The sequence below is a fragment of the Cupressus sempervirens genome, chromosome 1 (assembly GCF_028749045.1).
Source record: "Cupressus sempervirens isolate cs-2001-9-10 chromosome 1, ASM2874904v1, whole genome shotgun sequence".
Taxonomy (NCBI): domain Eukaryota; kingdom Viridiplantae; phylum Streptophyta; class Pinopsida; order Cupressales; family Cupressaceae; genus Cupressus; species Cupressus sempervirens.
In genome coordinates, this window is record NC_143118.1 from 418,513,529 (window position 1) to 418,657,707 (window position 144,179).

Genomic DNA, 144,179 nt, shown 5'->3' on the forward strand with positions numbered 1-144,179 from the left:
ACCCATTTTCTGTTGAAAGTGCTAAATGGTCAACTTGGCTAGTGTTTCTAATAAATTATAACTTGCCTCCATGGTTAGCAACCAAACAATTTTTCTTAATGTTAACATTGATTATACTAGTAAAGAAAAGCATGACTTCAGAAACAATAGATGCTTATCTAGAGCCACTATATGATGAGCTAATGGAATTATGGAAAGGAGCTAAAGCAATTCAATCTTTAGCAGATGGTCACTCAATCAAATTCACTTTAAGAGCTTCCTTATTATTTACAATTCATAACATTTTGACTTATGGCACATTATCTGGTCTCTCTATTCATGGATACCATGGATGTCTAGCTTGTAATTTTAAGGATTTTGTGAGGCATTCAAGAAGTTTACACAAGTGTATTTATTGTAGACACCCTGCTTACCTTAAAATGGACCATCCATACCGTCAACAAAAAATGCATTTCAATGCTCAAGAAGAGAATTGTGAAGCACCATTATCAATAACCAGTGATTATATTATTGAGAATGGATGAAAAAGAATGTCATTTATGAAGAATGATGGAATTATTGGCAATAGGTATGATCCATGTAATGAAAGTGGTGTAAAACAATTGTGCATATTGTACAAGTTACCATACTTCAAGGATATATCTATTAGGCACATTGTTGACTTTATGCATACCAACGAAAATATAGCTTATGTTCTTATAGAGACTCGTTTTGATGCTCTTGATACTATTTCATCAAGTGAAGACTTTCAAGAAATAAAAATTTGTCAAAATCTTTGTGTTGAGAAATATGATAATGAAAAATATAGAAAACCCAATGCACCTTATGTCTAGACAAGGGAACAACATGCTGAATTCTTATAGTTAATGTTTGAGACTCGCTTTCCTATAAATTATGTAAGTAGTAGCATCAAAATTCAAAATGACATTAATAGCTTTAGAGGCCTCAAGACTCATGACTATCATGTCATAATTGAAAATATTTTACCTGTTATGGTAAATATATCAAGAATTGCAAAGGGACCAAGATTTGCAATTATAAGGTTGGGCCTTATACTAAAGAGAATGAGTTCACATGTATTATATTCTTCAAGCTTTCATAGATTGAGAGAGGTGGTTTTTGAAGTTCTTTGTCTATTGGAACCAGAATTTCCAAAAGCAATCTTTAACATTTCAATGCATCTTTTGATCCATCCAGAATATGAACTAGAGCATTGTGGCATCTTTTGACACTTTTAGCATAACATAAGAAAATTTTCTATAACCATTTACTAAATTTAATATGCGTGAAAAATATTACTTTATAACTATTTTTTCCCTATTTTTCATGATACTTGCTCCATTTCTATCATGAGGGATGTCTTTTTATCATGTTGCTAATCTATAAATTAATATTCTTTTCCTCATTAGAAAATGAGGAAAAAGAATACAAGGCATACACTGGATGATAGTGACCAGAATCATACAATTCCAATAAAAAATTATGAGCGTCTTCATGAAGAACAAGTGGCAAAGAATAATGACTTTTTGTCACGTCTTCACTTGAAAAATAGGTAAGTTTAAATTCTACTCTACATTATACTAACATGATTTAATATGGAAAAAGTTGATCACCAAATAGAGGTTCTAGGTAAATGAAATTAGATTCAACGTTCTACTCTTTAGTCTCTTTTTCTATTTGAAATCTTTAAAGTCTTCCAACTAGTAGTTTTTAATCCATCACTTCATGGTCAATTGCTGTAGTTAAGAATTTTAATCTGATGAGATGTTGTCATTGTTGGATTTCTATTTTAGTCACTGCTTTTTTTTTGCATAACAACTTGTTGTTTATCAAGCTTAATTTAATATTTAATTAGTTTGACTTTGATACAATATTGTCAATTGATTAATAATTTAATACTGAAAAATAAACTACTAACTTTATCAATTGATTACTAGTTGCATGATCATATGATAGGCATGAACATGCCTAGGTCTAGTTATTATTTATGATCATAGTATAGTCTGCCTCTACATAATATAGTATGGTATAGTTAGTATTATTAATACTACTACCACTACTACTAACTGACATTGCCTTCTACTGCTCCTTCTAGCCACTAATGTGGTTATATGTAAGTCACTTGTACTACACCATGTATAAAGAACCTTGATGCAAAGTGGACAATTTTTACTTCTCTCCAATCTAATCCTTCAATATGGATCAATATGCTGATGCAATATTTATCCAAACTTTTACTCTCCCTTTCCTAGGTTCCCACTTCACTCCTAGGGTCCAACTTCCTTAAAAAGGCACTACAAACTTCAATATTTTGATCCAAATCATGGGGCATCATACAGTAGTTCAAATGATTGATTTTATTCTTCATTCCAACCCCCAAACATCTCACAAAAGAACTGATTACCTATATTGTAGTTTTGTGGCTTTTTGACCTTCTTGTAAACTAGGCCCCTCTTGACAACTTTCCTTTAAAATGATGTTAAGGCTATAGATTCAGGAATTCTTGGAATGGATTCAATAGGTTCAAACACAACCCTTTGAGTCCCCCAAACACCAATTATCAATTTAATTCCTTCAACTCAAAACAACTACAAACAACACTTTAGCCTAATTGATAAAGTTAAGCTAGGGCTTGATAGATTTGCCTCAATTGGTTGCATGAAACCAATCCATTTATTTGGTAACCTCCTACTGATAGAGTTTGAATTGTTTCATAAAAAAAAATTGACCTACAACCATCCTTTGTTGATCACACACTCAAACAGTGCATTTTTAGGCTGAATACATGGTTATATTTAGCCTAGGGCATCAAATTAAAAATAGAAAATGGGCTTTTCCTATCCTATTTTTTTCAAATCATAAAATAAAAATTTTTAACTTGCATTTCATGTAAAGGCATTAATTTCCAATGGTGAAATTTTAAGTTAGGGCCATTTCTTTGCTCCAAACCCTTGAATTGAGGTTTTCAAACCCATACTCAGTAAAAATGCTATAACTCCTCTCAAACTTAATCAAATTCAACTAAACCAAGTGCAAATGAAAGATAACTTAGATAAATAATTTTACACATTATTATTTGTTCCCACCAATTTTTATAGGGATGTACAAAATAAAATTGCTCCAGAAAATAGGTATTTTTCTTCATAAGATGTTGTTACCATTTGTACAACTTGATGATATGATATGGGAAAGATGTATCATGTCTCAAATACCTTGAATCAACTGATTCAAACAAACTCTTGATGGTTACAAATATTGGGAGGTTAAAATGACTTTTCATGACAACTTTTCAAAAAGTCGCATTTAGCAATTTTGCCGTTTTTTTGCCAAATATGAAAACTAAATGCATTTTTGCTCCTAATTGTTACCAAATGATCCCAAACCTTTAGGAATGGTGGTAAACCATATATAAGTTTTAAAAAAAGTTGTTATTAGTTATTAGACTTGAAAACACTCAAAATCAACAACCATGACATATACAACTATATTGGCTCAACAATCTCACAAGCTATTATAATGTAATAGTCATCTACATAGGTATAACTTTGAAGTAGATTCTTTAAATAAAACTTCCTCCAAATTTCTTGCAACATTATAGAATGCAAAATTGATCTCTACTTGATTTCAGTAAAATCCAAAGACCAGCACAAGTGTTCTATGCCATTGAGGTCTTTGAAAAAGAGTTTGGCTATACTATCAAAGATTCAAACCCAATTTTTAAAGAGGTATTGATCCTTTGTTTGTGAAGAAGAGGAAAAGGTACAAAGGACAAATAATGTGAAGTTGTGAATCGTATGTAGAAAAATCAAATGAAAAATAAGAAACTCAATTCACAAGCAAGTCTAAATATGTTTCAAATTTGAGGTCCTACTCAACAGAGCGAGTCAAGACTATACAACACTACACAGCCCATAGTAATAGCGCTAGACATGTTTCATAATTTAGCTCTTGATTAGTAGAGTGAGTCATGACTACACAAAACTATAAAGTAACTTAGAATAGGTTTCACTTATGTCATTAGAAAGGCCAAAGGTGATAATGATTTGCTAATGAGCTAATAATAATTTGTAATTCCCTTGTCTCAGGATTTCTTCAAATTCTCCTTTTTCATAATGTTTATTGTACTTTCTGTATTATTAACTAGAAGACTATGATAGTCATATCTTGACTACAGAAATAGTCATCAAGAGAATAATTCCTTGTCTTCAAAATATATGTAAATATCACCTTGGTTTGTTCTTACACACTAAGGTCAATGTTCAAAATATGCCTTAGCATTGGAAATTCAACAAGAAACTATCGGCATTAACATTGCTATTCCATTCCAAGCTATCACTAGATATCATACCTTGTTTGTCACTTGACGGTTCTATGTACATTTGTAAATCGAGAAGTTGTCAATACCATTATATGCATCCATTATTATTGATACTTCTATGTATGATTGCATGTATAAGGTTGTCTCCTAATGTAGATTGGATACTGTAGTAGTATCATCAATTCTTTTCAAAGAAGAACAAATGCTCTTTAATTTTCAAATGATAAGGGATTTGTTGTTGCATTGACTTCCTTGTATAATACTGATACCTTTTGATATGTCATTGATAGTTATGTTGATTTTATATCTTTTCATAGATACCTTGAGCATTCACTACAAATATGTTTGATTCCATCATGGCCATTTTTAATGACGAGGATAAAAAAATATGATATATTATGACTTCCCAAAGAAGTAATCTTCAATCATATTCTCTTTAATTGACAACACATAGATGTATCTACAATGTTTCATGTGGAATAGTAATTAACTCGTGAATATAGGAAGAGTGAATTTTGTTCTACAAATATTTGTTCTCTGAAGTGTTTGTATCCTAGAATTTGACTAGTAATCCCTGCCACTATCAATGGATTGTTGGTGAAAGACTTAGTTGTTATTACATATGTCTATCCCTAATATTCTTGTGTGATGAGAGGTGAAGAAATATTTTTGTGTTCAATAATGCTATCAATTTGGGAGATAGCTTTATCCTATTATTATGGTGCCTTCTATTCCCTTGCCCATCTAAAACTATTCCTCTGGATGTTTGGGTATCTAGTTGACAATTAGTGATCTTTGCCCACATTCTTAGTATATGGTTCCCTCTAGTCGAATCATGTGAACATATTGATTATTCTGCTATTTGACTATTCTTCCATGTTTGGAAACCAACTATAATGTGGAAAAAACCAGAGTTGTAGAGTTAGTAAGCATGAAAGTCTACTTGAGCACTGTTACATATTGTTGCCCCCTGCCAAAATTTGAATTTAAATGCTTGAGCCCACCTAACGGTCAATACCCATCTTTAGTATTATTTAAATGCCCTAGAAATGGAAAATAAAATGATTAAACCTGATGATATTTCTTTTTCCAATTTGTTTCTGTTGGCCTGCAACTTTCCACGTCGTCAGATCTTTCATAGATCTACGGATGTCGCGTACTCACTATGAAAAGTTGCGAGGCTATTTCTTATAGGGATGTAGTTGTCATGTCCCCATATTTATAAGATTTAATGATAAATTAATTATTAATAATAATGATATAATTTTTCATTAATTTAACATATTAATATGTCCTTGTCTCCAAGAGAAAAGGACATCTATTACATCATTTATAGATTATTATTCATTGACCTCTATTCTAATATTAAATGAGTTGATATTCAAAATCAAACAAGTTGACATTTCATTGATTATAATGATTCTTCAATATTATGTAATTATATTAAATATATTAATATCATGCCTTTGTATATAGGTACGTTAATACATATATATTACCCTATTCTTATATCATACTTTAAGAGGGAATCCTATGATTGGATAAAATATAATGATAGTTCATACGCTATTATCAATTGTTCACAAAGAAATAATATTGATAAACTATATGAATAAATATTAGTCATAATTCATAATAATAGTAAATATAAACATTATTAGTAATATACGTTAATGAATAAATGAAATTATGGAATATATATCTCGCCGATAGTAATTGTATTACATATATAAATAAATATTATAATAATAAAAGATTATAATATATTTAATTTATGTAATATTAATAACTAATAATAATAAATTGATTAATCGATATAATAAGGATAAAAGAATTAATATAAATACAATAATATATATATATATATATATATATATATATATATATAATAAATAAGGATGGCAATAATGGTGAAAACATTATTATGTTATATAGATGGCTTATATTATCGATAAGCCCAAGGATACACTACGAATATGGAAGTTTAAATAATTAACAAATGTTATACATATATAATATATATTAATGTATATTATTAAATATATGTTTATAATCATTCTTAAATCCTAACCATAACAAGTAGTTAATTATTTGAAGGGTTGCAACCATCTATGACCATTCACTTAATAACATATATAAATAGGAGAGCAAATGATAGACTGAATTTTATCATATACGGATTATTATCAAAAACTTATCAAATACGGAACGAGTAAGGAAATGTTCAAAAATGGGACATTACAAGTGGTATTAGAGCACTGTTCCTATCAGCCTGTGGAACAATATGCATGAAAGAATTGATTGGAAATAAGAGTAAGTGATTGATGCACAAAATATAGAGAGAAAAATATAAAACAAACAAAAGTAATATTAGCAGAATTATGGATAAACAAAGGATAACAACGAACAATCAAATACGACAGAGATCTGAGATATCACCAACGAATGGAAATAAGACGCGGTAACTGGTAATAAGAGAACGTGGCCATAAAAATTACACAGCCAAACAGTGACCAAAATTATCGATAATGGAATTAACATAATTCAGTTCCAATGACAGAGGATACAGAGACCAACTACGTCTTCAGCAGATATATATACTCAGAATGAAGAACAAAAGAGTGCTACGTAATATTTCAGGATAGGGAACCAATACACAGCTATCATAAGAGATTACAATTAAATATCTGTGAATATTTGCAGCAGCTTTATTAGATTAGCACACACAATATTCAGTATTACGTCACACTCATGATATTCTTCAAGCGGACATTCACAGGAAACATATGAGAGTCCATATATATACAGGACAGACATCGAATAGTATCACTGAGAGATTTATGAAGGTTATTTATAAGGCAGAATAACAGCTATAAGAAGTGAACCAGAACACCAAGTATAGTTGCAAAGAATCCACTGTAAAGGTCTTAAATTCATATCATATTTGATGGTTTGGGTAGTCTGAATATGACAAACGATGCTTAAAAATTTATACCAATATAAATCCCTTAGCACAAGTACCAGATATAACATGACTGAAGCTGCACATCATATCAAGAAAATACGAGTCTGAATTATAGCAAAGTATAAAGGAAAAGTGTGGAACACGAATAATATAAAAGAAGTGCAAAACATTTAATAAAGCATAGAGTAATATACAATTCACTGTGCAATACAGACTGCAACTGTAGTCACTGTACAAACTTCTGAACTCGGGTACTGCCAACTGACACAGGTGACAGGTACGAGCATTATAAATGGTTTTTTTTAACGATGGAGTTATATTTGAATTAAATTAACAGTCATAGAATATGCAATTGAATTGTATTGCTATTAATGTTTGAATTGACTGTCACATTCGATTGAGGAATATACAATTGGCTTGTCATTAATACATTATATTAAGAATATATATTTAGATAGTATCATTTGTGGTAATTGGTTGTAAGTGATATTATTAATATTCAAATTTATAATAAATTCCAATTAAGGATATAAATAATGGAGTTGACATGAATTTCATATATATAAAGGAATATATATAAGTTAATAAGTAAATATGACACTAATTTTTCTATTATAGTCTATTATATTCAAAGTGAATGAACGAATATAAGAGTGACCTCCATGGTTGGTACGATTACCTTCCAACTTTTCAATATGGGAACATGATCACTTAAAAATAAAATCTAGAGATTTATATGACGAATTGGCTCTTGTTATGATATCTCTCAATTGGATATTGAGAAGATTTCTAAGTGGCATTTCACTCAACTTTGTGGTAGTAATAAATCCGTTCAACATGATATGCTCTACCATCTAATGAAATATTGAGCACCATAATGAGTTTAGTCTTGTATATACATAAAAATAAGAAGAATAATACTACTGCCCACGATTGGTTTCAATAAAAATTGATTAAGAGATGAAAATAATTGTTAACAATGAATTATGAAATGGCATGTTACGAGGAGATGCAATTTATAAAAAAGAGAGTGTGTTTTAAGAAACCATGTTTGGTGAGGGCAGATATATAAGGCACACTATTCATTCTTAAATCAGTATGGAAGAAGATGAGAGAGAGAGAGAGAGAGAGAGAGAGAGAGAGAGAGAGAGAGAGAGAGAGAGAGAGTAATATTAAGAAACAAAGCTCACATAAATAGAGAGATTCCAATTAAGAAGTGTGGAACAACTAGTAAGCATTATATCAGAAATGGTGATAGGAAAAGCTTCTATAAAGCCATCATTTTATTATGATATGTGACCATTGGATGTTTAAACAAGAGTAGATAATGGAATAGTATCTCTGCTTCCTATTGGGAATTTGTAATCAGACCCAAGGTGAATATTTTAATGGAAGTAATTAAATAAGAGATTAAAAATGACATAACTTATAATAGATATATTGAGCCAATCTAAAAGGTGAGAAGCAGCATCTCATATTCATATATACTAGCATAAGCATAGAAGCAATAATGATAGATGTTGGCCTTCCTTGAGGGAGATCTATCATGATGAAATGTTTGATGATAAATCCAATGAAATTTTGAATCTTGCATTATTTCCTCATAGTTGCCAATTTACTAATAGGTTGTGAAAGAAGATAATTGATTTGAGGCCATGTAAAAGTAAATAGATACACCAGAAAGAAATAATACATGGTGGAAATATACAGAGAAACTAGATGCAAAGTTAAATATTATGTTATAGCAAGATGATGGTAGTACCACTAAGATTTAAAAGGGTACTTGGATAGAGTGTGCAGTTGATTTTTCATAAACAAGACCATCCTAGTATTCTAATAACAATAGACAATGGAAAAAGAGAATTATATCAACAGACTACTAGACCAGGTGAAATCAAATAGATTTAAAAAACAAACAAAAAAAGTGTGGCATGAACCATGACAAATGTTGTCCCACCACTAAAGTGAAGTATTAAACACATGGAGATATATGAAATGAGGTGCAGTGACCTATCATAGTTTAGTGACTACTAATTTTACACCTGACATTACAAAAGAGTAAATACATGTCCATAGAGCAGTGTATATTCCAAAAAAGAAAGAATTTAACCAATTATGATAGAATGGAAAGCAATGTGATTAGATAGTACATAGGGGTCTATTTCTCATCCACATTATGATCTCTTAAGATAGGGAGTTGGTGGAGGGAGAGGCAGAGTAAATTTGAGCACCTGACAAATATCCTCTAGGGAACCACTTGTAGCTTGTTTCACACACCCTCTGCACCATCAATCTACCATCTCAAGTTGATCATAATAAGGAGAGAGGAAGATTCCTATTCATTAGATTAACAATCATTTTCTCATCCACCTTATGATCTCTTAAGATAGGGAGTTGGTGGAGGGAGAGGCGGAGTAAATTCAAGCACCTGACGAATATCCTCTAGGGACCCGCTTGTAGCTTGTTTCATGTGCTCTCTGCACCATCAATCTACCATCTCAAGATGATCATAACAAGGAGAGAGGAAGATTCCTATTCATTAGATTAGCACTCATTTTCTCATCCACATTATGATCTCTTGAGATAAGGAGTTGGTGGAGGGAGAGGTGGAGTAAATTCAAGCACTTGACGGATATCCTCTAGGGAACCGCTTGTAGCTTGTTTCACGTGCCTTCTGCACTGTCAATCTACCATCTCAAGATGATCATGGTACGGAGAGAGAAATTTGTTTGTGTATTATAAGAAGAAATCTTTCAAATGAGCTAAGTAAATTAAATCTAATACTTGTCTTCTCATCCACATTATGATATCCTAAGGTAGGGAGTTGGTGGAGGGAGAGGCAGAGTAATTTTGAGCACTTGTCAAAACTGCTTGGAGCTTGTTTCACGTGCCCTTTACACCATAAATCTACCATCTTACGATGATCATAATAATGAGAGAGAGAAAGATTCCTTCCAAAGGATTATGTAAATAAGAAAAGGGAACCCTACTGCTTTCCTATGGAGTTTGCAATTAGGAGAGAACACCCTATTGTAGTGCTAGTTAAGGGAAAGATAGTAATGGCTCTTTTTCACAAGAACCTTTCTAGCGAAACAAGAAATCCACTAAGTAGACCACCTAGTATGGATGCCTAACACCCACCATTGGGGCCAAGGGGGCCAAAGTTCCGCTCTTGGGCTTAGTATGGAAATGGCTTGGATTAACTTATTATTATTCAAATTTCTTTGAAGCTTATATATATTTATATACATGTATTGATGCTTATTTTGTGGTTGCAGGGTTCATAAGCCTAATGAAGAAGTATAGCCATTGCGCATTATTAATTATAGGATCTAATCAAGATTATGTATGATGTGTCTACATTGTGTATACTTCATGTCTTCATGCATCAATGTGTATGCGCTGTGTTTTCTTTGTGTCTTCATACATTCATATGTATACTTTGCATTCAAATGCATACTACATGTGTGACTCTTTTATTGAATAAAATGAAGTACTCTTACAAGTAAAAATTTGAATGGGATCTAGTAGTCAATTCTGTTATATAAGGTGAAACAAATATGAAAATGTTTATTGCTTGAGAACAAGCAAATTCGAGAAGGGTGGACTATCATGTCCCCATATTTATAAGATTTAATGATAAATTAATTATTAATAATAATGATATAATTTTTCATTAAGTTAACACATTAATATGTCCTTGTCTCCAAGAGAAAAGGACATCTATCACATCATTTGTAGATTATTATTCATCGACCTCCATTCTAATATTAAATGAGTTGATATTCAAAATCAAACAAGTCGACATTTCATTGATTAGAATGATTCTTCAATATTATGTAATTATATTAAATATATTAATATGATGCCTTTGTATATATGTACCTTAATACATATATATTACCCTATTCTTATATCATACTTTAAGAGGGAATCCTATAATTGGATTAAATATAATGATAGTTCATACACTATTATCAATTGTTCACAAAGAAATAATATTGATACACTACATGAATAAATATTAGTCATAATTCATAATAATAGTAAATATAAATATTATTAGTAATATACATTAATGAATAAATGAAATTATGCAATATATATCTAGCCGATAGTAATTGTATTACATATATAAATAAATATAATAGTAATAAAAGATTATAATATATTTAATTTATGTAATATTAATAACTAATAATAATAAATTGATTAATCAATATAATAAGGATAAAAGAATTAATATAAATACAATATGATATATATATAAAATAAATAAGGATGGTAATAATGGTGACAACATTATTATGTTATATAGATGGCTTATATTATCCATAAGCCCAAGGATACACTATGAATATGGAATTTTAAATAATTAATAAATGTTATACATATATAATATATATTAATGTATATTATTAAATATATGTTAATAATCATTATTAAACCCTAACCATAAAAAGTAGTTAATTATTTGAAGGGTTGCAACCATCTATGACCATTCACTTGTAATAACATATATAAATAGGAGAGCAAATGATACACTAAATTTTATCATATATGGATTATTATCGAAAACTTATCAAATACGGAACAAGGAAATTTCCAAAAGGGGGACATTACGAAAGTGAGCATCGAGAATTTTTCTGCAGTACTAAAGATGAAGTTTGGCACTAATTTTTGGTAACCCACCCAAGCTCGCTATATTGCTATCGAGAAGTTTGTAATTTCTGCCGGTAGCGAGGTACTGACATGCGTAAAAATGACAAACATGGTAGGGTCAAGAAAAAATGATGTCATTGGAAATTAAATAATATATATGTGTGCCAACATGTTAAGCTAGCTTAGCAATAGGGGTACCTAGACTCGTGCCCCTTCCATAAAACATATAAAAAATTGTCATCCTCAGATCAATCTCAGATCTACTATCGTCGCTATCTCACTATGGTGAGTTGCACGAGGGTTATGAACAACGACATAGTGACAAGGGACCCACCATATTTCTCTTAAGTAATGTATCCATGTCTTCCACATGATCAATGAGAATCTACAATGGTCACTATCTCACTATGGCAAGGTGCTCACTTTTATGTATAGCGAGATAGCGATTAAGTGACATGTGTCCTTGTGGGCCCAGGGAGATAACATTACAGTTAGCATTGGCGAAAAGCGTGGCGATTATGTGACATCGTGGTTAAGGTTTTAAGGAGGTGGCATGCTTAGTCAGTTAGATGTGTTCAAACTCAGGAAGACCTTGCGGGTGGAAAAATGAAATAAAATAATTGGTCCATGTGGCCCATTCTATTTGCAATATTTTGTTGACTTGCTGATTTTTGCTAACTCATGAGCCAAAAACAAAGGAGATCAAATTTTCTTGTGCAATCTGATCCTTGTGTTCAATACCAACCACTCTCGAATAAATGCTAAACTTAGTGAACGAAGGAGAACACTCCACTACCCCAGTTTATACATCTACTTGGTCATAACAGTTTAATGGGGTCGCTTCTGTCAGGGCGCTATTTCAACAAAAGATCAAATTTCATCATATTTGGATCTATGCTCAGATCAGATTTTCTCTAGATCTTTATCAAGACTTAATGGTATTGGTTGTGGAGTAATTTCGGTTGGAAAATATATCAGTTATGCCTAACCTATAAAGGCAATATTTGTAGATTTTTTTGAGGTTGACTCTTCTCTATTTTCTTTGGTATTGCTCTGCAATTTCATGTATAAATTCCCTTTGCCTCTGAATTATATGACATTTTGTCTTATCTCCTTCAACCATTGATGTAAAGTGCAAGAACTATTTGCCTCTCATTGGTGTATTATGGATATCTACAATATTGCATGGCTATATCTCTTTTGGCCTAGGAATGATATATAAGTGAATCCTTTCTTTCCTTGTGTCATTCATTTGGGTTTTCTAATTTGCATGTGGTTGTTAGATTAAAGCAAGTCTTGATGTGTATACCTGTTGGTGTCATGATAGTTCAATAGTGCATGTATGGGTAGAGATTGGTTTAAACACTCTATTTTGGTGCATCGCCTCCTTAGGTTAGAGTAAGTAGATTTTTTTTCATGCATTCCATTCTCCCTTTTCCTCTCCAAGAGTAGTTAGGTGCATCCTAATAGTAAAGGAAGCTAGCCTTCTCCAGAGACTCAAACTCATAGTTCAAGTCCCATAGCTTGGAGGTTGTTTCCATGTTTCACAAGGTTATCCTTAGGTAAAAACTTTGGACAAGTGTGCAAACCTTTGTGACAACAAGCACCAATGGTGCATTCTAATTAACTTGGGCATTACAAGGTCGATGCACTTTGTGCTCAAAGGGAATGTTATATAGTTGACTAAATGTCTTGTAAATAATCTTCTTTGATGCTCAACATCATTTTGTTAGTATGTTGTTGTAATTTGGTTCGAAAAAACTAAATATCTCTTAAATTTACACTCTATTTGTAGAATTTCACCAAAGAATTCTAGAATCCACAGATACTCTATTTACATTGTAACAACAACAATAACAAATGATTATTAACTTGGTAGTTTACTTGGGCTAAACTATATGAAACTTGCAAGTAATGCACAATTTGATATTTTAGATCATATGCTTAAGATTCAATAATAGTAATGACATACAATCATAATTTATTTTTTAATATTGGGGGTTGTCTTGAGGTGTGGGGTCCACACAAGACTAAAAAGATATGAAAATATTTTATAAAATTGTCTTATTTTTTGCCTCTTTCTATTGGAAGCAACTATCCATCCCTGAGATGGTCAAGGGTTCAAAAATCATTTTTATTTGTTGCTAAGTTTTTAGAAAATTTTGCTTCACTAGGGGTGGCCTGGAAATGTTTCTAGCTGGAAATTGTTTTTCATTTTTGAATTGGGTGCATTTAGGTGGAAACATGTGTCAAGATAACACAATTTTATTGCTTCTTAGTTTTAGTTTTAGGTGCTTTGTCACTAATAGTTGGATTTCCTTTTGCACCTTTCTTTATGTATTGTAATTTTTTGACTTTTGAGTCTCATAGACCTACTTTATTCATTTATGGACTTTTATTCATATTTTTCTTTTTCTTTTGTGTTTGTGAAATCATTTGGTTGTTAGATGAACTGGCTTCTAGAGAGTAGTTAGAGTAGGACATGGTGAGGTTTTTGAAGATGTATTTTATTTGACACATAGTGGGAATTGTAGGGGAGACCAATTACTTTCTTTTATTCCTTTATGTATGATTGTCTATTTGAATGCTATAATATTTTAATTCTTCTTGATCTAGAATTGGTGAATCTACATTATGCAATAACCATCTTAGTTTAAAGATCATAAAATTCCATAAATTTGTGATGCACCTCTTAAGAAACTTGGCTCGATGGGAATTAATCATAGAGACATTGATTCACCTAGTGAGCTTCTTTATAAAGGAACCATTTTCCTTCTTAATTTTCTTCATCCTACATTGTGGTCTACTACACTCAAAATACCCTTTTAGCTATTATCTCCTTCACCAGGCCTATCTACCTTATGTTAACAATGTGACAACCTCCATATCTAAAAATATATTCCAACTAGAAAGTGGGCTCAAAGCCACCCTGGCTAGAGTAGGTTGCTTTACAATTGAGGTATTATCCCTCTTGGGCTTGCTACTTGGGTGTGAATTGTTATTTGAAGCATTTGTTTTGATACAAAATTCTATTTTGATTTTCTAAAATTGTAAAACATGTTGGGAAATAGAGTTCATTTCCATTTTTTACTCTAAGAGAAGAGTGTTATTGCATTTAGATATAACAAAAGTTTAGCATATGGCAACTAGCAAAATCCACATCTAGAGAAAAATAGAAAGAGATAAGGGAATAGATGAAAATGAGAGACATCTTACAAAATGGAGAAGAGACACGAGATGTATGAGAGTAAATTCATCTTGGATAATAACCTGCACCCTCTAAGCACTATTAAAGCTTTTTATTATTCAATAAATAAATATTTATAGTACAAGCACTAGTTTCAATGCGGAGTTAACATACATCTCTAATACCTTCTTTTCAGCCTGTAACCTAACATGCAATATCTTCCCTCTTGGAAACCTATCATATGTCACATATGCAACCCCACATTCATTGCCATATTATATATTACTATGAGAACATCAAAAACAATAAGATTATACTATCTCTCCTCCATGGTGGAAGTCTGGAAATATTCCAACGGAGTAGCATTAGTCAGCCTACTGTCACATAACTTCTATGCCAATCCCCCAGTCAATAGGTTGAAGTAGATCTAAAATATCACTAGAAGACAATACCAAGGGTTCCAAAATGGTCTCAAAATAATATGCTAAAACTTTTAATGAGCTATTGAGTAATTTATAAAATAGAAAGTAGCTCCTCAAAGGCATCTTTGACCATCACTACAAGTTAACATATGTAACCTCCAAGTGCTCCTAGGGAGCATTAATTACACCAACTTGCAAATCTAGTCAGTGAAGATGCTTCATAACTACCAATTTAATCCTTGAAAGGTAACTCCTTGCAACAATATTTTCAAGTAACCAAAGAATAAATAATAGTTAAATATAGCTATATTTTGACATGGGCATCCTATTTCGTACATTTCATGATTTTTGCAAAAGCATACATTATTCTAGAATTCATGAATGATTAAGTTACAATAGACCTTTGGATTTGCAAGGTGAATAGCACATCTAATCCTAACAGAAAAATCTTCTTGTTTTGATTTATCTTTTAGTCATTGTTTTGATTTGTGAGATATCTATTTTCACTTTGAATGAAATTTGTTAGTTGGATGAGATTATTTGATTTTCAATCATCCGCTATAGCTTTCAGGATATTTTGGCAAATGGCAAGTTAGGTACTCTTTTTGAGGAAGAGCAATTGGCCAAGAAAGAAAATTTACTGGTCAATATTCACTATTGAATGACATAATTAGAGAAACAACTTGAAAAGGCCTAATGTTTCTTTTTTAATTTTTTTTTTGGAATGCTTGTGGGTCCCACAGGCTGCTTTGGTCTCGTGAACATTATTAAAATAATTTATATTAAATTATTACTTATGTGCTAGTTACTAGTAGATGATTTCTATGATTCCACTTGTTGATTTTGAATTACAAGCTCAAAATGTCTATAACCATAATTTATTAGTTTGTCAAACCTCATTTTTACTACTAAGATAATCTACCCTTTTGATGCTCTAAAAATCTAGGGCATTGTCTAACTTGGGGGATCACACAATTCAAGCAACCTCAAGATTCAAACATGGGCTGCTAATAATAAATTCTCAATGAATTACTATTGTACCACAACCCTTAGACATAATTCCTCATGTCTCTTTACAAAAAAAGGTGATAAATTTATTTCCATGCTCATAGACATCAGTTTGCCCTCTTCCCAACTAGATCAAACATTATATTGGCACTTTGCAAAAAGTGAAAATAATTTTATTTAATTGTTATTTCTTATCACTTGCATTGTATATTATAGGGTAATGATATGGACTTTATTAATATATTATTATAATTTTTTGGTGTAAGCCCTTTTAGGTGAGTTCTCAAACATAAAATATGTAGCTACCATCACTAGATATCAAATAATAGCAAATATCCTTCACTTAGAAAATTGGTTGATGTCAGAGCTCTGTAGCAACCCTCGTGCATTATAATTTGATTGGCAACCATTATATTAAATTAGAATGTCTAGTATGTATATGTATTATGTATTGAAAATGTGATAAATTATTGATGCTCAGAGGTAAATCATTTAATATTGTTGTGTTGGTCATAAGCCTACTAGCCAAACTATTTTACTTTTCCTGTCATACTATTGTTGTTACCAGGTGAACCTTTATTTTTTGATTTTCCCATATGTTGTGGGTTACTGTACACATTAAAGAAGGTCTATCTTTACTTCCATTGACCTTTAGGTGGTCACTTGTTGGACATTTAATAAAATTTATCTTTATCTTGATTACTTATTTGAGGTACTTTTCAAGGATATCATAATTTGATTTGTTGCCATACAATCTGAAATAAAATGTGCAACTTCTTAAAAGGTTGAAGTCTTATGACTATAAAAGGTATGGTATTATATTTAAGTTTTTGCAATATTTGATGAGGAGTTTTCATCATATGTTGGAGCTTCGTTGATGAGTAAGTTTTTCTTCATTTTCAATATATGTTGTCATAGTTTGTATCAATCTTCATCTTCCATCCATCTTCACTGTTCTCATAGGCTTGTAGGATTATGTGTGATAATTTATTATTTTTGTGTACATATGTTTTTAATAGATATTTCCCATCTCCTAAGCCATTGTTTTTAGTCAATGAGTTGTCTTTTTTCATGAACTAATAGTAAATTTCCTTCATAGATGCCAAGAAACACAAAATTACTATTAATTTAATTTGATCCATCTATTTTTGTATTACAGGAAAGCAAAAAAGCACAAAGGAAATGCACATTAAAAAAATAAAAATGAACACAAATGTACAATGTTGCCAATTTGTAGAAGCCAATAGTTTGTTGATACAAAAAATGTTGATGAGGAGATGGATATAACACGTGATGAATCTGATGATGTGCAAATGAGTACAACAGATGATAATGCAAAGATTGATATAACACCTATATAGATGTGTTGCCTAATATAGGACATGCTAATGAGCAACCTGATGAACATCAAAAATAGAATCTACTTGAATCTATTGTGCCACCTCATACTACAGTTGTTGCACCTATAGTTTTGGATGAAATTGGTGGATCAACAAAAAACATTGATAGTGGTTCAAGAGAAGAAGTTCCAAGCAATTTTAAAAGACAAAGATTTAGCCAAACTCTATATAGATCTACAGAGAAGAAAGGAAAAGAAAGAGTGTTAGAAGGTAAGAAGAAATTTGTGGTTGAGTTATCAAGAGGTGGTGAACGTATTGGGTATAATGTTGCAAGGTGGGCTACTTAGTTGGGCATAAGATGTAGAGCTCATTTAGATATTTGCAAATCAAATTTTACAGAGAAAGATTCACAAAATGTGGAATTTGTTAGATAGAAAATGGAGAATGCCTTTGACATAATTGGTGGACAAATCTCTAGGAGACACTACAAGACCAAGATGAGATTTCTCATGAACAATTTTTGATACCATTGTCGAAAACTAATCATAGAGGGAAAAGAGAAGTCAGAAAACACTCTGTCTCTAAAGAAGTGGGAAGAATTAAAAGAGAGTATGCATTGTGAGGAATATTTAACTAAGAGTAACAGAGGCACAAGAGCAAGAGATAGTGTGAGCGATTAATATCATATGGTAGAGGTGGGTTGTAGGCTAAAATGGACAAAATTGGAGTAAGTGTAACTTTTTAAAAAAAATTACATTGAGCTATTTATTTTAATTTTTTATGAATTAGATATTTGTTGACATTGAAATTCTATATTAGGTGGAGAACACTAATAAAGAAACAAATTTTGAAGATGTTGTAAACTATATGAAAACACTAGATCCTACTAAATCTAGCAGTAATAACAAGTGGATATCTAGTTCATCAAAAGAGATTTCACAACCATCGATTTAACGCTCAGTAAGAGCCTCTTCAAATCATGTTAACACAAGTTAAGGGCTGCAATATATAATGGATTTCTTACATAGTCTCACTGAAAACGTTTCCCATTTGACTGCCTCAGTTCAACCTATAGTTTCTATATGGAATGAGCATAATTCCATGGATTCAAATTAGGTAAGAGGTTTTATTTTTCCTTCTATTGGATTAAAAAGTAGATTAAAATATCATCTTCCTCTTACAATGAACTACATTCAAGTATTATCTTCTTACATAACTTTCTATCAATCTAAATTGAATTTCCCCTTTCTAGCATTATCGAATTTGAAATTATTCCTATGTTCCATCTTCATTGGCATTTTTCTTCTTATGCTAAGTTTTCCATCTTACAATCTTGAAAACATCCATTGTCATTCTAATCCAAGAGGAAAAATGATATTTAAATATATACTATTTCATTCATGTATGTATTCTCTAGTGTGCAAACTTAGCAAAGAGCTAGTCTAAAAGTGCATTAGTAGCAACATATGAGAGTCATATATAACTTACAGTACAACACCTTCATTAGACTAGATGTGTAGTCATGTTGTAGAAGCAAACCTAATGCTATCATTTGCCACAAAGAAAAAATTCCTAGTACCAAGGAGATGAATGACCTTACAAAATAAATATATTTTGCCCAAAAATCACTAGTATAGTAGCAACTATGGCTATCAGTGAAAAATAAATATCATTCAACATAGTTGCCAAATAGCTAGAATTACTTGTAAGATAAAATAGTTTTATGTTTTGTTTCATGAAATGGTACATCTCCTATGCTACAAGTAAACTATATTTTAAGTTGACTTCATACAGTTCCTCACTTTGGTGAATTTTAAGTATCTTCCACTGCTTTGCCATGAATTGATAAATGCATTAGTATTAATGTCTATCATTTTAAATGATAGTGGCTGAAATAATATTTAAGCCTAAATGGGTGCTCCTTTCTACCGTGAATTAATTTTTTTTCTACATAAAAACTCCAAAAAAGATGATAGACGATGTTATAGGACTTGAATAACTTCCAATAGAAATGGATCAAAATCTCCTATTGTAGATCCACTTGTTGGTAGCCTACTCAGCTGGTAGTGCTTTGATAAATTACTATACTATAGAGTTTTAAGGTGCTGAATGGATTCTATATTATTGGTTGTATATAGGCCTCTTATCTTTCTTTCAAGAAATCAGGTATAATTTGGAAAATATTTGACCATATTTTCTTGATGTTTCAACTACATGTAGAATATAGTTTTTGGTATTGGTGCTAATCATGATGAATTGGTTGACAAGAACCTACAACATAAAAGTACTTCTAATGAAGTTCAAGTAATATAATAGTTCTTGTGGAATATTTTTCTTTGTCATGATTTGAATTCTTTATTCTATTTTATACATTACCTTTAATTAATGTTTAAACCACATGTAGATAAATTATATGAAAGAAAAATGAAAAAGAGAGGCCATTGCTGATTGTGATTATGCTGAATATGAAGAGCGCTTGCATGATATTCATAGTACCATCCATTTGAAACTTGAGATGAGGTATAATTATTTTTCGTTTTTAGTTGTATATTTATTGTTTCTAATAAGGTATCATCCTTTTTTACTGATCAAATTTCTAACAATGTTTTCATAATCTTATATGTCAGGTATGCATGCATGGTAATGTAGTTTTTATATTTGGGGCTTACATAATTAATTATGTAACATAATATTTTCTTTTTCTTTTTGCAGAAACATATTGATATTAACCTCATGGAAGGGGACAAAGTTAGGGTATTGTATCTACACAATTGTTCTGTTGCAAGAATTGAGAGGATTCATTCAGTATCTATTGCTCATGGAGTCAATTTGAAAGGAACATGAGATGTAAATGTAAACATTATAATGGTCACAAAAAATATTCCTCTGCTTTATGATGATAAAGTAGATGGAGGCATTTCCCTAAAATAGAAAGTGGGGACCTTCACACAATAGCCAATGAAGTATTTACAAAAAAAATATAATTAAACATATTTATCATCTAGTAGACATTGATAGACATCTATTCTCACAACACTACTTTTTATGCAATATTTTGTTGTTTAAGGATTTTACTGATCATGGTGTATTTAAAAGAGTTCAAAAATCTTTAAACAACTTTGGAATTTTCATTAAGTTACATTTATACTCTAAAATTATATACATACATACATACATACATACATATGTATGTATGTATGTATGTATGAACAAACTTATGCAATATGCTAGCACTACTAGAATAAGATTGATGCAACATTATAATTTTGATAATTAAAATAGAATGTAAAATACAAAAACTTAATACATATATATATATATATATATATATATATATACACTCTCTCTCTCTCTCTCTCTCTCTCTCTCTCTCTCACACACACACACACACACACACACACACACACACACACAGATATATATTTGCATTAAGTTTTTATATTTTGCATTCTTTTTATATTATCAAAATTATCATATTGCATCAATCTTATTCTAGTAGTGCTAACATATTGCATAAGTTTGTTCATATATCTAATATTTTTCATGTTTTTATGGCTTAGTTCAAGTTTAAGGTTATGATATTTTACATCATTAAATTCATTGTATTAATAAAATATTTATCATATGACTTTTTTAATTTTACTAAATATGTGTCTAACCACATAGTTAAGTATATAATTAAATCAACTACTAAATGTGTGACTAGCAACATGATTAAATCAACCACTACATATGTGACTAAACACACAACTAATTCAACTACTAGATAAAGTATTAAATATGAGACTAACGACAAAATTAAATATACTACTAAATCAATTACTGAATATGCGACTAACCACACAACTAAATCAACTATTAAATATGTGAATAACGATACAATTAAATATACAACTAAATATGTGACTAGCCACATGACTAAATTAACTATAAATATGTGACTTACCATGCAACTAAATCAACTATTAAATATGTGACTAACCACATAACTAAATCAACTATTAAATATGTGACTAACCGCACAACTAAATCAACTATTGAATATGTGACTAACCACACAATTAAATGTACTACTAAATATGTGACTGGCTTCATGATTAAATATACTACTACATCAACTACTAAATATGTGACTAGTCACATGATTAAGTGCACTACTAAATCAACCACTAAATCAATGATCAAATACATGACTAAAATTGTTTAGTAGCAATTTAATAGTGTTATAAATGACTAGATATTAACTACCATTAGTCACGTGACTAAGTTTAGTCACATATATACAAATTTTAGTGGTTTTTTTACTCACATATTAATATTTTTGTACTAGTGTGATGTGTATATCTCCCCAAGAGATATTGAGAGGAAAGAGATTGAGGTTGTGTCTCTTTGTACGAAATAATTTGAGAAAAGTGATAACTATTTTGGAGGAAAAAGAGAAGAGGAAGGCGAGAATTCCTATGTTGCAAGTGGTGGATGACGAGGAGTTGAATGTTAAGTTGATGGAGGATGACATCATTTTCTTGTTTGTTAATCCTCCTCATGGCATTCTACAAAATACGAAAGTGGTTTTTTGTACTCACTAAGGTTGGACAAATGGACCTTTCACTCAATCAAAATGATAAATTTAAAATATAGAGCATTAGAAGTGAAAATGGAGGAGATGAAAAGAAAAATAGATGAGCAAGGACAACAAGAGAAGGTGGTGGAGCTGAATGGGAGCCTAGAGATAATAGAAGAGATGAGGAAGAATTTTTTTTAAAAAGGAAAAAAGTGACTAAAGATACACTAAAAAGATCCCAAGATTTGCTAGATACTACGATCATGTTGAGTGTATGAAAAAAGTGTTAAGTCACACTAATAATTCTAAGGAGATGAAGCTTGTTCTCAACTTAGAGGATGATGAGAAGGAAGACGTAGAGGTTGGTTCTGGGAAACCTACCTATTCCAACACAAAAATAAAGAGACTCTGATAGACTAGAAAGACATCAAAAAGGTCACACAAAACATAAAAGTATTCATTATGAGCTAAAAATAAGGTGGAAGAATTAGTCTAGTTCCTTCTACTTTATTGTTGTCTCTTTTTGGGTTTTTTCTTTAGTTAGGTTGTTAATTTTTTAGTGTTGTTGGTTTTGAAGCTGGATTTTACAAGGTTTTGCTTCTTGTGTCTTTGGGTGTGTTTTCTAGTCTGAACACTTTTTCATTTTGGATCTTAACTTTTATTTCATTTTGTTAAGCACTCAAGGTTTTGACACCCTGTAAAAAATATGTTTTAGCCTTAATAAAAAACTATTAGTAACTCTTCAAAGATAATTTTACTAACCCTTTCTCAATTATATAATGGTTTTACAATATTTAAACAAATAATAATATGTAAAATATCATAAAAATTAAAAAACTAAATAAAATGAAAATCCTAGAAAATTTATTATCAATATAGTTAAGATTTGAAAATTAAATACAAAATGAGCATTCAATGATTTGAAAATATAATAAAAAATTCTACCTTTGACCTTTATAACCAAAATTACACAGAATTTTTTATTCAAAATAGAAAAAAATTAATAGTTAACAAAGCAAAATTAAAAGGAAAAATCACTTTGCAGAGAATACATAGAATCTTATGAATTAAAATGATATGGCACATTGTAAGAAGAGATCTCTATTGTTTAGCCTACCTTAGTTGATCATATATATATATATATATAAAGAATTTAAAAACAACATATGTTCTTATCAAAACATAAATTTCAAAGTATGAAAACCAAACATTTTTAAGAAATAAACTTTTTTATTCATTTGTGCACACCTAATACTGATTACACATGCTTAATTACAAGACATATAATAATTATTTTAAAAAGTTCTTAAATTGAAATAATCCTCTCAAGATAACCATCATTATTCCCATGCTGATATTTTATTTAGATTCATTTAATATCAAAATTGAATATTTATATTTATAAATGTAGAAAGCATTGAACACAAATATATCTTTCCTTAAGAAATTAATTGCGCTATAGAAAAATCAAGAATAATGTGTAAGAAGTACTTCATTCGGGACAGGCTAATCTCCATAAAAAATGCTAAAGACAAAAAAAAGCGAATTTGTTTTGGCAAGATTCATGAAAACATAGTGATTTATAGAAATATAGTTGTGTCCCTTCATTTATAGACTAAAAATGTTAAATAGTCAAAATTTACTTATCTTTTCAAACTTGATTTTTTTAAATTGTGATGTTTAAGAATGCCCCACACTACAAATAGCTGCATAGAAATCAAGATCTGATCCTTCGCTGTCTAGATAGTATTCATTAGGCAGGCCGCAACTATAATTAAAATGTTTTAAAAGCGCCCACCCAATTGCTTTCCGGTTTCATATAAGATGGCTGATGGGCACTTCTTCTTATTATTATAATCATCTTGAAATTGTTAAGAAACCATAGCGGTTTACACGGACACGTTTAAGAGCCTCACACTCGATTTATTTACTTATTTAATGTATAACACACGTAAGGAGGTCTAACAAGAAAGGTTGGGACCGGGGGCGACGCCCAACCATCCGCAGAACTTCTGATATGAACTCACTCGGCTCTGAACAGCCGCTGGTCTTCCTCCGCCGCACTCTCCGCCGTTGATTGCTCTCATCGTCCCAGCGAATCCACTTCCGCCGCTGGATGTCATGGCTCTGTGGCAGTTGCTGTTCACCATCCAGAACCACAGCAATGTCTTGAAAGCAACGTCTGCCCGCTGGGCAACCAAATCGGGGTTACTCAGCAGCGGAAGACCACGTATTTTCCAGCGGCTCCATAGCTGTAGTTCCTGCCACAAGAATAAAATTCAACACTTGCATCAGCTCTCATTCATTAATTTTACCAATGTTTTAGCTACGCTATTGCTGGGAAATAATGTTACCAGGTGAGCTGGAAAGGCCCCCGTCAGTAATATTGCTTTCCACTCGCACAAGGATATTCTGCAGAAGACTGGCAGTACGTTGATTTTGCAATCTCCTCCACATAGCACAGATCTGCACGGAATACAATATTAGGATTCAATAATGTAATTAGGACCCCCTACAACATTTGAATCTTTCCATTTATTGTTGAGGGCAACCTTGACCTCAATACTTTTTTCATTTTTATTTTGTTATTCATCAATTTTTCAATAGAGTCTTTTGTGAGAGAAAAATGTTAAAAAAATTTCATTAAATAAATTACCTTTTTTCCTTTCTTAAGATTTCGTTTTATGTATTTTTTGTTCTCTTTATTTAATAATTAATTAGTAATTACTAAATAGCTTTCACCTTTAGGTTACCTTTTTTGAGTTTAGATCTCCTTTTATAACGATTGATCTCTTTGTAATTTAATGATTTTTTCTTCATTTAAATATACAATTTGTATGTTTTTTAAAGCAAACCCTTGGTTCTTATTATTATTTTTTTCTCTATGACAGGCTTTTTAAATGCAGATATTTGAGGGCTTCGTAGATTTGGTTTGCATATTTGTTCAAGCTCTTCATGGTATTAGAGCCAAATCTATTGTAGCTTGTTCAATATTTGGGGAAAAGAAGATAATAAGGGTTTGACGAATCAGATCTAGACTCTTTTTAGGTATTTCCTGAGAAATTAGAGGGTCACTAATTTTCAAAGCAATTTAATTCCAAACAGACCTCATGGATGGATTTAGAAGTTGTCAAAACCCCTGTTTCCATAAAAAGTTTGTCCATTTTAGACAACATTGATCCAGGAGGCAAATTATTTTGGCAGGGTAGGGATGTACAACCTCTGCACGTACTCTAAGGGATGGACCACAATTAACTAACCGCTAGCGACACCACTACGGTCACTTCTTAGTGACTCTGCCAGCAGTTTCATGGAAGCTCTACAGTGGCTTCTCCCACGTCCCACTACCGCCCAACCCATTGCCTACCTGTTGCTCAACTAGTGGCGTGGTATTTTCAATTTATTATTATTATTATTAAAAAAAATTATGCATTTCTAGGGGCCTTATTGATTTTTTGGTCATAACTTGAGCATATAGATGTATTTTTTCAATCTAAAAGAAGCTCTGGAAAGCTAGTTTTGAGATGGAGATAATAATGTAGGATTTTTTTAGTTTGTTTTATTTCTTGTTTTGGTATTCAAAGTTGGATGTCCTATTTTTCACTCCGAAAGGCATATTTTGAGCATCTCATCTTCATTTTATGAAAACATTATATTTTTGTAATGCTAGTTCTGAATATTCTTTAGAAATGCTATAATTTCTTCCAGATTCTACTCTATGCTCTTTCTATCATGTTTTTTTGCTTTATTGCACTATGGTAGATATCTTGGGTGTTCAAGTTTGGGGATCATTTTCATGGTATTAGATCTCTTATTTTGTGCTATACTATCCATCGTATCAACTCTTTTACCTTTCTAATCATTATTGATATCATTTATAAATATTTGTATGCATACACACTGAGATAAAGTACCCATATTGCATCTATATTTTTGTTTCAGTTATTTGCCTTGTTTTGCCTTCTCATTCGCGTAGTGTCATTTGAGAACACTCATATAGATTATTTTATTCTTGGAATTCATTATATCCTATGCCATATTGTACATGCAATACTTTGATAAAGTGTCATCGGGGGTTGGTGTTTTCCTTTGCTTTCCATCTTCTTTTGTCTAGTGAGTGTCCCTTCTATAAAATTAGCCTCATGACATGTTTGTGTTTGATTACCTTTGTACACACTTATGTACGCTTCGTGCATCTTGATCATGGTTCCTTGACATATAATTCTTTTGGCCCACTAATTCAGTTGCCTATCACCTCACCCTTGTCTACATTAGGGGGGGGGGGGGGCTTCTTATAGTTTCTCATGCTTCCTTGGTTTGATTGATCAGCTCTTCAAGCTTTGGTGTTTCATGCCATCTGTACTTTTGAGTTTAGTTATTTGCCTTTGATTGCCTCCTGATCCGATGTAGATTACAGTCTTCTCTACCTAGTTAGGTTCTATTTTAGAGGAGGTTCTAGAGATCAACAGTTTTCTTTTGATAGAGTTTGTGACTTCTTCATGCTTTAGTGGTTTTTTTCATGATCGCTCTTTGCTCCTAGTTTTTGGAACATTCCTCTAGTTGGAGGCTTTTTTAGTCCTTCGCTAAGTTTTTAGTTATCTCTTTTTGGAGTAGAGCTTCTTCTGCTACATTTTCTCTATTTCTCCATTTTACAAAGATTTTGTTGTGATTGGGTACCTCATTAGACCTTGTTGTAGGGACCCATGTTTACTATTAGCATTGCATTATAGTTTCTTTGCTCTTTCTACATTGTTGCTCATCTTAAGAGGGGGTGTTAGAGAAAAAGGTTAATTTCATTTCATTAATTAAATTATCTTTTCTCCCTTGTTAAGATTTCTCTTTATGCATTTTTTTCTTTCTCTATTTAATAATTAATTAATAATCATTAAATAACTTTCACCTTTAGGTTACCGTTAGTAACTTATTAGGTTACCCTTTTTGTTAGTGTAGTTTTTTATTTTTCCTATTTTACTAGGTTTTTCCTACACTTTTAATAGTCTCGCTTAGGTTAATAAAGCATGTCTTATTAGGTGAATGGTTGTGAGGTGTCACCTTCCTACATGTGAGCATCCATTAGCTATCTTGAGAATATACTTTGCTATCTTTAGTCTAATAGATGGTTGCTCCTCATTGGTTGGCGTTGCCACCTCCTCCCTCTTCCTAGCCTATATAAACATGCTACCTAGCTTGTATTTGCATCTCTTATTTTTGCATCCTCTTAGTGCTATTTTTCTTCTAGCATTTGCATTACTCTCTTAGAGACTAACTCTATGATGCTATTTTGATTTTGTATCATTTACATTCATAGTTTAGATATTTATTCTTTGCACTAGTTTTCTAGGTTATTAATCGTTTCAGATTCTAACATGGTATCAGAGCTTTTCTATGTGCAAGAGTAGATTTTAGTTTCCTTATTTGAGAGATTCGTGGGGGGCTAATAAAATTTATTGTATTTTTTTGAAAAAAGAAGTATGCTCTTCTCTTGCATCTTTGGATGATCTTGAGAATCAAAAAAGTTTTGACAAAAACGATTTTTCTCTAGGGTTTCAATCTCAAATCTGAATCAGTATTGCAGGTTCCAACATGCCATTGATGGACTTAGGAAGCTAATCCAGCATTTGCATGACATATTCTTGTTGCTGGGGTCATTTTTTAATTTTTGGAGCCATTTTTTACTGTTAAAGGCGTCTGATTTACACTACAGCAACATCTTCTGTACATCAGCAAGCAAAACGATTTTTGGGTTTTGTTCGCAGCCCTGAAAAACCATCTGGCTATCTTTTAGATGTTGCATGCAAGTTGTATATTTTGCAGAATAGAGAATGCAAAGCTATAGCCATACCCCTCTCCATTGACAGTTGCCGATTTAAACGTAGTTTCCAAATGTCTCATTCTTGCTCATACGGACTCTGATTTTGATGATTCTTGTTATGAACTTGGCTATTTTTTTGTGCTCTATCTACTAGTGGAGTTTTTTTTTTATTTTTATGCATGAGTTCTTCAGAAATTGCAAATTCTTAGCCATGACTATGCACAGTTCTCATTTTGGAAACTTCAGAGGATCATAACTTTCTCATACGACCTCGTATCGTGGCGATTTTTTTTTGAAAGTGCATAATTTTTGGAGTAGATCGCAGTGGTTCTATTTGTTTCCTTGATTATTGTGCCCAAGTTTCACTTCTAGCATATGCTCCTCATGAGGGTTTGTAATGCATTAAAATCAAGACCACTAAGTATTTCTTTCTAGTGGTAGTTGTAAATGCACTAAAATAAAGTGCAAAATCATATTTCTTTGGGGGAGGGTTCTTTGATTGAGTAAAAAGCGGGGTGGGGGGGGCATTGTCATGGCTAGGTTCTCTTCTTTTTAGCATTTCTTCTTTGCATTTCTTCATCATGGATCAAACAAATATACCCATCCTAACTCCATACAATTACTTTGAGTGGAAATCACACATGAAAATTCACTTAAAGAAAGATGGATTAAATAGGATAACTATGGGACTTGAAATTGAACCTGCTAAAGATGAAGATAAGCCTAAGTGGTTTAAAAAATGTGATGAGGCATATGGAACATTGTGTTTGTCTATTTCTCCTGACTTGCTATTTCACATTGAGTCTTTGGATACACCAAATGAAGTATGGACAAAGCTAGAAACACTATTTGGCACACAAGATTCAATGAGGGGTCATATGTTGGAAAATGAATTAATTAGTTTGAGTCTAAACAATTTCAACACAATCCAAGATTTCTTCACCAAATTGAAATCACTAAGGCTGCAGTTAAAACAATGTGGAATTGAAAAGAAAGATGAACAACTGATTCTTAGTATTCTCTCTAAGCTAAGTTTAGAATATTCTGTGTTTGTCTCTACCTTCTATGCTACTAAGGGTGCACTTGATACTCAATTCACCATGCCATCTTTAGATGATTTTGTTGTCAATCTCACTTGAGAAGAGGACAAGCTAATCCAAATGGGCACTCTTAAGTCCTCTAAGTCACATGCCTTGGCTGCCAACCAAAGCACAAAAGAACAACAAGGACAAAGTAGTAACAACAATAGTAAGGATAAGAAACAAAAGAATAGCGAGGAGAAGAAGGATCAGATATTGATTTCTTCAAAAGAAACTATTGATACACCATCTTCCAAGGGCGAAAAGCCTAAGAAAGAAAAGGTCAAATGTGCCTATTGTGAAAGACCTGGTCATGATGAAAATAAATGTTTGCAGAAACAACTTGATCACTTGACATACATTCTTGAGAAGAATAATATCAGTGTTCCTGAGTCTATCAAACAAAATTCTAATGAAGGGTCTAACAAGGAAAAAGAAAATAGCAAGGGGAAAGGAAAGGGCAAGGCCATTTTTGCTGTTGTTTCCTCACCATCCACTTGGGTTATTGATTCGGGTGCTTCACACCACATGGCTTCATCTAAGGAAGAACTTGCATCCTTGGAGCCGTGTACTATGCCTTATATTTTGATGGGTGATAACACTCTTGTTGAGGTGTGTGGGAGAGGGTCTATTGATGTGGGGGATGGCACATTCCATGATGTTCCTTGTGTACCCTCATTGTCAACTAATCTCCTATCAGTACACTAGATCACTCACACAGGTTTAGGCAAGCGGGTTGAGTTCACTCCTAGTTCAATGGAGATATGTGAGTTGCACAGTGATTCTACAGTTGCAGTTGGGAGAGTAGATCATCAATCACGACTCTATATGTTTTCTCACTTTGTTCCTGATCCTCCTTTATGGCATTAGTGGTTTGGCCATCTTAACTTCCACTACTTGCATTAGCTTAACAAGCAAAGCATGGTCACAAGGTTGCCTTCTACTTTGACATTGGAGTCACTTGGAATACATGATAGATCTTCTAATGGGTCAGATTCACTTTAGCAGTTTTCTACCTCCACTTCTGATGCAGAGAGTGATTCAGAGGACTCACCTCCTTCCTCTCCTAGTCATCATTCACAGGTTGATGATTCTCCTCTAGATTCTCAATCTTCTGGTCCACTTTGGGCTAGACAGACTTTGCAGTTTGCAGGTGATTGGGTTGGGGATCCATCAGACACCAAGCAGACTCATTCACAATTCTAGGATGCTTTGCATATCTTCATTGCTACTGCCTCAAATCCATAGTCCTTTCATGAGGCTTTTGTTATTTCTAAGTGGGATACAACTATGTAGAAAGAGTATAGTTCCTTGATGAGGAACCACACTTGGGATCTTGTCCCTTTTCCTAAGGGAAGAAAACTTGTTCGATGTAAGTGGCTCTACCGGACAAAATTTGCAAGCTTTGCTGGGGGTGCGGGATGCTTCATCTTTTGGGGGGGCCTCTTCCTCTAACTTGGAGTCCTAATTTTCTTTGGAGAGTCTATTTTCTCTCTCTTTTGGGGGAATTTTATGTACATGGGTACCTCATTAGGCTTGACTTGCGGGGACCCATTTCTACATCCACCTAAGCTTCGCTTATGGGGGGGTGTTAGTGTAGTTTTTTATTTTTCCTATTTTACTATGTTTTTCCTACACTTTTAATAATCTCGCTTAGGTTAATAAAGCATGTCTTATTAGGTGAATGGTTGTGAAGTGTCACCTTCCTACATGTGAGCATCCATTAGCTATCTTGGGAAGATACTTTGCTATCTTTAGTCTGATAGATGGTTGCTCCTCATTGGTTGGTGTTGCCACCTCCTCCCTCTTCCTAGCCTATATAAGCATGCTACCTGGCTTGTATTTGCATCTCTTATTTTTGCATCCTCTTAATGCTATTTTGCTTCTAGCATTTGCATTACTCTCTTAGAGACTAACTCTATGATGCTATTTTGATTTTGTATCATTTGCATTCGTAGTTTAGATATTTATTCTTTGCACTAGTTTTCTGGGTTATTAATCTTTTCATATTCTAACACTTTTCAGGTTTCTATCTCCTTTTATAAGGATTGATCTATTTGTAATTTAATGATTTTTTCTTCATCTAAATATAAAATTGACATGTTTTTTAGAGCAAACCCTTGCTTCTTCTTGTCTTTTTCTTCTCTGTGACAGATTTTCTATATGCAAGTATTCAAGGGCTTCGTGGATTTGATTTGCATATTTTATTAAATACTTCCTCTTTCACCAATGTCCTTAAGTATTTTATTAATCCTTTCCCCAAAATACTTGAGTTGATATCGAATGTCATCATAATTTACTCCCATCTCCTTCCTTTACTCACTTTCTTCCTCGAGTTATTTCTCCAAGTTATAAATATTATTTGTGAGAGTAGATTTCATTGTATGTCTAGCTATCAAAAACCAAAGACAAGTTAACATTTTCATTGGCTTTTCTATGAAACTTTGGAGAAGTAAGGGTAGTATTAATCTTACAAGTTCCCTCTTTTCATAGCCTTGTTGTAACTCCTTAGAATAAGATAATCAACAATCCTAATAGGAGAAGTATGCTTATTGATATCATTCTACTTCAACTTATTCTATTAGGTTTCTATACATTTATTTTATTTTTTTGTTGTTGACAGGGAAGCATTGCCCTTTTGAGTCTTAATAGGAGAAAGGGACATCTTACTATCTCACTTTGACTAAGTGAAAAAATATGATTCATTTTCCATAAATATGAATTATTTTTTATTCAAACTCATTATCAAATGTGTACATTAAGTTATTTTATTTTTCAAATTTAATTCATTATCTTCAAGAAACTTGTATGAGTTTTTTATTCATCCAATGCATTTTATTTTCTTTGATTGACTAGAAGCTCTAAATGAAATTCTACAAGATGAGGAATTGTGGAAAAAAATAGAAAGTACTAGAAAATTAGAATATTATATTAGAATAACTTAACAAACAAAAACTATATGAGTGAACAAATTATTAGTGTAGTTGAAAAATATTGCTCCCTTTAAAGTTTTTCAAAAAAATTAAGTATTGATGAGTTTAATAAACTAAGATTGATGATGTTTAATATTTATGTTGGAAAGTATAATTGGAATAATTGCTATGTTGTCGTTGGTTTCAAACCTTACTAGTCAAAGATTTTCTAATAGTGTAGAGAACTATGTCAGTTGACTGATGAAGATGATTTGAAAAGAGAGTTAATTATATGAGCTAATGAAGTTTTTGAGTAAATAGAAGTAACTATGTTGGAATTAAAATGGGAACTTGATATTTCTGTCTTTCACGAGATAATGTGTTATTTTATTACTATATAAAGTTAAGAAGTCAATTAAGTTGAACTGCAGAAGAGTTGTTGAGTAAAATGCAAGTTTGACTCAGTGTCAGTTTTATAAGTTTAGTTAAAAAGTTGAAGTAGAAGATTTTGGAACTTAAGAGATAGTCAAGAAAATAGTATCAACCAACTGATAGTTATGGCTGAGCAAGATGAAGATAAAAAATGAAGTAGCAATCAAGCATAGTGAAGACTAAGTGAGCCAGTGTAAGATGAGATTGAGCTATCTAGTAATGACCAAGCAAAAGAACATAGTGATGAGTGAGTGTCAACAATTTAACAATTTGTGAAACAATCAAAATTTGAGATTGACATATTATATTTTCAGATTAGTAAAAAAAAATTAAATGATAAGGATTGATGAGCTCACATATGTAATAAATGAATTGAGTTTGTTAAGTGATCAAAGGTGTTTATATTCAAGGAGACATTTCTAAAAGTGTGAAAATGGGGAAGGGCAAAATGATGGATAGATTTAATGAATTTGGTCAAACCCTAAGATCTACACTTATGTTTACGCATCAAAAGATCAAAAAGATTTAATTAAAGAGGCAAAAGAGATAGTTTATAATGGATTTGTTTACTATTGATTGGTGAATTTGTGAAGGATTTGTGAAGAACAAAAAAATAGACGAAAAGTGAGAAGATTAGTAAAGTATGATTTATTGAATAGTTTCCAAGTAGAAAAAAGGTGGAGAATTTGATGAAGTCTAATCAATAACCTAAAAAATGAGCCTAATGGATATTTGAATGATAAAAGTGAGTTGTATATTATTAGATCAAACCTAATTGTTACTTTCTAACCATTGTGGTAGAAAAATTCTTTAATAAAGGTTGACCTAAAAGTCATTGGTAAATCCTTTAGTCAAGGTGACATTCAAATGGAATGATTTGAAGACCTTTAATGAAGAAGCTCCTAATATGGTGATTAAAACCTTTAATAATAAGGTTACCCCTAACAATTTTTTTGTAATCTATAACAACAACTAGGTGCACCTCAAAAGAGTGAAATGTGGTAGCACGGTACTTGGTAATTTTTCCAAAAATTGGTTTTCCATATTAAATCATGGTGTTATATATGTGTGAACATTATTTCCATGATACATGTTATTTACTATTATTTATTAATCAAGTCCTTGTAAAACCTATTTTTCTTAATAAAAGGCTAGGTACAAGTCAGAAGAGTGAAAAATGGTAGCACGGTACTTGGTAATTTTTCCCAAATTGGGTTTCCATATTAAATCATGGTGTTATATATGTATGAATGTTATTTCCATGATAAATGTTATTTACTATTATTTATTTCAAGTAGTCATTATATACTAAGCAAAGAGCTAAGCGATGAATGAATAAGTTAAATTTTTGATGAGTTGCTATAATGGCCAAGTGAGTTTATGATTTTGAACAAGTGGTATGGCATTATTTATATTTTAATTCGTACATCTAGATCTAGGGATAAGTGATTCACCCCCACTCAGTTATTCTAATTATTCTAAGAATTAATATCAGAATTTTTGTCCTTGTAAAAATAGTTTGAAGGCACTCAAGAGCTCAAGATATACAAGAGAGAGGTACCTAAGCCAAACAAAGAAAACTTCCCAGCATGCCAATTCTTGATGAAATTGCATCTATCTGGACTTGTAGATTTTGCACTATACAAGTATGAAAAATCAATACACTGAATTTGTTGGAGCCACAATGGTTAAGAAAACAAAGGAGAAGTAGGATCATAATTAAATAATGATAGATCTAGAATTCTCACCAAGTTATGTTGAATTTGATTATGTGAAGGATTGCACTAATATAAACCAATTGTGGAATAAGTTGTCACAAATCCATGGAAGAAGTGAAAATGTGTTAAGGGCTAAAGAGAAATTTGGTGAGGCAATTTTGATGACATGAGAATTAAGAAAAGAGAGAGACTATTTCATATTATTGTGGCCAAATCAAGGAGGTTGTGAATGTAGTCACAGGAGATGGAGAAGACATATCTAATTAGAGTGTGATTTGAAAGATATTCAGGAGATTGTTTCCTACCAATGCAATTAGAGTATCTATAACTCAAGAACTAAGATGTAAACATAGTAATGATTTAACCTTGACAGTCAAATTGGTAGCTCGATTGGTTTGAGTTAAGAAATTTTGATAAATATACACCTTCTAGTGTTTAATGTTCTTTCAAGTCTCAACTAACCTTTCATGGATCTTAAAAAGGAAAAAGAAAAAGCATGGAGATAGTGGATGATCGAATCAGATTATTATCTTGATGAATTAGAAGCATTATTGTTGAGAAGGCGGCCAAGAGGAAAAGGAAAACACAAAGGTAAAATTCCTATTATCTATTTTACATGTAACAAAGTTGGTCATATTTCTGCAAGAGATCTTGATAGATATGAGAAGTGATGAAAATAATTATGTAACTATATCTTGGCTTTGATGGTACACAAAATATCAAGCCTTACTGAGTAGTCAATGATAGACAAACTCACTCATGCATGCCAAGAATTATGTGTTAAACAAGTTTAGAGATAGTTATAATTGAGCTTAGTTGCTTAATGAAGTGGATCTTTTATTAATCGAGTTCACTTGGTTACCAAAGGAAAGTTAGCATGAAGTCAACATTGACTGAGCTAGCACATTAGTCAATGTAAGAACTCATGTTCTAATTGAGTTGGGTCAATTAACGAAGGGATTCTTAGTGTTCAACAAGCACTCAAGTGTGTATTAGCTAACTATTAGTATGTTAAATTTGATAAATTAATTGGTTAATAAAAGTCAACTTAAGGGTTAATACATGATTGATTAAATGAGTATTCAAGTTGACTTGACAAGGTGAATCATATATGTATAAGGTCAACTTGAGAAATCAAAGTATGAAACTAGTGCTAAATAATGCTTGTGTCAACAGAGCCACAGTTAGTGCCGAGAAAACCCAGTATTACTCAAGGATTAGCATCAACCAATCAAGTTAGTTGATGCCAAGATATAAAGTAATAAAAAGTGATTGAGTATTTCAATGTTTACCGAGTGTCAGAATTTGGTGATTTTCGAGTGATAGTAAAAGATCAAATTCACAATTATTGTAAGATCAAACTGACTTAGATGATTTCTTGGGAGATGTATAACATGTTGAGGACTAGATTGATGATTCAGGTCATTAAATTCAAGGTGATGATTAGGTAAAGACCCAATAGAAGGATTCTAGAAAAGTTTCTAGAGGATGATCAAGAAGTTGTACAAATACATTGAATTGAGTTGAAGTTGATTATAAACCCTAAGATCTATGATGGATGTAGTAAAAGGTAAGTCACAAATTGCCTATTGAAATGGATACTGAACCAAAATTTTGATGTTGTGTCTAGTCAAGCCTAGCCAAGCCCAATTAGTATATATGAGTGAGTTCATATACAAAGAAAGTTTAATCAATAGAACAGAAGAGTGTGAATGAAAAGATAAAGGAGAAAGCTTGTAGATGTGATGTTGTTATTGATAAGTGATTTTGAGAAAAAGAGATTAATTATTGATGAAAAGTGTAGATAGGTTACAAGGGTATCCAGGTAGATCAAGATCATAGATTAAAATAAAAGGCTTATTAGTGAACTAGCATAAGGATTGAATAGAGATATGAACTAGAAAAAAGTGAGTTGTAATCATACAGATCAAATATACTATTTTCTTTCTTATCACTATGAACAACTTGTTTTGAAATCCTTTTAACAAAGGTTGACCTAACAATCATTAGAAGAATTAATAGTTTGTGTAAATTCTTTAACTAGGTGACATTCTAAATTGAAGGATCAAAGCCCTCATACAAGGCCAATCCTAATAGGGTCATTGAATCCTCTAACTAGGTCAAATTGAACAATGTGTATTGTAAACCATTAATAGGGTTGGCTTCTAACTGATCCCAACTTATGTTTCTACCTAAAAATCCTTGAGTCAAACTATGATGAATGTCTTATAAATATTTTACATGTGTTGTTTTTATTTTATTTTTATGTAATAAAATTTAACTGTATGACAATTTTACAGGTAAGACTAACCAACAACAAGTTAAGCAGGACCAATAGAATATTGATGTGTTTAATGTTTACTAGTTCAAGTGGTATATATAGACCTTGAGCAATTGATTCAACACACACACACCCCCCCCCCCCCCGCGCCCCCACCACTCCCCACCAACCCCCCAAAGTTATTCTATAACATTTCTAACATATCCAAACTATATGTAGGAGGTGGAAGAGGAGATTTTAGACTTTGGGGAGGGAGGTATGGAGGAGGTGGAAGAGGAGATTTCAAACTCCTCTAGTTTAGACTCAGGAGAAGGAAAGGAGAATAAGGAGGTGTCCCATATTTCAGCGACAGTTGATCTTGGGTTTGTGAACCTAACAAAAGATTAGTTCCCTAATATAGTGGACAAGATGCCTTCCCCCACTACGATCTCCTCCCTTGTTAAGGTTGTTTCCATATATACTACTAACCCCCTAATTGTGTAGGATACTACAAAGGCTAGTACTAATCGTCATCTGGGTGAGGTACAAAAGATTGGTAATGAGGTATGGGAGAGAATCCATGCACTCAAGGAGAGAATGCACCTATTGACCAAGTCCATGGTAAAAGTGACAGATGCAGTTGCTACCACTTTGTGCCTGCTTAAGGATGCTAAAGGGAACTTGCCTAAGGAGGACTCTAAGATGCTTTTTGACTTCTTGGTGGAAGAATAGGTGAACATACTCCTAGGGAGGAAAGAGGCCAAGATATCTTAGGGGTTCCATTATTTTTCTTTTTATGTCGTTAATCTATTGGTTTCTAGAATTTTTAGGTTGCAAGGCTATCATGCCTTTATTAATATTGTCCTATAGTTTCTTAAGTTTGATAATAGGCATTTTTTTAAACCTATTGATACTTTCTTAATTATGGTTTCAAACTTTGTTTTTTTTTTCAAGTAGCAATAGGGGTTAGATTATTTTTGATGGTTTTCCACTGGTAGTCGACAAGTTTGTCTATAATGGTCTAGCCTCCTAGTTTTGGCTACTTTTAGCCCTTGTCCTTTTTACAGGACCCTCTACAACCTTTGAATATTTCCCTTTTTTGTTCAAGTCAACCTTGATCTCAATACCTTTTTCATTTTTACTTTGTCATTCAACAATTTTACAATAGTGTCGTTCATCGATGTCCTTAAGGATTTATTAATCCATTCCTCAAAATCCTTGAGTTTATATGAAATGTGATTGTAATTTCCTTCCATCTTCTTTCTTTACTTACTTTCCTCCTCAAGTTATTTCTTCAAGTTATAAATATTATTTGTGAGAGTAGATTTCACTATACGTCTAGCTATCAAGAACCAAAGATAAGTCACTTTTTCCTTGGCTTTGCTAAGATACTCTAGAGAAGTAGGGGTAGTATTGATCTCACAAGTTCCCTATATTCATAGCCTAGTTGTAACTCCTTGGAATAAGATAATAAAAAATCCTAATAGGAGAAGTATCCTTGTTGATATGATTCTACTTTGACTTATTCTATTGGGTTTCTTTACATTTATTTAAATCCTTTTTGTTGTTGAAAGGGAAGCATTGCCCTTTTTAAGTCTTAATAGGAGAAAGTGACATATTATTATCTCACTTCAACTAAGTGAAAAAATATGATTCATATGCCAGGAATATTAATTATTTGTGGTTCAAACCCATTATCAAATGTGTATTATGTTATTTTATTTTTCAAATTTAATTCATTATATTCAAGAAATTTGTGTGAGTATTTTATTCATCCATTGTATTTTATTTTGTTTGATTTACTAGAAGCTCTAAATGAAATTTTTTAAGATGAGAAATTGTTGAAAAAAATAGACAAATAGAAAATTATATTAGAATAACTTGGAAAACTAAAATTATATGAGTGAATAAATTATTAGTCTAGTTGAAAAGTATTGCTTCCTTTAAATTTTGTCAATAAATTTAAGAGTATTGATGAGTTTTTTGAACTAAGATTGATAACGTTTACTATTTATCTTGGAAAGTAAAATTGGAATAATTGTTATGTTGTCATTGGTTTCAAACCTTACTAGTCAGACATTTACTAATAGTGTAGAGTGTTATGCCAGTTGATTGATAAAGATGATTTAAAAAGAGAGTTAATTAGATGAGCTAATGAAGTTTTTGAGTAAATAGAAGTAAGTATGTTGGAATCAAAATGGGCACTTGATATGTTAGTCTTAGACAAGATAATGTGTTGTTTTATTGCCATATAAAGTTAAAAAGTTAGTAAAGTTGAACTGTAGAAGAGTTATTGAGTAAATCACAAGTTTGACTAAGAGATAGTTTTATAAGTTCAATGAAAAATTTGAACTAGAAGATTTTGGAGCTTAAGAGATAGTCAAGAAAATAGTACCAACCAACTAATAATTATGGCTCAGCAGGTTGAAGAGGGAAAATGAAGTAGCAATCAAGTGTAGTGAAGACTAACTGAGCTAGTGTAAGATGAGAAAGATAGGACAATAGAGATTGAGGTATCCAATAACAACTGAGCAAAATAACATAGTGATGACCGAGTGTCAACAATTTAACAATTTGTGAAAGAATCAAAATTTGAGACCAACTTATTATATTTTCAGATTAGTAAAAAAATGTAAATGATAAAGTTTGATGAGCTCACATATGTAATAAATGAATTGAGTTTGTTAAGTGATCAAAAGTGTTTATATTCAACGAGACAATTTTAAAAGTGTGAAAAAAGGGGAAGGAAAAACTGATGGATATATTCAATGAATGTGGTCAAACCACTAGTACATTTGGGTTCATTTTTTGACCTTTATTGGTTGAATTTTTGACCCAATTTTTGATCAAATTTTTACCAAATTCAACCAACCCATTTGTCAAAATTTTTCTATTCGAAATTTTGATCAACTTGCTAGTTGGTCAAAATTTTGACCAATCCATTGGTCGAAAACCTTCCAGAGGCATTGGACAAGTTCAATCAAGAATTGGTCAAAATTTTGACCAATGAAGGTGGAAATTTTGAACAACAATGGTGGAAAGAAATTCAAGTGTGGGTGGAAATTTCAACCAATGTAGGTGGAAAGTTTTGACTAATCAAGGTGGAAATTTCAACCAACAAAGGTAGAAAAAAATTTCAACGATTGGTGGAAATTTTGAACAATGAAGGTGGAAATTTTGACCAACAAAGGTAGAAAAGAACTCAAACATTGGTGGAAATTTTGACCAATGAAGGTACAAATTTCCACCAAGAAAGGTGGAAAAAAATTAAGTGTTGGTGGAAATTTTGACCAATGATGGTGGAAAAAAATTCAGGCATTGGTGGAAATTTTTACCAATGTAGGTAGAAAGTTTCAACCAATCAAGGTGGAAATTTTGACCAAAAAAGGTAGAAAAAATTTTCAACCATTGGTGGGAATTTTGACCAATGAAGGTGGAAATTTTGACCAACAAAAGTAGAAAAAAATTCAAACGTTGGTGGAAATTTTGACCAATGAAGGTGGAAAAAATTTAAGCATTGGTGGAAATTTTGACCAATGAAGGTGGAAATTTTGACCAACAGCTAGGTGTAAATACTTTTTAGGCATTCTATAAAACAGTTCACATGCCTTGCGTATGATATGACATTTTGCATGCATCTTGCACTCTCTCATCCAGCTGATGATGGATTACGCAGAGTGATATGAAACCATGATTCTAAAAAACACACACAATCAATTAAAAAATGAACTTGCACTACAAATGGATTGTGGAAATCTAATATTGTTAATTTTGCATGCATGTCTACTAGGAAAAAAATATGTTTAAGTTGTGATTGTCCTGGTAGACATGCATGCAAAATTACCAATATCTGATTTCCACAATCCATTTGTAGTGTAAGTTCATTTTGGATTTGATTGTGTGTGTTTTAGCATCATGGTTTCAGATCACTCTGCGTAATCTATCATCAGCCAGATGAGAGAGAGTGCAAGATGCATGCAAAATGTCATATCATACTCAAGGCATGTGAACTATTTTATAGAATGCATGGAAAAAACCGACACTAACTAATATGAAGAATATATAATTAGTTATATGATTGAGAAAAATAATGTACATTGTATGAAGGCAGTCCATGGCTGACAGGGCCCACCAAAAGATAAAACATATGATAAAAAGACTTATTTTCATGTTTTGAACATATGGGGTACAGATAACATGACTTATTAGTGCACAATTCAACTAAGTTCATTTAATTTCCATAGGGATTGTCCCCATTTAATGGTGAACATTTTTCCACATTTCAAGACTTTTGATTATATAAAGAAATGGATAGCATGAAAAGTTTAAGTAATGTCAAGCCATTTATTTACTTGATGTATAATGTGAATAGAACTATTATGTTGCTCAACAACAACCACCAAATAAAATTATCATCATGTACCCAAAAAGGGATGGATGGAATGTTGGAACCAACCTCCAACTAACTACTATCACCATCCCACTATATTATAAGTTATAATGGTGCTCTAGATTTGCTCTATTCCATCATACACTTACATATCATACACTTTACCATAGTCCATATCAACAAGGTCAGAGAGATCAATTTCATTTCACTGGTATGTGGAAGACCTTATGTTGAGAAGTTGTGTGATTCACGTGGAGTGGAGGGTTAGACAAATTGAGGATTCCTACTATGTAACAGATGCCCTAAGACTGTGTCAAGGTATGGAGTGTTGGGTATGAGTGCAAAGAGCAGTTTCTTTGGCTACTGATTTGAAAAATCTGAGGCGCGCATACTTGGTATAGTTCAGAGGAAGTATAAAGTATTGTTGATTCAAGATTTTTGCTGGGTTGTTTAAAAAGAACATTGTGATTTTTGAGGATTTACAATCTAGAGTACAACATTGTAGGTAGAGGTAGAATAGGTGCATTTGAAGTTTTTCTAAAGCATGTATAATGGAGTACTTAATGGTGCATCCATAAATCAAGTATATGTTAAAACTATCAAGTTTAAAAACTCTTATTTTGCAATGAACATTCTCTCAAGTATAACTATGGATCAATTCACATTAAGAGACTTCATACTAATTTATTGCATAAAGGATAGAAAATGATTTGATGTATTCATATTCTCCAATCTGTTTTATCATGGAATTCTAATACAACTAGGATTTAAAAAGAAAAAAATGTATGCTAACCTCATCATCTTCATTTCTTCTTTTAGTTTCTTCATTATTCCATTCCATCAGGGTTGTGCTTGTATTTCCAATAAACAATTTTCAACATCATTCATTCAAAATTTCACACATGTGACTCACAATGTCAATTTACAAAACTAAAACTATGATCAAAATAGGAGGAGCAAATAATGGAAATCTCTCTAAATGAAGAATCCAATAAGTGGGATGGAGGTATTACATCTCTTTCCAATTTAATTATGCAAACCTTTGAGTGCCACAAAGACCCATTAATAATATGCCAAGATTTCATGTCAAAGTAGGGTATGGGATGGAATAGGGTGACCCTATTTTGATAGGCTTATTTAACACAGTATTAAAAATATAAAGAAAATGTGTAAACGCAAGATTATATAGAGGGGAAAGAACTATTTCAACTTATAAAGCATAAAACAATAATAGGTCAGACATAATATGTGGCTTAGATAATACAAGAAATAGCTATTTATACTTATAGAGGACAAAATGATAATAGTTCATACACAATGCCTAAATTATAAAAAGAACTTTTCTAGAGTGATGAGATATACTTGATTGGTCACTGTAAGTTTTCACTATCAAACACTTTAACCATGAACCAAGGATATTGAATATCATGTAAAGTATCAATATCAGGGCATTTTTATTCAAAGTGTTTTTTTTAAAATCTTGTAGTTGCAAATGCAGGGTGATAGCTACGTTATTTCCTATGTAGACATTACCAATTGATTACCTTGATGTTTGTATGTAGGAAAGAATACTAGTGCCTACTTCAAAATCCACTTGTACACATGGAATAATAGGGGAAGAAACTATAGTCTTGGTTTTTATCTGGCTATAGATCACTCCAATTCCATGGTTATTGTAGACACTAAGTGCTGTAGTAGTGCTTGGCTTTTGTGTTCTAGTTTGGAAGCATAGAAAAAATTCACCTTTTGCTAAAGTAGCATTAAGAGAGTCTATTTTGCAAGTCCTATAAATTTATTACGTCCATTTTGAACCATTACTTGATTCGAGGTGAAAGTTAGCAATAAATGTTAGAAGTCATACCTAGCTTGTGAGGCAGCAACATCCCTAGAAGTAGTGTCTTCTGCATAAACAAGGCTATACAACTTCCCGATATGATTTTTGGTATACAATGCTTGACCTTGTTACACAAAATATGCCTTATAGTCATGCCATCAACCTTTAACTTACTAAATTAGTAGAGAAAGAAAAATGGTTTAAAATTAAATTATATACAAGTTTTTTGTATCAATCTTTCAGATCAAATTTCATGATTCATCATCAAGATATTATGAATCACAAAGTGGGGTACAAAAATTGTGTACACAATTTAATCCAGAGACAAATTTCTCTATACAATCTGGATTGTGGAAATATCTTATTATTGATACTAAGTATGAATGATCCAACTATATTAAACATCTTACACAATTTACTAAATAGAGAAGAATGGGTTTTTAACCTTGAAGGTTCGATTGTTTCCAAGAGGCAATGCAGTAAGGAAACTTTTGTCAATTGTGCTTGCTACTACTCTAACTAACTAGGAAGCTATATTTGTAACTATATCTGAGTAAGGTCCAGACATGCTAAGAAGAGTGAGCACTATTTTGATCTATGACATTGCTCAATTATGGTAGAAAAAATAAACCTTTGTCTATTCACAAACAAATTTGATTGTCTTCTCTTCCACACAAACCTCTAGATGCATCAATGACTTTTCATTATCAGACACTGATGACACACAACTCTGTTAAACAAAATCATATTGCACACAACTATTAAATATTAAGAACTTTCAGTGATGCAAAAATATTTGAAGGAAGTCAAAGGATAATTCAATATTTCAAAGAATAGAAAATCTAATATGAAATTGGATATTATAGTAGAAAGCAAACAAAATCTCCATAATATTTACTAGTATTTAAAGTTTAAACAAAGCCACAACTACCATGAGCTGGTAACAAAAAATTTGGGTACAATTTTTTTTGGCATTACTACTTTAGATACATACATAAGATATTTTAGGAGATTCTATGGATCTGAGAGAATAGAAAATTGAATGCTCCACTTTTGATGAAAAAAATGACTTTATATGTTGTACAAGAATTATGTGTTGGATGTTTCTACGGATGGTAAAGTAAATGTTCCATTTTAAATTTCCTTGTAGACAAAGTTAACTTAAAAAGCTTTTATTTTCTTACTATGTAGAGCAATTGATATCAAGGACTTACAAAATAGTCATCCAAGGATTGTGAACCACTTTGTTAATTTGAGCATCTCTGTATCCCCTGTTGTAGGTGGACTTGATCTCTAGCAAGCTTATTTTGACTATATCTATTATTTTGAACAATACAAATATTTTTAACTTGGCCTAGCCCCATCCTATTATATGCTTGATCCATGTCACTCTGCCAATAATGAATAAGAATAGCATGTGTATTAAAGATAAATCACTTAAGCTAGAAACTGTATCCATCTTTATGAATCTAAAATATGACATAGCAAAAAGTGAAATAGTTTTGATGGAGAAATATTATGAATGAGCCAACTTCAGCATCAAATGACTGAATGACAATCAAAGTATACCTCAAATTCATAATATTTTCAACAATATAGAGGCCTTCCTCTTTGTTCACTATCTACATTAGCCATTTGATTAGATGTATTTTGAGAATTAATGGAATGGTTCCAAGACACTAAACATCCTCTCCTCTGCCCACATACAGCCTTGGATTGATAGTTATTGACATCATTAGGTCTAATATGAGACAATGATTGCCCTCTTCCATCACTTGAGTCCACCTTGCTTTTCTCTATGACTTTGGAGGCTTCTTCTAGTACTATTGATCCTCTAAAAAGGTGATTAACTATCATATTTCCAAACTCCATTTGGACATTCAAAAAAAAGTCTACTAATGAGGAGGATTGAGAATAGTTATTTGAAGCATCATTGCTCCTTGATCTCCTATCGGCTCCCTTTTTAGAGGAATCTTATTTTCCTTTCTCTCTTGCAACTACACTCCTGTCTTGTGACGCAATCAAAGATATTTTGGAAGTTGATTTAAATGCTGCCACAATCATCACTAGTTTGAGCACATGCCAACCTAATTGAAAAGAAACAACACATATAATATTAGCTTACACATAAAATTTGGTAATTCCCCAAAAAGGAGAATAACTAGAACAATAAAACAAGTGTAGGTCCATTTATCCAGCGCAGCGGATCTTAAAAAAACTGCTCCTACAATCCACCACTCAACAAAGCCTAATCAAAATTTCAGTAAATATCTAAATAATGGGTCTATTTCTTCTATAAATGAAATACTTTAGGTTGGACAAGTAAGATGGAAATTTTATACCAATAGCTTTGTATCAAATTAAATTTAAACTACCCTCTAAAATGTAAAATATGGATAAGACAAATCACAAAATAAGCATGGCTCAGTTAGATTAAATCATGATCCTACACCACCATAACATTATGGTGTCTTAAAGCAAATATAAATAATATTTCTCACACTGATCCTATAGTTCACTCTCTTTCTTGGAGAAAAGCTTTGAATATCAACTAGAAATTGACTAGCTTGTTGATGTGCTGCATGTAGTTTCACTTATGGTGCATAATTCAAAAAGAAAATACTAATGTTAGGAAATGTGTTATTATAAAACTAAAATGTGATAAATGTGTGTAGATGTGAAAACTGTGAGTGAGGTTTTTATTGTGTAAGTTTTGGGTGATTGAATGCAAGATTTATATTTCTCCAAGACTTATAGTTTGTTGCCACTATTGATAATCAATTTGTTAAACATTAACAAGACAAGAAATACAAGTGTTCACAATAGCTAGTTTACAAAGCCTAGTAACTATAATTTATAATTTAAATTGTAATTAATGTATTAGAACTACTCTTCCTTTAGGCGAGGCTTAATTTTTCTTGAGATAGTATACTCCTATTTTCCTTATTTAGAATATGTGTGATAGTGAACAATACCAATATGTGTGACAGGGAATGAAAATTTGTAATGTTGCCTGTTAGCAGGCAACATAACAATAAAAAGACAAAGTATAAATTACTTTATATGTTACATAAATAACTATTATATAATGCTTATTTCATTATAAACATATATCATATATCTACATATTAAATCATTCTTTTAATTGAATATTAGATCATTTAGAAATATAGGATAGGATATCCAGATACATAAATTAAGACATTCAGATATATAATTCAAATATATACTATACAGACACACAAGAATAAATAGTAAGTAATTCTTAGTCCCACCAGGAGTAAGATATAGAATTTGGTAAATCAACATTACTCATAGATATGCTATAGAAGTAATTTTCTATTAGACAATGCTTACCAGCATTGTAAATACTTTGTTTCCTTATTTATCTCTTTGTTTACTGTTCTTCCCATTGATTAGAGTACCAATTCTATTAATATATGTAACTAATATTCTATGGTCTTTTATTGATTGCCTAATATATGTTCTCTTAATTCTAATCCTTTGATAAGTACTCAAATATATATTTTAATCCCTAGTTCTTCCAAATATATATCTTATATTCCCCTATTCTTCCATCAAATGCCCATATTCCTCCCTTCTTATTCCTATTGTCTATCTTTATTATTATTGATATCTTTTATGAGCCATATGCTTTTAAATGACCTTTTCTTTAAAAATATGTGTTTGTCCATTTAGTAATTGTAGCCGTCATTTAGAATAATCATTGGTATTCACTTAGCAAAAAATGTCCCTCTATTCACAAATTCATTTCCTGTAAAGAGTGCATAGAAAAAGGAACAATGGGTGACTAATGAAAAAACTAATAGGAAGATATATATTTCACATCCCTCCTATATATCTATATAGGATTAGAAGAATATTATATTAATTAATCAGCTTACTGATTTACATATAAATTTTTTATATAACATGATTTTGTGTTGCACATATTACACACATGTCATTGGCTATCCAATGGGGAGTGTAGATTATCCAAAACATCCAATCCTATCGTTATCAACCCCATGACAAATTCCTTTGCTTCGGGTCTATCCTACCAAACTCTAGTCCACTTGAAGCATTCAAACATGGTTGTTAAGCCTTGGAGAACCTTCCATAAAATTTTAAACAATGGGCACCCAGATTTTTTTTTATTAATAGCATTTTGAGCTCCTAGAACTACAACATTTTCGCCTTCACACTCTGCATGCTTTCTTTTCTACAGATGCAAACAAATTTGTATTGGTCTTGCAACAACAACACCAAATAAATCTCAAATGCTTCAAATGTATGAGGATCACATGGATGCAATGAGTGCTAAGTTGACTATTTGTAACCACAAGAGATGAGCTCTTGTAAACCACTACTCTTGCAATTGTTTCAAGATCGGTACTAATTAAACATCACATAATTTGACATGATGAAAAATACCACCTAGTTGTTAATGAAGGAACTGAGTAGATCTATGATCAATGGTTCATAAGGCACATAACTTGTTGAAGCTTTTGCAAATGGCATGGCAAGCTAAGAAGGCTTAATCTTGGGCAAAACTTTATGGTCAAGGAAAGTTGGATCATTATGAAATTGAGTAGGCAAACCTTCTAGGAAGTTGTAATACTTCAGCCTTGTAAGTGTCACCTCAATGCAATGGGTACTAAACAAAAAATTTAAGATGATGAGAAATGGTTGTTATGAATTCAAATTGTAAGCGTCACTTCAATGCATTGGTTATCAAACAAACAATTCAAGCTTATGAGTATGGGTTTTTATGAACCACAACTCATAAAATATGCATTAAGTCCATACCTGCTGTTTACAGTCAATATGGATTTTTTTTTAAGAAAATACCTATTGTTTGTAGTTAGTAAGTTTCTATATCCTTTAAGAAATTTAAAGTAATGAGCCAAAGTCACACGGTTGAAGATGATCATTGTCCCCTCAAAGTGCCACCGTTTGATAAATTGTTGCATTAAAATATGATCTAGAAAGGGCCTTTCCACATAGTATGTTGGCACTATTTGGAAATCATCGATCATGTGGTTATTGTAAGGAGGCTAAGGATCAAACATGGAATCATGGAGATAGTGCACGGATGTACAAAGAAAATGCAACAAACATCAAAGAGATTGTTAACTGTTCAATGGCCTTAGTAAAGACAAAGCTTGGCACTTGAAATGCATAGTGCAATGGGATAAGTAAGATATCAAATTTTTTGATAGAATGGCCAAAACAGAGCTTGGAATGCTAATTGATGGACATGCATATGGGAAAGCATGATATGTAATGTTTTATGTCAAAAATGGCTTTGACTCTATTGGCTCAGTGCATGAGATACACCTACAACTTCTCTACATAATCAGCTTGCTATGAAATGTTTTAATCCAGATGGTCAAAACATGTACAAAGAACTTGAATTGTTTGATTGAACGCATTCATGACATTGGTATCAATGGGTCTCTATGAAAGGAAAATAAAGGATACAAATTCATTTAACAAAGTCCCAAATATCATACTTCCATCACAATTCAATTATGAAATATAACATGCAACACCATGTCTAATTAGATTGCTTCCATAACTCACAAGTTATAACTTTATTCCCTCTAGTTTCATAAAATGATCTGCCCTAAAAAATTTGATTCTTGTGCCAAACACCCAATTGCTCTTGTTGTCCATTGTAGGAACAGACTCACATGCATCTTGTTTTGTTGTCGAAGAAGCATGATTGGTATTGAAGAGTCATTGAGCTTCTTGCATGGTGTACAAATAGATTGAAAAAGATTGATTATAACATGGTAGAATCATGAAAGCTCCTTTCAAACTTCTAGAAACTCTTTTCTATCTCCATGTCATCCTCTAATTAGATCATATGTTTATTTGGGCACAAACCTTCCAAAGTCTCAATAATGGAGCTTAAGCAATTTCTACAATAATAACATAGGCGGAATGAGAGTTGACATTTATTATAAGTTAGCTGCATTCTTGATAGGTTGTCAATTTCTCCCTTAATTTAATGATGTCTATTGTCAACTTGCAAAGAAAACTATATTTGCATCAATACTATCGAGAAGCGTTCTACAATGACAGCAAGGGGTGGTGTGTAATGGTGTAAATGTGTTAACCAAAACTCTTTCTTTCGATTTTGACAACTATTTACATGTCAAAATACTAATATTAGTTATGAACATGATATTTCAAAAATAAACCACATGAAAATAAAGAGATGTGTTGTATAAACGTAAAATAAAATATCTATTTTTTTTTCCTAAAGATAAGAATTTTAAAATTTAAATAAAAAGTTAAATACAAATAGTTGAAGTTATTTAACAATCTAGATACAATAAAACTTATGTCTTTGGATGTAGTAAATATAAAGTATATAAATATCTTAATAAGGTAAATATAATAGCTGTAATTGATATCTCCTATTATTTCTTAAGATAGATGTATTTAAGATATCTACATTAGAAGTCTATGTACAAAATCATTATAGTGCCAATAAAGTGTAAAAACCACAATTGTTTAAAGTGATTGTTAACAATGTCCAAATGTACCATTTTTAAGAATTCAAGTACAACTTTTTCACATAAATTTCCCAAACATTCTACCCTCAAAATATCATGACGGATTGAATTCCCCAGACAAGAATTATTTTTGACTCTCCCATTCATTTGATTAACTCTCTTTATTATTCTCAAATCTCACCATGCTTTGTATTCAAATTTAGAATTGGGCTGTGTTTCTGTTCATGATATCCCAATCTCTAAGAGTACTCTGGGATCTACAATTAAGATAGGAAACACAAAGACTGTGTTTTGTGAAATTTGTTCTTGATCAAGATAACAATGTGCCCTTGTAAACACCACTAAAGATGCTCATTGAAGCTGTTACTGTGTGACAGGTATAGGTGGTGTTTTGCTACAAAAATTAGTTAAGGATCAAGATATTGAAAAAACAAAAAGAAAAGTGATGCAGATAGTATAGATCAATAAATAAAACAAACTCTATACCCGCAGACAATCAAAAGACAAAAACTAATCAATGTGAAAGGTAAGTATAAAGCATGCAAGATTACAAGTTCCAAGAATCAAAGAACATTTAGATTTAGCACATAATAGAAGTTTTAACTAACATAGAAGAGATGCTACAAAAAATTCAAAAAAAAAACCAGAATAGTTTTTAGAAATTTAAAGTGGTGCTTGCTACAATCTGTCATTCTTGAATCTCTACATTAATCATTTACCTTGCAGTTTTGAACATAATTTGTCCATTTACTTGTATGGAACCTAGTCTTCTCCGCTTCCAAAATCATAGTTTGTATGAAGTTAAACTGACTTCAAAATTTAATAGCTCATATAGAAAAAGCTAAGAAAATAATTTATTAGGCCCCAATGAAATGTTTGGGTGGTAGTAAATTGCAAGGTGATCATTGGCATTGGTAAATGGACATAATGTAGCAATTTTAAATTGGATTTTGACTGTGTATAAAGAGATAGACCAAGGAGAAATTGGTGTGGTGGCCTTCAAGGAGATATTTGATCAAGGATGAAATGAATGATTGCACCTAGTGTGCACATTATAGAATAGAGGTAGTGTTGTGAAATATAAAACTAAAATTGAAATATGCAAATCCACTTGGCTTAAATTGGACCTATAGGCTTACGACTCCAGAACACATCTTCAAAACACTAAATGAAGATTAGAGCTATAGGCTATGGTTGGGTAACTTTTACTACAGTGCCAAGTCGCAAATAACAAAAAAATACTATTACTTTTGGGCTTTCTGAAAAAAGGGGTGGGGTATGAAAGTAGGGGTGCTTAAATTGTCTCGTAGAGCATGAACAAGTGGATTTCATTTATGGAGACATCCATTCCAAACTTTTTTCTTTATTTTTGACTTACCTATCTAGATTGCTAAAACTCAAAGCTCCTAACCCATTATAAATAGTTACCCATTCCTAACTCAGAGCTCGTAACTCAAAGTTCATCCATAAGTTCTAATTCTACCAAATGATGTTAAGACACTAATAAGGCCAAATACATTATAGACAAATTAAGCACTAATTTTTTCTGTTTGAGAAAACACCTAGGATGTATCATGGAAGTAGTTGGACAACCACTAAACCAATACTCATTAGACATAAAGATCCGAAAAGTAAGCTGAATTTGAAAACTAGGATGATAGGAAAACCTACTAACCAAGAGAGAGGTAATGACATTAGTTTTTTGCATCAATGATTTACATTTAAGTTTTAGGAAAATCTTAAGTGAAGCAGATTAGACATTCATAAATTAGATTTTGAAGGATGTTTATTTAATAATTACTTTATGCACGAAAGTTAAATTGCTATCAAAATGTAAAATGGGCTGTAGATGCTTGATGGATTTCAAACTGTAGGATTCAAATTATAGCTAAGGATAATCATCAATGCATTTGCTATCACTATCATGAATACACACCATTGACTATATTTTACATTTAAGCTTTTCCTTGTATGAGAACGCCAATCTACAGTATGGGTTTGCCGATAAAATGTAATAGTAAGAGTTCTAAAGTAACTAACACAATCCTGACTGAACATAAATTTTGCCTTATAGTTGCCAGTAATGTTGTTCAGTAACATCAAAATCATTTTGCTTCCTTCTAAAGATACATATAGCTATCTGAATTTAAAAATTGCCACGATTAAAAACCTACTGATTAAAACTAACTTGATAAATTTAAGACTCAACTTTTCAACTTATGTATAGTTCATATGAAAAGATAGACATACAACTGAAAAGTTTGACATTTGGTAGTCAGATTTAAATGGTATGTCTCATATAATCATTGTCAGTCATTAAGAATTATACGTCATACTAGGTATACAAAGAAAGTGCTCTCACAATATCTGTCTAATGCCATTGCTCATTTCATAGTCATTACAAATTGAGCGATGCAGATTTTTGATGAAAGCCCCAGCTACGGCTATGTGCATTATTATTATTATACTTATTTAAATATTTAATTTTTAATCAAAGGATAAGCATGTAGGAAGACTGCTTCCTTCAAATGTACTGAATCATATCAAAGGCTAGGAAGATGAAGCCACAAAGTTTTTGGTTGAGTCCTTTGGCTTCATGTGAGCCATGGATATTAGAAAATATGGATCTCATTTTTCATCAACATAATGCCATAACATCCAAAAAAACGTAAGTGAAGAAAAAGGTTGGCCAGATAGTAGGGCAAGGCTCATATGATCAGCATTAAACATTAAATGATTAAGCATTAAACAATTGAGCAAAGCCATTGGATTAAACTAAAATGTTTGTGTTTCTAATGAAGAAAAGAAGGGTAAGAACCCTTACTATTCTGGAGTTTGCATCAGTGAAGCTTTCAAACCCCTATGTACGCTGGAGCTGTAAAATGATGCTGGCAAGTAATACTCAAATACCTGCCTCTGCACGTAATCTTGGTGCCACAAAATGCAATGAGGGAAAAATTAACTGCACAAGCTATCTTTCAATTGCGCAAGAATGAAATTAGGGCAGCAAAGAGCTTTTAATTTTTTTTTGACATAGTGGAAGCTCGTGTTAGACAAAATTTTGACCAAAACAGGCTTGTATTTAAAAAAACTTTATATGTTGCCTTCCATATTTTGACCAATTTTACCCCATTTTACTAGATGGTCAAAATTTTTGGTCTAAAAATGAGGTCAGATGTAGTAGTGACACTATGTGATATTATTGATAATTGTAAAACCACCAATAGATTACAAATATATTTTTTTCAACACATACCAGTACAATACATGCTTGGCACTTAGATTTCTGGCAAATTTTATCTGGAGAAAATCTAACATAGCGTTGAATCCCATACACAATAGCATTAACATCAAATCCACTACCAATCATTCCTTGGGCTATGCAATGAGCTATCTGAGACATAGCATGTACCAAATCAAAATCAGCATTTTTCATCTTCTCTGCATAGTTTCCACAAGATTTTGTAGGGAGACTGACCACCCCTAGGTAATGAATGATGCCTGTAACCACAACTGTTATCATAGTAGCTGATGAACCTAGCCTAGTTTTTGCAGTTTTTATAAGTTGTCTATATCATTCATGTTGACATTTATTGATGAAAAGGCAGAAAGCAAAGATAGTGTCTCTGAAGAGAAGGGTAACCCATGAGCATCAATCTGTAAAATACACCAGAGTTAATGTTATTACCAACTGTACAGATTCTTCATACAAAAAATAAGTGTACTGACATACTAATTGCAAGGGTTTTTGTCTCATGGAAACAATAATCAATGGTGAAAAGTCAAAAGCATGATGGAAAGATTATTTACAAAAAATGTAGAAAAACACCATATGGCTGATGTGCCTTCTCAGTGACAAGTTAACAATCCACATAGCGGAGGATCATATTCAACATCAACAAAAAAAGGCCTCAAGTGTTAAAACCTAGGAGAGGAATTTAGAGATTGCAATGGAGAATTTAGAGATTGCATTATTTTACAAAATTCTTGCACATAGGAGAGGGTCATATTCATCACCAACAAAAAAAGTTAAAAATCATCACAGAGATGCATAATGCAGACGTGGAGTGGCTATTTCTAGAATCAAAAACTTATAACCAAAAGTCACTTAAGCAAGATAACATCATTAAACTTGCATGCAAATTTCATTCTCTATATTGAATCCGATGTGTAGCCTATAACTTAGAACTACCTCCACCTTTCAATATTTGTCCTATCTTCTAACATCTCTATTGTTTAAAGAAAGTAGCAACATCTATTTTTTGGATAGGTAATGGGTTGAAGCCTGGATTAATTATTATTATTTACTAAGATTAATTTTGTTGTGCATTTGTTATTGTGTGTTAAATTCTAGTGGACTTGAGCCCAGGACCACCCAAATGAGAGGTATGCAAATTACCATTGTGCTGTAGGCTCTTGACTTAGCAAAAATATTTGAATCCAATTAGAATTGATATATTAGATGAAGGCAAGTTTGATTTGGAATAACCAATCTCAAAATTCCTAATCAAGGGAAAAAATTTGCCAATTGAAGATGCAACATGAATAGATTAATGATTAATAAAGAAACATAAAAAATTGCTTGATGAGGACAATGATTTTCCCAAGGTGATGGAGATATTAGGACCCTATTATTCTATCCTTCTATATATAAAAAGCTGAAGCACTTGTCACATGCTTAACCTTAAAATTAGTTTACATTACTCCCTTAAAGCCTATATATTTTCCAATTATTGGAGGTTGCCTTCTTGATGTGGTTTGCAATTTCAATGACTTTTAATATATTTAGAAGAAATATCATACCATTTTAAGCTATGTATGTCAGTATTAGGGTTTAATTTAGGGCTACCCCAAACTCCTACACTCATGCTGTGAAGGATCTTCACACAACTACACTCAGGAATTCAAATGCACTAGTTAAATTGTTAAAGATAATGATGGACATCAAGCTATTGATGTGATAAAAGAAAATACCAAGTGTCTATTTATTTTTCAATTATTGGAGGTAGCCTTCTTGACATGGTCTACAATTTTGTGGATTTTTGCATTTATTCAGAAGAATATCATAAAAATTTAAGAGATGTATGCCTTTATTAGGGTTTGATTTAAGGAAGTGGCTATGCAGCCACCAAAATAGCTAAGTCATATGAATGGACTATAGAAAATGTATATTAAGCTATTGATGTGATAAAAGAAAATGCAAGTGTTGATGTAAAAAAGGTTGTTATCTATTATCAAGGATCCTTCTTTAGAAAACTACTTCTAAGATGTGTTTTTGAGTGCATGTTTTAGGTAGTGTGCAGCTTAAGTGAATAATGTGCAGGTTCCATGTGTAATTTGAAAAATAACATTGGGAAAAAGAAAATAAACATGTCCCATTTACCTGCTGAATACTTATCTTGTCTATCTGCACCTGTGCATATGCTCTATCTTTTGCCAAAGTAGTAATGTCACTGTAACATGTGTATGCAAGGTTTTTAGTCAAAAATGTAAAATTTTGCAAAATAAAAATAATAAGAATGAATCATTTAAGTACTTTACTCCTAACACACTAGCACAACTAACACCACTTTGTCATGCATTTCCAAATCAATCACTAATAATTAAAATATTAATAAGTAAAAAGTGTACTGTGCGATAAGTATAAACATTGATGGAATCTTACTTGTAAAAATGATTCTAAAGAATGGATACAACTTCACTAGTACAATACTTTTTCAATATAGATTACCTTCTGGAATAGATATCCACTAGTGAAAAAAATTTGTCGACAATTGGGATTGCACTTACTTGAGTTGCAAGAGTAGAGAAGTTGTTAGATTTTAGGAAAATTGTCATCATCTAAGAGCATTGCACTTGTATTTGAAAGTTTCATCTAGGATAGTAGAGGCCATAGTCAGACTTTTGCATGAGGCCAATCAAAGTTTGCATATTCCAAAGTACTTAGCAACAAATTGTGTCCCTTGATCATGACCCTTCAATAAGGATTTCATCTCCACTTTATTTTCACAAATTCATACTTGAGACTCATTTTTGGATGTTAAATGAATCTAAGTAACCTATCTCTATAGCTGATTAAGTCCCAAACTATTTAATATATTTTTTAACAGAATTAAGACACCTATAGTGCATGAGAATTATGAACATATGATAGCAACTTGCAAAAAGTTCCATCTGAAAAAACACACACTACAAATAATGCATCATGTCATCGCCTACATTAAGATGAATAATATATTTAATGATAATAAACCAGACTCCTGATAGTAAAGAAATTTCAAAAATAAAATTCAAAAAAGGTGTATCATGATCAAGAAGAATAAGAAGAAATGAGAATCATGGTAAGGATATTTGACACAATAAAATAAATCATTGAATGACTGGATCACGTGCAAAAAAAAGAAACCCAGCATTGTGAAGCTCAAGCTCCTATTAAAATCTCATAGTAAAATATATAATTACTTAGCCTAAGAATCAATACTCACCAACTTTAGAATATAGATTTTCCAATGTAGTATAGTTCATAGTTTATGTAAATTGCATTCATCATTTTGAAATTTTATTATCCCATGAAAATTTCTAGTGGATGGAGCTCTTCAAAAAAGTGATCCAGAATAACACCACAAACCAATGTAATATCCAAAGAAATTGGTGGAACAACTGCAAGCATGGAAGAGTAGCTTAGAGAGTCTAGATAAGAAAAGATGATGAAATGGACTTAAACATGGTGTCAAATGTGTGATTGAACTAGGCTAATATGCCAAATTTTGTAATTAGTGATGAAAGATCCTTTCCCCATGCACACAAGGATGCCAACTAGATGTGAGATGTTAAGTTAGACAACATGCAGCATAAGAAGTCTATGTAATTCAAAAGAATCCTCTGGTGAATGTTGATTCTAGTTGTAATCTAAAGTTTAACATTTTCATTAAAAACCAGCATTCCATGTTTGGCTTGTGGCTCATTGTACAGAAATGGGGTTAGTGATAGAAGATTTCACCATAGATTCTAAGTTGCAAATGCTTTGTTTCTTATACTAGTTCAAATTATAACATAGGTAGGTAAATTAAGGGCTACTTCAACAAAGACCATTGTAGCTAGAGCTTGACAAGGTAATAAATGAAGGATTGTGTATGGAAATATAGAAGATTTAGCTGCATATTCAACTGATCAACATGATAACTTGTTACTGGACTGAGGATGAAAGAGATAACTTTAGAGTTAAATCAAGGAAAAGTTGAGTGGGTGAAGAATTCTGCCATCATTGGGGAAAGAAACAGAGTTATAATAGAAGAGGTGCAAGCACCAATGAATGATGACTGCCAAAAAATAGTAGTACTATATGGTAATAGAGCAGAGATTACATGGTTTTATTGAGTCTTGTACATCAATAGAGTATTGGTACAATTAAGGGACCTACCATTGAAGGTTATCAAATCCATTTAGAAGCAAAATAACAGCAACCCGAACTACTAAAGAGTTAGTGCATACCATTAATACAATTAATCAAAGAAACTCATAGCATTCATAAGGTAAAGAAATCCTTATTTGCAAATCTACAAAGAATATGCAAGCCCAAACGAAAATTTTATGATATATCTCATAATTTTTTCCATATTCATAAAACCCCAAGAAGAATGCTTAGAATGGTAATCATATTGCATTTTTTCCAAAAAAACAGAAAGCAAAAATAAAGATGTAACTTACAACAGTAGAAATCTTGATTTGGCATTGAAAATATTAGAGATCTCATTGCATATAGTTCACAACAAGCTCACGCCAAGGGTTGAATAGAGATCATAATAAGCATGGCATTCACTGCTGGAAAGAACCCAACAAAATATGGCATCCAATGAGAAAAGCTAGGAAAATTTGTCCTCATGAGAATGAAGTCCTAATTTTTCTCTCGCCTGTGCTCATGCGAATTTGAAGTCCCAATTTTTCTCCCACCCGTGCTCATACCTTTAGGATTTCCCATGAATTAATGAAAGTTTTTCCTTTTTACCATTGCATGAATGAATGAAACCATTTTTTTTTTATATATAAGCCCCGTGTTGGTCAAAATTTTGACCAACACAGGGCTTACATGTAAAAAAAAAGAAATTTTTTCCTTAACATTCGGACCAATCTAAACTTATTTAGTTGATGGTCAAAAATTTTCGTCGAAAATTGAGGTTAAATGTAGTAGTGAACCCTAATATCTACAATTATATTTAAGCATCAAAAGATCAAAACAACTTAATTAAGGAGGCAAAAGAGATATTTTATAGTGGATTTGTTTACTGCTGATAGGTGAATTTGTGAAGGACTAGTGAAGAACAAAATAACAGAGGAAAAGTGAGAAGATTTGTAAAGTGCGATTTATTGAATAGTTTACAAGTAGAACATACATGGAGAATATAATGAAATCTAATCAATAAACCAAAAAATGATCTGAATGGAGATATGACCAATAAAAGTGAGTTATATCTTATTAGATCAAACCTAATTGTTACTTTCTAACCATTGTGGTCACAAAATTCTTTAATCAAGGTTGACCTAATAGTCATTGGTAAATCTTTTAATCAAGGTGACATTTGAATGGAATGTTTTGAAGACCTTTAATGAAGACACTCCTCATATGGTGATTAAATCCTTTAACATGGTTGCCCATAACAATTTTTTTTGTAATTAGTAACAACATTGACTCTTGACCAAGCCCACCTTAGAAGAGTGAAAAGTGGCAACATGGTACTTGGTAGTTTTTCCTAAATTGGGTTTCCATATTAAATTGTGGTGTTGTATATGTGTGAACATTATTTCCATGATACATGTTATTTACTATTATTAATTTCAATTAGTCAATATATACTAAACAGAGAGCTAAGCGATGAATGAATAAGTTAAATTGTTGATGAGTTACTATAATGGCCAAGTGGATTTATGGTTTTGAATAAGTGGTTTGACATTATTTAAATTTTAATTGGTACATCTAGACCTAGTGATAAGTGATTCACCCCCTCCTAGTTTTTCTAATTATTCTTCTAATTGATATCATAGATTTTGTGCTTGTAAAAAAAGTTTGAAGGGACTCAAGTGCTTAAGAGGTACAAGAGAGAAGTACTTATGCTGAATAAAGAAAATTTGTAGCATGGAAATGCTCGATGAGATTCCATCTATCTGGACTTGGAGATTTTTCACTTTACTACTTGGAAAATCAATACATTTAAGTTGTTGGAGCCATGATAGTTAAGAAAATAAAGAAGGAGGAGGAGAAAAATCAAATAATGATAGATCTAGAATTCTCCCCAAGTTATGTTGAATTTAATGATGTGAAGGATTGCACTAATACAAACCAATTGTGGAATAAGTTGTCACCTGTTTCAGCTATTTGAAAACTAGTCATATTAGTAGGTATTTTCCAATAGAGTCAAATGCACCAAGTTGTGAATTTGATAAAGTCAAAGGAAAGGCAAATGTTGAACACATCAGATAAGAGATGAATAAGACATGGAAAAAGAAAAATGATTGCAACACATCAAATGGAGAAGGGGTCACTTCACCCAATAGGTCAGGTGATCACACCTTATCAAATTAAGCAATCAAAAGGTATGTGGGACAAATATCTAAAAAAATATATCATATATCAGTTCCAAAATGTTCTAGTACTGAAAAGGCTATATTAGTATAAATAAAGATGTAAGACTTTGTCAAGAATTCAAAATAAATCTTTAAGTTTTTCATCTTTTTATCAAGAATGAAAAGTTTCTTATATATGCCAAGTGAAATATTAGAAGATGTTGAGCTCACAATGGTTGTAGAGTGATGGAACTATCAACAAATTCCAATCAAGCCTTAAATTGGTTGATGTTGAGCTTACAATTGTTTAAAAACTCAACATTTATTGCAAGGTTTACAAAGAGTATTTGATCAATTTTAGCTCATTTTTCATCATTTCAAATTTGAGAGAGGGTGAGAAGAGCAGAAGGAAATTGGGAAATCCATTCAAAGTAGTTGTAGAGAGATTCTAATAGCAATCTCATAGAAGTTTGTCAGACTTTCTAAGGTACTTATCAAGAGCTAAGCTACATAGTTTTAATTTTCATAAACCCTGTTTTCTCATTATGGTGTCTAGCTAGAAGAATGTAGATGGGAAGGAAGTTTTGAATGCTTAGTTAGTAAGTAATGAAGTTAAGAAGCATGTTTTTAAAGCCATTCCTAATATCTCATATAAGCAAGACCCTTCTAGTGCATTGTCAATGATTTTGCTGAATTTAATAATGGTGCAAGATGAAAGAAAATGCTACAACTATAAGATAGGAAGCATTGGGGATATGGAAATCAGGGAAGCATACAAAAAACTTTGTGACAACAGTGTTTTGAAAGAATTCAAAATTTTTGAGAGAAAGGGGTTAATACAAGACCTAGATTTTTTGAATGTATTTAAGACATAATGGATAAGAATTGTGCTTAGCCAAATCCATGATGGTTCCTTATGGCTGGAGAATGGACATATCATGATTACTTGAGAATAATCCATAGGGTTATTGGTTGCCCAATCCTAGATCAACCTAAGATGTTAAGAAGTGATTCAAAGGAAGTGATTAAAAAGAACACTGGAGCTATCTAGAACAAGAGAGGCATGACAATAGACACAATCATCGACCATCTAATATACATTTTTGTAAGGGTTATATCACACAAGTTCTATCAATCCAATAGATTGAATAGTGTGCCCTGTATAGTTGTTGATATTGGATATAAGATTGTAAAGAAAGATCATACATATGATCTAATAGAGCTACAATTGCAACAATTAATATAATACCTTAGAGAAATCAGGAGAACTAAGAGTGCACAATGTAAATCTGGCTCTATATTGATCTATATATTCTTTTATGTGCAAAAAAAATTCCCCTCATTTGGTATTGTTGGATAGAAAACAAATAGATCAATAGCTATATAGATTGGTGAGTTTATTGAGGAGTTAGGAGAGAACTTTGAATCCTTAATGACAAGTTACTTTGAAGACTCCAAGAAGTCAATGAAGGAAAGACTAAGAATACCAATAGCTTTAGTTAAGAAACATTACAATTATGTATGTTTTCTTGTGCATGCTGATTATACGTTTGTACAAGCTGCTACACCAAGGGTGAGATGGTTGAGACCCTTAGGTTATGAAATAAATGTGGACAAAGTCTATGTAGCCATAATGGCTCTAGTAGTAGAAGAGATAGACAAAGCTACAAAAGTTTTTTAAAATTATCAACAAGTTCTATCAATCTAGTAGATTGAATAGTGTGCCTTGTATAGTTGTGGATATTGGATATAAGATTGTAAAGAAAGATCATACATATGATCTAGTAGAGCTACAATTGCAACAATTAATGGAAAACCTTGGAGCAATCAAGAAAACTAAGAGTGCACAATGCAAATCTGGCTCTATAATGACCTATATATTCTTTTATGTGCAAAAAAAATTCCCCTCATTTGGTACTGTTGGATAGAAAACAAATAGATCAGTAGCTGTATAGATTGGTGAATCTATTGAGGAGTTGGGAGAGAACTTTGAATCCTTAATGACAAGTTACTTTGAAGACTCCAAGAAGTCAATGAAGGAAAGACTAAGAATACCAATATCTTTAGTTAAGAAACATTACAATGATGTATACTTTCTTGTGCATGCTGATTATACATTTGTACAAGCTGCTACACCAAGGGTGAGATGGTTGAAACCCTTAGGTTATGAAATAAATCTGGACAAAGTCTATGTAGCCATAATGGCTGTAATAGTAGAAGAGATAGAAAAAACTACAAAAGATTTTGGAAATTATGAGTTGGTAAAATCCAAGACTACAATGAATTTGAAGACTAGTTCAGCTTTGAAGAAAAAGGAAAAGATAGTGAAGAAGCTAAAAGCTAGGTTTGGAGAAGGTGCCAAAGGAGGAGGAGGAGGAGGAGGAGAAGGAGGAGGAGAAGAGGAAAAGAAGGAGAAAGAGAAGGAGAAGAGGAAGAAGGCAAATAAGTGTTAGCTTCATAATGGTTTTTGACACTTGAGTGCCAATAAACTTAACTACTTTCTATATTGAAGCTGAGTACACCATGTATGCTGAGTCGCAACAAATGCCGAGTCAGGAAAAACTTCAGGTGCCAAGCGATCTTCATGTGCTGAGTAGTTTTCTGATGTGGAGTGAAAATTAGGTGCCAAGTGAAGAACAGATGCCGACTGACTTTAAGTACCAAGCAGAATAATGGTGCCGAGTGATACTCAAGTGCCAAGTCATAGATGATGCCGAGTATTACAAAAATGAAACAAGTGCCGAGTAAGCCAATTTTGTTTAGATGCTGAGTTATCTAGGAAACAACATGTGCCAAGCATCAGCAATGCTTCAAGAGCTGAGTAACTCAGAATATCAACATAAGAGTTTGTAATTGCACAAACTATGATGCAAACAGTTTTTGCAGCCGACATAAGGTAAATCACAAAGGATTAAATGATAAGATCAAATCTTTTATCTTTTCTATGCAATCTACATGTAGCCAATAAGAAAAATGATGAAGGCATGCAACCAATGGAAGAAGTGCAAAACAATAAGTGGAAAATAGAGATTGAATATGGATCGTAGATCCGTACCTAACCCTAAATCCTAAAATGTCTTTATAAAGAAGACAAAATTTTATTGTAAAATATACGAGTGGATATACAAGGGTGTATGAGGAAATCTACTTTCAAAACAAGGGTTATCAGATCACAAAGGATCAAGATCAGAGAAAGTAGAACAAGTACCTGCATTCATCAATCAAGGATTGTAATCTATCAGGTTCATTGTACCTAATACTTTCTAGCATTTGTATTAGAATGAAAATCCTATGATGATAGGTTGGCTTAACAACTATTTCATAGATCCTTTAAATAGGTGATTAAATCCTTTAACAAGGTGACACTTGATGTAAAGTGTTTGCAAATCCTCTAACCAAGTTACTATTAATATAGTGTAAAGCATTTAACAGGGCAGGCCTTTAATAGGGCAAACCATCAGAAGTGGTTGAACAATATTGCTGTAGTAGTTTCTGTGGGTATCATCCCCACCCCAGTTTTACCTTCTTATTCTTGGAGGGTTTCTGGGTTACCAAATTCTAGTGTTATGTGTTGTTGATGCATGTCTTAATTTCATGTTTACCTGATGTATATACATGCATGCAATTTACTTTCAGTTAAAAGTTTTATTGGTTATAGTGTGATACTTCTGATTCACCTGTCCCCTCTCATAAGTATTATTCCTATTTGAATATTCCAACAATTGGTATCAGAGTGTGTATGTTCTCACAAGGAAAAGTTTGACAGCTTGGAGAAAAAGATCTAAAGATGGAAGTTTTCAAACTTGGAAAGATCATTGAAAACCAGGTGATTGATGTGCATCTTGCTCTACAAAAAGTAGAGGAAGCAAGAGTGGAATTAAGAAAATCCTTAAAGAGAAGAAAGGAGATAGCTATAGCTGAAAATCATACACACTATAAAGAGGTTGATACCACACAAGTGTTTGCCAATGGATAATTTGATGCAGCAATAGCAAAACTGATGGAGAAAAACAAAGTTCAAGTAGAGGAGATAGGATCTCTCAAGATGGAACATGAATCACAAACCATAATATTATGTGAAATCACTGAACAAAAGAAAAGAGCAGTTGAGGATAAAGTCATGATGGAAAATGACAAAAGAAATCTTACAAACAGAATTGAAGAAAAATATACTGAATTGACAAGGATCTCAAACATCCAGATGGATACACTTGCCCAAATGATGAACCTTCATCATGAACTCAATGTGAAAGATATTGAGATCTCTACTTTGAAGATGCAAAATGAACAAATGCAGAATGAATTGAATAGAGAAAAAGAGGTAGCAGAGAATCTCAACAAGTCAAGTGAAGCCATCAAGTATTTTGAACAATTGACGAAAATCTCAAGATCCACCCATGATACATCAAGACTTGGATACAATAGCACTAAAGTTGGAGAATCATCAAAGAGTGCTGAACAAAGAAGTGACAAAGGTAAGAATTCAAAACCCACTTGTCATTACTGTAATAAGAAGGGGCATACTGCTAATGTTTGTAGGAGTAGAAGATTCATTCAATCAAACACACCCAAGGGTAAGAGTTTCTGTCACAAGTGAAACATGCAAGGACATATGACACAAGATTGCAGATCCAATGTCTCAAGGACTTAGAGATTTGATGGACATTGCTACAATTGCAAAAAGTATGGGCATAGAGCATTTGAATGCAGATCAAAGCCTATATGGACATCAAATCAACCAGCAAAATTAAAAGGGAATGAAAGTCATTATCATTGGGATTACAACACCAGGCATAGATGTCACTATTGTCAAGAATATGGACATATACCCTAGAACTGCATAAGAACACATTTAAAAGGGAACTACAAGAGATGGTTGAACCAAACCACATGTTTCAGTTGTCTAAAAATTGGTCATACCAACAGAAACTGTCCTACAAGGTCAAAGGCGCCCAAGACTGAAGAAAATAAGGGCAAAGAAAAGATTGATGTCGAAAAGATAAGAGTGAAAATGAATAAAACTTGAAAAAAGAAAGATGAGTGCAACACATCAAGTGGAGGGATCACTTCACCCAATGGGTCAAGTGATCACACTTCATCAAATTAAGCATGAGAAGTATACGTGACTGATATACAAAGCTATATCACACATCAGTCCCAAGACAAAGAAGCTATGAAAAGTATAAATCTACATAAAATAAGATGTCAAGACAAAATCTAAATGATATTGCCAAGCTATCTTTGATACCGAGTAAAACTCCAACACATGCCGAGCTCCTAACAGTGACCGAGCTGATAATTGATGCTGAGTTGGTCAACTCCAATGGAAGCCGAGTAAAATGGAGATGTAGTGCAAGCCGAGTTAGGTTAAAAATGTTTAGAAAGAGTTAGGTTAAAAATGTTTAGAAACCGAGTTGGCAGTTGAGCATTTAATGCAATGAAAATAGGGTATATTATCACGATTTCAATCAATTTTCCTCATCACGATTAAAGAGAAAAGAAGAGGAAAAAGAGCAAAGCAACTTCATAGCAAGAATCCAGCACTTCAAGCAGATTACAACCTTACTCAACACGTTTTTCATCGATCTTGAGGTATTTTCATTTGTGTAGAGCTACGTAGTTTTATATTTCGTAAAATGAAAACTCTAGTTTGCATAAATGGCATCAAGTTCCAAGAAAATCGAGGACAAAGAGTCATTTGAAGTTTAGTTAGTGTCAAATGAGGTCAAGCAACCTGACTTTCATCCCATACCTGAAGTTGCATACAAAAATGACCCTGCTGGAGCTCTCTCCCAAATTCCCCCAAAAGTTGTAATGGTTCAAGACATGAGGAAATGCTACAATTGTAAGATAGGTGCCCTAGGAGATATGGAAATAAAGAAAGCCTACGAGAAATTGTGTGTAGATGGAGTCTTGAAAGATGAATTCAAAATTGTAGAAAGGAAGGGTTTGACCCAAGTTTTGAGCTTTCTCACCGTATTCAAGACAGAATGGGTTAGACTTGTGCTAAAAAGAATTTGTAGTGGTAATTTGTGGTTAGAAGATATTCCCATCAAACTAACCAAAGAAATCATACATAGAGTAATAGGGTACCCAACCCTAGATCAGTTCAAAACCTTGAGAAGTGAATCGAAGGAGGTTATTGAAAAGAACACTAGTGCCCAATGGAACAAAAGAGGAATGATAATTCACACAATATAGGATACTCTTGTTGAATTTGCTATTAGAGTCATTGCCCATAAGTTCTACCAATCTAGTAGACTCAATAGTGTACCATGTATTGTAGTAGATGTAGGTTACAAATTGGTGAAAAAAGATCATACTTATGATCTTGCAAAACTGCAAGTACAACAGATTAATGAAAACCTATCTGCCATAAGAAGGACAAAGGGTACTCAATGCAAATTTGGAGCAATTCTAGTTTGTGTATTCTTTTATGTTCAGAATGAGTTTCCCTCTTTTGGAAAAGTGACATGGAGGAATGATAGAACAATCATTGCCCAAATCAATGAATATATAGAACAAATGGGAGAAAATTTTGATACGCTGATGACAAGCTATTTCGAAGATTTCAAGAAATCCATGAAACTAAGGGTGAGAATACCAGTTTCTTTGGTAGAAGAACATGTTAATGATATATGTTTCTTGGTTGATATTGACTTCACATACATCCAAGCAGCAATTCCAAGAGTGAGATGGCTAAGGCCATTTGGACATGAAATTAATGTTGATGAGGTATCTGCAGCAATAACTGCATTATTGGCAGAAGAAACAGATAAAAGTGCTCCACATTTTGGCACGTATGATGTAGTAAGGTCTAAAATAAATATGGAATTTAATACTGCTTCCACATTAAAGAAGAAAGACAAATTGTTAAAGAAGATTAAGAAGAAATTTGGCGAAGAAATTGAGGCTGAAGCAGAAGAAGAAGAAGATGACAATGATGATGAAGATGAGAAAGAACAAGGCCCAATGGAATTAACTCAAGGCCTAGGTGAAGACAAGGAAGAAGGTGTAGAAGATAAAGAAGCCAAGGAAGCATCAACTGAAGCTGAGTCAAAGAAAAGAAAGGCAATAGAACAGCCTCCAGGTCAGCAGAAACCAAAGAAATCTGCCATGCCATCACCTCAAAAGCCTATAACACGAGCTGCAACAAGGGCCTCCACTCAAAAGGCTAAAGAGGAAGTTACAAAGAAGAAAAAAATCAAGGAAACATAGGAAGAGCCAAGGAAAAGAAGAAGATATGTGGGTCAACCTGATACTAATGAAGAAGATCAATCTGAAAAGGTAAGCCATTCTTCAGTTGATATTTTATGTAAAAAGATTAGAAATGGTGATTTAAGCAACTTAAATAAAGTTGATTTTAATAAGTTTACCAAAGAAGAACAGAATAGGATACAAGAAACAATTTATGGAATGATGGCACAGTTCAAGTACACTCCACTTCAACTAGATGGACAATTGCCAAAAGAACTATCTAATATTGTAGAAGATAGATGGCATTTTTGTTTGAAAATGGAAAAGGAGATGAGGGAATCAACTCTAGCAAGCGTATTGGCAGATTTGACTAGGGAACAAGTAAAGAATGCAATCAAAAGGCATAATAATAGGTTTACACCTAAATACAGAGCATTCTTCATACTCCAAAATAGGATGGAAGAAATTGTTCAAAGAATAATGAAATCATGGAAAAACTTGTACAAGAAGATTGAAGATTTTCTTGAAGAAGAATACAAGGAAGAAGCTACTACTCCACCAGAAGAGAGGAGAAAAAGGAGAGAAGAGAAGACAGTAGTAGAGAAGGTAGAAGAAGAAAACAAGTTAGAAGAAGAAAATAAGGTAGAAGAAGAAAACAAGGTAGAAGAAGAGAAGAAGGAAGAAGGAAAGAAAGATGGAGAGGAGGAAGAGCCACAAAAACAAGATATAACGGCAACAACTGAGCAAGAGTAGCAACTAGATCAGAGTGTGCAAGACACACAAATGCCACCCTCTAGTCCTCCTCATGTATCCATCACACCTGTAGAGACTGTAACTATTATTGATGTTCCTGACACTTTTGGTCAGAATATCAATCCATTAACTGCAGAAGATCTCAAAAGAATCCTTGACCAATCTACACAACAAGCAATATTATGTGCAGATCCAGTATTGGTCTGTATGGATGAATTGCAAAAACTAGTAGAAAGCACAGTTAGAGATTAGGTGCATCCACAAGAACCACCTTCCATCATCTCTATAGCTACTAGTGGTCAACTTCAGATGCCAACAGTTATTTCAACAGGCATAGTTGATACTACAATATAGAAGTCAAGTGCAACTGTAGAAAAACAAGCAGAACAAACAGAACAAATAGGATAGACTGTTACATCTGATCCTAGAGCACAAACACAAGGTGCACTTCCTAAGATTACCATAATTGATCAAGATAAAAGAGAGCAAGAGGAGGAAACAGTGGAAACCCCTAAAGAGCAGGAGGCAATACAAACATTAATAAATTTTCCTACCTCGGGAACTCCTTCACACCAACCATTGCAAATATATGTACCAACATCTAGTACTACAAAGGTTTCAAGGGTACTTCATTATGGAGACCTTGAATTAGATGAGGAGATAGTCATACCAAGTTATGACTCAAAAACTATAACCATTGATCAAATAAATGAGGTGCAGGAAGCACTGAATAGGAGAAAGAGACAAGAGATACTTAGGAAGGAGTATAAACAAAAGAAAACACTACATGAGATTAAGGACATCTTTATGGATGCCTTCAGTTTGCAATCACCAGATGAGTCAAAGCATATCATGGAACAATTGATAGATATTATTGACCAGGTGACAAATGAAGACCAAGAGACAAATGGAAAACTTATGCAATGGTCTGAAAGAAAATTCTAGGCAAAAGTAAATGAGAAAATATCAAGTCAAATTTCGCTTTCCCAGGTTGAATTGGCAAAGGTAATTGATAAAGTGAAAAAGGTACTTGAGAATATATTCTCATTGTACAAAAAGTTGTGTGACTTTTCATACCTCACACAGGAGACAAGCCAAAAGATAATGAGCTTGGAAAGAAATTTAAATATTTCTAGCATGCAGCTACCTAAAGATCCAGCTCAAAGTGAGAAGCATTTTACCTAGACACTTCACACTCAAAAGGAAATAGTTGTGTTAATAGCAGAAGAAGCCAATATCAAGGCAAAATTAATATAGCTCTAGTCCTCCATTACCACACATTTAGAAATACTCCATAAAGAGAAAGTCTATGCTGAAATTGTTCTCAAGAAAGACCCTAATCTTTCTACATTAGATGGACTTATTCATCTTGCTGCAGAGACTGCCATCCAACATAAGCCACTAGAAATTGCCTTAAACAATTGGGATGCATCCCTTAGGATGATTATGGAGGTAAAAAACACATTTTTGGCTAAATATGGTCTTAACCCTTAAACATTCTTTGACATAAGTGTCAAAAAGGGGGAGAAGAAAAGAGACATAATAGGGGGAGATACAGATATTATGAGATGAATTAATGGGGGAGAAAAGATAAAAGGAGGAGCATATATAGATAATGGCACATAATGGCACAATCAACTCAGGGGGAGTTACAATTTTTTTTTTTGAGGTATATATTGTAAGTTAAAAATTTTGATCAAGTGTAAATGTACTCATAAGGTCAATCAAGTGTTTTTGTCACTCATGTCAAAGGGGGAGATTGTTAGCTTCATAATGGTTTTTGACACTTGAGTGCCAATACACTTAACTACTTTCTATATTGATGCTGAGTACACCATGTATGCCTGGCCACAACAAATGCCGAGTCAGGAAAGACTTCTGGTGCTGAGTGATCTTCATGTGCCGAGTAGTTTTCTGATGCCAAGTGAAAATTAGGTGTTGAGTGAAGAACAAATGCCGAGTGACTTTAAGTACCGAGCAGAATAAAGGTGTCGAGTGATATTCAAGTGTCGAGTCATAGATGATGCCGAGTATTACAGAAATGAAACAAGTGTCGAGTAAGCCAGTTTTGTTTAGATGCTAAGTTATCCAAGAAACAACATGTGCCGAGCATTAGCAATGCTTCAGGAGCCGAGTAACTCAGAATATCAGCATAAGAGTTTGTAATTAAATAAACTATGATGCAAACAGTTTTTGCAGCCGACATAAGGTAAATCACAAAGGATTAAATGATAAAATCAAATCTTTTATCTTTCCTATCCAATCTACATGCAGCCAATAAGAAAAATGATGAAGGCATGCAACCAATGGAAGAAGTGCAAAACAATTAGCAGAAAATAGAGATTGAATATGGACCGTAGATCCATAACTAACCCTAAATCCTAAAATGTCTTTATAAGGAACAAAAAAATTTATTGTAAAATATATTAGTGGATATACAAGGGTGTATGAGGAAATCTACTTTCAAAACAAGGGTTATCAGATCACAAAGGATCAAGATCAGAGAAAGTAGAACAAGTGCCTGCATTCATCAATCAAGGATTGTAATCTATCAGGTTCATTGTACCTAATACTTTCTGGCAATTGTATTAGAATGAAAATCGTATGGTGATAGGTTGGCTTAATAGCTATTTCGTAAATCCTTTAAATAGGTGATTAAATCCTTTAATAGGGTGACACTTCATGTAAAGTGTTTGCAAATCCTCTAACCAAGTCACTATTAATATAGTGTAAAGCCTTTTAGAGGGTAGGCCTTTAACAGGGAAGACCATCAGAAGTGGTTGAACAATATTGCTGCAGTAATTTTTGTGGGTATCATCCCCACCCTAGTTTTAGCTTCTTATTCCTGGAGGGTTTCTGGGTTACCAAATTCCAGTGTTATGTTTTGTTGATGCATGTCTTAATTTCATGTTTACATGATGTATTTACATGCATGTAATTTACTTTCAGTTAAAAGTTTTATTGGTTAAAGTGTGATACTTCTAATTCACCCCCCCCCCCCCCCCCCCCCCCCACCCCCTCTCTCATAAGTATTATTCCTATTTGAATATTCCAACAAGAGGAAGAAGAAGGAGAAGAAGAATGAGAAGAGGAAGGAGGAGGAGGAGGAAGAAGAGGAAGAAGGAGAAGTAGCAGAAGATATAGAAAAAGCAGAAGAAGAAGAAGAAGCAGAAGTAGAAAATGAAGAAGCAGAAGAAAAAGAAAAAGAAGAAGAAGAAGAAGAAGAATAAGAATAAGAAGAAGCCCAAACATAAGAACATCTACCATTGACTCAAGGTATGGGAGAAGACAAACAAGAGGAGGAGACTGAAGGTGCCAAGGGAAAAGAAGCTAAAAAAGAACCTACTCCTACTAAGACAAAGAAGAGGAAGGCCAATCTACAACCTATGGCAAGGACTAAGAAAATCACCAAAACAAGTCAGTTAAAGCCCACTACACCTACAACAAGATTAAGCACATGATAAACAACACAAAAGGCCAAGGAAAAGACAAAGAAAACAAAATAAGGAAGTCAAGAGAAAAAGAGAGCAAGAAGAAAGTATATTGTACAATTAGATTCTAAAGAGGAGAAAATAAAGTTAGATGACATCATTTAACTCAAGGTGGTGAGTCATAGACCTCTTTCAGATCTTGAAAATTTATGTGAAATGTTAAGAATAATACAAATCTATCAAGATATAGTCATGTTGATTTTGATAAATTGGGTAAAGTGGAGAAAAATCAAGTGTAGGAGGCCCTATATGCCATGATGGTGAAATTCAACACAACTCCACAATAATTTTGCTAACTCTATGCCTAAAAGTCGATATGACATAGTTGAGCAAAAATGACATTATTATCTAAACATGGAGAAACAAATCAGGTAGACTACACTAGCCCAAGTGATGCCTAAATGAACTAAGGCACAAATTTCTAAAGATATAAAGAAGTATGCTATTAGGTTCACACCTAAATACAAAGGCTTTAGCATTTTGCAAAATAATATTGAAGATGTAGTCAAAAAGCTCACACAAATATGGAAAGTAACATATGGATTGACTATAGTAAAGAAAGGAGAACCTGAACTTACTAAGGTCGATGATGATGAGAAAAATTAAAAACTTGGAGGAGAAACAAAAATGGAAGTATAAGAAAACGCAATAGTTGAGCCTAAGGAGCCAGAAGAACAATGTGTGCGAGATGCACAATTGCCGAGTGTTAGCCCTCCATAGCACATAACTGAGACAACTAAAAAAGTAATTGTCAAGGATGTTTATGATATATCATCTAAAACTATCAATTCCATTACTGAAGAAAATTTGAAGAAGATATTAGATCAATCTACATTGCAAGATAAACTTTGCAATAATCCTATTGTGGTCAGTGTAGATGAACTACAAAAGTCAATGATTGATGTTGCAAGGGAAAATGTCAATGCACAAGAAGCACCTTCCATCATCCCTCTAGTCATTAATGTACAACCTTTGATCCAAATGAAAAATAATACATTTACCAAGGTTGATACACTTGCCAAAATTGGTACTGATGAGAAGAAGATAGCGAAAGAACAAGCCACCACTATCGGATGATAGGAAACAGGTTAGATAGACCTGTCTATACAACGACAAGGTGCAAGAAAATTTACCATGGGAGAATAGGGAAAGCCTAAAGAGAGTGAAATGACACCACAACTAAAGGAGAAAATTTCCACCCAAGCCTGAGTAACCTTACTAGTATCCAGAACTCCTTCCACACAAACTCTTTAGAAGCCAAGCACAGATGCTACTCCATTGTAAATCTTAGTGCTGAGCCCGTGTTCATCAAAGGCTAAAAAGGTAATTTTTCATGGATATGTAAGCCTTTATGAAGAAATTATTATACCCAAATATGATTATGATACCATGACATTAGAACAAATAGGAATATTACAACAAGCCCTAGAAAGGAAAAAACATCAAGAAATGCTTAGGAGAGAACACAGGTAGAAATAGGCACTATAGAACATCAAAGAAATATTTTTAGATGCATTTAGTCTGCCAACTCTAGATGAGACCAAGAAACTATTGTAACAACTATCAGATAGAGTGGAGAAGGTTAGTAATAAAGTCATGATAGTAATGCTAAATTTTTAGAATACTCAGAAAAGAAATTCTAGAACAAAGTAAATGAGAAAATATCTTGTGACATAGCACTCACACAAGTTGCATTCGCAACTAAGGTTGAGGATGTGAAGAAGGTAGTCAAGAACATATTCTCATTGTACACTAAATTGTGCAAGCCATCACTCTTCACCCAAGAGACCAGAAGTCATATTTTGAGTCTTGAAAGTCGAATTTTTGCATCAAGTGCAAAACTACCAATGAATGTAGCTTAGAGTGAAAAGAATTTTAGGACATTGCTTCAAACACATAGTTAGTTAGCTATACTAAAACTAGACGAGGCCAACATGAGGGCCAAACTGACTACCATCCAAGCAATCCTCACCCCACATATGGAAATATTGCACAAGGAGCTAGGCTATGTTGAAACTTTATTGAAGAAAGACCCCTATCTTTCTACCTTAGATGGTCTAGTTCACGTTGCTATTGACCTTTCCATTCAAATCAAGTCATTGGATGTTTCATGTGACAAGTGGGATGCATCCCTCAAGATAATATCGGATGTCCATAAAACTTTCCTAAACAAAAACACAATAAGTGTATAGCCCATTGACATTAGTGTCAAAAAGGGGGAGATATATTTTCGAGGGGGAGACTAAAGAAAAGAGGGACATATATTTTTGGGGAGAACAATAGAGCAAAAAGGGAGAATGACACAAGAAGATATTAGTTGAAAGAGTATCAACAAAATAGAGCATGAAACCAAAGCTTATTAGTAGAGACACATTTACTTAGCAGGAGTAGAGAAATTTTGTTATAAATTAGACTTATCAACTCAGTGGGAGATATCAAATTTTGAGGTATCTAAGTTATTACAAAATTTGATATTTTGAAGTTTTTTTTATATAAGTCAAGATAAGATATGTTATGCTCGACAGATCAAGGATAATGATGTATACTCAAGAATTTTTGACACTCATGTCAAAGGGAGAGATTGTTGATCTCAAATTGGTTTTGACAAGTGAGTGTCAACACACTTATGTTACTTACATAGTTCATGCCAAACTAGTAGTACACACTAGTACAACATGTAAATATTAGACCATCCCAAGTCATAGTGAATGTAAAGCCACTCATGTGCTGAGTCACTCAAGTATCAAGTAGATTAACTATGCCGAGTGACACAAGAGCTGACTAAACAATGGATACTGAACAATATAGTTGTTGAGTCATAGTATAAAGATTAGTGTGTGTCGAGCATCAGAGACTTCAGATGTTGAGTGAAATAATTTTGACAGATTTGTTTGTAATGGCACAAACAACTATGTAAATCATTTTTTAGCTGACTTAAGATTAGATTTTGATATTTTGGAGATAAGGATGAATCTCTAGTTGGATTCCTTATGCAGTTAGATGTAGCCAATAAAAAAATGGGAAGGTTTATATGGACAATAGATGAATGCCAGCCATAGATTCATACCTAACTGTAAGTCATGAAGTCTTCTTAAGGAGGATGAAACCCTAAAATTTCAAAAGAGTGTGTAAAGAATTCAAGAAGCAAAGAGAGATGTTTGCATGCACAAACAGAGAATTCATGTTGACTTAGAAAGTTATGAAGTGAAACTACATTACAGAGTTAGTCAGAGAAGAACAAAGGATAGATAAAAGGATACAAGAAAGAGGCATCTAATCAAGAAGGATCAAGAGAACATTGTTGGAAGGTGATCTTTTATCAAGCAAGCAAGTGCCGATCACAGGATCTATGTTGAGACATTCTAACAAGTGATTTTAGTCAAATGTCTTAATAGAGTGTTCCTAATAGGCTCTATGAAATCCTTTAATAGGGTGCTTACTTAGTTGTAAGTTAAAGTCATTTAACTAGGCATACTTCTAACAAGGTGTTGAAATCCTCTGACAAGCTGAGACCTAATAGCCTTTGTAAGCCTTTAATAGGGAAGACCTTTCACAAGGTAGATCATGTTTCATTATAAAATCATTGTAACCTTCATCAAATACACTTTATTGCTGTAGTATTGAAGATTTGTGGGTGTTATCCCCACCCTAGTTTTACCTTCTGACTTGGAGGGTTTCTGGGTAATCATATCCGATGTTATTTGTTTGAATGCTTGCATGTTTACATGACTTAGATGTCTATTCTTTACATGTTATTTCGGCTTATCTATTAAATGTATGAGATGGATGTATGGTGAAAGTTTTATGAGTCCAAGTTTGAACTACTAATTAACCCCCCAACCCCCACCCTCTTAGAAGTTCACCTTTCCTATTGTAATTCCAATAGAGGTAGTGTTGATGATTGGTAGCTTTAATTAGATATACTTAATAATATATAATTATCTATAAGCTAAAATTATATATAATAAAAATTATTATTGCTCACTATTTAATTAATAGATAGACATGTCCCTTAAATAGACATGTTTCGTTGTGGTTTATATTGACTATATAAGAGAGAAAGATGCCTTCAGAACATGTATACCAAGAAGGAAATATTAGTACATTTGCAGTGATCCTCCATGATATTCAATACTAATGGGTGTGAGTTCTTTAGTGGAAGATAAGAATAAGCTAAAATTTGATGAAATTGTAGTCACACTTCTCAACAAAGACATTCAAATGAAAAACCAAGAATCTTCTTCTAGTGGTGCTCCCACTATTGTGAGCACAAGAAATCAGAGAAGAGGTTGGAACAATGCAAATAAAATCACAATAAAAGTAGTAGATTGACTTATCATTCAAAATAAAGAGGCAAAAATGGAACTTTCAAGTTTTGTGGTAAAATAGAGCACATAAAGAAGCAATGTTGGAACTACAAAAATGCTCACAAGAAAGTGATAAATGATGGTGTCAATACTCTACTTATTAAAGATTACACAGTTTTGTTTCTTGTAGCTAGGGACACAAATGCAAGTTTGTAGGTTCCTAATTCCAGTGCATCCTTTCATGCTACTATATGTTGGAGTGCTTAAAAAATTACAATGAATGTATGTTGATGAATTTTTTCTTGGGGATAACAAAGAATGTGATACTATTGGTAAAGGAGCCATTTTATTGTTGTTGAAAATGGTAGTAAGTGGATTTTAAAAGATGTTAGGTATTTTTCCATGTTTAAACATAGTATGATTTTTGTTAGTCAACTTTATACACAAGGCTATAATACTAATTTTAATCTTGAATCTTGGAGAGTAATGAAAGGGAAAATAGTTATGGCTATAGGAAGGATACCTAGTTGTCTATATGTTTTGGTGTGTAATGGTGAAGTGAGACAAACTATGGACGTTGTAGATAGTAATTTTAAACTTTGGCATAAGAGGCTTGGTCACATGAGTGATAAGGTTTTGAAGTAGCTCTTTAAAGAGACTAGCTTTTTGGTGTTAAATAAAAATATTTTATCTGATCTTTATTTTTGTAGAAATAAAATTGAACTATCTATGTTTGGATTGTTCATGAGAAGAAATCTTATGACTCAAAGCTTATTATGAATTTTGATGTTTTTACTCCTAGAGAGGTAACTTCTATCAATTGTGCAAATTAAATTATCACATTTCTTTATGATTACATTCATAATGGTTGGATTTACATGTTTTATACTAAATTAGAGGTGTTTTAAAAATATAATTTTTTTAAGGTTGTGGTTGATAATCATACTGGGAAGAAAATTAAATGTTTACTAGCAGATAATGGTAGTGAGATTGACTCTTCGGGGTTTGATATTTTTGTGTGCAAATCATGGTATGCAAAGGATTAAAATAGTCCCCTATATATTTCATAAAAATCAAGTAGCTGAGAGGTTGAGTCAAACTATTTTTGGAGAGATCTTGGTGTATGCTATCTAATGTTGGTTTAGGGAAAGAATATTTGGAAAATTTGCACAATACAAAAATTTATTTGGTTAATCCATCTGTCTCAATTTTTGTATTAGATATCTTGGGAGATGGATTTCATTTCATCACCTACATGTGTTTGGTTGTGATTTTTAAGTTCATATTCCAAGAGAAAAAGTAATGAAGCTAGATTGTAAATCCAGAAGATGCGTATTTCTAGGATATGGTGAAGTTCACATTGGTTTTCACTCATGGGATCTGATTTCTCATAAAATGATCCATAGTTGACATGCTATATTAAATGAGAAGACTTTTTCAAGTTTGTTACCATTGATTATCACTTATCCTAATTTTTTTGAATTGTATTTATTTAACAATGGTCCCAACTCCTTTATTCACAACATTCCTTCCACTCTGAAGAAAATGAGATTGATGGCATATTGTATTCTTCAGAAATTGGTAGTTTGATGTGCCCTATGGTGAGCACACATCTGAATATTTGTCATGTAGTGGGAGTTATGACAAGTTTTATGAGTAATCTGGGAAAACTCAATGGAAGATAGTTTAATGAATTCCTTGCTATTTGAGAGGTAGTTCCCCTTGTGTATAATGTTTTTTTGTAGAAAGGTTCCTTATCTTTTCCATAATGTTGATTCTTATGTGGGCAGAGATTTAGACAATAGGAGATCTACTACGTGCTATATATTCACTTTTGTTTGGGTAGTGATCAACTGGGCTTTTCATAAGCAAGAAGTTGTTACTCTTTCATCTATTGATCCTGAATACATTTCTCTCAATGAAGCAACTAAAGAAATCATATGGTTACAACTATAGTTTGAAGTTGGAGTATAAGCAATCCTACTTCACTCTATTTTGTAATAGTAGGAGTACCATTTATTTGATAAAAAATTCATCTTCAGACAATCGCACAAAGTATATAAAGACTAGATTTCATTTCATTCATCAAGTGCTTGAAGAGGGAAAATTGCGGTTAGAGAAGATTGGTATTGAAGTTAATCTATTGGATGTGTTAACAAATCTATCATCTGAGAGAAGTTCTATAGAGCATCTCTCAGAATTGTCACGAGATAGCCATAAGAATTCCAAGTGAAGAATACCTCTGTTCAGCTCTTCTTGAATTTCAAATGAGAGATTGTAATCGTTTTGATTAGGTCTGAAGCCCAGTCATCATTGGTGCTTGCATTTATTCTATCGTTATACATTATTTCCATCTATTGCTGAGTAAAACAAAACACATAAATGAGAATCTAATGTGGTTAATGCATGTTGGTATGCGGTGAAAATAAACGACTAAAAGTTGTAAATCAGAAACTGAAAATTTTCCTTGCTTAAAGAGTGAATGTAGTCAAGTATTCTGAATGAATCACTATAGATTATGTGTTTTCTCTTGATTATTTTGCTTAACATAATTTTAAATCTTGTTTTGTTTTCTGAATTTTTTTTTATAGCTCAGCAGTGGGCACAAAAGGTGCGACTGCTGGTGTCCTTTATTTAAGCCAGATCTAGTATCGTACAATATATTTTTTTGCAAAAGAGTTGTATATTGACGCCTAGTGTGGTATTATGGTTCAAAATAAATTAATATTTTCCAAACAAGTGATATGATCAATATCGATATTTATTTAACTCGCTTGCTGTGATCACAAAAGCTCTCTAACTCTTGCATCCTTATCATTTCCGTTGACATCATAAAATATTTAGTCGTCATTCACCGAAAAACATAATTTACTATTTTACTTGTCAAACAGATACGATGTTGGGTTATCAGCTAATTTTTTCTATTTTCAGTTCGATTCCAAATCGATTCCCTATATATGGTTGTCATGTGCACAGGAGACCACATCAAGTCAGTCAACCGCACACATTGTTTAATCAACAATATCATCATAGACGGTCTTAATCCATCAAAACACATAGTTTACTATTCGAGAAGACTGCATCAAGTCAGCGAGCTTGTTCAGCCGGCTTTGTCCAATGCAACAGTTAACTTTCACCACAAGTAACTCATGGACCACACATTGTTTGCGCACACTCATTGTTTTCTTAATATTAGTGTCATAAGTGGAGCGTTGAAGAGGCAAATTTTATGTACTAATTTATGGACAATATGTTAAAAAATGTATAGCTGCAAGTCTCCACCGGTCCCAACCTCTCATGTTAGATATTCTTCAAATTTCAAATAAATATTCCTTGTCTGCTCTTATCGCTTATTCTCATAGAAGCATCCTGCTGTAAGAATAGACGGAATGTCTTTGATCGCTATTCTCTTTGGTGTTGCAAGTCTATGATGAGGATGCATTGGAACTCTTAAGAGTCCGTTTGGTTCGTGGAAGATGACAGGAAATGGCTTTTTCAAAATCCGGATTTGAAAATTTATGCGTTTGTTTCAAAATTTGCAAAATGGAATTAGCATACGGGACTTCCAATTTTGCCTCAAAACTAGGTTTTCTAAATTCCTACTAGCAAGCAGGAATTCCAACTTCACACGCATCTTCCGAATGAAACAAATAGTTTCAGTAAAATCCCAAAAATTGGAATGAAGATATGCAAAACCTTGATTTGGCTAAACCAAGGTTTGTAGAAATCCAAGTTTTTTAAATTCCACGAACCAAATGAACCCGTAGAAAAGAGACAACGAAAATAGGGAAAGGGATGCATCGATAGGCTAAAACTCACTCAATTTCAACATATAATTCCACATTTGAATTTAGATCGTTTGGTAGGGTCCCTTCAAATTACGATGGTGATAGTGGGTCCCCGTGTACTACTTGGCATATGCGACCCAATTTGACTACCCACATTTCTAATGCACCTCTCGAGTACACAAAATTCAAACGGGTGGTTCTAGTATTTCTTATATGGCATGTCTGTGGTTTCCAATTAAAAAAAGAGGGTTGACTGGTCTTTCAATGTGATCATCATTAATTGTGCCATTCTAGGGGAAATAAGGTCTAAGCTGAAGGAGGAGGTTTCTCATATTATCTCAAGGTTGGACTATTTTGTATTTTCGTGATCTCTAGGCAAGTAATCGTTATCTAAATAAATGTATAACTAAACATTACCACTCAATTATCGATGGGCGCATCTAAATTTACTTTGCTTGTTGGTTCTTTCATTGTTGGTTCTCTATGAACATCTTTGAAGAGAAGGTGGGAGGATAAGCATCCTTTCATGTTGAAGCATATACATTACAAAGTCAGGTATTTTAAGACGATTTTTTAAGACATTAAATTATTAATGTCTTTAACTTTATCTCCTCTTTTATTTATTTATTTATGTTATTAACTTTTATTTTAAATTTTGTCTCTATTTCGAGCGGGAAACTGCATTCTTGTCATTGAAAGAAGATTTATGATAAAAAGTTTGGAGCGAGAAACTAATTTCATAGAGTGGGAAATTAACTCCATCCCGCACAGAAAGATTTATGATAAAAATATGGCTGGATTCATTCATGAAAGGTCGGGCGATATAGTGGATGCAGAAGAATTTGGCGAGTTCTATGGCACGCGGGAACCTTTATGGTTTTTTGGTAAGGGTTCCTTGGTAGAAAAGGCTCTGTTTGCTACTGTTCATTTATTTTTCACAAATGGATCTGGGGGAATGAGAATGATAACAGTGGGTTGGGGGAGAAAACATTAGGAGAAACAAGTATTTCTGGAGAGGTCATTCGGGACAAGATGTGTTTGTTTCAAACAAAGTTTGGTTGCCTATTTTGTTTTTTGATACACACGTAGATACTTTGGATAGAAAGGTGAAAGATCTCTATAAATATACGATCTAGATTAATGTTTGGGGAGAAACCCTTTCTCTTTCTAAACTTCACAAGTGGATTTATTGTTAGTGATTTGGAACTCTACGCTACGAGGTTATTTCTTCCTTTATTCTTTCAGTGTTTTTGTCTTAAATCATTTTAATATAGAGAGTAAGCTTTAAAGAAGTCTTTCATTTTGGTTGGGATGAGTTTTTTATTGGCGTTTCTGTGGAAGCCTTATTTTCAGCCTGTCTAGTGTATTTCATCCCTGCAACTTGTTGGTTTGTGCTTCCCAAGTCACCACTAGGGTCTCCAGATTTGGCTATTTTCTATATGATTTGGAGATCCTTGGCAATCATTTAAAGATTCTTTTTTCTTTAGTTGATGGTTTTTATCATTAGGATCTATATTCATAGAGATCCTATTGTTGTTGCTCCAAGATCCCTAAATTGTAAATTTATATCTAGGGTTTGGTGCCAAGAAATATTACAAGATTCTTATGGGTTTTGTAGATCTAAAATTATTATAGATGGGAATTGTTTTTGGTTTTAAAATTTTGAAGTCCTAATGATAATGAAGATATTCTTGTTACTAAGTCACCTTCTGTTAGAATGAATAAATCAAATTTGGACCCAAAGTTATCTCAATGGTATCAAAATTACTTCTAAACTTGTCTATGATCATATTGATGTTTTTCTAATATTGATAATCTAGTTATCATAACTTTCAAAGATGCCATCCAAATTCACAGTGCCTAAGAGATCCAAAATCTGAGAATCTGAGAGAATGTTTCTATAATCAAAATTTTCATTGGGGATCTAGGTATGTTTTCTAGTCTCATTAGATTTCATTTTGTCATTTTCTCATGCTTATAGCTTGGATTTATTCTAATTTCTATTTCAAACGTAGAAAAATTTATCACCATGTCGAATTCAAGCAGGAAGTTTTCAACAAGGACTTCTAATTAGAGGTAAATTCATTATCTTTCAATTTTTAGACTTTACTTGCCTGCATAGTGTAAATGTACTGTAGGTTTTATGAATGTTTTGACACAAGCACCTACTATTCATGTAACATTAAAAATTCATGTAATATAATATTCGGATAGATTTTTTGTTTAGAATGCCATAGATTTATCTATCTTCCTAGCTTAACTTGTTTTCTAAAAAGACATGATCACATACATGATTTTTTTGGAAAAACCTTAATAAGTTTAAAATTAGAAACTATCATTGAAGCTCTATTTAGATGAGTTTTTTCGCCATTTTGATATAAAAGGAAATTCTGTTTCAAATGATAATTTGATTTCATTTTAAATCCCTCAGTTTGAGCATGATTTTTAATTATTAGTCTTTTTAGTGCAGGCATGTTTCTTTCATTAATTCTAAAAGAATTAACTTTTCTTTGGAATCACAAGTTAGTACAGATAGTTTTAATACAATTTTTTTTTTATCTTACTCTTTTTCTCCATTTATAGTATTTTTTATTTTGAAGTCAATAGATCATTAATTAAAAATTAGATCATTCAATTGGTTCCTGAAGTAGTGTAGAATTAGATATAAAATAAAAATGCCACTTTCTAATTTTTTATATAGAATATTAGGGAATGAACAAACAATATTTATTAAAAAACTCTGTGAATCAATTAAAACTATGCATTAATCCATACTTTCCATATCCAAGGGATGATATTGTTGAAGTATGTTATCAATCAATCCTATATATAAATTCACAAGAGACATAAGAAAACAAGATGGTGATTTTTATTCATCATATTAAAGCTACATTACATGACATCCAATTGTTCTATTTTGGTTCATTGAGATGATATATCTAATAAGAGAGACATAAAGGGAACTCTATAGAATTTAACATTTATGGCCTTAGTGATTCAACTAAAAGTTGAAAACATAAGATAGATGAGCTTGCTTGTTATAAATTGAGCTCTATTTGTGGCTTTCCATTGAGGCATTGAGCCTGAATGCTCTCTTGCCATCTTGACAATTCCATGCTTTAAGAAGAAACTATATTTCCTTTACCTCTCCAATCACACTAAGAATTTGTAAAATGGTTAGCCTTCTATCTTGCAATATAGCTACACTTACCATTGATATGAACTTAGAAGAAGGCTCACTTTGTCCTTAAATTTTCCTTTAGCTCTTCAATCAACTCAATGACTTCTCTCCTAGTTGGCCTTTACTTTAGAGATGTAGCTACACTTATCATTGATAAGTTTTACAAGCTCCTAAGGATCACTCTTTCCTTATTGGTGGAAACATAATAATTGATATTAAGGTTGATGTAAGTTCTTCTTCCCTTCCTTGGTGAACCCATCTTTGTATGTCTATGCTTTGCCCATTGAGGAAGGAATTCAATGGTAATATTTTGTGAGAAGCTCTAATGACGATATTTCAAAGTTGAAGAGATCTCATTTGGGTCCCCATCTTCTTGATAGAATTCATGCATTCTGGGAGGCTTTTAATCTATAAGAGAGAAGAGTCCTTAGGTTATTTAATGTCAAAAAATGTAAAACCATAATCTATAATGCAAGCTTCAAAATCCTCTCCCATATGAACATTTATAGACATGAGGTTTTTGTGATTTGGTCTAGATCCCTAACCCAGGAGGTCCAGTATAAGGACTTCTTATTTTTGAGACATGTTTCTTTTCTTCCTTAATCCAATACCCTTAGAGTTTTGACATTATATTGCTTTCTTCAATCTGGAACTAGATTGCTAGATCAAATGTAATTCTTCATTCTAGAGCTTTATCAATTTTGACACTAACTTTTTGCCTTAATTATAGACTGGGAATGCTTGATGACATATTGATTTATTTCTATTTAATTCATAGGGCTTCATGGGCTTTAGCATCAAAATTACCAAATCATGCAATAAATGAATTTTTGAGGAAACATTATTATCCCTCTTTGTGATGTCCCATATTCCAATTCAATAATATATTTACCTTTTTTCTATCGCAATATTTGTAATATAACTAAGAGATGACATCTCTCCCCATTGAGTAGTTGGAGATCTCCTATGTGAGCACTTATGTATACAATTATTGTTTTCAATTGTTGTATAATTTATTAATTATTTGACAAAAAATATGATTGTCATTGAATCAATTACCAATAGTAATCAAATCTTTCAGTAATATATGTTGAATGTTGCAATAAAATTTATGTGGATGTCATATTCCTTATAGTTGTGTTCTACCAGATTTTCTTAATATTTGTCTAGGACTACCTCCCTCTTCCATATTGATGAGAATGTTACATGACAAATTTTTGCATATTCAAGCAAAAAAGATTATCTTTGAACCATTGTGCAATGCCCACTACCTGAATACACCCTTACCATTTGTAATACTGGAGAGATAGACTAATATGGAAGATGAATATATGATAGAATAAAGTGTAAGAGAAAGGATAAAGCAACCTTTAGATTAGGCAAGTGCTCATGTGATAGAAATATTGTTGTCCCTAGGTTCTTTAGTAATTCCATTTCAAATGATCGTAATAAGGTGTTTGTAGATTACAATTGATAAACATGGAAGATGATGCTATACAATGCATGTTGTGTTTAACGTAGATTACAAGGATATGGTGCTAGCTGTAACATAATATGATGATTTGGAACTAAGAATTATTATATGTAGATTATAAAATTAATACGATTATATTGTATGAAATCATTGTTGAATTCTCTTTTCCTTTTTGTCAATCATTTCAAGTGTTGGATATCTGTGTATGCATTAATGATTCTATACTTTTCTATGGAAATATGATTTGAGTTTGTAAACCATAAAATATGTATCCTTATATACTTGTTTGTAGTAAACAATGGAATAAACCTTGTCCTACATAATATTTAGGTACAACATTGATAATACATTGATTATCTAGTGTTTCATCTCATATCCTCCTAACTCCAGTGTCTTGTTTTATGATTTCATGCTCTTCTTTCTTTTCCCATTTCCCATTATTTTGAGTGTAAATTCTATCATACCCTTTTAATATCTATAATACAAATTAAGAAATATACAATAATATTATTGATGTACTACAAATGATTAGGGACATGATTATAAAACAAAAACTACAACAGTTACTTTAGAAACTTGATGTCCATCTTTTTAATTTAGATGCTCAAGAGGCTCTAAGGTTGGACACTATAATATAAGTTAATGTTTATTTTATTTTGTATTAGTTTTTAAAGCAGTGAAGTAGAACTAGACAAGTTGGAACTATGCTAAAAACATCCACCCTTCAAGTAGAAAATAACTCAAATAGAATAGAGTAGACCACATAATTAAATGGATATATCAATCACATGGTCTTTTCTTTTCTTATTCATTTCTTTTGGTTATTCTTTGGCTTTAAATTTTTAAGTCTAGTCTCAAGTGCTTCCACTTACTATGCCTCTAGACTTTTCCCCCCTCTTCCATTGCTATGGTCTTTTAATTTTCTCATATTTTGTATGTAAACGAGACAATTATAAATGAAAAATAAATATAAACATTTCTATTTTCAGATTCCCCTATTTGATTGAGTATTGTCATTCAATACCTTTTATTGCTACTTTTCTCAACAGATATTGTGAACTCAGGGCAACATCTTTTGTAATGCATTGTATATAAAGAAAGTGCAAAAAAAAAATTTTGTTGTAAAAAAAAAATATTCAAAGAATAGAGTAGTCTCTTTTGGTAATGAACAATAAGAGATATTGTAGTTTTTGAGTGGCAAAAAGTTTAATTAAAGGTTGGAATGTTCAAAAAGATAGAGGATTTGAGCTTTTAGTTTTTTTGAGTTTGAAATTTTAGAGCAATAGCTCCATTTGTGTGTATGGTATATGTTATATATTTACATATTGATATAATATTTTAAGCAAAGTTTCCTTTATTTACTATTTTATTGGTTACCTATTTTCTTTACTATCATCCTCTACTTCTCGTGAATAGTAAGTAATAATTATGAATTTGCTTCTCAACTAATAGCAAATGCTCAGTATATAATGATTATATGTAGATCATATGGCATTTTCTAACACACTTATTTGAAATAGTAAGTAATAACTATAATTTTTTTGCTCAATTAATAGCCAATGATCAATATATAATGATTATATGTAGATCATATGACATTTTTTGACACACTTAATTGAATGCTGAGAATTCATGTATAGATGAGAAATATGTCCACACTTATGAAATTTTGTAACTTTTTTATAAGCTAGAGTGTATAATTAAATATGTTAGAAAACTCCATGAATAAGCACTAATATGAACTCATTTGCATGTATTCTATATTCAATATTTTTCCATTCTATGTCATTATGTGTTTCTTCAAGGATGTGCTTATGGGTGCTCCCAATTTTACTACTATAGGAGATCGAATGACCATAAATGGTCGAATTGATATGCTATGCTAAGGAATGGGCAATGGGAAAATATTACTAGGATGGTGCAAGAGGTAAGCTTGAAAATTATCTTACGTTTTGCATAATATTTTGTTCATTTTTACTTTTTAAATGTGGGCTATCTCCAAAGTTGTTCCAACCCTATTACACCATTTAGTACCCCTCATACTATGCCAGTAGTAAGATTTGATCTAGTTTCATGTTCATTTAACTAATTTATTTTACATTTATAAATTTTTTTAATTATATTTGTATTTTTTTTCTATAGGAAATTTCTATAGTAACTCCACCATGCATGCAAGATCCAATAATGCCATTAGTTATGCAAAAAGGTAAGAGTCAATCATATGTTTGTGCTGGTTTGGTTGTGTTATTTATGTTATCCTTGCTTATGGTGGAGTTCACTACTTCCAACTTTAGAGTCTGAAAAATCCAAGTTCATAAAAAAAGTAAGCCCTCTCAAGTATTCCAATCCTATGTCTCCAATTTTACATTAATATAAATTTAAGCTCTCCAAATTTGTCAACTCTCTCAAATGTACTAGACTAACATTAGTAATGTTATTATATCCTATTATAACCTTGTCAAATGTACTTTGATGTGCCACCATAGTCTTGCTTTTAAGCTTCTGATGATAGTGTCAAGGTGGTGTAAGTGAGGCTCGTTTTGAATGTACATGTTCTTGTCTTCTATTCCCCTTCTCATGCATAGGCTTACATTGACAACCTTTAGAGAGACTTGGTCATTCACTACCACAATTTCCTCATCACAAAATAGTAGTAATTTTGTGACTAGAAGATGCGTTATTTCCCCTCCTAGAAAGCTTATTACAAGTATGCACCATTACATAGAGAATCCCTAGCAACATTGTCAATAGTAGCTTCATGAGAAGAAACTATTTTAATTGATTACTTCTTCAAATATGCAATGTGAGGAAGGAGGTTTATTAACTATTTTCTAATTGTCTCATCCCCTACATTTGTATGAAATAGATTACCGAAGAGATTAAGTGTCAATAACAAATAGTAATTGGCTTTAAGTTGACCCAATGTTTTTATGAACTAGATTACCCAAGAGATTAAGTGCCAATAAGAAATAGTAATTGGCTTTAAGTTTACCCAGTGTTTTTACTATTACAATATAGTGGAAACTTTTATCCACAATTGTTAGTTTTAGTAATTGTTGTAGACCTTCGATATAACTTATGTTGTTACAAGTCAAGTATAGCTCCTTTATTAAGGTACAAGTAGTCATTCCTACACTAGCAAGAACCATGTATAGATATGCAACTTGAACATGCTATATAGAAGTCACATGCAGAATAATTAGGTGGAGACTCTATATACCATGACAAATTCTTGTTATTTTTTTGTAGCTAGGACCAATAACACACAAATTAGTTAGCTCTTGAATCCCTTCAATGGTAGCAATTTTTCCCTAAGATGGGTCTAAAGTATGAAGATCTTTACTAGAGATCCTGGAGTGGTATGCACTGCCAAAAACTACAAATCAATGAAACTACTTTATGTACAAAATATAGCTAATTTACTATTTGATATAGGGAAAATGAACAAAATATTAACTATAGAAGTTACTAAACTATATGGTACCTAGATAAATTTATAGTTGGAAGGCTAGAAAATGCTAGTATAACACACAAACCAATGCCAAAGATTTGTGCCACAATTGAGGAAGCATTTAGTGAGCGAATCATGTTATTGGCAAGCTCCATTTAATTGGCCGAGTTAGCACCCTGAATGCTGGTGTTTAATTTCTTCAAAGCCTCTGAAATATCAATATTGTGATTTTCAGCTAATGTACCCTCATACCTGCCAATTTCAATTACTCCTAATGCATCCTCATTCTTGAAAGAGAGTTGTTGTATCTATACTTCTGACCCACTCTTCCATACATCTCATATTAGAGTATTTAACTGAAAAGGCCACCCATTGATTGTTAAACTATTTACAACCTTCACTTAAGTAACTCTATATAATGATTATATATGGTGATTTCCTATATGGAAAGGGGTTTGAAGTTGAAACCATAGCCACTGTGAATTTGAAGTTACTATTTGGTTGGATATGACTGGTCCTATGAGGCCTTAAGCTTTTATTATTTTACAAAGTTGTCATTTAGGTCCTTTTCTAACCTTGGCTATGAACCCAACTTGTTATCATTCTATCGTAATATCTATATATTGCAACAAAAAGAGAAAGAAAAAAGTTGAATTAATGCAACCACAGATGATCAAAACTAGGTATATGGTAATGTGAGGATTTACAACTAACAAAAAAAAGATCTCTAAAAAAGAGTTGCCTAGGATTAGAATGAGAGCCTAAGGAGTGGATCAATGCTAATGAGAAATAGTTATATTGAGAGAAATCTTAAAGGAATTCATTTGAATGAGGATGATAGTGCATAAAGTAATGCCATAGACAATTGTAGTATATTAGTGTCATTTGATTTCAACAATCCATTAGCAATAATCACAGTTTTTCTAGAATTTGATTGTGTCTATATTTTTTATCATCAATGTTTTGGATCACACTCTTCATCCTAATGATGGATCACTGTTGATGATAAAAATTATAGACAATCAAATTCCAGAAAAACTATGATTATTACAATTACAGTAGTTAAAAGGGTACAATGATGTAATGTTTGGTTTCTCAAAAGATAATGACATGTGCATTTGAGGCAAGGTCAAAATATTCAATGAAAAGCATGACCCTAGTACAAGGTAGAAGCACTCCTAACAGAGGAAAAAAAAGAGATATTGATATTGAAAATCTTGAAAGGAAACAAAGACCAATGAGCATGCAGGCACAACCAAAAAAGAATAGTGATCTCCAAACAAGATTAATAAAAGCCAAGGTAACTATGAGAACCATTCCTAGAGGTGGTGAGAATGATGCACTGATCAATGATATTAGAGAAATCAGTTGAAATGATAGTAAAAAATTAAGATTTATATCTACATCATGAACTTTTAGAGACATGGTTGAACACTTTGAACAAAATAAAATAATTTCCAATGATTCGCAATACTAAATTTGTTCAAGAATGATAGATAGGAAAGATAAAAGAATAATTTATGGAAAAATAAATAAAAATCTTGTGACAAAGAAAAATAGATCCATAAGATGTGTCAGAGATGCCAACAGAAGAACATAAAGACATAATTATTATCATTGATTAAGATAAAATAACAGGATTAAAATAACACTATGCCAAGAGGAAGAACATTAATATAACAGAGCTTTTCATTATACATTAGAGCATAGTGGAATACAAGCTAAGAGAAGTGTACTGTTAGAGGATATGACATATGCATGAGTGCATTTTTGAATAACAAGAGCTTAGCCCATTACAATCAAAGGATATTTATTACAGAGGAGTTAAGTCACTATTCCAACATAAGGATAAGAGTTGAGGCCTCAAATAGCAGTCAGATCTCTAAGCAATAGAAGTACAAGGCAAAATAATCATGACTTGCTAAAATAGTGATAAGAGCTAAGGCCTTTTAAGTGAAAAACCCAAAAATCAAGGGTTTGAATAAAGAAACCATCACTACAGAATAAATGAAAATGCACAAGATGCCTCTCTAACATCCTTTATAGTCAACAAGTAGTCTAAACATATAAAATCAAAGGAATAATTCTTGAATTGTCAAACAACTAAGTTTAGTCTCTTATTAATTCTCCTCAATAGGATTGATATTAAAAATTGAGGAATGTGTTAATGCAACTGAGGACCATTTTATGTAAATGTCATCTCCATGTACTTATATCTAGGCTAAGTTTGCCAATTTTAGATTGCTACACCTTAATAGATTCGTAGATGCATCTAAGCTAGAAAATTGATTCTAACCTATTATTTGGCTAATATGAACTTTGATATCTTGATTGATACCTAATATAATATTATTAATAGTAGTCTTTTATTTCAAAACCCTCATATCAATTATGATTCATAAATTTTCTATTGAAATTGTAGGAGTGTGTTAATGTAACAGAGGAGCCAAGATCAGAATTGGCTGAAGAGATGGGTTTCAAGTAGAATGACTATTTAGTGCAACTTGGGGACCAAGTAGATAATGAGATGGACGAGGATTGATTTCTTTAATGTCCCACTTAGGTAGGCAATAATATAATAATAGGGCCTCTGTTACTCCTGGTTAATACTTTTGATTGTTTATGCAAAAAATTGTAGAGGTACACTATTTTTGAAACCATATTGATTTGTCAATTTTTTGGATTTGATTAAGATTTATTCTGATCAATCATCCAAATTTTTTGTTTAGAGACTAGATTCTGGAGGTCTAGGGTTCAAATTTAATCAAGGAGAATCTCCATAGAATTTGGTTTGGGACTCGATATAGCATCTGTAATCTGTCCAAATCATGAAATATATTTGGAACTACAATATATTGTTGTAGATTATCATTGGTATTGTATCGTGAAATATATTTGGGATTTCTATAAATTATCATAAGAATCTATAAGTATCCATTTCTTATTAAAATGAATGGAACACTAAGAATTTATTATGTATCAAAATGGTATTCACAAAATATTTGAATCCTTTCAAATATAAAATATAGTTCTTCTTAAGTGATATGATTCTCTCAAAACTTTTGATGCCTAACACAATGATTAGCTTCCCAAATGAAATTGTTATTGATAATGAAATCATGGACTAATGCACTATAAAAATAAGGTAAAACACACATCCTTGGCACTAATAATCAATCAATCTCACCTAGTTGAATCCCTTGAACATAAATTAATATAAAGACTAGAGAATACAAAGAATCTAAAAAAAGAAAAGTTTTTGTCCTTTGAAATAATGTGCATAACATGGAGATAGAGGCAACTCTATTTTTCTATGATAACCATTCTTATATTTGGTGTCATGAGATTTCTCATTTTTAGCCTTAGGCAATGGTATGTGTGCAATGGATGTTTTCTGTATTGTATTTAGTCTATCTAATGTGAATATTTTCCTTGTTATGTATTGTGTATCTGTGTAATTCAAATGGGATGAAATCTAAAGCTTTTCTATAAAAAAATTCATGTGAGTGCAACAAGTCATCTAACACATTGATACTCTTATCAAGTATGGAAATTTGTAATCTGCTCAAACTAAAATTTAAAATTAGGTATAACGTTAATGACTAGTTTTATTAATAAGCTCAAGCTATAAATTGGGCTATTTTTTCATGTCAATTGTTGAATGCTTTATTTTTTTCTTAGTGTATGATATTTAGGGGTGTTTGTTCAATCTCTCTAGCTATAAACATCACACGCTAGCATCTAACTTCAATGATAAAAATGTTAAATAGTCAAAGTGTACTAATTTTTTCAATCATAATTTTTTTCCTTTGTGTGTGACATTTAGGGAAAATATGTGTAGTTAATATCCAAATAATTAGTTGGGCTTTGCAACATCATTAAAATGGTGAAAATTATGAGTAGTTCATGGACAGAAAGCTTGTTCTTATTGTTAGAGATGTGGCACTCAATGATATTGAATCGAAGAAATCTTGAGGGACATTTTTTGTAAAAATATCCATATTATGTTCAAATATTCTATCACTAAACTTCTGTGAGGGCTCTATTATTTGAAATGGATAATTTAATTTTATTGAGTTGCAACTTATCTATATTTAAATATTTACTAAAATTATCCAATAAAAAACCATAATTTAATGTTCCAAATGATAAATTATTAATAATTTAAGACTATAATTTAAAAATGTGACACAATTACTCAAATTTCATTATATTCAAACCAATATTCATTGCCATGTATAGGTACATGTTTTAAGTTTGAACTTGAGAAGATAAAATTTATAAACTCCTCATTTATGGATAATTCTTAAACCTAAAATATTATGATTTCAAGAAATCTCTTACTAAAAAGTTAGACTTGTAACTCTCCTTCAAAATAATTTGAAGTAACTTATTTTTCATAAGACATTATCTATTTTACATGGCTTTGTAAATTGTAGGTGTGATAATTCTATGAAATTCAATGAATTGGGAAGTAAGAATGCGGTCAATTTTTTAAGCATCACAAAAAACCTCAACTTCTATGTCATGTATTAACAAACATAAATTGTGAAGATAAGGTGCATATCTATGATGTATGATGTTTAAATGATTATGTGCTAACATTCAATTTAGATTTGAAATTTGCAGGTTCTACCAAATCTGATAATGTGTTTTAATTGATATTGTTTTGGCAAGAAAAAAAACAAGGAGGAGAAAATGAGGCCCTTTATCAAGTCTTTATTTCTTTAGGTTGGAATGCTGAATAATCCTATTGATTGATATGATAATTTAATAATTTATGTATGCATTTTATTAGTGTATTATTTAAATTTTGGAGTGAGTTGTGTATTTTTACGATTTTTATAACATATATTTTTATTATGGCAATAATAGATTCTATTAATTTGAATGTCCTTACACAATTCCTAATCTCCATTTTCTTGACATTAACATTAATTCAGCCCTTGGGTACTTTTTAATCAGCATACTTAGATGAATGTATCACTATGGTGATTATATTAAGACAACTTATTAAGGCATTTACATACTACTCAAATATTATTTAATCTTTTAATAGAAAGATGATAAGGTATCTTGTTGAAATTGATAAATATTTTTGAATTTCACAAAATGGATGTATTAGTCTATTGGTTATTAAATACATCACTTTACTATTACTCATGTATAGAGCATTGAAGAAAATGTGGCAGCTAACAAAGTTTCTTAGCATGGCATATTAAAATCTCTCACTTTATTTGAGAGGATACCTCAAGTAAGTTAAAAATATGCCATACTAAAATTTTCTTGATATCCTTATAGATATTCTCTTGTCTATAATATTTCACTTTAATGATAATAAGTCTAATATCTAATTAATTATGCCTTAAGGATTCTTGATCATTGTTATCTTATGAAAATAGATACTGCTAAATCCTTTATCCTTGTCGCTAGAAAAGAAAAGAAAACAATAATTATTTTGAATTCTTCAAAGGGTGTTAGCTAAATGGAAGAGCATTTACTTTATAAGTAGAAGGATGGTGGCTCAATTCCATCACACCCTAACATATATTAACTAATAATTTGATAAGTGCAATTAAAGATGCGCATCCTTCGTATAAAGACTATATTTTTTCATTATAGATCTACTTCCTATTGAGACAAAACTAAAATATCTCTCAAGAGACAATAATACTTGTATTTTATATTGTCTTACAAAGTCAATCATTTAAGACAATATTTAAGACACCCAATTAAAGACAATATTTTAGACAATATACAAGTTTTATATCATCTCAAATAAAGATAATTTTCTTTAAAATTGTCTCAAATATTGTCTTAAAACCCCCCTCTCTGTAGTAGCGATAGCATTTAACCTTCTATCCTACCACTGAAGCTTTTGATTAGATCTTGAGTTGGGTGAGACTCCTTTTCATACATTTGTGATTTGATTCCTATTTTTGACAATATTGTCAAACATTTATGTGATTTTGTGTCGACTAACTAGGGCTCTTCAAATCTTCTCCTTTCATATGGAAATGAATGTTGCTGATAAATTTCCTAAATAAATATTGATTGAGACTTCAAAGGGTTGTTGGGTATAACCCTTAGTTTAAGAGAGGGTTCCATTTATATGTATAAACTATTCAAACCAAATATGTGACCTCTCAGTGTGCTAAAACCAAATATTGTAAGATAAATTCATGGTGGAAAGTCATTTCTCACCAACTTTGTATGATGTATAAGAAGGTAGAATAACCAAATTAGTTCTCTCAAGTTGTGTTTTGCAAAGGGAAACTATGGCTAACTAGAAAGGTGTCTTCAAAAGTAAAACTATGGACACTTCTAACATGGAGAATGTAAGTGAGGCTTGTAGCATGAAGCAAAATCAATGTTATAAAACAATAGATTAGAGAGTGAGAATTAAACTTGTGGAGTTTCACAAAACCAAGGAGGCTATAAACCATATTAGGTGTAGCTCAATCACCTAGGAAAGCACCTCCTAATAAAACCTTTGCATTGGCAGAGTAAGGATATCAAGGTATAAAATGGTTGACACACTAAAAGGAAAAAGAAAAGAGAGAAAGCATAGATGAAATTTGGCATGGTCCTATACTCTCCTATGAAAGGAGGAGCTAGTGGAAAATCATAATTTTGTAATGTAGTTTGAACTCAAACTATTTTATCTTTCAAACGCTTGTTTCCCTACATATAACCACTCTTGGACTTGGTCATGTTCAATATCAAAAAGTTATTAATATAAGTAAGTATCTTGTGAGGAATAAAAAGGTTAGTGTTCATACATGTACAACACCATCACATTGAAAGAAATTATATTTCCTACAAAATGTGATTGCAATATACAATAATGAAAGGTAATTAATTTCTCCCTTAATAATATATTCTTAGTGATGGGATCTATTGTGGTCTAGATAGTTCTTTTTGGTTACACACCAACTATAGTTTGTCTTTCTTTTAATGTCCCCCAAAAGTTTCTTTCCATTATAGAATAAAACTTAAGGGTTATATTGTCTTAATAGCACAAAGAAACCTTATTGATTTACAAAGGATTCAAGGTGTATCTTCATTTGACTAACTTTGCGCCATGGCTACAACCACATTATACCCCAAACTATATTTATTTATGAACAAGAAAAATATTTAATGAAATTTAACAAGGTAGCTACTACTAACTCAAAAGAAGTGGGAAATTTTAACTCTACAGATAGACTATTTGGAGGTGTCAATGTCTCGAGTTCCCCTCCCTCTTCATGTTCTACTCAAAATTAGATAATTTCTCCGATAGAAAAATATAAATATATTCATATAACTCAAGATGAGCTGAGTACTCCTCTAGCTACTAACATTAAAGATAATATATCTCTTCAAAATAAATTGAATGATGAAAAACCTAGTGAAGCCATTAGGTTTTTATTATTATAAATAATCGATTGATCATGATGTGTATATCTTTTTAAGAGATATTGAGGGGAAAGAGACTGAGTGCATGTCTGCTTGTATGAAACAAATTGAGAAAAGGGATAAAGTCATTTTGGAGGAAAAAGAGAAGAGGAAAGCAGGAATTCCTATGTTGCAAGTGGTGGATGAGGAGGAAATCAATGTCAAGTTGATAGAGGATGACATCAAAGACTTGGTTGTCAATCCTTCTCATGGCATTCTGCAAAAGGAAAAACTAGTTTTTTGTACTCACTAAGGTTGGACAAATGGACCTTTTAGTGCATCAAAATGATGAATTTAAAATACAAAGCATTTGAATTGAAAATGTAGGAGATGCAAAGAAAATAGATGCACAAGGGTAGAAAGAGAAGATGATTGAGAAGAAGGGGAACCTGGAGATAATATAAGAGGTGAGGAAGAAGATTTTAAAAAAATGGAAAAGGTGACTAAAGATATACTGAAAATATGCCAAGATTTTCTAGATAATACAATAAAGTGTATGAACAAAGTGTTAAGTTACACAAATCATGCTAAGGAGGTGAAGCTTGTTCTTGACTTAGAGGATGCTAAGAAGTAAGATGTAGAGGCTTTGATGTTGCACAAACTTCTTTCAAAATAATATTCAGAGAATAATAACACAACATGGATTTCCAAAACACAGATTCTTCATTCAACTTTTCCAATTCTATTCAAGCAAATGCCTAATTATTGCAATTCTAAAAACTACCATATTTGGCATTTTTTTGAAAAAATAGAAGTTTTTTTTTTTTGATAATTTCCAAAATTCATCCTATGAATCCTGATTTTTCCAAAGAAAATTCCCCAATTAAGGCAAAATGAATTACCAACTAATCTACGAAATCAAGATTATGATTACGGATTTATTAAAAAAACAACTTTCTAAAAAACTAGAAAAAGCACAAAAACTTAGTTTTAGAGGTCAAGAAAAAAATTTAGGCTTTCAAAATAGTGTCAAAATGGCCACCTATTGAGCTAAGCTCGATTGGCAATCCAAATAACTCCTCTTCACATGACCACCTAAAGTTATGCCTCGTTGAAGTTGATGCATCAAGATGGTCCTAGGAAACTTACTTATTCCAACACAAAAAAGAAGCAACAAAAATAGACTCATATCAACTAGAAAGACATCAAAATTGTCACATAGAAGATAAAAAGTATTTAGTATGAGCTAAAAATAATGTGGAAGAATAAGTCCAACTCATTCCACTTTACTATTGTCTCTTTTTTATTTGTTTCTTTAGTTAGGTTGTTAATTTTTTAGTGTTGTCAGTTTTGGAGTTGGATTTTACAACGTTTTTCTTGTTGTGTCTTTGGATGTGTTCGCTAGTTCAAACATTGCTTCATTTTGGATCTTAACTTTTATTTCATTTTGTTAAAAAAGGGATTTCGACTCTCTATAAAAAAATTATTTAGCATCAAAAAAAAATTGTTAGTAACTCTTTAAAGACAATTTTATTAACCCTTTCTCAATTATGTAATGATTTTACAAAATTTAACAAAATAATAATATGTAAAATATCATAAAGATTGAAAGACTAATTAAAATGAAAATCCTAGAAAATTTATTATGAATATAGTTAAGATTTGAAAATTAAATACAAAATGAGCCTTCGAAGATTTAAAAATATAATTAAAAAAAATCTTCTTCTGACCTTTATAAACAAAATTTAACATAATTTTTTAATTTTTAAAGAAAACAAATAAATATTTAACACAAAAAAATAATCGATAGCAAATGTGAAGAGCCTAAAAAAATTAAATCAATAAAATAATAAATAAATCTATCCAATCAATGAATTAAAAGGAAAAGTTAAAAAAAATAAAACTTTGGTGAGAATACAAAGAATCTTATGAATTAGAATTATATGGCACTTTTTAAGAAGAGATCTCTATTTTGTAGCCTACCTTAATTAATCATTTTGATAAATTTTTAAAAAAATGTAAAAAGAATTAATAAACACCATCTGTTCTTATCAAAACATAAATTTTAAGTAATGACACCAAACATTTTTTACAAAATAATCTTCTTTATTCATTTCTAAATTAAATTATAGAGATTTTTCTTACAAGATATGAAATAATTCTTTACAAAAATTCTTAAATTGAAATAATCCTCTGAATGTAACCATCATTATTCCGATCATGATATTTTATTTAGATTTATTTAATATTAAAATTGAATGTTAATATTTATAAATGTAGAATGCATTGAACACAAACATATCTTTCATTAAAAATTTAATTGTGCTATGGAAAAATCAACAATAATGTGAATGAGAAGTACTTCATTCCTACACTAATGGTCTATTTGGTTGCATGCATAGGAATAGAGAATAGGAATGCAATATTGGGAATAGGAATGACTATTCCAATAACAACGATTTTTGGAATGGGTATAAGCTCATTTCAGAGGAAAAATGGGAATATGTATTCCTATTCCCATTTTCCAAATTTTCAAATGAAAATATAAAACATATTCCAAATTTTCTATTCCTGTTCCAGCAACCAAATAGACTAAAAGTGTTAAATAGTGAAAATTGACTTATTTTTTCAAACTTGATTTTTCCACTAGTATGTAATGTTTAAGAGTAGTCGTAACTTCAAACTAGCAGTAACACCTTAGTTTGGGATAGATACATTGAAATTTTTTTAATGATTTGTATACATAAGAATGCCATTAGGGTGAAGTGTACCAATTAGATCAATAACTTTGTTTAAAGAACTCAACTCATGGATTAGACATCCAAAATGATCAGTTATCTTTCTAATAGAGAAGGTTTATTTAATTGTCAACTTGAGGACGTATACTTGAAACAAGTCTGAAAGTATATGTCACCATGAAACTCTCTAAGCTATTCTATTGTTTCAAAATATAAACTATAAAAATGCTTTGAATAAATCTAAAAATATAGTTTTAGCTATAGGAAATTGCATAGTAATGGCTGCAGGAATTGTATACTACAAAGTACAACTTTTCATATATGTCTGCATATCAAATGCTTGATTACAATTTTGAATATATCTCTAAAAAAAATATAACAAGTGTCTCATCATTCCTTTAAAAAGGGAAGAGATTTAATAGAAACCTAATGACAAAGTGTGTTCATTTTTTGCTCCACATTTTTAGTAGTCCACTCAAATGCATGATTCTCTTTCATTATTATGAATTAGATCAAACCCCTTTACCATGTTATTCTCCTCCTTTTCAACTTTCTATATCATTTTTAAAATCTGAATTTTATTAAGAAATGTGGAAGTTATGGCCATTTTACTGAAAGTGGTTTTATGCTGCCTGAAAACGTGCCACCTTTTCCTCAGTCAACTTCTGATCCCTGAAGCTCATTAACTATTCCAAACTAACTCAAACTCCCAAAATGGTTTGTACTCCTTGTTCTCAGCTTTCCAAATCAATAATCCATTCTTAATTTCATTAATAATTGTGTAATATATGCCTATTTTTCTGAAACTATCTTTTGACTTTTTCTTCATTTCTTGCAATTGCTGAATATTGACAAGTGTCAACTTGCTTCTCCTTCTTCCCAGCTACATGAACAACTCAAATACCTCACAAACAACATTTTAATCACCTTCAAGATAATTATTATTGAACAATAACCATTTATCACAATAAATCATCATAATCTAGCATCAACTAGCTACACATACAAATGTTAATCAATAAATCATTTATCATAGTTAATGCATGGAAATGACTTGGGAATATATTGAAACCATGGGGTAAAGTGTTATAAAAAATGGATATAGATATGAAATTTTATAGGCTCATTACGCCTTACAAATGAAGTCTCATGGGTAAATCTTAATCTTGCATGATCTTCTCAAACCAAGAAGAAACCAAATAGATTGGAATAATTCAATTTGAGTGACATATATCATGGAAAGGAGATTAATTATGTAGAAAACCGGGCATTTTACTACAACTATGTGTATTGAAGTGAATTTAAGGGAGTATCATATGATATGGGTACTATCCTAGAGCAGTTTTCGTGGACTTCATCATCCTCAAATTTTGATTTTGAAGCTTTCTTCTTATTATAAACAAGCATGAAGCATGCTATTTTTTCCTATATACATATATTTGAATTGCATTGTTTACCAGTTGTTAGGAGGAAAATGAACCCCAAAAGCATCAATTTTGCAACCAAAAAGGAGCTTTTATTAGACGTATCTTTTCAACCCATTTATTGGTGGGAAGTTCTCTTAAGGAATTATGTACAAGAATGATTAAAACCAATAAATATTTTTTTGATATTCACTTAAGATAGGTCTAGTAAATATCTAAATTTAGATAGTTTATTAAGAGTTGTCAAAGAAAATACGAACACAACCATTATCCAAAAGAATCAATCCCAGTTTACATAATAATACTTCAATCTCTTTCATCAAATCTTGTTTTGGGATGAAAGGCTACATAGGAAGCACCATCACTTTCTAAGTAGAATTTGAAATTTCTAGTTTTGGGAAAAATCAACCCCCAAATTAATAATGCAAAACCAAAAGAACAGTACAAAAAGTAAGTTTTCATTAAAATGCTTGACTAATTTAATTTTATCATATGCCTCATAAAAGGGATTCTTATTTCATGCTTAAAACCACCACAAATACAATGTGATAGAACAAGATTTGTGTTAGTACAACATAAACATGAAATGCAAACTAACAGTGATTCAAATGGAAGGAAACTATTGATGTAAAAAATTTATCGGGTTGGAATGTTGCTCTAAAGAATCCAAAATTAATTATGCCTCATAAAAGGGATTCTTATTTCATGCCAAAAACCATGGCAAATACAACATGCTAGAATGAGATTGTGTTAAATAAAAATGGAAGACAAATATTGATTTAAAAAATTCATCACATTGGAATGTTGTGTCAAATCTATTCCAAAATTTATTATATAATGCATAAATAATTTTTTTAAAATATGTTAAGAGAAAAATCATTTAAACTGGTATGAGTAGATCCAGAATCCCCTGTTGTATAGAGTAGTTAACAAAGGCTTCCATTGGTAACTTAATGAATAGATTGTTCAAGTATTATGGAAATGAAAATGAAACCATAACCCTAATGATAGAGAAAACACTTGCCATCCATATTTTTGAGCTTTCATGCGGTAGAGAAGAATTGTTGAGAATATATATATATATATATATATATATATATATATATATATATATATATATATTTTCACCTAGATGTTAATATTGTAAAATAGACATCTCTTATTTTGTCAAAGATTAGTTCTATTTATTTCTAAATGCATTCAAGGTGTAAATTGATATGCACATTTAATAGATAAAGTATGACAATTCAGATACAGATGAAATTCAATTTATAATTAGAGACTAATGGAAATACACAAGTAATAAAATTTTGAGAGCATACACAATGGTATGTTGTTACAAATTAAAGACAAATACTAATTCATGATAAAAGGATTGCTTTGGGGATTCTTGAAAAAGTTTTGGGGATTTCCTTGTGTTTTAACATTGACAAGCCTATCAAAATTTCCATGGAAATACCATTCACCCCAAGCTTTGGCCTTTTCAATAGAGATCAAGGTCTGGATAACCATTTATTGCAAACCATTTGTGGGGACTCAAATTCAGAAAGGAAGTCAACACTTCTTCCAAGATGGACAACATGCCACAAATTTTGGATTTTGGAATTAGGGATTTCACAAATCTGATTTCATTTCAAACTATGAATTGTTGGGATAGTATGGGTTAGAGATGTTTTTGAGGTCAAATTAAAATAGGTTATCTATCTACCCAACTCATTTCATGTGTTTCATTCACTAACATTTCCAACCCTGAAATACATGTCCTACTTTTTCTAAGAGCTCCACCTTCTGCCTAAGATAAAGTCCATAGAATGTGGCTCTTCTAACTTTAGTCTCATTATCAAATAGGTGGAAAAAATAATAAACTACTAGTCTTCCACAACTTTCAAAATCTTGAGGAATTTAAGTTGGCACAACGAGAAATATCAACGATCATGATTACTTCAATCATCTTGCAACTTCTTTCAGGCATCACACACCATTGATTGAAGAAAGAAGTCTTAACAATTTAGAAAGGATATGTTTTCCTCCATAATAAATAAATAGCTACATTGAAAAGCCAAACTAATTTGATGTTTTGTTTAATTTATTAACTAGCACTTGCACCTGTGAGAGGTTCAAGGGATAAGCTATAGAGTAATTCTAGAGAGCTATCATTAAATGAAATTGCATAGATTAGTAAAGAGTTAAACATAATTTTTCCTAGATATAATGTTTACGGTGGTCCAAAAGTGCTTTACAACAATGATATTTTAAAACCAGAATAAAAGTTTACAATATACTTGTAAATTGTCATTAGGAGCATGGATAATGTTTGATAAAAGTGCTTAATAAAAAAGGTATTTGTGAAGCTAAATAGTAGTTAACAATATAATTATAAATTGTCATTTGAAACATGCCTGATAGAAGCATTCTATGTAAGTAAAAATAAGTGTGCCAAATTTGATGGTACATCCACTGTACATGTATTCCTCTTTAGAGGCCTAAGTTTCAAATTGTTTAAAACACAATTTTTTAATTTGTTTTTGTATTTATTATTAATATTGATATTTGACAAATGTAGATGTCTATTTTTAAATCCTCTGCCATATCTGTAATGGTTACAACTATCTTTTATTCCCTACAAAATCTAATTAGCTGTATAACACATTCTTCTCTTTTCTACATGTCCAGGATTACAAGCACATGTTCACATGTACTCTGCAGTGTGTAAAAGAGATATATATTTTTTTCAGTGAAATTAATCATATTTGTTTGAGTTTGTATTTTTCTAAAAGCTGACTTGCAAGAGCACATGCCTTCATTACAATGTTTTCTTAAATTTATTAATCACAACTATGTATTAAAGAAACAAAATTCTAGAGCATAAATGGGTATTTTAGATTTTAAAGACAACCTCAATACTTAACTGAATTAAAAGAGGAAATAAATTTGAAATGGAAAAAAGATGAAAAGCATCCCCTAAATTAATATCATTGTCTCAAAATTGAATTTGTAGGTGTTGGTCTCAGATTGGTTTTGAGAATTGAGTATCAACACACAACCAATTTTCATATAGAAGCTAAGTACAATGTATGTGCTGAGCCAGAATTCCAATAGGTGTTGAGTGAACGATATGAGCTGAGTGATATGTATGTGACAAGTCACAACTGATGTCGAGCAAGCCAGAATTCTATATGTGTCGAGCAAGCCAGAATACTATTTGTCCTAAGAGGGCCAGAATGATACATGTGTCAAGCATCAGTAGACTAGTATGTGCCAAGTAACACAAAATTAGCATATGAGTTTGTGCCTTCACAAACTCAGATGTAAATTATTTTTGGATGAATCATGATGGATTTTAAAGATAAGATCGAATCTCTTTCTTTACGTATGCAATCAACATGTAGCCAATAAGAAAATTGGAGATAACATGCAACCAATAGGAAAAGTATAAAGATTTGAGTAGAAAAAATAAGTTTGTGGATTCATACCTAACCCTAAATCTTTGAAGCCTTTATAATAAGGCTAAGATGCCACAATTTGGAGCAACTAAGCATTTATAAAGCTAGAAAGAGTATATTATAGAATAGAGCAACTAGTAGGGATGTTAAAGACTTAGTGATTTGATCAGTAATTGCATATTCAGATGGTCAGAGCAAAGCAAAGGCATCGAATAGATATTAGATCAAGCAAGGATTAGATTAGAATGAGCAGATCAAGTACTTGAAATCAATAATCAAGGATTGTAAGTCATCGGGTCTATTCCATCTAATACTCTCTACCAATTGTACTAGAAAAGTAAATCCTATGTTGATAGGTTAGTTTAATAGCTAGGTTCTAAAACCTTTAACAAGGTTATAAAATCCTTTAATAGGGTGAGACTTCAAGTAAAGCGTTTGTAAATCCTTTAAATAGATCACTATTGACATAGTATAAAGCCTTTAATAAGGCAGGCCTTTAATAGAACAAACCATCAAAAGTGGTCAAACATTATTGCCGTAGTGATATTTGTGGGTATCATCCCCACCCCAGTTTTACCTTCTCATTTTGGAGGGTTTCTCGGTAACCAAATTTGGTGTTATGTGTTATGATACATGTGTTTACTTTATGTTTAACTGATATGTTTACATGCATGCAGTTTATTTTTAGTTAAAAATTTTTAAGGATAAAATGTATTACTTCTGATTCACCCCCCCCTCTAAGAAGTATTCTTCCCAATTGTTAATTCCACCAATTGGTATCAAAGCAAGGTTTTCACAAGGAGAAGCTTCAAAGATTAGAGAAAATATTTGAAGATGGAAGTCTAAAAAATTGGGAAGATCATAGAGAATTAGGCAATTGACAAACAATTTTCTTTACATGAACTAGAGGAAGCTACAAAGGAAATGAGAAAATCTTTAAAAAGAAGAAGAGAGATTGCCATAGCTGATAATAACAGAAAGTACAAGGAGATTGACACCTCAAATCCATTTTTAAATGGAGATTCCAAAGAGTTTGATACAACAATAGTAGAATTTATAGAAAGGAATAGAGCTAGAGCAGAAGAGATAAGATTTCTTAAAATTGAGCAAGAATCACAAGCCATGATGTTGTGTGAGATTTATGAATAGAAAAAAAGAGTCATTGAAGATAGGGCTATGATTGAAGATGATAAAAGAAACCTTGCCAAAAAATTGGAGGAGAAGTCAATAGAGCTTGCAAAAGTCTCCAACATGTAGCTAGATACCATTAGCCAAATGATGAATTCTTATCATGAGCTAAATGTCAAGGACATTGAAGTCTGAACACAAAAAATGAAAAATGAACAATTGTAGAATGAATTGAGAAGAGAGAAGGAGATAGTAGAAAGTTTCAACAAATCAAGTGAAGCCATCAAACAGTTTGAACAACTGCTAAAATCACCAAGATCCAGCAATGACACTTTAGGATTAGGTTTCACCAGCACTGAAGAGGGAGAGTCATCAAAGAGTGTAGAGGAAAGAAGTGACAAAGGTAAGAACACTAAACCCACTTTTCGTTTCTATGGTAAAATGAGACATACTTCTAATATATGCAAAAGTAAGAATGCCCATCAATATGTCAAGCACATAACTATAGGACTAAGACTATCAGAACACAAAAATTTGATGGTCACTACTAAAATTGCAAGAAGTATGGTCATAGAGCTTTTGAGTGTAGGTCAAAGCCTATGTAGACTCAAAACCAATCAGCAAAGACTAGAAGTCATGGATACCACTACAATTGAGACTACAATACTAGGAAGAGTTATCATTACTGTCAAGAACATGGACATGTTCTTAAAAATTGCATAAGAATGCATTTCAGAAGGAACTACAACAGATGGTTAAGTCAAACCATGTGTTTCAGTTTCTTGAAGACAAGTCATATCAATAGGAATTGCCCAACCAGGTCAAAGGCACCCAAGTTAGAATTCAACAAATCAAAAGAGAAGGTAGATATTGAACACATCAGAGGAGAAATGAATAAGACATGGAAGAAGAGAGATGAGTGTAGCTCATAAAATGGAGGGATCACTTCACCCAAGAGGTCAAGTGGTCACACTTCATCCAACTAAAGCATGGATAGGTGTATGGGATTGATATACAAAGCTATATCAAACATTAGTCCCAAGACAAACAAGCACTACAAAGGAGAAACCAACATAAGTAAAGATGCAAAGTTAAAACTTGAAGTTTCTTCAAGTATTGCCGAGTTGCCCATAGTTTTTGAGTGAATATTAGTATATGCCAAGGTGCTAGTAGGAGTCAAGTGATTGGTCATGGCCAAGTTGCCAATGGAAGCCAACTGAAGAGGAAATCTAGTTGGAGCCGAGTGATGGAAAACCAGTGGAAGCTGAGTTATGCTGAAATCTTTAAGGAGCTTAGTGTATAGCTATATATGCACTAAGAATTTAATGTTATGTTCTAAAAGAGTAAAAGGTCAAAATTTTCATCATTTCTCGTCATTCAAATGTAGAGCAAGAACAAGAAGAGCACAGAAGTGATCAATGAATAGCAATTGAAGCTATTGCATAGATTTTGACAAAGATCAAGCACCATTATCATCGATCTAAGGTATTCCTCAAGTGCTGAGTTACGTAGTTATAAAGTTTAAAACCTTTTGAATCCCTAGATTTGCAATATGGCATCCAGTTCTAAAAACCCTAAGGAAAGGGAAGGTTTGAAGGTTCAGTTAATTAGCAATGAGGTTAAACAACCCAATTTTAGGCCAATTCCAGAAGTTGCAAACAAAAATGACCCTACCGGCACATTATCCATTATTTTGTCCAAAGTCGTGATGGTACAAGATGTTAGGGAATTTTATAATTGCAAGGTAGGTGCAATAGGAGTCATGGAGATGCATCAAGCATATGAAAAAATATGTGATAATGGAGTGTTGAAGGAAAGGGCTTAACATGTGCCCTAGTTTTCCCCACAATTTTTAAAATCAAGTGGATCAGGATTGTCCTAAGCTAAATACATGATGGTTGTTTATGATTAGAAGGAGGACCTACCAAGATAACAAAGAGAATCGTGCATAGGGTTATAGGTTTTCCAACCCTAGATCGGTACAAAGCCCTACGAAGTGATTCTAAGGAACCTATTGAAAAGAACACCAAGGCAAAATGGAACAAAAGGGGCATGACTATTGATACAATCATAGATCCCCTTCTAGATTTTGTATAAGAGTGATATCTCACAAGTTTTATCAATCAAGCAGATTGAATAGTTTTCCATGTATCGTTGTGGATGTGGCCTAAAAAATTGTCTAGAAGGATCATACATATGATCTAGCAAAATTGTTACTATAGAAGATCATGGAGAATCTAGGAGCAATAAGAAGATCAAAGGTGTGAAATGTAAGTTTGGATCAATTCTGATCTATATAATTTTCTATGTTTTGGAAGAATTTCCTTCTATAGGAAAAGTATATTGGTAATCAAACCAATCAGTTATTACTCAAATTAATGAGTACATTGAGCAAATGGGAGACAACTTCGAAGCTCAAATGACAAGATACTTTGAGGATTTCAAGAAATCCATGAAGCAAAGACTAAGGATACCAGTTTCCCTAGTGAAGTAGCACATCAATGACATTTGTTTGTTATTTGATATTGATCATACTCATATCCAAGTAGCAGTTCCAAGGGTTAGATGCCTAAGACCATTAGGATATGAGCTAGACATTTATGAAGCATCAGTAGAAATCACAACATTACTTACAAAGGAAATTGATAAGAGTGCCAATCCTTTTGGAAAATATGATGTTGTGAAATCCAAAGTTGAAATGGAGTTAAAGACAACATCTATGATTAAGAGGAAAGATAAATTGGTGAGGAAACTAAAGAAGAAATTTGGAGAAGGAATTGAAGGGGTAGTAGGTGCTGAAGATGAAGATGAAAAAAATGTTGATGATGCTGAAGATGAATAGGGGCAAGGCCCATTGAAAATTAAAAAAGGCTTAGGTAAGGATGAAGAAAAGGAAAAAGGTGTCAAGGAAGAAGAAGCTAAGGATGCACCAGCTCAAGCCAAGCCCAAGAAGAGAAAAGCTAAAACTTAGCCTACAGCCTAGCCTAAAGCAACGAACGTTTTAAAGCCAACCCAAGCCAAGTCAACTATACCAGTGACAAGAGCCACCACAATAGCCTTGACTCAAAAGACCAAGGAGAAAAAAAAAGAGAAGAAGAAGGCTACTAAGCTGACTGGTCCTGTGCAAAAGAAACTAAGGAGAAAATATGTTGCACAACCAAAGTATGATGATGAGAAAAGGACAAAATATAAAGATATCATCCAATTTAGAGTGGTAAGGAATGCTTCTAAGTCAAATGTTGAAAATTATTGATAATGTTAGGCAGAATGCAGATTTTTCTAAATTGAAAAATATTGATTTCAATAAGTTAAGTAGAGAGGATCATAATAAAGTTGAAAATTTTGTATATGCCATGATGGCATAATTGAAGAGAACTCCTCTTGAATTAGAAAATACAATGCCAAAGGATTTATATGAAATTCTTGAAAATAAGTGGCATTATTGTCTAAAAATGGAAAAAGAAATAAGAGAATCCACATTGGCACAAGTGATTCCAGAATTGACCAAAGGTGAAATAACTAAGGTGAATAAGAAACATGGGAGCAAGTTTGCACCAAAATATAGAGCCTTCTACATTTTGCAAAATAAAATTGAAGAATTTGTCAATAAATCCACAAGATTATATAAGTCAATATATGGCTTGACTATTAAAAAGGATGGAGAAGAAGATCCCCTTGAGAGACAGAACACTGAAGAGGATGAAGATGCAAATAAGGTTGAGGCCATTTGAAAAGGGGAAGGAAGAGAAATAAAATAAATAAAAGGAAAAAGAAAAAGGAGAAGAAGACAAGAAAGAATAAGAGAAAAAGGAAAATGGAGAAGAGGAGATAGAAAACGAAAATGAAATGGCAACACTTGAGCAGAAACAATGAGAAAAATAGAGTGTGCAAGACACACAATTACCACCTCCTATCCCTCCACATGTCATCACCACATCTGTAGATACCATAAATATGAAAGATGTTCCTAAAATATCTTGTTAGAACATCAATCTATTGACTATAGAGGATTGCAAAAAAATCCTTGACCAGTTCACTCAACAAGAAAAGTTATGTACAAATCCAGTATTGGTCAGTGTGGATGAGTTGTAGAAAGAAATACTTGACTCATCTAGAGATAAGGTGAATCCACAAGAACCACATTCTATCATCTCTACAAATACTACTATTCAACTTCTAATGCTTCCATCACCATTTCCAATAGTTGACACATCTAGAATAGTTGATACCATGCTAAAGAGGCAAACATGACAAATTGCTACATCTGATCCTACAATACAAACAAAAGGTACACCTCAAACAATTGTAATTGATCTAGGGAGATAAAATGAAGACAAGGACACACCAAAGGACTAAGAGCATGTCACCATACATACATTGGTTAATCTAGCAACTGCTGGCACTCCTACAAAAGTCCTTCAGAAGTCAAGCACTGATGTAATGTCGTTACAAATTTCTACACCAAGCTTGAGCTCTACCAAGATTACAAGGGTAATTCACAATGGAGACCTTGAATTAGATGAGGAGATATGTTGGGTGATGCGACGCACTCCCCTGCCCATAGGTGGTTAATTATGTGGTGTTCCATGTTCACTAACAGTCATGGCTTTTGGTGCAATGACAAGAGGGCCCAACAATTGGTATCAGAGCAAGGTTTTCTTTCAGTTATCCTCTGTAGGAAAGTCTCACGGTTAAGTGGGAGTCTCACAATTGAGTGGGCGCAATGGCAGATGAGGGTAAGTTGAGGGTTGACAGGTTTAATGGGCAGAACTTCCAGTTATGGAAGATGCAAATGGAAGACTATTTATATCAGAAGGATTTATGGAAGCCGTTGGAACGAAAAGCCAAGAATCAGGGAACTATGTCAGAGGCTGAATGGGATCTTTAGGACAGAAAGGCACTCAAAAGCATTCGGTTATGCTTGGCACCATCGGTGGCATTTAATATTACAAAAGCAAAGATGACAGAAGATTTGATGAAAACCCTAGCGACACTGTATGAAAAGCCCTCCGCTTCAAATAAGGTATTTCTCATGAAGCATTTATTTAATATGAAAATGGCAGAAGGTGGATCTGTTGCAGATCATTTAAATGAGTTTAATACTATTACTAGTCAATTATCTTCTATGGGTATCAATTTTGATGAAGAAATTAGGGCTCTCTTGATTTTGTGTTCTTTGCCTGAAAGCTGGAATGGCTTGGTAATGGCGGTGAGTAACTCTGTTCCTGGATCTAGTACCCTAAAATATGATGATGTGATCGGTGTTATTTTAAGTGAGGAAACTCGTAGAAAATCCTCAGGTGGATCTACATCAGGAAGTGCTTTAAATACACAAAGCAGGGGTAGAACGACTGAAAGAGGAAGTAACTCTGAAAGTTGTGGGAAATCAAGAGGAAAGTCAAAGGGGAGGAGGTCTCAATTGAGAGAACCAAATGATTGCTGGTACTATGGGAAACCAGGGCACAAAAAGAAAGATTGTTGGACTCGAAAGAAAAATGAAGGAGATAAATCAGATGGAGACAAAGAGGCAAATGGGCCCTACAATTGGTATCACAGCCTAGTTTTGGCCTGGTCATGGGTTCAAATCTCCCCGGTGCCTTCTCGACCCGCGTAAGCACCTAGTATGCGCGTCGAGGGGGAGATTTTTGGGTGATGTGATGTGCTCCCTTGCCCACAGGTGGTTAATTATGTGGTGTTCCATGTTCACTAACAATCATGGCTTTTGGTGCAACGACAAGTGGGCCCAACAAGATAATCATAACAAGCTATGACTCCAAAACAATAAACATTGAACAAATCATAGAAATGCAAGAAGCATTGAATAGGAGAAAAAAGCAGGAGATACTCAAGAAGGAGTATAAACAAAGGCAAACATTACATGAAATCAAGGATATCTTTTTGGATGGCTTTCGTTTGCAAACACCTGATGAAACCAAACCAATATTCGAACAACTGTCAGATATTGTAGAACAGGTGACTAATGAAGACTAGGAAACCAATGTAAAACTCATAGAATGGTCTAAGAAGAAATTTCAAGGAAAAGTCAATGAGAAAATTTCTAGTGAAATAGCACTTTCACAAGTTGAGTTTCCAAAGAAGATTGAAATGACAAAAATTGTACTTGAGGATGTACTTTCATTGTACAAAAAGTTATGTGATTTCTCATATTTCACACAGGAGACAAGCCTAACGATACTAAGCTTGGAGTGAAATCTAAAGATTTTTAGCACTCAGCTACCAAAAGATCCAGCTCAGAGTGACAAGCATATTGCCCAAATGCTTCACACACAAAAAGAGTTAGCTATATTGATAGTAGAAGAGGCCAATATCAAGGCCAAATTGATGCAAATTCAATCTTCCATTACACCACACCTGGAAGTACTCCATAAAGAAAAATCCTATCAAGAAATTGTTCTAAAGAAAGATTCAAATCTGTCTACTTGAGATGGACTTGTTCATCTTGCAAAAGAGACAACAATTCAACACAAAACATTGAAAATTTTCTTGGATAATTAGGATGCATCTCTCAAGATGATTATGGAGGTAAATAACATATTTTTGGCCAAATATGGTCTTAAACCTTAGCATCCTTTGACATAAGTGTCAAAAAGGGGGAGATTTAATAAAGGGAGAGAAAAAATAACAAGGGTAAAGACATAATGGGTAATTAGAAATGGGGGAGACATAGAATTTTGATGTTTTGGGGGAGTTGTAAATAAGAATGGAAGGTAACAGAGATATAGAGCACAAGAAGGAAAAAAAAGGCAAACGCAAAGAGTATCAGATACATTAACATGAAACAAATTTAGTACAATAATTTTGCTTATAGGAATAGAAATGGCATAATCAGCTCAGGGGGAGTTATAAGATTTTAAGGTACATTGTTCTTTACAAAAATTTTGAACAAAGTATTTGAAGTTTTGTACATATACATGCCAAATAGAATATATGTGTTGTACTCATAAGATCAAGTATAATGCTTGGTTAAGTTTTTTTGACACTCATGTCAAAGGGGGAGATTGTTGGTCACAGATTGGTTTTAACAATTGAGTGTCAACACACTTAACCAATTTTCTTTTAGAAGCCGAGTACATTGTATGTGCCAAGCCAAAATTCCAATAGGTGCCGAGTAACTTCAGGTGTCAAGTGAACCATATCAGCCAAGTGATATGTATGTGCTGAGTCACAATTGATGTTGAGCAAGCTAGAATGCTATATGTATCGAGCAAGCCAGAATGCTATATGTGTTGAGCAAGCCAGAATGCTACATGTGCTGAGCATCAATAGACTAGTATATGCCGAGTAACACAAAATTAGCATATGAGTTTGTGCCTTCACAAACTCAGATGCAAAATATTTTTGGATGAATCACAAAGGATTTTAAAGATAAGATCAAATATTTTGCCTTACCTATGCAATCAACATGCAACCAATAATAAAATTGGAGATAGCATGCAACCAATAGGAAAAAAATAAGGATTTGAGCTGGAAAAATAAGTTCATGGATTCATACCTAACCATAAGTCTTTGAAGCCTTTATAATAAGGCTAAGACCCCATGATTTGGAGTAGCTAATCAGTTGTAAAGCTAAAAAGAGTGAATTGTAGAATAGGGCCAGTAGCAAGGGTGTTAAAAACTTAGTGATTTGATCAGCAATTACATATTTAGTTAGTCAAAATAGAGCAAGGGCATCGAACAGATATCAGATCAAGTATTTGAAATCAGCAATCAAGGATTGTAAGCCATCAAGTCTATTCCATCTAATACTCTCTAGCAATTGTATTAGAAAAGTAAATCAAGTAAAGTGTTTGTAAATCCTTTAAACATGTTACCATCAAAAGTGGTCAAACATTATTGTTGCAGTGGTATTTGTGGTAATCATCCCCAGCCTAGTTTTACCTTCTCATTTTAGAGGCTTTCTGGGTAACCAAATTTGGTGTTATGTGTTGTGATACATGTGTTTACTTTATGTTTAACTAATATTTTTACATGCATGTAGTTTATTTTTAGTTAGAACTTCTTAAGGATAAAATGTATTACTTCTTATTCAAGCCTGCCCAACAAACCCACCCCCCACCCCCCCCCCCCCCCCCCCCAACCAAGAAGTATTCTTCCCAATTGTTAAGTCCAACAATAGGTAGTAGGGAAATAAACTTGTGCAAGTGTATCTAAGAACATACATTTTTTCGTTGATCAAAACAACCTTAAGAAAGTTTTATCGCTTATTAATAGCAAGGATCGATTATACAAGAAATAGTGAGCTTTGAAATTGAACAAAATTATGAAGAGTGAAGGAGGGGCAAACAAAAGTCTAGTATGTGGATGGACTAAAATATATTCAAGATTTGCACAAAATGATTGAATTTGAAAATAATAGTTGCAAATTTAATTAAATACATTTATTTTCTTTGAGATTGGATCAAAAACCCCAAGAAGTCACAACTAAGAAATGAATGTATAATAGTAAGAACACAACGGTCCACGGTAAGGTGATAGACTGTTGGTTGGTTACAACAATAGTAGATAGAGTCAAAAAATAATTGCAAAGAAAAATAGTTATGCATAAGCATCGTCAAACTGTCAAAACTACAACAAGGAAGTTGATTCAAAACTAGATCTTTAACTTCCTATTGGAAGGAAAACATTGAAATAAAGTGAATAAATACCTATGATTCTAGATGAATTAAAAGAGCAATGAAGAGCTTCTGATCCAATGCTGGGTATATATCCATACAAAGGGGAGCTAGTTGTATAGTTGCTCTATAGAATTCTGTCACTCAGGTCATCATACTTCAATGTAAAATACATGATACATGTAACGTAAGTAGGAGAGTAAACACCACCTCTGATTGTAGTTATTTTAGTATAAATCTTCTTTAAGCTTCTGTCCACATTTTTTTAATTATGTTATGTAATAGTTTCCTAAACAAATTTGGCTTCCTTAATGTCATTGAGATTGAGATTGTATCTATTAAAATGTAATCCAACTAAAATGATTCAAGAAGACCAAAAGAGTTTCAATTGCACATTTTGAAAGCATGCTACAAATGCTACTTAACTGGATTTGGCTTTTTATTTCCTAGATTGAATCAACGATACAACATTATCTTGTATCCACAAAATTCATTGATGGAAATAGATAAAATCTAAGTGCATTTCATAAATAGATCTACCAAGGCCAAATAAAATGGTAGGATAGAGAAGATTTTAATGTACACCATTGGTTTTTAATTTTCCTTTCCTTTCGATAGGAACTCAAAAGAATTTATGTATTGTAGTACTATGGTGGGTTCCATTTATATGTTGGTAATGCATTAATTATAAAGCAAGCTTGACTTGGTGATTAAATTTTTCAAAATGCAATATCACTATTCTCTGGTCAATCCGAAAATGCCACCAGGTCGGCACAATTAATCATTGACAGCTCAGATTCACAGCTATTACAGCGTTGGATTAATAATGAGTAGAGTGCTAAAGGATATCAAACTTTATACTGTGCTAGTTATAATTCATACTAGGTGTTCTTTAATTCATGGCAACACTTAAGAAATCTTTTCCACTTTATTAATATTTGCTAGCATGTGGACTCTACGAAAATTCTGCATGAAGAAAATTGTGGCGAGTCGCATTGGTGTGATTCTTATTGATTCTTGTACATAACTATCTCATTAAAAAATTGGCTATTTCTTTTGGCACATAATAATCCGTTAGCTGCAAGATTTATATAAAGAATGATTTGATCCCAAGTTATTGTTTGTCATATATTCTTCATCCTGAATGCATAGAGTTGGAATATTGAGCTTACGATGGAAAGGGCATCATAAACCATGTGCTAAAATCTCAGAATCTGCAATGGTCAAAAGGATATTTCTATACTGCCACAAGATTTTATTTAATGCCTCTTAATACCTTGTAATAAAAGGCAAATTGAAACAAAATAAATATCTAATCATTCACATTTTTCCATCAGTTTTAGTTCATACTTGTAGTTCGTGCTTGAAGAATAAAACTCAACACTTGCAGCAGCTCTCATTCACTAATTTTACCAATGTTTTGTAATAGGCCCAAAGAATGTGAAACTGAAAATATGAAATGAAAGAGAAACTATTGATTTAGATTTTCAGGATACATTCGGAAACATAAAGAATTGATAATGAAAATGACATTGAAATGATACTAGAATAATACGAATAATATTGAATAATTTACATTGATGTCTGGGCATCTTTATATAGTTTTATTTCCCCTTATAGCAACCACTTACGAGAATAACTTCCACCAACTATATATTGAACTGATTTTATTTATCTAATCTAAAGACAAAAACTAACCTAATTAATGTAATAAACCAAGCATTCCCTCCTTATTACATTAATTCAACAATCATTCTTGCTAACCTAATTAATGTAATAAGTCCAACATTCCTAACCTAATTAATGTAATAAGTCCAAAATTCCCCCCCTTATTACATTAATCTAACAAAATTGAAAAGCCTTCACCAATATTACAAACTTTGATGAAGCTCCATCTTTGAAAGTAGTCTGCAACTTCAGATTGCAAATCCTAATCTTGAAGTTGAGCTCCTTTGCCAATCTTTAAAAGTAGTCTGCAACTTCAGATTTCAAATCTTAATCCTGAAGTTGAGCTCCTTCACCAATCTTTGTAAATAGTTTGCAACTTCAGATTGCAAATCCTAATCCTGAAGTTGCCCTCATATCCTAGATTCAGATTGCAAATCTTGAAGTTGGCCTCATAAAAACATTGTTTCTACCTCTTTTACACAATGAGACATAGTTCCTCCACAATTTCACATATCCATGGAGTGTCCTTGATGCCTCCTTTAGTACTGCACATGAGACGCCTTTCCTCCAAAAGTCCACATCTCCTTTGAGTGTGTCTAACACCTCCTCAAGTGCCGTAGAAACAATCACCACCAATATGTCTAGACGTCTTTCCTCCGAAAGTCAACATCTCCTCCAAGTGTCTCAAATGCCATTCTTGAAATCTTGCCCCTCCTTACTCAATAGAGGGGTAATCATGTATCCAAGACCCCTCTTTTCTTCAAGGACAAAAATCTATCAATTCCCCTCTTATCTTCAAGGAGGAATTGGCCAAGCCCCAAATTTATAGGGACACAAATAGGTGCTTCTCATGCAGTAATCATCTCTAAGCGAGAAGCTGGCTTGAGATGATAAAAATCCTCCAACCTCCATTTCATCTAGCCTCCTATTTACTTATTTGAAATTCTTTAATGCAAAAATCTTGTATCAATTTCAGGTGGATTATCACAATCATTAGTATTTGAATGTATTGTGAAATCACAAAAGTTTGTCTCACCTTCAATTGCAAAAAAGGCTGTATTTTTCTTCAACTTCGCATCAATAAGATCTTTTGCCTGCTAAAAATAGTTCATTTGTACATGTCCACTTTTCTAACAATAAAAACATTTTATTTCTCTTCTGCTAGGAACACTAGATTTCTTTCTAGCAAATAAAACGCAATCCTTACTAAAATTATGACTCTTATGAGCTCTATTTCCTTTATCAATTAAAGAAGAAATTATAGTTTCTAGGCTAGGATTCATTTTGTTCAAAGTGAAAACAATATGATCAAAGCTTGAAGGCATGCTACTATGTAGGATTGCTTTGCCACCATCATCATCAATTTTAGAGTTCACACCTGCAAGTTGATTAAGAAGTCAATGAAAAGTAGTTATATGTTGAACAATGTTATCACCTTCATTCATCTTCAACCTAAACAACTTTTGTTTTATAGACATTTTTGCACTAGAAGCCTGTGAACCAAACAAGGTGTTAAGCCCATCCCATATTTCATTTGAAGTCTTTGAAAGATCAATATGGTGCAAATATGCATCTGATAGACCAAGTCCAATCAATGTAGAGGCTCTATGATCTTTGACTGTCCACTTTGTTCTTTCATCTGCATCTTGGGGCTTCTGAATAGTTCCATTAACAATGTCCCATAAATCTTTTTCAATCAAAAGTAATTGTATCTTGATTTGCCATGTGTGAAACTCAGGCCCTTCAAATTTAGGAATTGTAGATAATTTATCCATTGTTTAGAAAACAATATTGCAGAATAAATAATGTAATTGAAAAATTGAGAAGAAGAACGATCACACCATATTCATGACAATATAACATTGTAATATCTACATAATATATCTCAAACCTCTCTTCAATATATCCATAGAAGTTAGGTCCTCTTTATCCAAAATCCATTTGTACTCTTCTTCCCATTGATCAAACCTGCTCTGATACCATTGTAATAGGCCCAAAGAATGTGAACTGAAAAAAAAAATTTAAGAGCAAAATTATAATGCTGAAACTATTGATTTAAATCATTCGGATATACATAGAATTGAAACTAACAATGATATTGAAATCATACTAAATTGCTGGAATGATATGAATAATATTGAATAAATTACATTGATGTCTAGGCATCTTTATATAGTTTTATTTTCCCTTAAAACAACTACTTACAAGAATAACTCCCTAGCAACTATATATTGAACTAATTTTATTTATCTAATCTAAACACAAAAACTAACCTAATTAATGTAATAAACTTAACACGTTTTAGCTATGCTATTGGTAGGAAATAATGTTACCAAGTGAGCTAGAGGGGCCCCCATCCATAATATTTCTTTCCACTCGCACAAGGATATTTTGTAGAAGACTAGTAATACGTTGACTTTGCAATCTCCTCCAGATAGCACAGATCTACACAGAATACAATATTAGGATTCAATAATGCAATTAGGATTCAACAATGTAATTAGGAATACAATTCTTTTTCATACTTCTAGTCTCATGGGTGACATTGGTGAAGAAGGCTGCGAGCTCTTGCTTGTGAACATCAACACTTCCGATGGTGCCAAAACTGGTGAAATCGCTAGCTTTAGCCGCCCTGATAAAGCCATTGTATGTGTAGAAGTTACTTCCCTTGTAGGAAGAAAAAATTCCTAATTTAATTTGGTTGAAGAAATGTTGGGTGATAATGGATTGAATGAAGCCACCAGATGGGGATGGGGAAGGGGTGGATTTAGAAGAACAAGGGCCTTGTTGATAGCCAACACCATAATAAGCTTCTATAGTTTTGCAGTAGTCATATTTGCTGCAACAAAGGCCACTGGCACACCTGCACTTCTATGAGGAGGTCAATTGGACCTTCCCTACAAATATCAGCACAACTATCAGTAGCACTAGAAACATTGCATATGTTTCCATGCCTAATTTCAACTTTCACTCACTCTTTCTCAAGTTGTCAAGAGTGAGAATTTTCCCATGAATGGTGGTCTACTAGAAGATATTGACCTTTGGGATTAAGTGATTAAATCAAACATTTCACCAGTCATTAGGTTTAAGAGTTTTGTCAAACATTAGCTTGTAGGAAGATCTAACCAAGAATTCCCCCACTGAGGTGGCCTTCCAAATGAACTCATAATTATTGTCCCTTCCTAGGATCCTATACTCTTCCAGCAAAGAATTAGGCTCTTGGATCAGGTCCCTTCCTATCATATCATTATGTTGCAGCCTCAACTTCTTCCAGTTTATTCTTAGGCCAATATAATTAGCTACCATACCACCCCCTAGTCCTAAAGGTAATACCAGAGAGACCAAAACTTTTTTTTTGACAAAGGTTTATCTATAAGCCATGGATCCTCCTAGAAATTAATCTAGTTACCATTCCCCAAAAGCCAACTCACTCCCTCCTTCAAAAGGGTTTTTCTTTTCACAATATTACTTCAAATTTTAGAGCCCATAGGAAGATCATTTCTCCAGGTACAGTGAGAGAAATTTAGATTTCCAAGGTATTTAGGTCTTATAATATTACAACAATTAGTTTCTCCCTTCATCAGATTCCACCCCATCTTTGTGAGAATCACATTGTTCATATCAGTTATCTTCCTTACTCCCAAAACTCCCTTACATTTAGGTTTACAAATTGTTTCCCAATTGACCAAGTTTATTCTAATCTTCTTTCTCCCTCTAGACCAAAGGAAGTTATGTTAAATTTTTTGCAATTTATTATCGATACAGTGTGTTATTTTAAATAAGGATAGGAGGTACAATGCTAATCCTTGGAGAGAGGAGATCAGTAGTTGCATTTTTCCCACACTACTCAGAGTTCCATCCTATCAGCTTTTTCTCCATTCTTTTGAGAATGTCATTCCAAAAGTTATTACTTACATCTTTCACAGTTAATGGAAGACTCAGATAAGTATCTAGTAACTCAGTAATCTTATAAGCTAAAATATTAACAATCCTTCACTGTAGGGTGGGATGGGTATTAAAGAAGAACACTTTGCTCTTATCAAAATTGATCTTTTGTCTTGCATTCACAACATATATCTCTTGCATTGAACTCCAAGCTTAGGCTTCAACCACCAATGATTCCCCATTAAGGAAGGTGTCATCCACAAACTATTGGATAAATTTGGGAGAAAATGTTGATGCAGGTTTAATCCCTTTGATTATCCCCCCCTCCCACTTTCTCTTGAACACTCACCCCAAGACTTTAGCAATCATAATAAATAGGTAGGGTGAGATAGGATCACCCTGCCTAAGACCTCTCTCCCCTCAAAAATTTCCCCAAGATGACCCATTAATTGTCACAAAATAGCTAATAGTTTCAACCATCGATTTGATTATTCTAATAACCTTCTGACTTAGGCCTATACTTTCCATTACTTTATACAAGAAACTCTAATTAATCCTATCATAAGCTTTAGAGATGTCAAGTTTCAAGGCCATAACAACATTACCACTTTTCTCCATAGAGTGTAAGACTTCATGCATCATTATAGCTGTATCGAAGATTTGTTGTCCTAGGACAAATCCATTCTAGGTTTTCCCTATGAACTTATGTAGCAACAGCTTCAATCTATTCACCAAAATTTTGAGAAAATCTTGTAAGTAGTGTTATAAAGGCTGATTGGCTTGAAGTTGGAGAGGACTTCAGGGTCTTTCACCTTGGGAATTAGATTAATGAAATTTTTATTGATTTGTTTAAGAAGTTTCTCATTTTTGAAAATGGCATGGGCCGTCCAAAGGAGATCTAACTTGATAAGCTCCTAAAAGTGTTAAAAGAACACTAGTGGGAAACCATCAGGTTCCAGGCATTTATAAGCTTTCAAAGAGAACATAACTCTATAGACTTCCTCCTTAGTCACCATTTGCACTTGCTCCCCATTCTCTTCAGCCAAGACCACCATGGGCATAGACTCAATCAACCATTGCCTATCCTCCTCTCTAAAGTCCTTCTGCTCTTCCTGGTAAGAATTACTAAAGTAAGCCATCGCCGAATTCCCTATCTCTTTAGGTTTATTTAGCTTCACATTATTGTCATCTTTGATGTTATCAATAGTTTTTCTCCATTTATGAATTGAGGCAGATGTATGAAAAAATACAATATTTGTATCACCCACTTTAAGCCATAACACCATTGATCTCTGCTTCTAGTAAGTCTCATCTTTGATCATCATTACCTTCTAGACATTTTTGTATTTATCCTTCTCCTAGATAATGTTATACATTGGTATGCCTTCCCCCATAGCTTTTTGGAGTTCAACTAATTTCCCTTCCACCTCCACCTTAATCTTAAAAATATCACCAAAATGTTTTTTTTTTCAGGGCACCACATTGTAGGGCCCATTTACCGTTACACCAAAAGCCATGACTGTTAGTGAACATGGAACACCACATAATTAACCACTTGTGGGCAGGGGAGCGCGTCGCATCACCCAACAATCTCCCCCTCGACGCGCATACCAGGTGCTTACGAGGGTCGGGAAGGCACCGAGGAGATTTAAACCCATGACCACGCCAAAACCAGGCTCTGATACCAATTGTAGGGCCCATTTACCATTACACCAAAAGCCATGACTGTTAGTGAACATGGAACACCACATAATTAACCACTTGTGGGCAGGGGAGCGCGTTGCATCACCCAACACACATTTCTTCTCCCATTCTCTAGTTTAACAAAGAGTTTGTACATTATTGTCCCTTCAATCCTTATTGTCCACTACTTGGCCACCCTAGAGCTGAAGTCGGGATGGGATTGCCACATAATTTCACATCTAAAAGGTCTTAGGTCCCCCAAGGAATCTTCTTTCCAATTAAAAAGGATAGGGGCATGATCCAAAATTGTCTTAGGTAGTCTCATAAGAGAGGAGGAAGTTAATCTTTTCCACCTTATCGGGACAAAAAGTCTATCTAGTTTGACTTATCAACCCCCTTTCTATTATTTGACCATGTGAACTTCATACCACTCATCTCCATATCAAGTAAATGATTATTATTTATAAAATCAGCCAGATCCTTCATACTATCATTAAAATCAACCATTCGTCCAATTTTCTCTGAAGGGTACAGGGGCGAGTTGAAATCTCCCATACAAAACGTGTTCTTTTTTTGAGAGATAAAAACCGACAGCTCCTCCCATAAGCTATGTCTACCATTTCTAGTATTACGATCATAAACATTAACAATATTCCATTTCTTATCTCCTATCCTATAGTCAGTTATAAGATAGAACTTTGAACTATAGATTAGACTATCATTACTAGCATCTGGTTCCAGAAGGTAGCCACACCTCTTAACACACCTTCTGCTTCACTATAAAAAAATGTCGCCCTTGGCCAAACAAAACTTATGATATTCTTCAAGTTAACCATAGTCATTTTAACCTCCTGGAGTAGTAGGATATCAATTTGCAGTGAAAATAAACCGCTAAAAGTTGTAAATCAGAATTAAGTAATACAGAAATTTTCCTTGCTTGAAACTGAATGTAGTCAAATATTCTAAATGACTAGCTATAAATTATTTGTTTTCTCTTTGATTATTTTGCTCAACATAATTTTTTATTTTGTTTTGTTTTCTGCATTTTTTTTTATAGCTCAACAGTGGGCACAAAAGGTGCGACTGCTGCTGTCTTTTATTTAAGCCAGATCTATTATCGCACAATAGTATTTTCTGCTATTATGGTTCAAAATAAATTAATATTTTCGAAACAAGTGATGGTGCCTGACTATCAATATCGATATTTGTTTAACTCACTTGACATCATAAAATATTTAGTCATCATCCACCGAAAAACATAATTTATTGTTTTAGTGGTCAAACAGATACGATGTTGGGTTATCAACTAAGTTTTTCTGTTTTCAGTTGGACTCCAAATCGATTCCCTATATATGGTTGTCATGTGCACAGGAGACCACATCAAGTCAGCGAACTTATTCAACAGACAAGTTACTCGTCGACTGCACATTGTTTAATCAACAATTCCGGCATAGACGGTCACAATCCATCGGAACACATAGCTTACTATTTTACAGAGAAGACTGCATCAAGTCAGCGATCTTCTAATGCAACAGATAACTTTCACCACAAGTAACTCATCGACGTTGAAAGAAGCTACTGTTTATACATGTACAAAACAATCACATTGAAAGGAATTATATTTCCTACAAAAAGTGATGAAAGGTACTCAATTTCTTCTCTAATAATAGATTCTTAGTCATGGGATTTATTGCAGACTACATAGTTCTTTTTGGTTACACAACAACTATAACTGTAATTTAGCTTTGTTTTAATAACGCCGCTAAAATTCTTTCCATTTTCAGAAGAAAGATTAAGAGCTATATCATCTTAATAGCACAAAGACACCTTATTGATTTACAAAGGACTGAAGGTGTATCTCCATTTGACTAACATTGCACCATGTTTGCACCCACATTATGCCCCACACTATATTTATTTATTAATATGAAAAATATTTAATGAAATTTAACAAGGTAACTACCACTAACTCAAAGTATGTAGAAAATTTTGACTCTGTGGATAGACTTTTTGGAGGTCTCAATGTCTCTTGTTCCTCTCCCTATCTATGTTGGGATCAAAATGAGATAATATCTCTAACATAAAAATATAAAGATAGTCATGTAACTCAAGATTAGTTGAGTACTCTCGCTACTAACATTAAAGAAAACATATCTCTTTAGAATAAATTAAATGATGAAAAACCTACATAAGCCATTAGGTTTGTTGATTATAAAGAATCAACTGGTCATGATGTGTATATCTCCCCAAGAGATATTGAGGGGAAAGAGATCGAGGTTGTGTCTCTTTGTATGAAATAATTTGAGAAAAGAGTTAACGTATTTTTGGAGGAAAAAGAGAAGAGGAAGGCAAGAATTACTATGCTACAAGTGGTGGATGATGAGAAGTTCAATGTTAAGTTGAGAGAGGATGACATCATGTACTTGGTTGTCAATCCTTCTCATGGCATATTGCAAAATACAAAAGTGGTTTTTGGTACTCACTAAGATTGGACAAATGGACCTTTCACTCTATCAAAATGATAAATTTAAAATATAGAGCATTAGAAGTGAAAATGGAGGAGATGGAAAGAAAAATAGATGAGCAAGGACAGAAAGACAAGATGGTGGAGCTGAATGGGAGCCTAGAGATAATAGAAGAGATGAGGAAGAATATTTACAAAAATGGAAAAAAGTGACTAAAGATACACCAAAAAGATCCCAATAATTGCTATATACTATGATCATGTTGAGTGTATGAACAAAATATTAAGTCACGCTAATCATGCTAAGGAGGTGAAGCATTTTCTCAACTTAGAGGATGTTGAGAAGGAAGACGTAGAGGTTGGTTCTAGAAACTTACCTATTCCAGCACAAAGAAGAAGCAGAATAAAGAGACTCAGATCAACTAGAAAGACATCAAAGAGGTCACACAAAAGATAAAAGTATTCATTATGAGCTGAAAATAAGGTGGAAGAATTAGTCTACTTCCTTCTACTTTACTGTTGTCTCTTTTTAGTTTTTTTTCCTTTAGTTAGGTTGTTAATTTTTTTAGTGTTGTTGGTTTTGAAGTTGGATTTTACAAGATTTGCTTCTTGTGTCTTTGGGTGTGTTTTCTAGTTTGAACACTTTTTCATTTTGGATCTTAACTTTTATTTCATTTTGTTAACCAATTAAGGTTTTGAAACCCTATAAAAAATATGTTTTAGTCTTAATAAAAATCTATTAGTAACTCTTCAAGGATAATTTTATTAACCCTTTTTCAATCATATAATAATTTTGAATATTAAATCTAATTATATGTTTGAATTTGAGGATGGGGAATAATGGGCTCTACAACTCGTTGTGGGTTTGAATGATGTCATTCTTGGATTTTGCTTGGTTTGTATTTTGTAAGTCATGTTGTTTTCCTCATGTCACTTGTACTCTTTGTTTGGTTATAGTGAATACTTTGTTTGCGTTTGTCCTTCATTTGGCTTGGGTCTCATTGTTTCATTATTTTGAGCCCTTGTGGTGTGCTGTGAAATTTTCCCTAGAATTGGTTTGCTCGTACCATGGGAGAGCCGAATCATGGCAGAGAAAAGGTTTGTAATTTGTAGGATGAAGTGGGTAAATTCATAAATCTATAGTCAAGAATTTGGTGATGAGGAAGGAAATTTGTCTCACAAACAAGTGGTGGCTGAAAGTTCTCCATCAATATCGGCAACACCATTGTTGAAGGGTGTTATTCAAAATTAGAGTTGCGAGGAGGAGAAGGAAGACGGGCCGAAACCAATGGAGGTGGATTCCTTGATGGAAGTAGTACCACCATTGGTGGAAGCATAGGAGAGAATGGTAAGTATCTGTCTCTTGGCCCTAAGGTTCTTTCTCTTTCCTCTAGGGTAAACTTTAAGAGAGCTATGTTCAAAAAAAGATATAAAATATTGGCAAATCTTTCATTATTTTGAGAAAACAAAATTATTTATATTAGCAAAACTCTCAATTTTTAATTCTAAATATGATTAATTTTGGCGATTATTTTTGAATCATAATTTTTTTTGTATAAAATATTGGCAAATCTCAATAATAATAGGAAGTTCATTAATCACCATGGAATATTATAAATCAAAATTGAACATTTTTTACCTTGTGGAATGTTATGAGCATCGTTACATATACTTTAAATCAATAGTGAATAATAAATATTGGTGATATATCCCTAAATTAACTAATAATTATGATAATTATTGGTTAGTTCAATTTAATTTCTCCAATAATATATTATATTTAGGTAACTCAAATCTATTCATGTAATGAATATTGTGGCGAATATTTGACCTTAAATTTTTCAATAAAATAAATTATTGAGCGATTTTAAATGTTCTAGAACTGAATTTTATAAAACTATGGTGATTTAGGTTGTATCAAATCTTAAATTATTAGCCAAATTACTAGCCAAAAAACTCTAAAATTAGCCAATTTACGAATATTAGCCACTAAGTTATACCCTACTTTCACCCAATGAGGACATGGTGTCTACAATTTTGAATGAAAGGTCTAGGTTGAAAACCATTGCTATTTTCTTCGTTTGTTTGGATAAAGAGGCTTTGCCTGCTGGGAAATTTTTTGATGATTGGCTAGTAGTAGTATGGGGGAAAAAGCTTGGCATTTATGTGACATATTATGAATGATACAAAAAGGCTTGTTTGTTAATTTTTTGAAAAATCACAGCATGCAAGAAAGAGTTTTGGAAAAAAGATTTTGGAATGTTGGTAGGTCTATGTTTAGGGTCTACCCATGGTCTCCAAAAGGTGATTTTGATAAACTCCACCAAATTGGGTGGAAATTAAGAATTTGAATGTGGAATTTTGGCCATTCATCTCGCAAATTCTTAAACTGTTAGGCTTTGTCTTACAAATTGAGCAATCCAGGGTGACATTACCACACATTAATGGTAGAGTTCTTTTGGCACTGGCTCTAGAGGTGGATTTTCCTGATAATATTTCATTAGACCTTGAGGGAGAGAGGTTTTGTTGGGAGATTGCCCTCTTGGGGAATTTAAATGCATGTATTCATTGTAGACTTAATGGGCATACCAAAAAGGATTTCTTGACACTCTAGCTTTCTCATAAAGAAAAAATTAATGTGGTTAATAACTAGGAAACTTTTGGTTCACCAGTCATAGATATTAAGAATACAAAAAAAATCCCCAATAGAGATGAGGGGTCTAATACTCATGTTATGGAGAGTGGTAGTTTGCAATTCAGGGATCCTATTACCAAATTAGGATTATAGCCTCAAGCTGCTAATACTATTGATATCCTATGAGCAATAGTTTCTTGTCATTGGTAAATCCTCTTTTTGAAGAAGATTTTGATGTGGTGTTGGCTAATGGTGGTGCCTCAAATACTATTCCTACACCCATAGCCTCCCCCCTATTGAGAGGTTAGTTTGATTCCCCTCAAGTAGTTAGTAATGTTCAGCCTGCTTTGAATGCCCAAAAATTATCCCTCATTTCCATTAAAGAGAGGGCAGTTAAAATTCAGCAAGGTAATAAGGAGGTACTTTCTATGTCTTCGGCTCCCACTTCCTCACCTAGATCTTTAGCTTTGGTTGTGTCTAATTTAGAGGAGCAGTTTACAAACATTAGTAGGAAGAAAAGGAAGATTGTAGAGAAAAGCTCTGGCCCTTTAGGGGATAGAGGGAGGATGAATATTCTTGATTGTTTTAATAATTTTCCAAGAGTTCCAAAACTCCCCATAATGACCCTGATGCTACATATCCATAGTTGGAATGTTCGAGGATTAGAAATGCTTGATAGGAAGATTTTAGTTAGAAGGTGGTGCAATAAGTTGAAGGATACTGATATTATTTATTTATAGGAGATTAAGGTGGTTGGATTTCAAGCTTATTCTATGATGAATTTCCTTTGGGACAAAGCCATTGGCTTTCACTCCAACCATGAGAGAGAGAAGGGCAGGGTGACTTTGCTTATTCACCTGAAATGGGAAAGCTATATTGATAGTCATGGATGCTCTGAGTGTCAGAAGGTAATATGAGTTCTTATCAAACAAGGTGAAAGTGTTTTTGGTGTTTGTAATGTGTATACTTCAAATAATTATAGAGAAATATCACAACTATGGGAGTGGTGTTGTGTGCACCTGCCAAAGATTCCATGGGTAGTTGTAGAGGATTTTAACATGGTGGAACACTGAATTGATAAGGCTAGAGGCTTGCCTCATTGTTGGAAAGGTAATGAAATGTATTTTTGGCTTAAATTCAAAAGAAAGTTCAACTTGGTGGATTGCATGGAAAATATGCATGACAAGTTTCAAGACATTTGGTTTATCTAGTGCAATAATCAGTTAGGTAAGCATAGGGTGTATTGTAGATTAGATAGGGTATATGGGGATAGTTATTTTGTTTCTTTCTTGAAGAAAAATAATTATGCTCCTATCCAAGTTATTCCAACTTCTCTCTTTGATCATTAACATATTCATACTTGATGTAAGATAGAATATTTGATGAATTCTTCAATTTCTAAGAGGACTCATAGTTCTTTCAAGCTTAATTCTTCTCTTTTAGAAGATCCTGATAATGTTGAGGCCATAAACATGGTTACTAAGATTCTTAATATTAGTAACCCCTTGCTTGATCCTATAGATCTCTTGAACTTAGAAGTGGATACTTGGAAAAATCTTCTACAAGTAATTGGTAAGAAGTTAGCCATGGATAGGAATCAAGAGGAAATTTATGGTAGAATAAATTTTTTTAAGCACAAAAAAGAGTTCCAAGAAATAGGGCAAAGTGAGGAATTGGAATTGCATTTGGCAAGTATTAAACATCAATTGAGTTGCATTTAGAGGTACAAGATTCAAGGGTAGTGGATTAGAGCTAGGATGAACTGGATTAATGAAGGGGATAAGGGATCGAGGTACGTTTTTAATATTATTAGAGCCACAGACAAAAGAGAACTTATTAGTGATATTCTAGTTGGGGATAGAATTTCAAATGATCCCATGGAGGTTTAGCATGCTTTCTATAGTTTTTACAGTAACTTATTCTCTTCAGAGGTGACTCTAGATAGAAAAATAGTGATGGAAGATTTCCTTAAACTCATTCCTCTTAAAATGTCAAAAGAGGAGCAGATTAATCTTAGTAAGGATATCTCGGTGGGAGAAATTGAAGCTGCTATTGACTCCTTTCCTAATGGAAAGTCCCTTGGCTTGGATGGCTTTCTGACTTAGTTCTATAAGATCAATAAAAGTTGGATTTGCTTTGAGTTACTAGGTGTGTATGAAGAAGCATTTAAGAAGGGGTCATTAGGGGGCTCCATTAATAAAGGAGTTATTAAGCTTTTGCCTAAAGTGGGGGATAAGTCTCTGGTTAAAAATTCGAGACCCATAACTTTACTAAATTTGTCCTATAAAATTCTTGCTCAAGTACTTGCTAGAAGAATTGCTTTACTACTAAATAAGTTTGTGTCACAAACACAAACTAGTTTTATCCAAGGAAGATATATCCTAGAGAATCTAATCACTAGTTGGGAGGCTATGAACTAGGCTAAGAATGATGGGCAAGATGTAGCTATGATTCTGTTATATTTTGAGAAAGTCTATGATAGGATTGAGTGGGGATTTATAATAGGTATGCTTAAAGCATTTGGTTTTTTGTAATATTACAAGTGGATTAATGTTCTCTTCAAGGATGCCAATACTATCATAGATGTGAATGGGTGCTTGTCAAAGCCTATTGTGTTGGATAGGTCTATTAGGCAAGGCTGCACAATTGCCCCTTTTTTGTTTGTTATTGTAGCAGATGCTTTATTTTACATTCTAAGGGCAAAGGAGTTGGGTCCTCCATTGAAAGGCATCTCCTTGCCTAATGGGGAGTTGTTTCTTAATCCTCAGTTTGCAGATGACACTTCTTTGTTCCTACAGCTTTCTAAGGAGAATTTTGAGAATCCTTTTAAATGGATCAATTTCTTTTGTATGGCCTCTAGGTCCAAGATATCACCTTCTAAATCAAATGTGTTGGGTTGCTTTGTTGACCCTCTGGATTGGTTGGCCAGAAAGGGTTGGCAATGGTCTGGCCCTAATCAAATTGTTAGGTAATTGGGTATCCCCTTCTCAGTTGAGCCAAATCATAATAAGATGTGGGATTGGGTTTATGGAAAAATAAATAATAAGCACTTGAAAAGGAAAACCCATTCCTTTTCTTTTGCTAGTAGATTGCAAGTGGTGTAGAAAGTTCTTTCCTCTCATCATATATATTTTTCTTTAGCCTAGATGTTTCTTAATTCTCGTGTGAACATGCTAGCAAAAATTTTGCGAGACTTTATTTGGTCATATTGTAAAGGAAACAAGAAGAGACATTAGGTTAAATGGGAATGGTGTTGTCAAATAAGAAGTTAGGGAGGTTTGGGGTTGAAGGATTTTAAAGCCCAAGGTTTGATTCTTGCATCCAAATGGGTGTTGAAAGCATTATGGGGATGAGTCATGGAAAATTCTTATAAGGAATAATCTTTTGAAATCTATCATTAGGAAAGGTAAGAATTGGAAGGATGTTCCAGTGATTGACATTATTTTAGGGGAATTTAAGATGAGACTATTTGGGTAAAAATTCTTTCAAACTTTTTGGAAGGCTTGGATTCAAGAGAGGAAGTCCATACATGTTAGAGAAGTCGCAGGTGGATCTCCTTATTTCCTTGTGAGGGATAGATCCATTTGGTGGGGGCTTTCATATAATAATAAATCTTTGGCCCTTACTTAGAGCTATTTTGCCAAAGCTTAGAATTTGAAGGGGATTTCATTGATCCAGGATATCTTGATAGGTGGGAGGTTAGGGGTGTGGGAGGAGATTAAAGGTAGATTTAACATTCCTAATTCATAGAAAAAGACTTTTACTTTGATTAAGAAAGCGATTAAATTTAGTAGCCCTTTTGATATTATTGACTCAAAGGTCTTTCTTGATAAAATTAAGTGGGTTGATGGTGTTCTATTTAAAGACACTACTTCTAAAGGGCTATATCTATGTATAAAGAATGATTCTTCTCTCATTGCTAGAGTGATCTAGTGCTCGAGGAAAATTAATCCATTCTCTGATTGGTCTTCTTTTTTCTTTTTTTTTTGGGGGGAGGGGAGGCGGTGAAGGGTAAAGTTGAGCCTAAAAAGCTTTGTTTTAAATGGTTGTTGTTATTAAAAAAGTTAGCTATGGGTCAAATTCTTTCTTCTATTAGTTTATCCCCAGTATCTTGCAATTTTTGTAATGTGACTAAATCTTTTGAGCATTTATTTTTTTATTGTATGTATGCCTACAAGTTGTGGTCTATTTTTCTTGGTTCCTCTAGTGTATCGAATTGTGCTGGTAGTGTCTCCTGGAATGAAATTCTAGCTAGATATGTAGAGAAATTTTATTCTAAACTTAACACATTTGGATTTTCTCTTTCTAGTAAGATTTTATGGTCTCTTTGGAAGGACAGGAATATAGAAATCTTTCAAGAAGAGAGAAGGGTACATATTGAGTTTAACTTTAAACTCAGCCATTTTCATATTATGTCTCAAGTTGCTTTGGTGCTTCATATTTCCAGGAGTTATTTCATGTTACTTATGCAAGAAAGTAGCTTTCTGATCAACAAAGAAAATATGCATTCAACAAACTATATTGCTCAGTACCAGAGTTTCCTAGCCCCTTCAAAGGTAACAGAGTTGAACAATACAAGTAATATGTTGCAAGGACTCAATGTAACTAGTTAGAAGGAGGCTACTACTGAAGTGAGTTAGAATCCTAATGAAGTTCCAAGGGCTCAACGAGATCTTGATAGCCAGAATGATGGTTGGAGTTAGCTTGTTCTATCAGTTTGTTTTTTGTTTTGATAAAATATATAAAGAGAAGTTGTAATCAATGTATGTAAAGGTTAAAACTGATAGTACTTTGATCTTTTAAGTTTTGTTTTCACCCCCCAAAATTTTTGTAATTGTATATGTGATTGGGGGTGTGATCTGATCTGTATTTTTCTCAGATTCAAATGCTTAAACTATCTTAATAGAGAAAAATCATATAATGATTGTACAATATTTAACCAAATAATAATATGTAAAATGTCATAAAAATTGAAAAATAAATAAAATGAAAATCCTAGAAAATTTATTATCAATATAGTTAAGGTTTCAAAATTAAATACAAAATGAGCATTCAATGATTTGAAAATATAATGAAAAATTTTACTTCTGACCTTTATAATCAAAATTACACATATAATTTAAAATAATTATTTATAAATAAAAATAATATTTAATTATTTTATAAATAAAAATAATATTTAATTATTTTATAAATAAAAATAATATTTAAAAATAATTTAGAAACAACATCTGTTCTTTATGAAAACATAAATTTTAGGGTACCAAACCAAACATTTTTAGGAAATAAACTTCTTTATTCATTTGTGCATACCTAATACTAATTACACATGCTTAATTATAATGTAAATTAAGTTATAGAGAATTTTTTTTTATGAGATATGTAATAATTGTTTGAAAATTTTCTTAAATTGAAATAATCCTCCCAAGATAACCATTATTATTCCCATCATGATATTTTATTTAGATTTATTTAATATCAAAATTGAATATTTATATTTATAAATGTAGATAACTAGTTTTTTATAATATGTATATATATTGAATTTATTATTCTTTATTTTAATATTGGATGTTGTCTGTACTCTATATTTCTTAGTATTGTTTAACTTTTGAATGTTTCTAATAGAAAGTGTCATTATTATTGATTCACATTATATACATCTAAGGAATATGTCACATGTGTAGTTGTATAAGAATATCTCACATGCATAGTTGTAATCATGATTACTATAGTGTACGTGTGATTTAGTTTCTTCTAGTTTTCAAAGTAATAAAAAAATTATATGTTTTTGAAGTATTAGATAGTAGTCAAAAGAAAGGGGGCTGACCCCAAAGTACAAAAGGCTCAAGAACAGCTGGAGGTTATTTCACTATAGATTATAGCTAACTATGCAAAACTTGTGTGATCTTCATTTATAGTTTGCATGATATCTAGGAAGTTAAAAATTTGTGTCTATTATTATTATTATTATTATTATTATTATTATTGAATTAGTTATATATATATCTAAAAAATATTCTTTATTAAAAATTTGAATAAATCAATGTCCAAAAGAGCATCCAAGTCAAACACTTCAAAGAGGATATAGTATGCATTACTTTAATAATATTATTCTAACAATTTAACAAATTATAAAATACATGAGGAAGCTCATTGACAATTAAGATAATTTAATTATCAAAACAAGTTCAATACTAGGAAATGTGTTCAATACAAATCATAATGCAACACTTGGACCACAAATACTTGAGTTGAAATTTGTATGTAAAAAGATGAACCAAGAAGAAAACATAGTTACTATTTTCTAACCATATAGGAACCAACAAAAATATTTAAACCAGTACTAAGACCAACAAAACTTAGTAGGAACACATAAATAGAAGAAAAACACCGACAAAGCAAGGACAACCTAGTCTTATATGAGCTCCTTCAAAGATTTATCCTTATGTATCACCATCACATTGGGTTCATCTTCAGTATTCTTTTAGGCTCCATAGGCATTAACATTCATTTTGTTGTGCTTAGCCCTTGTCCTTTTTCTAGGTCTTTGAATCTTTCCCTTTGTTGTGCAGGTCAACCTTGAGCTTAGAACCTTTTCATTTTTTACTTTGTCATTCATCAATTTTACAATAAAAGAATGAATTCTTTCATCAATTTCCTTAAGGATTTTATTAATCCTTAACTCAAAATCCTTGAGTTGATATGGAGTGTCATCACAATTTCCTTCCATCTTCTTCCTTTACTCACTTTCTTCCTTCAGTTATCTCTCCAAGTTATAAATATTATTTGTGAGAGAATAGATTTCCCTATAAGTCTTGCTGTCAAAAACCAAAGATAAGTCAACTTTCTAATTGGCTTCGCTAAGAAACTCTAGAGAAGTAGGGATAGTATTAATCTCATAAGTTCCCTATTTTTATGGCTCAGGTGTAACTCCTCGGAATAAGATAATGAACAATCTTAATAAGAGAAGTATCCTTATTGATATTATTCTACTTCAACTTATTCTATTGGGTTTCTTTACATTTATTTATTTTTTTGTAATTAAAAGGGAAGCATTGCCCTTTTGAGTCTTAATAGGAGAAAGGGAGATCTTATTATCTCACTTTATCTAAATAAAAAAATATGATTCATTTGACATAAATATTAATTATTTTCCATTCAAACTTATTATCAAATGTTTATTAAGTTATTCTATTTTTTTAAAAGAATAATTATTTTTGAGAAATTTGTGTGAGTATTTTATTCATCCAATGTGTTTTATTTTTTATGATTGACTAGAAGCTCTAAATAAAATTCTACAAGATGAAAAATTGTTGAAAAAATAGAAAAAAAATAGAATATTAGAATATTATATTACAATAACTTGGAAAACTAAAATTATATGAATGAAAAAATTATTAGTCTAGCTGAGAAATATTGCTTTCTTTAACGTTTGTCAAAATTTTCAAGAGTATTGATGAGCTTGTTGTGCTAATATTAATGATGTTTAATATTTATGTTGGAAACTACAATTGGAATAATTGTTATGTTGTCATTGATTTCAAACCACTAGTTAGATATTTTCTAACAATATAGAGTGCTATGTCAGTTGATTGATGAAGATGATTTGAAAAGAAAGTTAATTAGATGAGCTAATAAAGTTTTTGAGTAAAGAGAAGTAAGTGCATTTGAATTAAAATGGGCAATTAATGTGTTAGTCTTTGACAAGATAATGTGTTATTTTATTACCATATAAAGTTGAGAAGTCAGATAAGTTGTACAGTAGAAGAGTTGTTGAGTAAAACACAAGCTTGACTAAGTGCTAGTTTTATAAGTTCAATGAAAAAGTTGAAGCAAAAGATTTTGAAACTTAAGAGATAATCAATTAAATAGTATCAACCAAATGATAGTTATGGTTGAGCAAGATAAAGAAGGAAAATGAAGCATCACTCAAGTATAGTGAAGAGTAAGTGAGCTGGTGTAAGATGAGAAAAATTGAGTAGTAGAGATTGAGTTATACAAGGACAACCGAGAAAAAGAATGTAGTGATGACCAAGTCTCGAAAATTTAATAATTTGTGAAAGAATCAAAATTTGAGACCTACATATTATATTTTTAGATTAGTAAAATTATGTAAACGATAAGGATTGATGGGCTCACATATGTAATAAATGAATTGAGTTTATTAAGTGATATAAGGTGTTTATATTCAAGGAGACATTTCTAAAAGACTGAAAAAGGGGAAGGATGAAATGATGGATAGATTCATTGAATGTGGTCAAACTTTAAGATCTAAAATTATGTTTAAGCATTGAAAGATCAAAGCAACTTAATTAAGGAGGCAAAAGAGATATTTTGTAGTGTGTTTTTTTACCAATAATTGGAGAATTTTCTGAAGGACTCACGAAGAAATAAATTACAGAGGACAAGTGAGAAGATTAGTAAAGTGTGATTTATTGAAGAGTTTCCAAGTAGATCAAACATGGAGAATATGATGAAGTGAAATCAATAAACCAAAAAATGAGCCAAATGGAGATATGAACAATAAAAGTTAGTCTTATCTTATTAGATCAAACTTAATTGTTACTTTCTAACAATCTCATAGCAATTTTTTTTAATAAAGGTTGACCTAAAAGTCATTGGTAAAATCCTTTAATCAAGGTGACATTAAAATGGAATTTTTCGAAGACCTTTAATGATGACACTAATAATATGGTGATTAAATCCTTTAACAAGGTTACCCCTAAAAAAATTAATTTTAATCTGTAACAACATTGATTCTTAACCAAATGCACCTCATAAGAGTGAAAAGTGGTAGCATGGTACTTGGTAATTTTTCCCAAATTGGTTTCCATATTAAATTGTGGTGTTATATATGTGTGAATGTTATTTTCATGATACATATTATTTACTATTATTTAATTCAATTTGTTAGTATATACTAAACAAAGGGCTAAATGATTAATGAATAAGTTAAGTTGTTGATGAGTTGCTATAGTTGCCACATGGGTTTATGATTTTGAATAAGTTGTTTGACATTATTAAAATTTTAATTTGTATATCTAGACCTAGGGATAAGTGATTCACCCCCTCTTAGTTATTCTAATTATTCTAACAATTGATATCACAGATTTTGTGCCTGTAAGAAATGTTTGAAAGGACTCAAGAGCTCAAGATGTACAAGAGAGAGGTACCTAAGCTGAACAAAGAAAATTTCCTAGCATAGCAATGCTTGATGAGATTGCATCTATCTGGACTTGGAGATTTTTCACTATACTACTTGGAAAATCAATATATTGAAGTTGTTGGAGCCACAATAGTTAAGAAAATAAAGAAGAAGTAGGAGCATAATCAAATAATGATAGATCTAGAATCCTTCCCAAGTTATGTTGAATTTGATGATGTGAAGGATTGCACTAATACAAACCAATTGTGGAATAAATTGTCACAAATTCCATGGAAGAAGAAAAAATGTGTTAAGGGCTAAAGAGAAAGTTTGAGAGGCAAGTTTGATGACATGAGAATGAAAAAAGAGAGACTATTGTACAATATTGTGGCTGAATCAAGGAGGTTGTAAATGCAATCAGAGGAGATGTATAAAACATATCTTATTAGAGTGTGATTTGAAAGATATTCAAGAAATTGCTTCCTACCCATGCAATTAGAGTATTTACAAGTCAAGAATTGAGATGTAAACCTAGTAATGATTTAACCTCAATAGTCAAATTGGTAGACTTGATATGTTTGAGTTGTGAAATTTTCATAACTATACACATTCTAGTGTTTAATGTTCTTTCTAGTCTCAACTAACCTTTCATGGATCTAAAAAAAGAAAAAGCATGGAGATGGTGGGTGAAGCAATCAGATTATTATCTTGATGAATTAGAAGCATAGTTGTTGAGAAGGAAACCAAGAGGATAGGGAAAATACAAAGGTAAAATTCTTCTTATCTATTTTACATGTAATAAAGTTGGTCATATTTTTGCAAGATGTCTTGATAGAGATGAGAAGTGTTGAAACTAATTATTTAACTATAGGTTGTCTTTGATGTTACACAAAATGTTGAGCCTTACTAAGGAGTTAGTGATAGATGAGCTCACTTAGGCATTGAAGATTATTTCCTGTGTATGCCAAGCATTTTGTGTTAAACTAGTTCAAAGACAATTATAACCGAGCTCAATTGTTTAATGAAGCAGACCTTGTATTAATCGAGTTCACTTGGTTACCGAAGGAAAGTTAGCATGTAGTCAATATTAACTGAGATGAGTTCACTAGTACATTTTGGCAAATATTTGACTATGTGACTAAAATTTTAGTCACACCACTAATTTTTTTAGCCACGTAACTAAAACTGATCAAATTTCACTATTTATTTGCAATTTGTAGGCATATGTTACTTAATAAGTGACCAATTAAGTCACCGAATAAAATCACAAGATCAATCAAATAGAAATTACTAAATACACTACCAAAGAAGTGACTAAATAAGTGACTTGATAATTTGTCACTAATAACTAGTCATTTGTACATTCTCTCTTCATTTTTTCTAAGATTTTTGTACTAATGGATTAGATTTATTTTATTTTCCATAATTCATTCATGAACCTTGGACCTTCTCTTCCTCATAATAATTATAGCTTAACTTTACATCTTTCGAGATACAAGACACTTTGTTAAATGGCCCAACAAATCGTATTTATCATTTTGGACTCTTCGATTAATAGTGTAAATTGATTGAGTTTATCTCTAAGAGGCATATTAGTAAATGGATGGATTGATATTATTTTTATGTTTAATTTAAAACTCTTCTATGTCTATTACGCATTTAGATTCTTCATTATTTATTTCAATATTCATTATAAAAAGAATTATTAATTTTTTTGGTGTTAGAACTATATTTCTTAAATATAAATAAATATTAGTTTTTTAATAAAATATATTTAATATCATTTATTAAATATCATACTGATCAACCTTCCATACCTATTTAACATCACAATGCATACCTAGATGCAATTGCTAATTTACATATCTTAAGAACTATGTCATTCTACCTCACTTACCAAAACTCATAATTAAATCATTAGACATCCTATAATTATGAATAAGAATTTGGACCATGATTTTTTCATTCCTTCAATTTTGAGTCTAATTTGCACAAATTGTTTTAAAAAATATTTTCCTCCAAAGGGCTTTGAATTTTTTATTGGCAACCAAAAGCACAAACCTTGTGTTAATAGTTTGAAATAAAATAACAAATATAACAAATATATTTCTATGTATTAAAATTAAAAAATCATAAACCTATCCATATTAATTTGGCAGGTAGAACAAAACCATTTTTTCTCATCTTTCCCTTCACAAATGGTTGAAGACAAAGATGAATTTTAGATGGAAATGGACAAATGCGTGGTGAACAACTATATGGAAGAAAAACATGTAATTTTGGTATGATCTAGTGATAACCCACAACCTAGAATGATCCTCACTTACATTGCAGTGGCTTCACAAGAGAGACAAACATTATGGCAAAAATTATTGCATTCAAAGAATGATATTGTGGGGACTCATAAGACTCACATTTTTAACAATGGGTTAGAATATTTGATGATGGCATAACTACAACTTCTTCTTGACGATACAAAGACTGATGTCAAGTAATATAAAGAGGAATGCAATGAGTTTGTAGGATTTAGCTATGATAATGGTAAGGAAAGGTTTCGTTTTCCTTCTCTATTGGTCTTAGTTCTAGAGGGATTGACCATGTTATGGATGGGAAGGGGTTGGATTTTTTAATTGACAAAAGCCAGGGATCTACACCTATCATTTGGCACAATAGTTAGTTTTCTCTACCACATGATGAATTGTATTGGATATAGGGTTTTATCTACTTAAAGATGGGTAGCTTGCTAATGTGATTAGCTGGTAGTATTAATGTTGATACATGTTTTCTAGGGGCCGGGGTGGGGGTGGGGGGGAGGGTGTGCTATGGATATGGTTTGGATTGTGCTTTTATGAGTAAAAGTTGAACTAATCAAGTTTTTTCTCGTGGGGATATGGTTATACATTTATAGGGCTATATCCTCTACCTTACTATATCTTGCACAATATTCAACAAAATTAGCAACAAAAAGATAATTAGGATGGTTGTATCTTGAGAGACAATATATTCAACATGTTGCAACTTGCAATTAATCAATTGATCTAGAATTACAAAAATTGGAAATTGAAAATCAACTTGCAACAAAAATTGAAAATCAAAAAAAAAAAATTACAAGACAATATTTTTTGCTATGTGCACCAGAAAGAAAGTAAGAACTATCTGAAAACAAGAACTAGAGCTACTATTTATTTAGAAAAAGGTTCTAATTTGAAACTTCAATAGACTGGATTTGATTTCTTAGCTATCTCTCTTGATTGAAGATGACTAGATGAGTGTGATTGAAAGTATTGATTAACTAGCTCCTAATTCACTGTAATCTTCAACATCAAATTATGAAATATATGTATCCCCTTTGAGATCAAACACTAGGCATTTTCAATGCATACTTCTCTTTTGAAATTCAAATTACACTACTGATGCATCATTAAAATTTACAAAATAACCTCTTGTACTTCTCTCTTATCATAAAAATTAGGTTTGATTGATAATGCTGCATTTTAAAATTCAAAATTAGCTCCCACACATTGATTGTGCTTCTCAATTAGAGAAAAAAATCTTGACTCATTTTGTTGAAATTGGGGAGTTGCCTTCTTATTTTAGCAATCTCTAACTTGCATGATTATTATGATACTTGTCTAAACTTCACACTCGTAACATTTGGGTGATTAAATTGTAAGAATTTTTCCTATTTCTTATTTCGGGGGGGGGGGGCGCTATGGATATGGTTTGTATTGTGATTTGATGAGTAAAAGTTGAACTAATCGGGTTTTTTCTTGTGGGGATAGGGTTATACATTTATAGGGCTATATCCTCTACCTTACTATATCTTGCACAATATTCAACAAAATTAGCAACAAAAAGATAATTAGGATGGTTGTATCTTGAGAGACAATATATTCAACATGTTGAAACTTGCAATTAATCAATTGATCTAGAATTAGAATAAATAAAAACTCACATGAACAGATATCTACTAATCTGTGTGTGGCAAAAAAATCTAAAGAATCAAAACGCTAGAAAATTCCTTGAATTGTAATTCGACATTTCAATTTTCATGTACTAAATCAAGACACACAAGATAATAGAAATGGTACCTTTAATTTTGTACTTATAAACATTCCTATCAAACATCATTAGTTGTACTTAATTGAAGTGCTCTCTAAACCAATAGCTTTAAATATCATTGAAGGGTCAAATAATGAAGTTATGATGGAAGAGGATGAACATTCTTCCCAACCTGAGTCACAAAAATGAAATTCTATCTCCATGTTTCCATTGAATGAAGTTTTGAATGGGGATGTACATTGGGTCTCAAGTATAAAAAATATTGGGCCTATGAATAGTTCTTCTAGCTCAATCCTCATTTCATCTTCTTTATGTACATATTATTCTCTCAAAAATAATTTTCTTAATAATGGAGGCAATGTATATCTAGTCCTTGTTGTTTCCTTCCATTATTTTGATCTTAACAATCTAAAACAGTTGTATTATAATGAAGGAATACATCTTAAGCCTAGACCTAGGTATCCTATAAAATAAGAAATCAGCCTCAAGTTGTTACTAACCTCTGATGAGAGGGCAAATCCTAAGAGTGTTAGATCCCTTGAAGGTCTTCTAGAAATTATTGAACTTGATGGAAAAAATGGATAGAGAGATAGCTTGAAACTAAAACTTACTACTATTAGAAGGTGATACATCAAGATCTAAAAGTGAAATTTGTAGTTTAGCTCACAATACGATTCAACAAAGCTTAGACATTTCACAAATAAATAAACAACATGAAGTGCATAATTTTTTCATATGAAGGTGTTGTAGTCTACTAATTTTATTAAGGACACATTATTTTACAACATCAAAATACTTATAAATAGTTAAACACAATAGATGACCTATACTAAGTATACAATCTATTGTTTAACATTTCTTATAATTAAGAATTGGGTAAATATTTTAAATTCATATCACTATAGCTTACCCAAGAATCATAAAAAACACAAGAAAGAGCAAGAGGATTGAGAATGAACACTTGTTATTTCTATTAATCATAAATCATTTCTAATTATAACATAGGTCGTAAATGATTGAAAATCAAAAAAATTAATTACAAGACAATATTTTTTTCTATGTGCACTAGAAAGAAAGTAAGAACTATCTGAAAACAAGAACTAGAGCTACTATTTATTTAGAAAAAGGTTCTAATTTGAAACTTCAATAGACTGGATTTGATTTCTCGGCTATCTCTCTTGATTGAAGATGACTAGATGAGTGTGATTGAAAATATTGATTAACTAGCTCCTAATTCACTGTAATCTTCAACATCAAATTAGGAAATATATGTATCCCCTTTGAGATCAAACACTAGGCATTTTCAATGCATACTTCTCTTTTGAAATTCAAATTACACTACTGATGCATCATTAAAATTTACAAAATAACCTCTTGTACTTCTCTCTTGCCATAAAAATTAGGTTTCATTGATAATGCTGCATTTTAAATTTAAAATTAGCTCCCACACGTCCATTGTGCTTCTAAATTAGAGAAACAAATCTTGACTCATTTTGTTGAAATTGGGGAGTTGCCTTCTTATTTTAGCAATCTCTAACTTGCATGATTATTATGATACTTGTCTAAACTTCACACTCGTAACATTTGGTGATTAAACTGTAAGAATTTTCCTTAGGGAAAGATTGATCCAAGATCGTAGAACTCAACAGAAGTACAACTATAGACTAAAAATGGATATGATCTATTAATTAGAGTATTTTTGAATACATTTCTCTTTTCAGTATGGACAAACACACTAGGAGTGCCTGTATATAAAGGCCTCTTAGAAAGCACCTAGAATGTCTCTAGAAACAACCTGGAGATAAGATAAGCATTGATGACTAAGCACACACCTTATCCAACATTGTAGATGAGTGGATAAGATTAAGAAGGTTGTAGACACCATGTACTTAATTAGTGTGCTAACTCCTGTATTGTAGACAACATGTGCATAAAAGAGGTGTGGACCCCTATGTTGTCAACATGACAACTCACAAGAGTGCACATACTCCTATGTGGCTAATAAATAAATAAATATTAAAAATATGCATTAACCTAAGTAAACTTAAGTAAGTTTAAATAGTAAATACTTATTTACACCAACACACCCCCTTAAGTGCAACTTAGGGGAATGCTCTCAAGCTTATGAGAACTATGATGAAATGCATAATGGGTCCTAGGTACTAGGCCATGTTAGGTATCCATGTACATAATGAAGATGCAAATCTCTCCTAAAGCAGGGACATAGGGAAAACCTCGTGGTAAAAAACCCTCTCCCAAAAAGAGAGATGAAAGAGGATGCATGGATGGATGGAGTAATCAAGACCCCCCCCTTCCCCCCCCCCATTACAATATACATCCAGTATATAAAATAGAGAAAAATGAGAATAGGAAAGAGATAGGATAGACTTCCCACCCCAAAGAAGAAAGCCGACTAGTGACTGCTTTGATAAAGAATTTGATCCAAGAGTACAGAATGGTGTTCCTCCCCTTAGGAAGAAACAAGGCGAATGGTACAAATGAGATGCTTTCACTCTATGTGGAAAGAATCTCATGGAAAGGTGATGTCTCTAAAAATTGCTCAAATGACTGAAGAACCTATCTCGAAGAATTGTCTATCTCTGCAACTGATGAAGAACTCTACTATGGCTGTTAATCATAAGTATGAACACTCTCTTCAACCTGTAATGATTGATAACGTTGAGAATTATCATGACGGAAAGATGGGGACCTTGTGACAATTGAAGAAGGTGTTACATCAAGAAGAGGTAGATCAATAGTATTGTCCCCCAAATCTGATACTGAAGTTGGGTCTAGAACACTGCAAGTACACTTCTATGTTGGACCTATCATTGTGGAAATATATGCATGTGGATTGAACTGATGTTTTGAATTGAAACTATCGATAGAACCCCACGTGTCTAAAGCTATTGAAGAACTATCGCTGAAGTCACTTTTAGTCTCCATAGTATAGGAGGTGTAGAGAGGAGTAGAGGACAAGCTGGGTGAACTTTCCTCAAACTGTACATCCTTCTCCACAAAAGTCTCATGTGTCTCTAGATCCATGAGTCAATATGCCTTCATTCTATCTTCATACCTAATGAATGTACAAGGCCGAGGAATCAGTGCCTTACACTTCCTGGAAGAAAGGTTTGCCCATGCTAGACAACCAAAGACTCTAAAATGACTCACAACCAATTTTCTACTACACCATGCCTCAAAAATAGGCTTTTGGTAAGCACTTCCCATGGTCAACCTATGAGTATTGAAACTTAAAACAAATGAAGCATACTCTAAATATAGCTTCTTTAGGATGTGATGAATTAGCTTCTCATCTTTCATGGGATTATCACAATCTTTAAGTAGTGCCCTATACTCATTAGCTTTGGTGACGTAATCTTGAATTGTGCCAAAATTATTTGAATCTAGAAGAAGTAGATCATCCTCAATCTAAAATCCCTTCTCTTCATACACCTTACCATATAATGCTTTAAGTTTATCCCAAGCTTCTTTGGATTCTTTGCAACTGTTAATGTGGAAGTGAAGATCATGATGTACACAATTTTGGATAATTCCTAAAGAGCATTCATCTTGTTCCCTCCATTCAATGATTTCTTTAGCATTAATAGGTTTGGTAATTGTACCATCAACATACAAACTGAAACCTTTTTTGATTAATCCACTCCAAGCAATAGCTTTGCAAGTAGATTAATTGCATTAAGTGAGAAGTAAACATTTAGAGAAACCCATGATGTAGAAATGTAAAGAGCACATAAAAGAGACACAAAAACACAAAAGATGCCCCCCCCCTACGCCCCCCCCCCCCCCCCCCCCCCACCCCCCCCCCGCGCCCCCCCCCCCCTCTCTTTCATTCAATCAAAAGAACCCCACCAAAAAAGATGTTGTTGGCACTTTATAATTAGTGCATGTACAATGGCCCACTTGTCAAAATGAACAAAGTAGACTTCTAATTTTCCTTGTTGCAATTTCCTTTTAAGGCCTAAGACTAGAACTAAGCATTATAGCAAGAAATCTAAAAGCAATACAATGTAGAAAAGGCCCTAGTTCAAAAAGTGAGATTTATGTCCATACAACCCTAGTATCTGACTACAGATATGGAAAGTAGACAAAAAAATGCACTTTCAAAAAAAAAAAGAACTTAATAAGGAGTCCACATGAGCCCATATGGATTGTTTGAAGGTGTAAAATGTAGGATTGAGCAGGTACAGTCACAAAAGGATGCAAATTCTAACAAATCCTTGCACCAAAACTAGAAAAAAACACCACAATTGGAAATTTTAGGAAATTCTACCCAATTTCCAAAAAAATTGAACCTAAATCAAAGTCTAGATGTCTAAGATATGAGCTTCCAAATTTAGGCTACCAAACTGAAAAGTGATTTGGAGAGGGGTCTGGAGCAAAAACTACGAGTCTAAATTTGATAGTCAAATGGCTATTGTAGAAATTGTAAATTGCTTAGGAATGACGATCAGATGATCATCAATTTTTTTTCCTATAGAAAGATGATGTCAGCAAAAATGAGCTTCCTTGCTAACTTGTCAAGATGATGTGGCAATCATACACTGACATGGTGTTAGTTAGGTTTCTGACATGTCAATTTTCTAACATGTTAATGCTTAGTCACCGAGAATATTGAGGGAAACATAAAGGAGCCGCTAGTTGGTGTGGACTTCTAAGCTGAGAATATTGAGGGCACTGAAAATGTGAAGATGCCGCCGGTTGTGGATGTATAAGAAGTGTCCAAAAAAATTATAAGTGATTTCTAGTGTGTGTTGAGGGGGTATTGATGGTACAACCAAAACTTTGACAGTGCCAAACCAAATCCAAATAGATACCCGCCAAACTTGTAGGGCCAGGATTTGATAGTTTGGTTCTACGAAAAAAATTTCTCTACAATTTCAAAAATAGATGATGTCATAAAAAATGAGCCCCCTTGCTAACTTGTCAAGATGATGTGGAAATCATACACTGACATGGTGTTAGTTAGGTTGCTGACATGTCAATTTTCTAACATGTTAATGCGTAGTCACCGAGAATATTGAGGGAAACATAAAGGAGCCGCTAGTTGGTGTGGACTTCTAAGCCGAGAATATTGAGGGCGCTGAAAATGTGAAGATGCCGCCGGTTGTGGATGTATAAGAAGTGTCCAAAAAAATTATAAGTGATTTCTAGTGTGTGTTGAGGGGGTATTGATGGTACAACCAAAACTTTGACAGTGCCAAACCAAATCCAAATAGATACCCACCAAACTTGTAGGGCTGGGATTTGATAGTTTGGTTCTACGAAAAAAATTTCTCTACAATTTCAAAAATTCTTCCAAGAAATATGATGGAGATTTTTAGAGAAAAATTAAAATAGTCAAATGATCATACCTGTATTGCAAATCGTGGCCTTCGAGTGCTAATTTGCAAAAAAAAAAATTCCTCATGGTCGACTTTGGTTGAAGATAGCCAAATTTATAGCCAGTTTTCACTAAATCAGCATTTCAGATGCAATGGTGAGGTTAAATCTAGCTCTAGACACTTCTAGTTCCTACAATACTCTAGAGTTAGGCTGTGCTAATGAAGCAAGATGATGGTCTCGAACGGCTTTGTGAAGAGGAATTCTCCAAGAGCTCTGATACCATGTAAGAATTTTTCTTAGGGCAAGATTCACCCAAGATCATAGAACTCAACACAAGCACAATTGTAGACCAAAAATGGATATTGTCTATTAATCAAAGTATGTCCCAATACATTGCTCTATTCAGTATGTACAAGCACACTAGGAGTGCCTGTATATAAAGGCCTCACAGGAAGCACCTTGAATGTCTCTAAAAACAACCAGAAGATAAGATAAGCATTGACAACTAAGAACACACCTTATCAAACATTGTAGATGAGTGGATATGATTAAGAAGGTTGTAGACACCATGTGCTTAATTAGTGTGCTAACTCCTATGTTGTAGACAACATGTGCATAAAAGAGGTGCAGACCCCTATGTTGTCAACATGAAAACTCACAAGAGTGAACATACTCCTAGGTGGCTAATAAATAAATAGATATTAAAAATATGCATTAACCTAAGTAAACTTAAATAAGTTTAAATAGTAAATACTTATTTACACCAACATAAACTAATAATACTATGCTATATTTTTCAATCTACTCCATAGTGAACTTACCGTGACTCCTCCTTTGCCTCTAATTCTCAATAATAATGATTTAATGGGATGGGTTTGTGTTATAGTTACTCTTCATAACCCTCTAATTTTATCCTCTCTTGTGATGATATGGTGAGGTTTTGAAACTTTTGACCTTTTTAGAGTTTGGATACCTAGTTCTTTGCCATTTTTGCCTCTTCTAAGTGATTGTCAACTATCATATTGAAACTTGATGTTAAGGCCTTATGTTCAATGCTCTTGATATCACATTGATGCATTTTTATGAACTCCTAGATGATTTTCCACTAATTGAAATTCCTACCACACTTTTAGATTGAGTTCTTGATAATGACTACTCGAAGTCAACAATATACCCTGTTGTATTTCTGCTTGGATGATGGGACCTCATTGTGATATGGTTTATTTGATAAAACATGAGTTTTTCCTTGAATTCTCACCACACTTTGAATTCATTATTTAACTCAAAAGACTTTAGACCTTACTTGGATTCAAGCCTTTTTTATGCAGATCCATTTTTCTTTAAGATCATTATCCTCTTATTCATCCTAGTGATTTGGATAATGAACACAAATCAATGATATCTTTGTGCCTTTTGATGGTGACAAATGCAAATGATAAGTATGATGTATTTTTCCCCCAAGACAAAAAATTTCCATATTGCATTTTTCTTAAAATGGTCATGGAGGACTATCCCACTAGATAAAGAGGGTATGCTCACTTATTCCTTAGACATTATGGATTGTTGACTATTCTTCCATCATCTCATCTCAAAACTGATTTGTTTTTACCTTTAAGGTCTAAGTTGGTTCGATGTCTATTTTATACTTTGAGATATTTATGATTGCATTCTTTTACATCCTTTAAATATTAATGATCTTGGTCCACTACATCTCATAGAGAAGTTATATATTTGACAAGACAATTGATAGATCCTCAAGAGAAATATCATCTTTGTTAACTCTAAAAATAATAACAACATCCTCTACCATAGTGAATGAATCCTTGAGAAGTAGTGAATATTCTCTGAGGAGAAGTAGCTTATCTTATACAAGAATTATTGGTTTGAAGAAAATTCATTACCCCTTTTAGAAAATTGA

At 32.4% G+C, this 144,179-nt stretch overlaps 1 pseudogene; it reads right to left on the reverse strand.

Moving 5' to 3' along the window:
* Positions 1 to 24,419: 24,419 nt before the first annotated feature.
* LOC149578070 (endochitinase 4-like) lies at positions 24,420 to 115,993 on the reverse strand (annotated as a pseudogene).
* Between the last annotated feature and the right edge of the window lie 28,186 nt (positions 115,994 to 144,179).